The sequence below is a fragment of the Phragmites australis genome, chromosome 7 (assembly GCF_958298935.1).
Source record: "Phragmites australis chromosome 7, lpPhrAust1.1, whole genome shotgun sequence".
NCBI lineage: Eukaryota > Viridiplantae > Streptophyta > Magnoliopsida > Poales > Poaceae > Phragmites > Phragmites australis.
This window is the reverse complement of record NC_084927.1, coordinates 23,931,854-24,075,137: the sequence shown is the minus strand read 5'-3', so window position 1 is coordinate 24,075,137 and position 143,284 is coordinate 23,931,854. Positions and strand designations below refer to the sequence as shown.

The 143,284-nt window shown below is 43.4% G+C and overlaps 7 protein-coding genes, 2 long non-coding RNA genes, 1 other non-coding gene and 3 pseudogenes across 14 annotated transcripts; 10 read left to right on the top strand and 3 right to left on the bottom strand.

Annotated features, from left to right (window-relative positions):
• The first annotated feature begins 28,200 nt into the window (after positions 1-28,200).
• LOC133924271 (protein NRT1/ PTR FAMILY 4.3-like) lies at positions 28,201-33,239 on the top strand. Its single transcript, XM_062369733.1, has 5 exons — positions 28,201-28,437; positions 28,539-28,756; positions 29,369-29,806; positions 31,833-31,957; positions 32,073-33,239. Exons 1-5 carry the CDS (start codon positions 28,329-28,331, stop codon positions 32,944-32,946), a joined length of 1,764 nt encoding a protein of 587 aa, XP_062225717.1. The 5' UTR covers positions 28,201-28,328; the 3' UTR covers positions 32,947-33,239.
• An 848-nt stretch (positions 33,240-34,087) lies between these two features.
• Positions 34,088-37,651, bottom strand: LOC133925500 (immune-associated nucleotide-binding protein 9-like; annotated as a pseudogene).
• Positions 37,652-45,433: 7,782 nt separating this feature from the next.
• Positions 45,434-45,505, top strand: TRNAH-GUG (transfer RNA histidin (anticodon GUG)). Its single transcript has one exon. It is a non-coding gene; the product is annotated as a tRNA-His (tRNA).
• A 5,354-nt stretch (positions 45,506-50,859) lies between these two features.
• Positions 50,860-51,862, bottom strand: LOC133923508 (uncharacterized). Its single transcript, XR_009910637.1, has 2 exons — positions 51,334-51,862; positions 50,860-50,997 (listed from the first exon to the last, which is right to left on the bottom strand). It is a non-coding gene; the product is annotated as an uncharacterized LOC133923508 (long non-coding RNA).
• Positions 51,863-66,477: 14,615 nt separating this feature from the next.
• LOC133924270 (uncharacterized) lies at positions 66,478-69,615 on the top strand. 2 transcript variants are annotated; one of them, XR_009910791.1, is made up of 4 exons: positions 66,478-66,685; positions 67,873-68,324; positions 68,979-69,172; positions 69,311-69,615. It is a non-coding gene; the product is annotated as an uncharacterized LOC133924270 (long non-coding RNA). The 2 variants fall into 2 exon arrangements; XR_009910792.1 differs by lacking the exon at positions 66,478-66,685 and adding an exon at positions 66,695-67,089.
• LOC133924269 (cytochrome P450 71A1-like) lies at positions 68,997-70,659 on the bottom strand. The gene is made up of 2 exons (XM_062369732.1): positions 69,656-70,659; positions 68,997-69,575 (listed from the first exon to the last, which is right to left on the bottom strand). Exons 1-2 carry the CDS (start codon positions 70,556-70,558, stop codon positions 68,997-68,999), a joined length of 1,482 nt encoding a protein of 493 aa, XP_062225716.1. The 5' UTR covers positions 70,559-70,659.
• A 10,019-nt stretch (positions 70,660-80,678) lies between these two features.
• Positions 80,679-82,937, top strand: LOC133923507 (uncharacterized). Its single transcript, XM_062368792.1, has 2 exons — positions 80,679-81,941; positions 82,727-82,937. Exons 1-2 carry the CDS (start codon positions 80,750-80,752, stop codon positions 82,933-82,935), a joined length of 1,401 nt encoding a protein of 466 aa, XP_062224776.1. The 5' UTR covers positions 80,679-80,749; the 3' UTR covers positions 82,936-82,937.
• Positions 82,938-96,713: 13,776 nt separating this feature from the next.
• Positions 96,714-103,912, top strand: LOC133924268 (regulator of nonsense transcripts UPF3-like). 3 transcript variants are annotated; one of them, XM_062369731.1, is made up of 13 exons: positions 96,714-97,229; positions 98,092-98,198; positions 99,504-99,599; positions 99,701-99,799; positions 99,899-99,978; positions 100,065-100,166; positions 100,884-100,986; positions 101,777-101,874; positions 101,950-102,427; positions 102,505-102,570; positions 102,679-102,797; positions 102,898-102,946; positions 103,161-103,912. In XM_062369731.1, the coding sequence occupies exons 1-12, from the start codon at positions 97,090-97,092 to the stop codon at positions 102,934-102,936; spliced, it is 1,527 nt and encodes a 508-aa protein (XP_062225715.1). In that variant the 5' UTR covers positions 96,714-97,089; the 3' UTR covers positions 102,937-102,946; positions 103,161-103,912. The 3 variants fall into 3 exon arrangements, with proteins under 3 accessions (XP_062225715.1, XP_062225714.1, XP_062225713.1); XM_062369730.1 differs by having other exon boundaries at positions 96,939-97,229; positions 100,887-100,986; XM_062369729.1 differs by having other exon boundaries at positions 96,939-97,229; positions 102,898-102,951.
• An 876-nt stretch (positions 103,913-104,788) lies between these two features.
• On the top strand, positions 104,789-105,238 carry LOC133925499 (uncharacterized; annotated as a pseudogene).
• A 4,128-nt stretch (positions 105,239-109,366) lies between these two features.
• On the top strand, positions 109,367-112,262 carry LOC133924267 (uncharacterized). Its single transcript, XM_062369728.1, has 4 exons — positions 109,367-109,682; positions 109,811-109,933; positions 110,554-110,772; positions 111,460-112,262. Exons 1-4 carry the CDS (start codon positions 109,518-109,520, stop codon positions 111,889-111,891), a joined length of 939 nt encoding a protein of 312 aa, XP_062225712.1. The 5' UTR covers positions 109,367-109,517; the 3' UTR covers positions 111,892-112,262.
• Positions 112,263-113,228: 966 nt separating this feature from the next.
• Positions 113,229-118,765, top strand: LOC133924266 (protein TIC 40, chloroplastic-like). 2 transcript variants are annotated; one of them, XM_062369727.1, is made up of 14 exons: positions 113,229-113,622; positions 114,077-114,191; positions 114,271-114,328; positions 114,417-114,434; positions 115,019-115,277; positions 115,554-115,663; positions 115,772-115,808; positions 115,952-116,030; positions 116,877-116,917; positions 117,011-117,056; positions 117,464-117,561; positions 118,032-118,135; positions 118,208-118,255; positions 118,351-118,765. In XM_062369727.1, exons 1-14 carry the CDS (start codon positions 113,436-113,438, stop codon positions 118,402-118,404), a joined length of 1,254 nt encoding a protein of 417 aa, XP_062225711.1. In that variant the 5' UTR covers positions 113,229-113,435; the 3' UTR covers positions 118,405-118,765. The 2 variants fall into 2 exon arrangements, with proteins under 2 accessions (XP_062225711.1, XP_062225709.1); XM_062369725.1 differs by having other exon boundaries at positions 113,231-113,622; positions 115,745-115,808.
• A 10,385-nt stretch (positions 118,766-129,150) lies between these two features.
• On the top strand, positions 129,151-131,905 carry LOC133924265 (serine/threonine-protein kinase-like protein CCR4). Its single transcript, XM_062369724.1, has one exon. The coding sequence runs from the start codon at positions 129,331-129,333 to the stop codon at positions 131,716-131,718; it is 2,388 nt and encodes a 795-aa protein (XP_062225708.1). The 5' UTR covers positions 129,151-129,330; the 3' UTR covers positions 131,719-131,905.
• Positions 131,906-139,119: 7,214 nt separating this feature from the next.
• LOC133925498 (L10-interacting MYB domain-containing protein-like) lies at positions 139,120-141,143 on the top strand (annotated as a pseudogene).
• The last annotated feature ends 2,141 nt before the right edge of the window (positions 141,144-143,284 follow it).

Here is a 143,284-nt window from a genome sequence, read left to right as displayed (position 1 = left end):
GCAACTCAGGTAAACTCCGGACTATCCAGACTTTTCTCCGATACTCCGGACATGTGCGGACCCTCCGAGCTTTTGTCCAAACACTCCGGACCTGGGCTAAAAATGTGTTTTTCAACGATTCGTCGATCGATTTAACTCAAAACTTGAATTTATGCTACATACACCTGCGCATATATCATACCAAGGGTTCTAGACTAACTTTGCAGCTTAACCCTAAGAAAATCTTGAATACAATTCAAATTACCATTTTTCCAGAAAGTGCGGAGGCGGAACCTCCGCACTTGTGCAGACTATCCGTACTTTTATGCAGATACTCCGCACATCCCAGAACTTCTCTGATTTGAGGAAAAATTTGCCAACTCGATTTGTGATCTTTTTCAAACTAAAGAGGAACATGTTTGAGATGGTTTACAGAGTCTAGAATTCATTCATCAACCTAGCAACTCGATTTCTAGCTCAAATCTCATCTAAATCCTCATTTTGGTCCAAAACCTCAAAAACTCATGAACTTTGCTAAAACTCGAAATCGATCAACCAAACCACAAATTCTTGCCATGGGGAGCCTAAGAGACTTACTCAAGATGCTTGTGGAGCTGGGTGATCGTTGGAGAGTGGAGGAAATGGAGGGAAATAGAAGAACTCCGGTGTTCCTTGAGCTTCAACCAAGAACACCAAAAGACATCAAACTCGGCTCGAATCTTTCGAGAAAACAAAAATGAATTGGATGGATAAGTAGCTTATGAGCTCTAGAATGCAATGTTACCACATGCATACTTTCAATCCTTCTCTAGAGCTCGGATTTCGGAAGAAATGGAGAGAGGGAGTGAGAGTTTGACTGGGAGGAGGAGCTGCAGCTGCTACTGCATGTGTGGGAGTGAGGGAGGAGAGAGAGGGAGCAGGTGAGCTGCTCCTTTTGGAATGGAGAAGGTGCGGGGTCGGGTGGGTCCCACATGTTAGAGAGAAAGAGGTCTGTTTTAACTGCGACTTCAATTCTTTTCTCTCCCGAATTTCTTTCTCTCATCCAATGATTTCAAACGAATTGCATTAGTGTCACAAAACGAATTACACAAAATTAAACACAATGCTTAAGAAGCATAATTATGCTTAATTATGCGATTATGGAATTTGGGACGTGACAAAGTTGAATATGTAGTTGCTGCTAGCTATTGCTCACAGATTTTGTGGATGGTTGATACTTTGAGAGATTTTGGGTTGAATTTTAGGAGTATGCCACTTTTGTGTGACAACACCAGTACCATAAACTTAGCCAACAACCCAATTCGATACTCTAGAACCAAACACATAGATATGAGATTCCACTTTCTAAGAGATCACAATGAGAAATGAGACATTGAGTTGAGCTGCATAGATACTCAACACCAGCTAGCCGATATATTCACCAAGTCTCTAAATGCTGTAAGATTTGCCTCTTTGAGAGGAGAGCTTGGGGTGTGCCACCCTTATGGCATTGTGTAAGGGGGAGTTGTCTTTATACATACTCTATCTTACTTTGTTGCATTTGCATTAAATTTTATTATGTAAGATAATCATAATTATTGAGCTTTGACTTGTATGTCTTTAGCATTTTTGATTGCTAGATTTGAATTTAGACTAACTTGAGTAGTTATGTGGAGCAATCTTTTAATCTTAGGCTCTTCTTGATGCTTTGATATAATACATTTCAAGCAAGATTGTTTTCCTTAAGATGAAATTTTACAATTTTATGAATCATGTAGGCTATGAAATGCTGCATTTTTTATCACTATATTCGTAATTGCTTAGGCTTAGTCAATGCTTGTGTTAAGGCTAGTTTGATGAATATCTTGCTCTAGTTCTTTTTGGTCCAAGACAATAGATTGGGAAATATTACACTATATTTTTTGTCTTTGTTAAATATTTAGTTCATGATAGAACCTTAGAATAACATGTGTTCCTTGTGTCATAAAGACACTACTTAAGTTTATCTTGTGACCATCTTTATAACTTACGCAAATTGAATAATCATGAAAAATTAAGTCTCTTGTGCTAAAATATGATCCAATACGGTTGTGTCGGTGTATTCAGAACCAGGGGTCCCTAAGTCCCGAGACCATGCCGGCCATCCAGCACATGTCACCACCCTGCAAGGTAAGAAGAAGCTAAGTCCCGGGAGAAGGTGCTCGGGGCCGCCGCCTCTGGTTCCCGAGCACCCTAGTTCCCCGATGATCCGCAGAGCCCAAATACCAAGAAGGAAGTGCTTGGGAGAGAGTGCTCGGGGCTGCACGTGGCAGCCCCCGAGGACTCGGTGCCCCGAAGGTCCCACCGAAGTGCTCGAGAGAGAGTGCTCGGGGCTGCACGTGGCAGCCCCCGAGGACTCGGTGCCCCGAAGGTCCCACCGAAGTGCTCGGGAGAGAGTGCTCGGGGCTGCACGTGGCAGCCCCCGAGGACTCGGTGCCCCGAAGGTCCCACCGAAGTGCTCGGGGCTGCACGTGGCAGCCCCCGAGGACTCGGTTCCCCGAAGGTCTCACTCAAGTACTCGGGGGAGAGTGCTCGGGGCTGCACGTGGCAGCCCCCGAGGACTCGGTTCCCCGAAGGTTCGCGCAAGATCATTCGACGACCCGAAGGGTCCCGTCGTCAGGGTGTCATCCAGTCAAAGGCCCAATGCCGCATTTAATAGGCACGCGCGGCCTGACATCCTGACATCCTGACATTCTCAGCTGCCCACGCCCCAGTGTCAGACCCTGCCATGCACTGGCAGGGGGGGGGGGCGTGGGTCCATTAAATGCACGGGTCCCGTCCCGTTTCATCCGGGTGCCTCGGGATAACGTTGCCAAGATCGAAGTGCTCCATCTGCCACCCTGCCATGGCGGAAGAGCAAGACAGGGTGGGCGCCCCGGACACATCTGAGGCTGCCCGGCGGGCCCCCTTTATGGTGCCCGAGGGCTTCCACAGTGACGGGTGGTCGGATGCGCGCCGCATTTCTCCACCGCCCCTGTCACTTCGTCGAGATGAAATGATTACGCCTTTCTCCGTGGCACCTTGGCATTCGCATCCCCTCTTTCCCATTCAGGATATGTTGAGGTCGGCGCGCCTATAAAAGGAAAGGATGGAGAACACTAAAAAAGGGGAGGACCCCCCGACGAACAAGACCGAAGGAACCGAAAGTGTGTGAAGAAGAGGACGCAGACGCTCGAACCAGCTCAAGCCAAGCTAGAACACGAGAGCCTCAAGCTCTTTGTAAACGGCTCTCACCTTAGAACCAGATACATCCTTGAAGAATTCCCTTCAAGGATAAATATAGCGCTCACACAGGAGTAGGGTGTTACGCCTCCGTGCGGCCCGAACCTGTCTAAACCCCGGTGCACCCACTTTTTTCTCGCATTAGGGCGATCATCTCCCGCCAGCCATCGCATTTGTTTCCGTTCCCACTTATTTCCCAAACAAGCTTTTCCAGGATCATCCCCCCGGCCGAATCTCTAAAAAGGGGTCTCTCGGGATCCCTGCGACAGGAGTTCACCCTCCGACAGGTTGTCTTGAAGCCTCAATGTGTTTATTGTACCTAGTCTCATGACACTTTGCTTGGATACGAGACAACTTGAGGATAAAATAAAATTCAAAGAAATATGCCTAATTGTTTAATTCTTTTTAATCACTTGATCAATCTAAATCTTAGTTTCATATACGAGCGTTTGCAAAACTTACTGTCATGAACACTTGTTTGTCTAGTTTGAAGTTGAAATTGACTAGTTTTTAATGCTTGTATTGCCTCGGTATGAGTGGATGCTTATGTGGTGGTCACTTTAAAAATGATTCGGCTATGTGAAATTAAATGCGCCAACCAATTCTTCGGGTTTAGTTTGTCAAGCTTCATGTTCTTATGTCATTATCTTTTTTTGAGCCTCTATGAGATTGTAAGCTCTACATTCTACCTTCTGGAGCCATTTGCCATTTCTAGCTCTCGCAAATGTTTTGTGATATACTTGTAAAAGCTCATTTAGGATTGCATGCTCATAATATTTTATCTTTGATGTTTGCATTGCCAAAGGGGAGAGCATATGCACAAAGATGAGAATATGCATAAATATACTTCAAAGGAAGAGAAATGAGAATATTTGCAATAAACCTCAAAGAAAAATAAAAAAATATGCATTTATCAAGGGGAGTATTTGTTTTTGAGTCCTTTAGTTTTTCTTGCTCTTTTAAGGTTTATGGCTTGTCTTTTTCTCTCTTCGGCCTTTTGCAATCTTTCTTATGACAAGTGATATGGTTCTTACTCTTTCTCGAGTTTTGGTCACTTGGATGTGCTTCAATTCTTCAAATCCAAATTTTTGTATTTTGAGGGTTGTCAATGCACTCATCAAGGGAGAGATTGAGAAACTAAGTTAAAATGTGTCTTAGTTTGCATGTGATGAGCCATTGATAACGTTGGGTTTGAAATAATTTTGGTTGGCATGAGTTTGTTAGTTTGTGATCTTATTTATGACTAACCAAAGTTTGAATTGGAGTAGACTTTTTCAGAGTCCAGGAAATTATGCTTCATCGGAACATCCGGTGTGTGGGTTTTTTTTATCACACCGGATAGTACGGTGTTATAGTGAAGTGAGCATCGGAGCATTTTCAGTGCTGAGGCAAAAATAGAAGCAAACATCGGATGGTCTAGCGATGGACTTAGAGAGCGTCGGAGTATTTTCTGCAGAGAGGAGATTTTTGGCGTCAAGTTTGAATATGTACACCGGATGGTCCGATGCTGAGTTCGTGAACACTGGAGAATGCGCTGGACCTTTTGTTGGAGGAAGGTTGCAGAAGGGTGGTTCGGTGGATTGGCACATACCGGATTATCCGGTGATGGATATGAGATCACTAGAAGCTTTCATCTAACCTTTTCTTGCAGAGAGTAAAATTTTTCTATAACAGATAGTGCCATACTCACTGAATAGTTCGGTGTTCAGGAGCAGAACACATCGGAACATTCGGTGTTCACATTTTTTTGGGATGTGCTTTGAGTTGAAGTATTTGATTTTGTGCTAACTTGGAGATATTTTAGAGTGTGGAGAAATGTGTTTGCTTGTTTCATGGTGTACAAGTGACGGATACAACTTGGCAGTCGATGGTGGGTGATCGGGGCTAAGCGGATGCTTGGTGCTGAACAATCAAGAATGGTTGGACGGAATCAAGGGTGATCCTAGCTGTACACATGGAGGTCAAGCAAATCATAAAATGGAGGGTGAAGATGACGTGTTGATAAAGTCAAGCGGAAGGGATGCTAGTGCAAGTGACAAAATGCCCTAAAGGATAGGGAGCGGGAGAGACTTGTTGACAGTCAAGATCGCAAGATGGAGGACATGCATCATCATCGGAGTGCTTGCTTCAGGCGAAAGCAAGTGACAACTAGTCCGCTTTGAGAAGCGTACTATGGTTTCACAGTTTGGTATCAAAATATGGAAGGACTGGAGGAGTATGTGACATCATTATAAAGCTTGTGTCGTGGCGAAGCTAAGTCGTAAAGACGTCGAGGCCGTTCGATGAATGGAGAAGAAAATAGACCAAAATACCGTTGGTGGTAGTAGGAGTTTACTACAAGAGAGAGGTATTTTGTGAAAAAGTTAGGAAACTTAGGGGTCAAGCTTCCTTAGCCTATAAATAGAGGAATAGGGCTATGAGAGATGGTACCAGCCATTTGAGCCCCTTGTGCCACCCATACGAGATCATTGTGCTAGAGTTTTAGAGGAAATGAGGATGAGTGCTTAGCCTATGTAATAGGTGAGAGTTTTGGAAGGAAAATCTTTATAATCCGCATAAAATAGGGCTATTTTCTTTGAGTAATGAAGTTTATTTTGTTACATATGCTTGAATTCCCCTCATTCTAGTTTCCCTCTCTTAGTTCCCTTTCCTTATGTGCAAGTTTTTCCTTTTTAGTGTTGATTTTTGTTTTTCTTTTTAGCTAAAATTTTAACGTATTGGGATATTGTTCTTCTTGATGCTAAAGATATAAAATTCACATACATATGCATATGTGATAGGGTTTTGAATTCCGTTGCCTTTAGATTATTATCTTGGAGATCTTCTTCACCCGGTGTTCTTCTTTTGATTCTTGAGTGATCTTTTCTTAAGATTCAACCTTTGTGTGGAGATGAATAATGAATTTGGTTACTGTAGAACATAGTGTTTGATTCCAACTATGAGGCACATCTTTTTATTGAATTTTCAAGTTTAGTTTTTGATTTTTCTCAAAAACTCCGGACTCTCTAGTCCCGTCTCCGGTGTCACCGGACTTTCTAGATAGGTGCAGTTTTTCTACTACGTGTTTGTATTTCATTCTATTATGATTCTCTTTTAAATATGTGTTAAGTAATAAAATAGAAGAAGACCATTAATTTCGTAAGAAATCTGTTGATACGTTTATTCACTCCCCTATAATCATAATTGTCGATCCTATAGCTGTATTAGAGATGCATTTGGCTGGAATGGGTTCCCAATATCTGTTCTGCATCTACAAGTTTAACGATGGGATCTGCAAGGTGAAATAGATTGGGCTTTCTTTTGATGTGTGCCTGCGAGGACCTGTTCTGTATGAAGTATGATTATGCACCTGCGAGTGCCATTCCGACCGAACCTCCCTGCCTCTATTCTCTCATGCATGCATCTAAAAAGACTTGTTACGTATCTTGCTTTTTAATGAAAATTAGGTATGGGTCTCCTCTCCCGACTTCCTAAAAAACTGAAGCTGATTTACGGGTAAATTGGGTACCTAACAAAGTTGGTATCTCACAGAAACTAGGTTTGTTCATGTTTGCAGGTTTTTCTTGGGTAATATGGAAGATGAGAAACAAAATGCCTATTGAAAAACAATTTCCTAACAAACCAGTTGATGTTATGTTCTCTGGAATCTCGTTTCTGCATAGGTGAAGTTGCTTTTCAAGAAAAGCGATAAGCTGATGGCTGAGGCGATCATCAATCGACTTCTGTGCTGAATGCAGTCTATTGTGCCGAGTGAAGCTATCCTTACTGATGCGTTGGAAGTTTCAAGAACTCTGATGTGGGTTGTAATGAAATAATAGACTCGTCATTAGTGGTTCTGGTTGTTTGGCGCTTGTTGTCTGGTAGTTTCGTTTTGGTCTTAGGCTCATGGGGAGCTGTTTGGCCTAGTTTTACTCTCATTCCCTAGTATGGCGTGTTTGTTCTGTTCTTGGTTAGCTGGTAACCCCAGAAGGTCATGTCGGTCATGTAACAGACTCTTTAATTTATTTGGCTTTCAATATAAGCCGATGATCTCGTTTCTAAAAAAATAATGTAGCATGCAAATAAAATCTGCATGGTCAATCCATTAAAAGGGCTGTATATATTCGAAGTTTTAGATAAAAGCTGCAAATTGCGTGGTTACTACCAGTTTTCAGTAGTGAAAAATACAATGTGATCAAGAAACACAGGGTCATAGGATGAAAACAAGAAATAATCAGTATTGAATAATAGCTAGAATTTTAGCCCCAATGCTTTTTTTTCCCTGCACCTTGAAACGAAATGTTCAAATTCGAAAACCGCAAGAGGAGATGGATTCGAAGCGTCAATGGATTCACCAATGCTGCACCCCACTGGGCAAGCATCAAATCAATCCTGATCCCTCACTGTTCGCTCGTCAAACGAAGGATTCCCTTTCCACTACCAACAATGTCGCACACTGGTTCTTTGTTGCCTGCAAAAGATGAGAAGAACAGGACACCGATGCAGCCACGAGTGGGCTTCCAATTCTCAAAGCCCTCAACAACCTCAACCTTCCATGGCGGTTCATGAATCCACCGGCTCTTGGAGTCCAAATTGTCATGCCGAGGCTTGGAAAATCCTGTGCAGGGGCGGAAAGGAAGAGAGACTTTGCTCTTAAGCACTACTCTGTAGTCTGTAGCAGCAACTCTCGTCGGCTCCTTTTTTTTACATTTTTTTTTGTCATTGCAAATGCGCATATGGGTGCGTGCATGCATGTGTGCGTCCATTTTGCACACTATTTTTCTTTGGGTTCCGGCACCGTAGACGAAAAAGAAGCGGTCCAAAGTGAAAAAAATCATGCAATTTTCATTTGTACATTGCAGTGTCTATGGATAAGGGGTTGAGTGTTAATTGTGCCCTGGCTACTGAGCATTCAGCAAATGGAATTTCTTTCTGTTTAAGATACTCTTTGGACTATGCCCAATAGACCTTCTTGTTTTGTTGTATGTGGACATGGCAGAACCACAGATGATTCCAAACCTTAAAATCCCCAATAAAGTAATGGTAATCAGGGCGTGCAAGCATTACTAATCTATTGCAATTGGTGGCACACCAGGAGCACTTACATTGATCAAGAGGTCAAAAGTGTTGCTCTCTTTCTGTGCATTCCTTTTCTGAAAGCTTGCTTCCTGCCTGTGCTAACCAGAGCATACTGCGCAGCTACTTTTGATATGGATTATTTTTTATGTGGCATCATGTATCTGTCGAGCTATCTCTTCATTCCCTGACTAATTAATTCTTCAGAGCTTTTTTTTGGCTGCAAACAGTTTCCTTTGACGAAAGGAGAACTGTCGGCAAGTGCAGAAATGACGCTGCAGAGTTGAAAGGTCTTCACCTTCTTTTTGCGAAAATTTTCTACCCCTCTCTTCAAGGGGTCAAACTCTTGCCCCCTCAAATTTGGCTGTTTTTGTCACTGCTTTTGCCTGACGTCTGATCCGATTGGAGTGCTCGTGCAGTTCCCAAAAGCATGTATTATCGTGATTTGTTGATGGCCACTCGTGTTTGCTCCTTTTTCTAAGAAAAAAACATATTGTTACCCTTTTTATTTTAGGTGATAGTGTTACCTCCTTTTTACCATTTCGTGAAATCCCATGACCGTAATTGATTCGGTATCCGCAAGCAAACAAAGAAAGCACGCAATGCGTGACAGTAAAATAATCACTACCGCTCCTTAAAAAAATAAGCACTACCACACATGTTTGGTTTACTGACAAGTATTGCCACGCCATAGTTTATTAGACAGGTGCTTGGTCCATTGATAGAGAAATATGTCTATCACACGTGGATGGTATTTTAACTAACATTAGTTGTGGCATGTTTAGGTATCAACTAAACCGACCCTATCAACGCAAACGAATCAGGCCTATTTGGCACGTAGCAAATTTTTGTAAGGGTACCACATGAAATAATATAAAATTCTTTATAAATTAGGGAAAAAAATAGTCATTGTCTTAAATATATTATGATAGTTACAGATAGAGACAGATCCACCAATTATTAGGGGTTCAAACCTCCACCCTAGGCGCACTTGAGAGCCCCTATTTTTGGTATAGAAGAACAAAAAGAGAGAAAACGAAGAGAGGAGGAGGAAGAAGAACCTTAGTTTTTTGGGATTTTTGTCTCTAGGGCACTTAAAGCGTGGTTTGTTACACACTACACCGCACTTCTCATTTTTGTTCCAACCGTACTACAGAAATGTGGCTTAGTCTCTAGGACACCATGTCAAATGAAATAATCATATGGTGAGTGAAAAGACCTTGTTGCCCTTCTCCTCATTGTTTCATTACCAAGCGGGTCTCACTAGAAAACCACTGAGATCCACTCCAGCCCTTCCTCCGAGCAAGCAGCACCGGGTGGGATCGCTGTGCACAACATATTGATGGCAGCTTGGTGCCAGGTCGCTGGTCGTGGAGAAGAAGGCCTTGCACCGTCGGACCACAACGAAATGACGTGGGAGATTGCTCAAGTCTCTCCTCCGTTCTCCAATCCGTCGCCAGCCTCTCCTTCTCCTTCCTCCCGTTGCCTGGGCAGTGCTTTACCACCATGCAGCCGCTAGTGACTGAGGAGCCAGGCCATTGCCCAAGCCGGCCAATGGCACCCACACCCAAGCTCCCTTATCTCCTCACGCCGCTCTATCCCCCTGCTGTTCTCTCCTGCCCCCTCACTCTCCTCTCCCTGAGAGCACCATAGAGGGAGTGATGCCGTCGAGCTGCTCACGCACCGCCGCCAAATCCAAAGCATTGCACGCCGACAAATCTACCCCACTCGAGCCCAGGAGAGTGAAGAGAGAGAGAGGTCGTCCAGGTCGTCTCCGACCGCCTTCCATCAGATACTGCATCGAATCTCGTGCGCTGCCGTCTTCTTTCGCGAGTCCGGTGACCATCTCCTTCCCTCACCGTCGCGCCGCTTCCCTGTAGCTCCAACCTCTAACTCAGAGTCCAGTGAGCTTTGCCCTATGTTGTTCAATATTTCGCGCACGTCACTTCCGTCTTAGCCCGCCGCCAGCGTGGTCCTCCACAAGCCTGCCGCTCCTTGTGGCTCGCCGCTGGATGCTTTTTGGCTAGGCCCGTCCATCGGGAACCCCTCCAACGCGTTCTCCATCATGTACAGATGCTCACAGTGCCGATCCCTCACTGTCTTATCGCCGAAATCCGCCGCCCGCCGTGAGCCAGACCGTCATGAGCCCTGCCCATCTCTCTCTCTCTCTCTCTCTCTCTCTCTCTCTCTCTCTCTCTCTCTCTTTCCTTCCTCTGTGAACCCAACTCACGGTAAGCCGTAGACTCATCCCTATCCCTGTATGATCGACACATAGGACCCACCTGTCAGCCACAATAAGAGAGGTGAGATGTTGACGAGAGAGATCAAGGGCATTTGTGTCATTTTCAAACTAATCTTTCTCCTCATTAGCTAAAAATGATAATTTTATTCGACGCGGTATCCTAGAGACCGCGTGGTTGAGACAGAAACGAGGAGTGTGATATGGCGTGGACCAAACCACACTTTATCAGTGTTCCGAAGACAAAAATCTCTAGTTTTTTTCCTCCGAATTCACTACTGATTATAGATAACTATATCTGATCACACCCCTAAAAGTTCACTCATCCCCTGGTCCCCGACTCTAAGCCAAGCCAAATCCTACTCAATTCAGCCTTGTTGGACTTCAAATCTGCTGAAAAAAAAATCCACTTAAGCTGAAAGAACGAAGACTGTTCCCTGTGATTTGTGCTGTAATCACCTGCTGTGACGGTACTCCGTTCGTGACAAAAGCCATACCATGGTTGCCCTGCACCTTGGTGGCGCTGCTGTTTGCCTCCTCATCTCCTCCTTGGGTGCACGGTGCACCCCACTGTTGGCCTCGTCACAGGCTAGCTATAGCTAGCTCCTCCTCGTCCCCATGGCCGTTTGACCCTGCGCCGTTTGCACGGATGACATGCATGCATGATTACCACAGGCGGCAAGCAAGCAGAGGAGAAGAGAAGCTAACCTAGCCCTCATCCTGTGGCCGGCTAAGTGGCTCGTAATCTCGCGGTGCGGCCTGCGTTCTCTCGTGACCACCAAACCCGTCGCCTTTTCTCCGACGCGACCTCGCGGGGAAGAACGTGCAGTGCGGCGGCCACCGGTGGAGGGGAGTGGAGGCCAGCCAGCCGGCCGGGGCGCTGCCGCTGGGAGCCCACGCGTGGCCTCCACTTGCCGATCGGGATAATCGTCCAATTGTCATCTTTAGAAAAGTGATAATTACTGTTAAAGATGACATACACACTGTCTTGAGTCTATATAAGGCAGAATGATAAATAAGATACCACTCGAGCGTTTCCGATAGTAAAAAAGTAACGTCGAGAACGACTCCAACATCGTGTGTGTTGGGGGGAGGGATGTTTATGAGCCTTACAACTGATTTGTAAAACCGTCGGAAAACCGCAACTGCGATCCATGTGGAAGTGGAACACAACATTTCTCTGCCAAATAACACGTTTTCTTTCTTTTCCCCTGTTCTTCCATGGAGCAAATTAAACATGTTGTCAATATAACAGCCAGCTCCTGCCGGTTCGTTAAAAAAAGCATGTTGTCAGCGTGTTATCTATTTCATCAAGGGAAAGAAAGGTTAAGTGCTAGTGTAGGATGCTTAGAAAATCTGATTATGTTTTTAAATAAAGAAACGTTTTATCACGGTCTCTATATAAGACATAAACTTAACAATTCATTATTACACAATTTCATACATATGCTGGAATTGAAAAGCTAGCAAATATCAATTGTTTAAATATTCCAAACATGACTGAACGTAAACTGAAACACAAAGACTATTAATAGACATACATCTATGCTTGATGAAAATCTCCATACAGTAGTCTCCAAGATACGGGATGCCCACCTCATCCGTTCACTCGCCACCTTCTTTTGTAATAATGACCAAAAGCAAGAAAATTCGATTAGTAGGCTTTGATTTCGTTTCTCTGGATGCAATTTCGTTGTTTTCTTTAGGTCCTTCGTGGAAGAAGTTGTAACCGGAGAAGGACCTGTTGTGCACCAGCTTGTAATTTTACTGCACTCCAGTTATTATACAGAATCAGGGGTGTAAGATGTGATATTTTAATATAAATTGGGCTTCAAGCTCTATAAACTCTTGATTCTTGGAGTACTGATGTCAAATATCTAATTATAGTATATGCGTATAAGGAGTATATCATATACAGATAAGATATATACGATATATATTCGGTAACTCCAGATATCACGGAACCGAATCAGTGGTACCTGATACACCCGAAATCAAAGAAGTACGTACTAAGAAGGTTTAGATTGGTTACCCAAACTAATACGACCTGTATTCAAAACAGATCTATCTACTTGGACGTCAAGGAAAACAACTCCCTATCGACTAAGACTGGATAGGAGTCGGTACCTCACCCCTATATAAGGCGGAAAGGCTGGGGGAACAACAAGCAACACGAAAGGCAACAACAGAGGAGTTACTCAATGACTTTAGCCCTAGGATAGATTAGATCCAATTAACTTCTTCTAATAGTCTTAGCCACCTTACTTGTACTCGAGATTATCAATACAAGGTAGCAATACCCCCATAGGACACAAGGTATTACTCCAATCGGAGGCCCAAACCTGTATATATCGTTTTGTCTCGCTTCATGATTAACCCCTACCCTCGAAGGTACCAAGTCAATTTACAGACATATTGTCGGGAACTAATCTTCGACAGTTGACGCGCCAGGTAGGGGCCTTCTTCTATTTTATAGGATTAATCATGTCTCAGACTCACTCTTACGTCGGATTTTCCGACACCGGCTTCTACAACTGCTTTGAGTCGACGTCTTCGAGTCCCCTTCCGTCGACTCGAAAATCATATTCTGAACTATGGTTTTTTGTTGGGATGATCAAGGTGGACTGATCCACACCGGTACCCTCAAGTCCATACCATTGGATGCGTACCGCGAGGTGGGACATCTCGAGTGGCATCCCGCGGAGCCTAATGTTCTCCACTGTATGGACACCGACAACGACAAGGGTGGCGACGGTGACTCTAACGCTAGCCAGAGCAGCTGAACATATCGAATCATGTTTATGGCTAGAGGCGATGACCCTCCATCGGCTGACCCAGTGGCAGTAGATCTAAACGCCATGGTCGATAACAGCGCAGAAATCCTTGGAGATCCAGCGACAATAGTCGATGCCGACGGTACTGACGCTGAGTTACCACTCGAAACATCCGCATCTAGAGCCATACGTGCACCCGACATGGCCCTCCACCTGCGAACCATGGGAAGGCAAAGGCCTCCTGACCTCTCCCGACGACTTCCAGTGGGTGTACCTACGCCCGCAATAGCCCATGGCTTAAGGAACAAGCTCCCTTTGTCATCGCGAGGCTTCATCGGCTCGACCACAACTGAGCCTCGTTAACGACATATTCAGTACTCCGAATGCTAACGTGCAAGGAGCTCTTTTGATTCTTAGATCCCTTCCAGAATTGGATCCGGCGAATCCACTCACTCCCATGGTCAATCAAGTCAAGATCCCACTCGATGCGGCTCAAAACCAAGTCGGTCGAGCAAACAACCCCCGAAACTCTAGCCCCCCCCCCCAGTCGGAACTATCCCAGCTCGAGGAGCCACGGGCAAGAATGCTCTCGAGTAGGGGAATCCCAGATAGGAAGCTTAGCTGGTCGAGCCCAAAAACGATACTATGGGCCAAACTGTAGCTGCCCTTTCCATATGCACGGGCATTAGGAAGATATGAGGAACCGCATTCCTCACAACCGGCGTGATCTACGTTGACGATCGAAAATCGCCCTGAGGAACTCCATGAAGACGATTGCCGCTACTACGACCGTAGATCTATAGGATGAGATGGTCGATATAATTCCCCCGCTCGAAGAGACAAGCGTGGCAGTCCTCCACCACCTCCTCCTAAAGAGTTCGACGTTGGCTGCGAGGCTTTCGTACGCGAACTCCGGTCGATTCGGTGGCCCGAGAACTTCAAAGCGGGCCTGATTCAGAAATACGACAGGAAGATCAATCCCAACGAGTGGTTGCAGATCTACACCACCGTAATTTGAGTAGCTGGTGGTGACAATCGAGTAATGGCCAATTACCTGTTAACTGCCCTTGATGGACCTGCAAGGTTCTGGGCTCTAAACTTGCCGCCCAACTCGATTCGTTCGTGGGCAGAACTCAAGGCTCAGTTCATAGCCAACTTCGAGGGCACATTCCAATGCCTAGGAACGGAGAACGACCTCCACCAGCTGCACTAAGGCGACAACAAATCTCTTTGACATTTCATCCACAGGTCCATCGACAAGCGTAACACGATCCTGGACATGTCAGATGAATCGGTAATTATCACCTTCAAACGAGGTGTTCAGGACACAGACTTGTGTGGAAAGATGGCTACTCGAAAGATCCGCACGGTCAAAGAGCTTTTCGAGTTGGCCGACAAGAGCGCAAAATGAGTGAAAGCGCAACCGCGTGCTAAAAACCTCCAATCTAGTAAGGACAAACTCGAGTCAAAGAACGGAGGAAAGAAGAACAAACCCAGTGACAAGCGCAAGGGTCCCGATACGACTGTAGCCGTGGTCGACAGGAGCAAATCGTGCAACAGTAGGTACAACAAAGGCCTCAGTCGAGGTGGTGGAAAGTGGTGCCCCATCCATCGGAACAATCATCACAACTTTGACTAGTGCTTTGTGTTGAAGAAGAAACTTGATGAGAAGATCAAGGCAAATGCGGAGCGTGGTAGTAAGCAGGTTAAGCCTAATGTTGAGGGTGACGATCCCCAGTTCCACGAGGCTGACCACAGCTTGGCGCACATCTTCGGAGGATCCTCCACGTATGAGTCCAAGAGACAGTACAAGGCGGTTGAGTGAGAGGTTAACCTGGCCCTAACTTGGCCCATTCGATATCTCAAGTGGTCGGAACAACCGATCACCTTTGATCAAACTGACCATTCGGTCGCGGTACCACATCCTGGTTGATACCCAGTCGTAGTTCGGTTGACCATACTCAACATCAAGGTTTCCAGAACTCTAGTCGATGGAGGTAGTTCACTCAACCTCATTTTCTTCAAAACCTTGGACAAGATGGGAATCCAGAGGTCAAAGTTTTAAACTGGAGTCGTGCCTTTCCACGGCATAACTCCCAACTCATCAACCATACCTCTCGACCAGATCGAGCTGCCGGCCACGTTTGGCACGCCCGACAACTTCCGCACAGAAAATTTGACCTTTGATGTCGCGGATTTCTAGATGGTGTACAATGTGATCCTAGGCCATCCAATGCTGGGCAAGTTCATGGTGGTGGTTCACTATGCCTACTAAGCACTTAAGATCTCGGGTCCCAATGGGGCCATTACGGTTAAAGGAGATCAGCGTGCAGCGGTCAGATGCGAAAAGCAAAGCCTGTATATGGTCGAATACTTCAATCGAGTGGCCATCGCTCCTAAGGACACAAATTCTAAGTGTCAAAGGCATCAAGGTATTGTCGAGGACAAAGAATCTAGGCTCATAAGTCTTGCTAGCACTACTAAATCCGACGACGTCAAAGGCAAGGCCCACAACAACGTTAGTAACAAAAAGACTGATGGTTGCGTCAAGGAAGTGCCCCTTGACCCATCTGAACCATCCAAGACGGCTAAGGTTGGGCCCAACCTCGACCCCAAATAGGAACTCGAGCTCATCACCTTTCTCCATGCAAACCAAGAGGTGTTCACATAGCAACCGTCCGATATGCCTAGGGTCCCTAGGGAGGTGATCGAGCATAGACTGGCTGTTAAACCCGATGCCAAACCTGTGGTGCAGAAGCAGCGAAGATTTGCAGAAGATAGTAAGTGGGCCATCTAGGAAGAGGTCGATAAGCTCCTAAAGGCGGGCTTCATTCAAGAAGTACGTCATCCTACATGGCTTGCGAATCCCGTCTTTGTCAAGAGGGCCAATGGCAGATGGAGAATGTGCGTCGACTTCACCAACCTCAATAGGGCTTGCCCCAAGGATCCTTTTCCTCTCCCGTGCATTGACTAGATTGTCTAATCTATTGCAGACTGCAAGTTGTTATGTTTTCTAGATGCCTATTTGGGGTATCACTAAATTAGCATGGGATCAGAGGATGAGGAGAAAACTGCTTTTACTACTCCTTTCGGTGTAAATTGTTATGTAAAGATGTCTTTCAATTTAAAAAATGTTGGTGCTACGTATCAAAGGTTTATTCAAAATTGTCTGCAACCCCAAATCGGGTACAATGTAGAAGCATACGTCGATGATGTTGTAGTCAAATCAAAAATCGGAAATGCATTGGTTGATGATCTCAAAGAAATGTTCGATAACCTCAGGAAGTATCACATGATGCTCAACCCCGAAAAGTGCACGTTTGGCATATCGTCCGGCAAGCTTCTCGGCTTCCTGGTATCGAGTCGAGGCATTGAGACCAACCCGCACAAAATTGAGGCTCTCGACTATATGCGGTCACCTTGAATACTGAAAGAGGTCCAGAAACTGACAGGTTGCATTGCTGCTCTTAGTCGATTCATTTCCAAGATGGGCGAGCGAGGGATGCCTTTCTTCAAGCTGTTGAAGAAATAAGATCGGTTCGAGTGGACGGAAGAAGCGAAGCGCACTTTTCAGGACTGAAAAAGGTACTTATCGTCTCCATTAATCCTTACACCGCCTAACAAAAAAAAAGAGCTCTTTTTGTATATTGTAGCTACTCCACAAGTTGTAAGCACGGTAGTGGTAGTCAAACGGGAGTGTCTCGAGAGAAAAGCCAAGGTTCAGAAACCTGTTTACTACATGAGCGAGGTTCTACACAATGCTAAGCTACAGTACCCGCAAGTACAGACGCTGATATATGCAGTCTTGATGTCTTCCTGGAAATTGCGGCACTACTTTCAAGCGCACAGGATCACCATCATGACGACGTACCCGCTGAAGGATGTAATACGCAATCGGGAGGCTACTGGACAAATCGCGCAATGGAAAGTAGAACTAAATGAGTTCGACATAAGCTACGCACCACGCACGAGCGTGAAATTTGGAGTGTTAGCAGACTTCATTGCCGAATAGACAAGCGTTGAAGAAGCAAGGACAAACATGGTTGAAGATCACTGGACGCTCTTCTTTGATGGATCGCTCACGCTCAGGGCACGGGGGCTGGCATTATACTCAAATCTCCAACGGGCGACGAACTCAGGTACATTGTTCAATTAGATTTTAGAGCCTCAAACAATATTGTAAAATATGAAGGACTGGTAAATGGGCTCTGCATAGCTGTGTCGCTTGGAATTAAATGACTTCTTGTGAAAGGGGACTCACAGTTAGTCATGAACCAAGTTCAAAAGGAGTACCGGTGCTCAGACGACAACATGACGGCTTATTTACTCGAGGTACGAAAGCTTGAGAAAAAGTTTGAAGGGCTAGAAGTGACACACATCAGAAGGAGTGATAACCCTGGTGCAGATGAGCTTGCTAGACTCGCTTCTTCTAGAGCACTGGTACCCGTAGGAGTCTTTGTTGAGAAACTCCTTAAACCATCTGTCCCGATAGTTCGGTGAATAGATGGTACCCAACCCGACCAGCAGTCTAGCTAGGTCAGTGAGGCATAACCTACAGACACGAATGCTGCACTACTCGAATGCCATCGGACTTGGATGACTCCATACCAAGCATATCTCGAGGGTCGAGACATCCTTGATGATGATATGTCTACAGAGAAAATTGCCTGTAAATCCAAGCTCTATGTTTTGGTAAACGGCAAGCTCTACCGAAAGGGGAGTAACGGAATCTTGATGAAGTGCATCACTCAGGAAGAGGGCAGTAAAATACTGTTTGATATCCATGGAGGCATGTGTGGTAATCATGCGTCTTCTCGCACCTTGGTCGGAAAAGTTCTCTGCCACGGATTCTATTGACCGACTACCCTCCAGGATGCTTTCGAGCTAGTCAAAAAGTGCGAGAGCTGCCAATTTTTTGGAAGGCAGACCACTCGACTAGCCCAAGCTCTGCAAACAATTCCTCTTTCTTGGCCTTTTTTTGTTTGGGGCTTGGATATCCTGGGACCGTTCCCAAGGGCTCAAGGCAGTTACAAGTTCCTATTTGTGGCTATCGACACATTCACCAAGTGGATAGAGGCCGAACCCGTAGGAAAGATAACCGCAGAATCGACCAAGAAGTTCATGAGGAGCATAATTATTCGATTTGGCATTCTGCATCGGATAATTACGGATAACGGTAGCCAGTTCAGAAGCGTGACTTTTTTGTGTTCTGCGAAGAATTCGGTATCAAAACTCGTTTCGCCTCAGTAGCTGACCCGTAAAGTAACGATCAAGTTGAACGTGCTAATGGAATAGTCTTACAGGGCATCAAAACTCGGGTCTTCGACAAGTTGAAAGTCTACTCGAAACGCTGGGTAAAAGAACTTCTCTCAGTACTATAGGTCATTCATACTTTGGCCAATAGAGCCACTGGTGAAACTCCGTTCTTCTTGGTTTATGGAGCGAAAGCGATGCTCCCGACTGAGTTGCAGTTCAAATCACCTCTAGTGGAAAGTTACTCCAAAGAAGAGTAGGAGAAACTATGAGCGGATGACATAAATTTACTCGAGGAGTACCGAGATCAAACATCTATTCAAGCGGCTAATTATCAGCAGGTGTTGCGTAGATATCAAAGCTAGAGAATTCAATCCAGAGAACTCGCTGCTAGGGACCTCATCCTACGAAAGGTGTAGAAACAGGCTCGATGCCACAAGTTACCACCTAAGTGGGAAGGACCTTACATAGTAGTTGAAGTCACTCGACCTGGGTCAGTACGGCTATCTACTCCGAACAGTGAGATACTCGAGCACTCGTGGAACATCGACCAACTCTGAAAGTTTTATTCATAGAAAAGGTAGGTTACATGTAAGTCGATTACATTCAATTCGATTAGCTACTTGATTACATAATTTTTTCCTTTTCCGCTAATTCGTGTGGCTAGTGCAAAATTAGTAGAAAGGATCTGCCTAGCTCTCGCAAATAGTGAAGATCCACCACTTCCAAAAGTTTGGAAGCGTATGGACCCTCATTCGCCCTTGAACGAGTCAAGTAACCTTTTATATTCCTCCCTTGGGCGGCAGCTGATCACCCCAGGAATTGGCCGCCGACCAGCATAAGGGCCAGGAAAAGTGGCTGAGGTGAAGGCCCTGCTGGAGCTGCTGACCGACGCCCATGATGCCGAGTGGTCTTCTGCCTGGCGTGAAGGCAATCTGATAGTTGTCGATGGAGAAGGCGACCGTGCCTCCTTCGCCAGTGACGACTCGGGGGCTCCACCGCTGAAGAACTCACTGGCGGCTTGGTCGATGATTTGGTCGAGATCACCACCATCCTCGTTCCTCTCCGGTGCAGGGCGCTGCGCTGAAGCATAGGTCTTGATGTAACGACGAACGCGCTGAGTGAGAGGACAGCGATGATCTACAGTGGATGCTTCTTTCCTCCCCCTCTGAGGCTCACTACTTGACTCCTCGTCATCGGAGGATGTGATGATAATGACCTCAGGAAGTACCATGGCGAGAGGCCTAGGGGAGAGGACTTCTTGGATTGGCTCAAGGGGTGGAGATGGAGTGGAGAGCATGGCTTCAAGTTCTACGACTCCTATGAGGCAATGGGTAAAGGAAACAAAGGAGATGATGGACAAACAGCTTCTAGTCCACTCTATTTATAGCGGGGGAAACGGGTTGTACTGTGTAAACGTAGCCATCAAGATCCGAAATGATGGCGTCGCCTCGGGCGCGTAGCACGTTTGGTGGAAGTCATGATGGCGTTATGGCTTATCTCGTCTATGCAAAGAGGGATGGGCGGCCATTATGATGCGTCGGATCAATATTACGGTGAAAATGAGTACAAATGGGAGTGGGATCTTTTAATTCCCACATACCCGGTGGTTCGAGTTCACTCGATAATTATATTGCAGTTAAAACCATAACGCTCGGGGGCTTGCATTCTTGAGTAGTCAGTCGAGAACGAGCCTTACTCTTCGGATGACTCCGTGGTCAAGTACATAGTCGAGAACAAGCCTTACTCTTCGGTTGACTCCATGGTCGAGTACATGATCGAGAACGAGCCTTACTCTTCGACCAACTCAGTAATCGAGTACATGGTCGAGAACGAGATTTGGTCGAGTACAGAGTTGAGACCTACAACACCGCTCTCCTATCAATGGTACACATATGTTCTTTTCTACTCTCCGATCGAGTAATTTCTTCCTCGACCATAGAGCCGGGGGCTACATCGTAATACCATATTTCTTTTATATGTTTTGTGCAAAATTTTATCTGGCTCTGCGTTGATCACGATAAATAGAACCAATGGAGGCATGTGTTAGGTCGATGACGGATAACTATACCTCAGGAGGCATAACGACATAGATTATTAGACATCTCACGCCTAACGGCCAAAAGAGTTCCAAAGTCCTAGTCTGCCTTGCGTGTGCTCTTTATCAAGTTCATGTTTGTATGCTGATCGAATGCGTAAATTGATAAAAGTTCAAAAAAAAATTCAATATGCTTTTTCTAGCTCTGTATTAGTCTTTTCCTCACTATTACGGTCTTCTCGAGTACTCAAGGGCCACGCATCTAATGCATTATTTAGTTAAGATTTCAGGTGTTGATAGATGCGTAATCGTATGGTCTTGAGAACGATGACAACATACCAGTTATTGCATCTACTTATGCTAATCCTATTTCATCAATAAGGAAATAGATGGCAAAAGCATAATAGAATGGCTAAATGTAGCCTTGCTGCGTGCATTCTCAGATCATAAAATGTGTCTTACAAGTGCCAAAACATGATGGACTATCAGTCCAAGGGACTCCCCTCACTATCGTCACTAGGCAAACTGAGCCTCAATGACTCGACAAAGCTGGAACTACCAACTTGATGCTTTCTACAAGCTTTGCGGCCTCCTCATTAGTGCAATTAAACCCGGCTGTCACCAATGATGTATCGAGCATGGGGTTATAGCTCTTGAGAATACCTAGCAATGTGGCAGCGCTTGCAGAGGTTGCTTGGGATATGAGGTCGAGGGTCTGCTCCTTCATCTCTTGAAGAGCCAGGACTGCAGCATCCCTCTGAGCAATGGCAAGATCCCTTTCAGACATCATCGCCTTCTTTTCAGACTGAGCGGTGTTCATTTGATTCCTGAGTTTGTCCCGAAACTTGACATCGTCGTCAACCTTCTTCATTGCGTCAACAAGAAGCTTTCCCTTGTTGTTACAGGAGGACTCAAGGCCTGAAAAAGGTAAATTGAATAGTAATTCTTTGTTAGTTACCCAATAATTGAATCATGCACTTGTGATCAAGAACAGACTTACGTTTAATTTTTTCCCTCTTGGCTTTGAGCTTCTTGTGGTTGTTGGCTTCGGCGACAGCTACCTGAGCGCTTGTAACCTGGAGAAGAGTTTTTATCACCGCCCACGGAACATCAGTCGGGATTGATATTGAAGTTTCACTTCCCCTGAGCTCGAGGCAGGATCTCTAATTGGAGCCGAGGATGAGTCAACCAGGGAAGTTAGCCCCGGATGGCTGGTCGAGACATTGGCAACCTTTGTTTGCACCTCAGTCGATAGTCTGCAATCAACATAATAAGAGAAGAGAAGAAGAAAGGACTGTCAATCGACCAGTCGAGATCAGAATCCAGGACAAACCTCTTTGAAATCAAAAAGTGCGAAATGATGCTTGACTTTAGCCTTTTTGTGGTCACATTCTTTGTTCTTGGTCCGGTAGGCGGAGTGGAGGAGGAGTTACACATGGACCAGGTAAAGTCAAGTCGTCAGTAGCCTGCAAAGAATCAGATAATAAGAATGCATTATCGAGTGAAAGTATGACCAACTAAAGAGCGATAATTCGACTAAAATTACCTCTCTAGTTGAGTCATTAGGCATGTTAGTCCCTCGAGTTGGTGATTGCGAAGATGCGCTAGACGTTCCTAAAAAAGAGCCATCCATGCAACTCGTCATTAATAGAATGACCGAAAGAAAATTGATAACTCGAGAAGAGTTACCTTTTCGACCGGACCATCGAGAGCGGCGGTTGCTCGAGGAGACGATTAAGCTGGTACGCTCACTGTTCCCTAACAAAAGGCCACTCATTTAAACCGAATGCATTCAGGTATTTACTTGATAATTTGAAAGTAAGAAGATAACAAAAACTTCAATTAGCATACCCAAGGGTTCCTTCGCTTGCGCTTAAGAGGGTACGGATCCGACAACAGATGAGAAGACAGGGACGATCTCTTTGATTGAAGAGACCCCTTGGCCTCCTCGTTGGTTGATCCCTTTCCCCTTGTCGATGACATCGACGAAAGTAGCGCCGTCGAGATCAAAGACCTCGCTCGAAAGGATATGTTCTTGATGAAAAATTGGAGCCTGCAGTCACACAGACAAGTTAGAACAAATAGACAATAACATGTCTTACTGTTCCATTAAGAAAATCCTTACATCTGGTCGAGGATTCGCTAAGGAGTGAGGCGCAATGCCACACTCCGGTGCGCCGGAAGAAAAAAGCTTGTGCAGCCAAGAGGTGATGTCCTGGGCAGGCATGGCTGAAAAAGAAAAGAAAGGTTTACTAGACAAAGCTCGAAGATCATAGCAAACGAAAAGGGCAAAGGGCTAACTAAGCCTTACATCCGACCGCATCCCTGGAAGCATCCTCATCCCCACTGTACTCCTAAGCCAGGCACGTTCATGCCTTCAAGGGACTCAATCTCTTACTAATGAAGTCTCTGGCCACATGCCACCCAGTAAGGCCAAATTGCCTCAGCATGCCAATCCTGTTGGCGAAGTAGGTGGGTGTGGCCGGACCCTCGATGCTCTTGCGTCCAAGAAAGATTTTGGACAGGAAAAAAACCTCTATACACTAAAGAAAAACCGATCGGGTCAGGATTAGAGACGTAAAACTAAAGTTTTTCTAATCCTTCGACCAAGAGGAAGTTAGGGGAACCAAGATATAGGAGTTTCTCATCCCACTCTTCAACTGGAAACCACATCCTCTGACACATTTATTTTCGATAATCCTTTTCAGTTTATAAAAATACTGAAAAAGATTCAAACTTGGCTCGATGCCAAGGAAAACCTCACAAAGATGAACAAAAACACTCAACATGGTGACCAAATTGGGGTTTAGGTGGTGGAGTTCAATCTGGTATCGATCGAGCATATTGAGAAGGAACTTGGAAGGAGGGATGTTAAAACCACAACAGAAGAAAGACTCAAAAACTATGAACTCATGCTTGATCTTAGAGGAAGGGAATCTCTCACCCGATACCATCCTCCATTTGGCCAGGCTGCACGGCGGCACCACTCCTTCTACTTCGAGTTCCGCCAGTCGAGTTTCTTGCATAGTTGAGGGTGTCTAGGCCTCAATCATGAACCTCGCCTCGTCATACTGATCAGGCGAGGCGTCGGCTGCTGCTGTGTCCGACTGCTTCTCCGGCGACAAGGAAGTCAGAATCATCGAGGAAGAGTTAGGATCCATGAATCTAAACTTCTTTCTGGCGGTGGTGTGTGCCGAGGCAGAGAAAGCTGAGAGGCTTGTGCAGTAAGACTGGTGGCAAAGGGCAAAGAATGGTCGCTGCAAGTCCAGGTCTTATGGGTAAAAAACCAAAAAGTTACCGCCATTTCAACCACTCCCACCTTTACAATGCTTCGACCGGTGTGAAAAAAGGAATGATGATGACGTGCGAATCTCTGCATACCCTTCCTCCCGCATTAAATGCACCTATACTCGCCGTTTCAAATTTTAAAAGATTTTTTTAACTCTACTCGGAGTCGGTGTCGATCAGTTGAATTCTTTAAATCTTTTTCTTCAATTCTCGAGTGCGGTTAACCACAGGGTGCTCGACCCGACTGAGCTTCCACTAGATACTCGAGAAAGGGTCCGTCCATACTCAATTCTTGCGACTATAAGTCTGATCTAGTTTACTCGACTAAGTTTAAACTTGGCAGTACTCGAATGTGTGCTTATGGAAATCTCTCCTCCGGAGTAGAGTTAGGGGGTTACTGTCGAATATCTAACTATGAGGTATATGTGCATAAGGAGTACATCATATATAGACAAGGTATATACGACACATATTCGACAACTCCAGATATCACAGAACTGAATTAGTCGTACCTGATACACCCGGAATCAAGGAAGTACATACCGAGAAGATTTAGATTGGTTACCCAAACCAATACGACATATATTCAAAACAAATCTATCTACTTGGACGTCAAGGAAGACAACTCTATATCGACTATGGCTAGATAGGAGTCGGTACCTCACCCCTATATAAGGCGGAAAGGCTGGGAGGGGGGGACAACTAGCAACACGAAAGGTAACAATAGAGGAGTTATTCGATGACTTTAGCCCTATGATAGATTAGATCCAATCAACTCCTTGTAATAGTCTTATCTACCTTGCTTGTACTCAAGATTATCAATACAAGGCAGTAACACCCCCACAGGACGTAGGGTATTACTCCAATCGGAGGCCTGAACATATTGTTGCGAACTAATATTTGACAACTGGCTGGGCCAGGAACTGTAGCCAACGCCACACCACTAGCCAGTCAACAACTAAATACAGTTCTCCACACCCTTACACGCGCACCTCTATGCTCTAGTCTAGTGGAGACGTGAGGATATGACTTCACTTGTAAAAATTTAAATTTAATACATACGATTTACACACATGTGAGCGCTTCTTACGATTTATTTGATGTATGGTAGGAGACACACTCGTGGATATAAGTGTGATATGTGTACGTGTGTTATCTTTGTAACAAAAAAAAAAGTTGTAAAACATCTCAACTGAAAACAAGCAATCCTTGCATCGAGAAGGGAGAGAAACAAGCAATCCACTGTGACTCGCACAACCCAACTCTAATGACCAAAACCCAAAGAATCATAGGCGGATTGGTGCGCCTACGCCGCATCTATTTTTTGTTGCATAGAGAATGATAAAAGAAGACTAAAAAAATTAGATTCACCAATTTTGGACATCTCAATATTTATTTATGAATTTATCAATATTTAACACAATCATTTAATTATGGGGAAAACAATAGTACTTTCATACATGCACATAATTTTAACATGTAGATGACAGTAATACGAAACTAACTAAATTTGTTTCAATTTTTTTTGAATATTAGATATTTTCTTATGCATTTTAGATTATTTTAGCCGATTTATCAATATAACTATTATTACTTTCGCTATTTTTCTAGAATTTTCAAAAAAATATGTGTATGTATACATATGTATATGTATATGTATGTATATATATGGATATATATATGTATGCATATATATATTTATGTATACATATATATACAAACGTACACATTCGCGGGAGCCACATAAATAGTAGTTACAATAACTTATCATCCTAGAATTGCTTCAGATCTTAACCTTTAATATTCTGTAATATATGAGCAGTTTTGTTCCACAAAGGCACCATGCTTTTCCAGCATGGTTGCATGGAAAATTCCACTCCTTTTTATCCATTATGCACCCATGATCATCGATCACCGACGGGGAGGAGCCCACCCCGGCCGGCGACCACGATTCATTTCATTCATTCGCCGGATCAGACCGCAGCGGCGCCGCTCCCTTTTGAAGATTTGGTCCCCTTTTTTTTGTCATATCGGTACAAGTCTGCGGATTGCTGCGAGGAGCTGTTTTGGCGGATCGATCGGCCGTTTTCGTATTGTTTGAGACCCTGCTGGTCCGGTCCTTCTTGCGTACTAAGAAGCCGTTTGTTTTTATTTTTATTTTTATTTTTTGCTCGTAAGATGATGCCGGAATCTTTTCGGCAGCACACGCATTTCATACTTGTTAGGTAACCCACAGGCCATATGCCCTTATGTATGTTTAGACTGCCGCATACCAAGATGATCCTAGCAACTCACACTTATCCCACATCCTACTATGAGTTGAAGTCAGTTGTTCGTCTTTTTTTTTTTTAGCTTAACTAGTCTTTCGGTTAATTAGTAGTTGTCAGTGTTTACATTTTTATTCTTGTTCCGTGTAAAAAAATTAACATAAAGATGTAATGTTTGTAACACGAAGACTTATAAATTAACTCCAACTAATCTAAATTATTAATGTAATATTAAATCTGTCACATGAAACATTTGGATCAGGTTGAAACAAAAATACTAATGACCGGAGTATTACAGTTGGATACATCTTTGTCGGATATTGTACTCTGACCTGTACTTTTCAGCAGACTCACTGGACCAAGCATGTGACGACGGATTCTATGCCTTCTGATCATATTCAGCTGGGGAAGATAAAAGTAGAGGGGCTTTTGCTTTGCTTGTTGTGCAGTGACAGTACCAATTTCCACTAATCGTTGTTTCCTGATACGGTTGCCGGTTGACACCTCTTCTAATTCCTCGATACCAGAAGCAAATTGTTGTGTGGAGGAATCAATATCTCTGACATAAGGCAAGAGGCAGATTTTCAGCAACTGGGGAATCAGTTTCAAGCTCAGAGTTCGTATGGCTTCACTGACTTCCCTCCAGCTAGCTGCACGATCTGCACAGCAAGGCTGCTGCCGCTGCCGTCTTTTTGAGCAGCACGCAACGAATCAGGGGGCATCTTAGCATCTGTAGCTTAGCATGCGTCTCGACCAAAAATCTATCAAAGATACATATACCGATATAATTCTCTAGCCGGTCGAAGCATATGATTCATAATTGCCGTATGCCGATGTGTCCGTAGGAACGCAGCATCGCGCTATGTACACTAATGGTTGGCGCTCCTGCGATTGACATTCGTGCGAGGATAGCTAGCTGCTCCAGGTCGGTCTCCCAAGAACAGGACCTCTCCATCTTCAACTCGTTCTTAGTTGTGGTCACTGTCCGAGTCTGACTCTGTTCCTGAAAAGGATGGAAAGTAAACGCGTCCCACTGGATCGCACATTGACTTTTTGATGGGATCACGTACATGACTTGTCGTGTGCTGACGATGGCTTCGCTGCTAAAACAGCTCGCTGATAGTCCCTCATCCAGACGTATTTTTTAAGCTTGGTCTTTGAAATTATATTTTGATTAAAGTTCTCATAAATATATGATTTATAGCTACAAAATTTATATAGTGTAATTTTTTTTTAATTATGGACTTAGTTGTATAAGTTTTATACACTAAACATTTTTATAATTTGATTTAATATTAATTAAAGTATATAAAAGAACTTTGACTTTTCTAAAATAAAATGACTACTATTTTCTAACAGAGGGAGTAAAGTATAAGTCGTCGCAATTCACATCGCTTTTCACCAAGCAAAATTCCAGTCAAAGAACTGCGTTTTTAGCACTCAACTGTTCTCTGGTTCAGTTTCCTGCAATACTGAATCAGCAGGCAGGTGACCGACCGGCACGCCCAGCAATCCGACCAGTTCGTCAGTCAACACGGCACTGAAAATTTAATACAACCGACGCGCCTTTTGATCCAACATTACGCGGCGCTGCATTTCTGCACGCATGTATGTACGCGGGCGTGTCTTTCTACCCTCCCAACAACGGAGCGGAGCGGAGCGTAGAGCACTACGGGTGCTCTAGTTCGGTAGGTAAGGACTGCGTTGGCACGGCACGAGCGTTTGAGTCAAGTTACCTTTGAGCTCGAGCGCTCGTACCGATATACACAGAGTGAAAATGTAGGAAGTGGTCTTGCTCGATCCTACCTAATTTTTTTTTGAAAATGAGTCCCACTGTTTAAAAAAAAGCACTACGGGTCGATGTGGATCTTGGAATTCCGATGTGCAGGGGTAGGCCCGGCCGCACTAGCACCACCGTACCTGCCGCGCCGGCTGGCTCCTTTCGGCGTTCGGAAGGCGCCGCGCTGGTGCTGCGTGCGTGCGTGCGTTCCCGTGTGGCGGATTGCCGAGTTGGAAGGAACCCCCAGCCCAATCACATGCCGCCTCCTGAACTCCTTGCCGTCCTCCTCTTATAAATTAAGCGCCCACCAACTTGCCATTGCCTACGCAGCTGAGCTGAGCTTGCTAGCTTGCCCGTTCGGGACTACCTACTCGGCTTGACTTCTGTAGGAGGACAGAGAGGGAGGGACCGAGAAATGGATGTGGAGAGCTGCGCGGCGCCGGAGGCGGTCTCCGTCGACTGGCGCGGCCGCCCGTGCCGGCCGCACCGGCACGGCGGAATGCGCGCCGCCGTCTTCATCCTAGGTACGCACGCTCACAGCTGTTGGCGATGTTCTTGGCACATTGGCTCGTTCGTTGAGAAAGTAGCGAGAGATCGACGGGCTTGGGTGCGCGCGTGCGTGCAGGGATCCAGGCGTTCGAGATCATGGCGATCGCGGCGGTGGGGAACAACCTGATCACGTACGTGTTCGGGGAGATGCACTTCCCGCTGTCGCAGGCGGCCAACGTCGTCACCAACTTCGTCGGCACCATCTTCCTGCTCTCCCTCCTCGGCGGCTTCCTCTCCGACTCCTACCTCGGCTGCTTCTGGACCATGCTCACCTTCGGCTTCGTCGAGCTCTCGGTACGTGCAGACAACCTTGCATCTAGTTTCTTTCACGCACCAGGTTGTTCTTCTTTCATTCGCCCAAATGCTTAAACTGATGAGGAACGACAGCCAATCTACTCGTATATTTACATGTGTTTACTTAAATTGCGACTGGTTTTGCAAGAACGAAATGGAACGCATACGAGAGGAGACAGGGTTTGTCCCCTCTGGTTGTTGACCGTTGTTCCCACGTGGAGGTAATATAGATAGATGAACATGAATTATTGGTGGATGGATAGGGCTGAAAAGGCGACAATCACACCAGAGAGAGGCAGAGATTATGTTCCCGGTTTAAAAAAGTTTTTGGGACCAGGTTGAATTCAACGGAAAATGGCACGGCCGCCGGGAACGTACACGCGGCTGGCCACCAAAAGCAAAGCGAGTAGAAGTCACCTGCTCTTGTATTTGAGGGCTAAGAACCTCTGCTCAACGCGCATGCTACTTTTGCAACTGACCCTTAAAACCCTGCAATAATAAAAAAGAGTTTTTTTGGGTCACCTAGCTATCTTAATTCTTACACACCATAAAACCAAGTCTTTTTTTTGTGGTGTGTGATGTATCATTTAGACATTTACTATGTATGGCCAGGGCTTCATACTGCTGTCAGTGCAAGCACACTTGCCACAGCTCAAGCCGCCGCCGTGCAACATGGCGTCCATGGACGGCAGCTGCGAGCGGGCCGGGGGCATCAAGGCCGCCATCTTCTTCGTTGCGCTCTACCTGGTGGCGCTCGGCAGCGGCTGCCTCAAGCCCAACATGATCGCGCACGGCGCCGACCAGTTCGCCGGCACGCCGGACAGCGCCAAGAGGCTCTCGACGTACTTCAACTCGGCCTACTTCAGCTTCTGCGCCGGCGAGCTCGTCGCGCTGACGGTGCTGGTCTGGGTGCAGACGCACTCCGGGATGGACGTCGGGTTCGGCATCTCCGCGGTCGCCATGGCGGCCGGGCTCGTCAGCTTGGTCTCCGGCGCTGCGTTCTACCGGAACAAGCCTCCGCAGGGCAGCATCTTCGCTCCTATTGCAAGGGTGAGAACTTCACACAATTTCAGCTTGATACTAATGCCATACCAACGTTGAATTTCAATGCATGAACCCAGTATTAAAATGCTAAGAAAAAATTGGTGCAATGCCCATGCTCAAACAGACCGTCTTATATTTATTAATTGAAGGTTCTTTTGGTATCTTCACATTAACCTTAAGAAAATTATAGAAATTCCCGTAAAAAAATAAAACATTCAACCGTCGAATTGATTGATTGACTAACTGTAACCATAAACCAACAACCAGACGAAATAATATAGAAGAATAAAAAACAAATCATAGAGTTCAGCTCCAAAACTATTTCTAGCCTTGTCTTTTTTTTTTTTTAAGATATCGTTTGTCCAACAAGGTTACCTTAGCAAACTCCAACTTAATTACTTTAGCAATCAACACACTTTTTCAAATCAATTAAAATATACCAATTAAATATGCGTGTAATCAAACATTACAAAATTAAAACAACAGAACGCAAACATATTACAGATTATCACATAAAAATAATATCAAAGAATTTATAATGTATTTCAAAAAAATAATATGAGATACGGTGACGACATTAAAAATAATAATAATTTCAAAAAAATCAAGAAACAAATAAAAATCAATTTGCATAACACATAAAATGAAAATTATAAATTAGATCTATTCATAAATAATAAACATGATTGCAATATAATGAACAAAAATTATATTTATATTTTACATTCTAATATTTAAATATAAATAACCGATGTATCTTAGAATACAACTATTATTAACACAAAATCTACAATTTAGCCGTAAGCTAAACTTCTAGTCTGTGCAGTCGCACAGGTTGATACGCTAGTACAGTAAAATGCGTATAAATAAATCAAATAGTAATGGCGGTTATTACAACCGCCATTACTTTAATATAATCAATGGCCTGCTAGCAAAAAAAGCGTATAAACAAAACAAATTTCTAGCACATATATATATATCCACGTTGATCTCAAAAGGACAAAATGCTGCCATACATTTTGTTCGTTGAACTAATCGGTTGCTCGTATTCTTTACTCTGACAAGTTGCATGTTAATTAACGTACTAGTAATCCAGTTACCCTAATATGACAAGATCACTTGCTTGTGGTTTGAAACTTTAAATACTACATAGATGTTTCACCTAGTTTAGAGTCTAGGTGTTTTACATGCATCCTGAAAAACTTGCTGCACTGATCCAAAATTGGGCACAGTATGGGCTGTGGTGCTAGTGGCTGGTACCTGCATGCTAAGCATTTCCTTTCTGCTAAACAAGTCCATCTAGGAAAGTTCCAAGATATTGCACTTTGCAAGAAACTTTTGTGATCCCATTTTATATCTATCACTGCACCACTTTATGATCAGATTAGATATACTTGAAATGGTAGATAGATGATTTTTGTCACCATTCAGTCAGAGCGGTCCCCTGGAAGTGATATTCCGCAACTCGGCGTTTGGGATCATATGATAACTTGCATATTTTCATATCGATCAGATCTAGTAAGATACCATGAACTGACGCGCCGTCTGCAACTTGTGTTTGCAGAGTAGTTTAAAATGCTCTTATGATCTGTGCGCTGTTAAGCTGTCAGTTCTGTGCAACTGTGATTTTGATCATAACGACAGAACTGGCTGCAGGTTGTTTAATTTGTCACGTGAACAATATCAGCACTTCTATACAAATTAAAAATATTATTTATTGTACTGTTCATGTCTTATAAGTTGAAATCTTTTTAAGTTCATAAACATTGCACAAAAAATATATATGCTTTGAAATTTCCAATCAAGAAAAAAAAATGCCGAGCCTACAAAATTGTTCCTAATCACTTTTTTTTTGTGAAACAAGGCTTAATCACATTATAGAACAGGATATGCCGAGTCTAAAAAAAGAGTTCCTTAAGACGAAACTTTGTTGTAAGATTCACCTTCTAGCTTTCAGTCTTTGTTGTAGATTCGCCTTCTAGTTTTCAGTTCAGAGTTCTGAAAAATTGCTTAACCGTGCAAAAATCATCAGGTCTTCGTTGCTGCCTTCACCAAGAGGAAGCAAGTATGCCCTTCCAGCTCCTCCAATTCTGTCAACGCCGGAGCTTGCGAGCCGGCACGCCTCGCCGGCAACTTTCGCCACGCCAACAAATTCAGGTCAGCATCTCATCCACCATTCATGAAGAAGTCAGCAGGCAATTGCTGCCAATGGACAATGCATACTGCTCTGAGTTGCTAGTCTCTGACGGAAAAAAGGTGCCATTTTTTAAAGGTTCTTGGACAAGGCGTGCATCCGTGCAGCGCAGCAGGGGCCCAACACGAAGCCGGAGAGCCCGTGGCGGCTGTGCACGGTGGCCGAGGTGCAGCAGGCCAAGACCCTCCTCGCCGTGACGCCCGTCTTCGCGTGCACCATCGTCTTCAACACCGTGCTCGCGCAGCTGCAGACCTTCTCGGTGCAGCAGGGCAGAGCCATGGACACCGCGCTCCCGCCGGGTTCCTCTTCCTTCCACATCCCGCCCGCGTCGCTGCAGGCCATCCCCTACGCCATGCTGCTCGCTCTCGTCCCGGCCTACGAGTTCCTCCTCGTCCCGCTCATGAAGCGGCTCACGGGCACGCGGTCCGGGATCACCCCGCTCCAGCGCATCGGCGTCGGCCTCGGCACCGTCGCGTTCTCCATGGTCGCCGCCGCGGACGTCGAGCGTAGGCGCCGCGATGCCGCCGCGGACGGCCAGCAGATGTCCGTCCTGTGGATCGTGCCGCAGTTCCTCGTCTTCGGCGTGTCGGAGATGTTCACCGCCGTGGGGCTCATTGAGTTCTTCTACAAGCAGGCTTGCGCCGGCATGCAGGCCTTCCTCACGGCGCTCACATACTGCTCCTACGCGTTCGGGTTCTACCTCAGCTCGGTGCTCGTCTCGTTGGTGAACAGGATCACGGCCAGGCACGGTGGCGGCGGCGGCTGGCTCGGCAACAACGACCTGAACAAGGACAGGCTCGACCTGTTCTACTGGATGCTCGCCGCGCTCAGCGTGCTCAACTTCTTCTGCTACCTGCTGTGCGCTAGGTGGTACAACTCTGGTGCAGATGGCTCTGATGCAGCTGCCTCTGGTCAGGTTGCAGCAGAGGGTGGTGGCAAGGAGATCATCTGAACAACTCAAGAACACTGAAAACTGTATATCCATATAGATGTATCTATACATGCATGAGAAATAGGGATGAGAAAAATGAGCACTAGCCACTAGGTTAAAATTATCTCCTTTGATAAGGACTAGAAAGCACATTAGGCTAAGTTCTGCTGTTCTGCAGCGAAGCATAGCTCCCAGGCAACAAAGAGTAATATAAGAAAATTCAGAGTGGACAACAAGGCATTGCCAATGAATTAAGCCAGACAGGAAACAAAGACTAATAATACAAGAACAGCGCTGCCAGATGAAAAGACAAAGATTGCATCCATTTGTTGGAACAGGAACTCAGCAAGGTTTTCAGAGTAGATCAGCTCATAACTAGGTGAGATGAGCATAGATGGCCTCTCAAGGAACAATAAGGTAGCAAGAACAGCTATATCAGAATAACATATGGTTCATGTCTTCAACTAATACTTCAGATCATATGGATAACAGCAGGCAAAAGTTCTTCCGGTTACGACTGGTACCGAGTCTTCAATAAACAATATAGAGAGCAATCCTCCCTGAGACCATGCCACAAATTTCCCCAATCTGAGGATCGCTTACATAATGATGCACTTCTCAATCCATCCGAATTTCTCGCGAAACTGTCGGGATTCGTCAATATCTCGTTGAGCCTTCTCTAATCTCTCACTTTGACTCCTTATCTCCTCTGATCTCAGCATTGCTTCGGACACCTCATTCGCCGCCTTCTGTCTTGCTTTCTGTTCTATCGGTAGCTGTTTTTGCAAACTGTCGATTGTGCTGTTTAGCTTTTCCTCAACCTATTAAGCTATCTTCAGCAGCTATCTCAAATTTTCATTCTCAAAAATACTATTACAACATTCCTTATCACTATTACAATATCCTTTAATTTTTCATCTCCAGCAACTATCTCATTTCCTACCTTCTACTTCTTTTTCTCCCTCCGGTCCCGCTGTCAGCTTCTGTAAACAGTGCAGCTACAGTGTTGCTACAGTAACCCGGCACGTTTTGCCTCCAGACTCACTGTCGGCCACTGTAAAACAGTATGCTACAGTGACGCAAAAATACAGACACCCACTCTCTCCGCAACACTGTAGCGTCATTATTTGGCACTGTAGTACTGGATGAGGTACTGATGGAATCAATTTCCAGTACTACAGTACTTTGCGAAGTACTGTAGCATTGCGAAGTACTGTGCCATTTGTGAAGTACTGTAGCACTGGATAACTCCACTGCTAGAGTTGGCCTATAAAGAATCCATGAGACTAAAGATACCTGAATAATCCATAAATAAGAAGAAAAAATGAAGGGAAGAAATCATAGAAATTCTCATTGATCGAGAGAAAAAGGGAAAGCCATGCTAATAGGCCTTACCTCATTCTCCGCCTTCTGTCTTGCTTTCTGTTCTTCCAGTAGCTGTTTTTGCAGACTCTCGATTGCGCTGTTTAGCTTTTCCTCAACCTATTAACGAGTATAAGCAATCTATAAAGAACCCATGGGACTAAATATACTGAATAATCCATAAATAAGAAGAAGAAAATGAAGGGAAGAAATCATAGAAAATCTCATTAATCGAGAGAAAAAGGGAAAGACATGCTAATCATATGCCTTACAGTTAGCAAATTCAGTTGTATTTTCAAATCTAGCCACACAACACAGGATAGATAGCTTGAAAAATAAAAACCACGATAGCTGATAATAGCTAGCTTATTTTCCAAAAAAAAGGTTAGCAGTCTCAGAATTTCTTCCGGGAGTTCACTCTCAGAAGTTATATATATAACTAGTCAGTACCTCAGGAGTTCATACTCCCGGCTCGATTCATAATTTATATCGTTATAACTGAAGTATATACTATTTTTTGAGATATATATATTAATTTCCAATATGTATATACTATTTTATGAGATGTATATACTTCTTTATAAATGAAATATATATATATTTTAGATGTATATACTAATTTTTATAATATACATACTCTTTTCTAAACACTCATTAGAGAGGAGTATGTACACTCGAAAGTACAGGATGTGTATTCTGTGCTATGAGTAAACTTCAACGTAGTCGATTGATAAGACATCAATAGTTTTCCCAAAAGGAATATAGTTCAGCAGCATAGTACTAGAAAGCAATTTGTAGACATGCTTCTATAGGTAACCATATGCAGTTGGCAAAATTGCAAGCCAAGAAATCTTGTGATTAGAGAAAGATATGTAGGTTGAACCTGACGCCACAATTTACTAGACAAGATCATATTTATGCGTTTATGAATTGAACTTTTACATTACAAATGTATTACCATCTTTGTGATCCGTGTATGGTATTCATCATATAACTCTTTGCCTGAATATCCCTCAATACCGATCTCTTTCTGCCTGTCATTCGCTTCCTGCAATAAGAAAACGAAATATTAATATGGGAACCGGGGGGTTGAGGGACTCAAAGTTACGTTATGTTTTTTCAACCACCTGAATCTGAGTGATTAGTGAACATCTCGTTTGAGAATGGTTTGCCACCATTGCGCAATATTAGAGAGTCCACTGTATCAAGTAGTTTCCCGAGTTGTTTCTGTTGCAGCTGCACATCACAGGTCTAGTTTTCAAAGAGAACCCTCCTGTCTGCACATAGCCTTACCATGTCCTGTGGAAAATAGAAAGTAAATGCAAACTGCACACATAAAGATGACAAATGTATTTGATCTCACTAAATAGATCATTGTTGAGTAATTCTAGACAGAGAAGAAGAATACCTGCAGATATTTCGCATCCTTATTAGTTAGCATCTTTCTCCAGGTGCTCTCCCCAACTTGATCCCCATGTGTGAAGTGGTCGACAATCTTATCACCGAAAAACATTTTGATAGACTCAATTGTCTCCGCATCTTCACGAGAAAACCGAGATGCTGCTGAAAAAACCATAAGCATTGCATGAATCCCATCCCGGGACATGTCCACGCACTTAGCAATCTCTTTATGGGCATCTTCTGTCGTAACATTCATGTCAAATAGTCCTGTCGAAGAAAAGAGAGCGCTAGAAGTAAAGAAGTGATGCTAGCGGACTGTATAAATATGCAACATTAAAACAAGATTATTACGCAAGACCAGGTGGTAAGAACTATTGGATTATATCGACCGGGACGCCGTAAGTATTTCTGGATTATTTGGAAGATAATATTTACCAACTAGCGTACATGGCTCCATTTATTTTTCAGGCTTCTAAGTAGATATTTTCCTTATTACTAGGTCATTGACATTAGACATTGTTTCTTCTCATATTTAATTGAAAAAAAAAACTACCTTAAACTGCAAAAAAAAAAAAATTGTCATACACAAACAAACTTTTGCACAATGCACAATGTTGGGGGTCTTCGTTAAGGACTCCCGACGCCCCTAGCCCCGTCAGCCTACGCCTATGGACAACAGGCCTCCGGAGACATTACGGATCTTCGAAGCACGGGGGGAGAGTCATCAAAGAAGTGACTGGAATTTAATACCGATGTAAGTGGAGGTCATTCTGACATTCCATCGCAAGTAGGAGCCGGACTGACATATTGGACTGTGCGACGCCACAACAATTGACCGGCGAAGTACTACGCCCTTAGGGCCACTTGCACCAATGTATTACCACAGGAGATTATATCTTCTGATTATAGGTAAATGCATCCTACCTAGACTCATGTTGTGCAATTTGACCAGCCCAAAGTCCCTATGGTATAGTGATAGTTTGTATCGCTATCTCTGTAAGGACATGCTTGTACATTTACACCATGAACGATACTATAAATACAGACTCATGAACATCAGGCTAGAGGACCAACCTTTTTACTATCAACACGTTTTTGGTTCTCCCTCCTCTCTATTTCTTCTCCAAGCTTGAGTCTGCTCTCTAGATTAGACTCACGCCGCACTTTGTTCCTGGAAGACATCTTCTCTTCCACTAACAGTGCACCGTCCGTGGGGACTTTGAACATAGAAGTACTAGAGAGGTAGGATGACATAAAAAAAAATACCACCAAGACTAGAGCACAGGCGACAGACGAGAAGGATGTCCAGATGGTGGCTATGCGTCCAGGAGATCCTGGCGAGGAGCCTGAACTCCCGCGGAGGAGCCCGAGCGGGGAGCCCCTCCGGTGCTCAGCTTCACCGGAGCTGCCATGAACCACAGCGTCACAGCTTGGACATGCCTTGCCCATACACCACGGTGAAAGTTGTCCAAGGCCGCACAAATCCCAGCTGGAGGCGCCTCGAGCTAGAAGTCCTCAACCACGGAGTCTGGAACCGGCTGTGCCAACATTTTGAGTTGACGTAACCCCGCTCGGTGCAGCAACACTGGAGTGTCGAGGCCACGTGTGCACTAGATCTCGCATAGACCTCAACAACAGTGGTCGTCACCGCTGCGGCAGATTGGAGCCAACAGAGCGTCCGTTCTAGCACATCCGAGCCGGAGGGTATTGGCGGAGCCTCAGCTTCGAGTTTGCTCAGGGAACTATGAGTTGTTTGGGCTGCCTCTCATGCACGCTCGGTGAGCCCTTGGCACTCGACGCGTAGTATCTCCTCCGCTGTCTGGGCCTCCTTCAGCTCTCACTGAAGCTCGGCCACTGTAACCTTGAGGTCCCTGGTGTTACCTTCTGCAGCCAGGTTACCCTCGACGACCCGAGCGACAGACTCCTCCACGGCCTGGCGGGCTTTGATGGCTTCCTGGGCCATTGCCTATGCATGCTCCCATCGTGCCGTCTCTTCCTGCCGGAGGCCCTCCTCATGCTCCCGCCGTGCCACCTCTTCCTGCAGACAATACTCCATAGACGTCACTCGATTCTCAGCCTCCTCCAAGGCACGATGAAGCCTTGCCGTTTCGTCTCGGGTCGCGTCACAAGCCACAACGAGAGCCTAACATCGTGTACATCCTAGCACCCTCATCAAGAGCAATTGCTGCGGAGCGCAACATAGAAGAAGTAAGGTGAGGTGCCCAAAAACAAGGGCCTAGAACCTTAGATTAAAATACTTACCTGCTAGGCCGTCGTCTCCAGACGCACCTCCACTTCCTTCGGAGGTCTCCAAGCCATCGACCGCTCGATCTCTCCACTCCTAAGGAGAGACGAGGCTGAGGCAAAAGACTTCAATGCCTCTGGGCGAAGTGTGAAGTCTTTCGGAATCATGGTCTCAAAGCCAAGGCTACCCTCAGCAGGTCCTGAGGCCATCGTCGCAAAGGGTCTGGCTCCCCTAACACCGGCCACCAGAACTAGGTCTAGAGCCAGTGCGACGTCCTATGGTGGCAACACCGCCATGTTAGAATGGTTGTCAAGGTCACCTCCAGGAGGGTCATCATCCCCCGCAGAGGATCCGTGACTCCAGGGGTGGGGGCCAAGGACGCATCCACTTCCATGCCTCCTAAGACACACCGAAAAAATCACAGAGGTCATGATCCCTTGTGCATCGCCACGACAGAATAAAAACCCACAGGGCGAGACTTGCCTTACCAATGCTCCCGGTCTCCTCGACCAAAGGGCCCGTAACGTCCTCACCGTTGGAGACGTTGGCAAATCCTCACGCTGCACGAAAGTCCAAGGAGGCTCAACCGCCTCCCTTGTCGGTTTGGCCGTGGTAGGAAGGGTCCGGAGGAGCCGGGCCCTTTCCACGTTCACCCCCTCTAGCCTAGGTTTCGACATCGGTCGAGCCGCCAACGGTTCTGGCGTTCCCGGCCCACCTTTGACGCTTCATTCCCTCCAACAACGCCTCAGACGACTCAGCCGCCGAGCTAGCATGTGAACCTTCAGAGGCAGGCGGGGGCCGAGCCCGGAGAGAGCTCATAGGAATTGCGGAGGCCACGATACCAAAAACCCCACGCCCTCGCTTCCTGGTGACCCAGGGCTCCGCTGGGTCTGGCATGCCAGAGCCGCCACCCTGAGGTGGAGGCAGATGTGGTTGTACCACTCCCAGCTCCCGACCAACTACATACGTTGGTACCGCTCTGTGACAGTTGGCGAGCCCAAAAACTCCTCCACAATTTCGACCGCTAGCTTCAGCAGGAGGCAATTCTCTGAAAGAAAAGGGTGTTTCACATCTGTGGACTCCAAACTAAACAACAAAGAGGACTCACCATGACTGATGGTGGGCCTGGAGTACACGTTCGACTCGTCCTCCCCACCTTGTTCGAAGACATGATTCCAGCCCGCTTGAAGGGGCCGGATGCGCAATATCGTGAACTCCTCTACGAGGTCACGCATACTCATCCTCCGGGCCACCTTTTGGAGAAGCACTAACCTCGAAGCAAACTGCACGTTAGAGATATCCGCCATTGGGGTCCGAACGTACTCAATGACCCAGTTCGTATAGCAAAGGGGGATCTAAAGCTAACATCATAATAAAACCATCGCTCTGGCCATCCGGTGTACCACCGGTTATTGATGGCCTTCGCTAGAGCTGGAAGTTTACCCTACCAAAGCTGAGGGCCTTTTTCTCCCCGTCCTCCGTCCGTATCTTCGGTTGGCAGCTCGCTTCATGAATGAGGGCGAAAAGGTCCACTCTCCCTTCGCATCCCTCTGCTCGCATGACCCACTCGAAGATGGCTAGGCGGGCAATGGCATTGATCGACAGATGCGGGAGCTGGAAGGCCAATGCCCATGTTGAAAAAGGCCTCAAACACCACGGTCTTGTGTCCCAGAGGCTCTGAAACCACTTCGCCTCACGGAGCCTAAGCAGCGGACCTAGAGGGGATCTTCCCCTCCGCGACCATCCGGTTGAGCTCGGTCTCGGTGATGACGGATTCCCCTAGCACGATGGTCTGTGAGGATGCTTCCGGTTGGTGCAACGGAGATCCTCGCCCGACGGTGGCCCGAGCAGCGATGGAGGAATCGAGACTGCCTGAATGACCGCCACCCCGCGCACATCAACATCCCCACCCAAAGATGACATGTCGGCCCCACCGTGAGCACTATAACTACCCATAAGGGTCCCTGTAAGGCGGCGAAAAGCGCTGGACGGTGGTGGAAGATGGGAGTGATATGGCCGGCAGAGCAGGTGGACTAAAGCAGATGCAGATGGGAGCAGAGATGCAGAGCAAGGCTGTCGTTTGGCCAAGACCCTCTCCTTATAAAGCTAAGTGTAGGGTTATTTCCTCCTAGGGAAATGCACGCGCCCGTCCTATCACCCATGAGACCACGATTATGGGGATACAACTATACGAGAGTATACTCTTAGCCTTTATGTAACTAAGACGCACACGGCCTAAATCACTAGAAAAAAAAACTAGAAACAAAAGGTTTAAACAAAACCTGAAACTGAAATTGAGGACAAATAAGGTGATGGATTTAAATCCGCCGTCTAAAATCCCATCCATACCCGGTGAACAATGCTTAGACCGCATGCTCTAAAGCGCACATGCCACTGTAGCCATATCTCAAGCTTTCGGTTACTGAAGCGCAGACCAAGTATGGAGCCAACACGTACATGTCTATATAATCTGCATAGGATTAAAATATTTCTATTTTTCAAAAACAATTTTATTTATGCATAGCCATAATGACCAACACATTGCTGCTGCTGCACTTCTGATTTCCTTGCCATTTTTTTTCAGATTATCTTTAGTTAAGAGGACTCCTTGTTGGAGGTACCACAGGAATATTTTGATTTTTTGGTTAACTTCAACTTCCATAATTTTCTATTTATATTTGGGATGCCAATATGTTTTTAGGCGATATATAGTGAATTTACCGGGAATTTGCTGTTTCGTGTCAAATTTCAATTGAATCTATCCCGCTCTTGTGTAAATGTGAAGCTACTAATCCTCGTTATGAGATTATCCCATGTGGTCAATCTTTGGGCATTCAAATTTCGACTGAAAGAGGTATTTGGTGGGTACTCTTACAATACTTGTGCTACAGTTTTGTGCTTATGTCGCACTATGTAGTATAAACTGAGATATTGTTATCTAAGTGGGGAATTTCCTAACCACTTGTCCTCCTAGAAGCTAGTTTGTTTGCCATCTCTGACGTTGAATGATCCAAAGCGGAATAGATGTTGTTTCACATTCATCAAGCCGACCAAAAAGTGTGAATATCCTAGTTTTCAGTGAACTTGGGATAAAGGTTTTGACCCCAAATATTTTTTTCTTAGTAAATCTTACCATACTCCATCTTCATTTAAAAGTTTGAAATAACCATTTGCATAGCAAAGAGATATCCTGGACATCTAAGTCTTGGATCCCTAGTTCGCCCTGTTCTTTGGGCTAATAGAATCTTTCATTTCACTAGTTGGTATTTCTTTTTATGACCATCATTTTATCAATAAAATCTAGATTGAAAGTAGTCTAGTTTTTAAAGGACTCATCGCGGAATTCAGAAGAGACATCATATATGCTGGTAGGCTTGATAGAACTGAGTTTAGAAGGACTAGCCTATTACTCGATGAAAGGTGCTTGCCTATCCAACTACTCAGCTTCTTATCAAATCTTTCTTCTACTTTTCACTCTGCATTTTTCAGCTTGCGATAGTGGATTGGAATGCACAAATATCGTAATGGTAACTCGCCCAATGCACATCCAAAAATTTGAGCATATTGTTCATCTGTGACCTTAGCCGGCCCAAAACAGAACAACTCGCTCTTGTGAAAATTAATCTTAAGGGCGGATAGGTGTTCGAAAATGCAGAGCAATATGGAAAAGTAGCTTATTGCATTATGGTAAACTACCCCTACATAGCTCTGCATTTTTCAGTTTGCGATAGTGAGTTGGAATGCAAGTCAAAGTATGAGTCTTAGTTATGACATTCAGTTCCGGAATGAACATTCAAAGGAAAAGTAGTATGAGTCAGCCTGCAGCTTGCTATTAGTGACTGCGGCTACTGACCCAAGAACTGAAGATCTTCAATCTATGTTTGAGTGCTCTTGCAAAAGAAAATAATTTTGGCATTTCTATAGAATTCAAGATTACAATGGATCTATGAAAAGATCGTGTACTTACAACTATAATAAATTTCATTTTAAAAAGAATAGTATATAAAGTAAACATCAATGATTAAATAGAATTTGTGGCTACACAAACCGTTGAAGATAGTTCTAGACCTAGGCCAAAACAAATTGGCACAGCTAGTTTATTGAAACCCTTGAATTCAGAATATGAAAAATAGCTTTGGGTCGCTGACAGCTAGGGTTTATAGAGGTCCGACTTCCCTTTGGATTCCACGTGGATGTTTTGACCTTTGAGGTGGCGTGCGCAATAAAGGGGTCCAGCACCGGCACACGTGATAAAGCATCCATGAAAATTTCCAAGATCAACCACAACTTTGTTTGTGAGACATGAAATTGACAGGTATCAAAGAAAAGGACAAAAATCAGGATGAATAGTGTTTGTGCTGAAATTTTTTGTTTCTACCCTATTTGTCAATTTCATATCTCACCAACGAAATCGAGTTTGATCTTGAAAATTTGTATGGATGTATAATATCACTTATTCTATTGAATGTTTGGCGAAATTTTCTAAAACTTACAAACATGTGTTTATTCCATGGCCCTATGGAATTTTTCCTTCTGTTATAAAAAAATAATGAGTACATTTATCATAAAATATACTTCCATGACGTTACCGTTTATAACATATTTCAAGAGATATTTGTGTGTAAGCCATTGGGTGTTTGTTGTGTTCTTTTTTGCGTTCCATCTCTAACTGGCTATTTATGTGTATGCCACTGGCCGTGCTGCGCACACACAAAGGCTAATTGGAAGCTAATGGCGTGCACACACAAATTCTAATGGCAAACACAGGAATAGTGAGTTTTGGATGGCGCACAACCAAAGCAACAAACTCCCAATAGCATACACACAAATTTCACTATCGAGCATGTCACAATCGTTTGTTGGTTAAATTGGCATCTTTCTTTTATATAGAAATCTTGGTTTGTTTGAAACGTAAAAAATGAATCACCTTTTCTTTTGCACTTTTCCTATGTATCAGGCAACTGAAATTGCTGTTGTTTTCAGTTGACGCCGGGTTGAACTACCACCGGCGAGGTTAGGGTTCCAGGATTGGGTGAAGGGCCGGCGGAGAGAGAGCTACAGGTCTGTGACCAGACAGGCGGTGAGCAGCGGTGAGGTGGGGACGCGAGGCGGTGATAGCACTGCTGAAGCCGCAAGACAGGTAGAAGGGCAGTGAGCGGGGTCTGCGATGGGGTGTGAAAACCTAGTTGTTGGAGGAGGCGAGAACAACTTGAACAACCCATTAACTGAGAAATTTGTGTGGCAATCCTCCATCAAGGACTACGCAGCGGCGTTCCAGATGACATCAACGTTGTTCATAAGGTTTCGACTTGCAAACTTGATACCATGAAGATGACGCCAATCTTAGCATAACAAGATTCAAGTGAAACAGTGCGATAGCACATCGGTTAGTGTGTTGCTTGGTGCAGCATTACCAGAAGAAGACCTGCGCGTGTGGCATAATATGTGTCCCTTTAGATAATTTTTTTAGAATTCAGGATACATGAGTAAACTTCTTTTACCTTGAATATTTAACTGGACCGGTCTGGAGCAATGCCCAGTAACTTTTTTTTTTGGCGAAGGGGAAGGGACTTCATTCATATATGGTGCAAATACATCTCCATTTTACATTCACCCTCATACAACAATTGAAAATTGCAAAAAAGGACAATCCGAGCCTTTCTGCAATCTTCTATCTCTGCCTTGTCTTCCACTGCATCCGACACTGACGAGCTAAAACCAGCGACGTAGGACACCGAAGACCTTCTCTTCCCTTCACCGTAGTTGGCACCAAGACCCAAATATTGTAAAGCCGCAACAATCAATGACCAGGAAGCTCCATCAGGTCACATCTGAAACACTGAATAAGCATCGGTAGTCTCAATACCAAACTCCATAAAGACCTTCAAGCTGTTGCCATCAACCACAGGCTCGTTGGAGTTGGAGGCCCAGTAGCCTTTACCATACACTTTTCTAAAGCATGACCACTGGAGCAATGCTCAATTACTTATTGTGCAACCATTAAATGGGCAAATTTGTCTCTCTTTTTCTATGTGGTGATAGGAGCTGCATTTTAGGGCAATCCTGAAATTGATCGCAGACTCCATCCGTCAAGCATTGCGATGGTATTGTTGGACGAATCCTTCCGTCGTGCAGTGAAATCGATCACGATAGCACAACATTCATAACAATCTTTGATTTGATCTTTCTTCTTCTTTTTTGATTCGTTGACACGAGCAAACAGCATAACAACATTTGTACATGTTTATCCCAAACAATTATTATCATATTCTGCACCAAGATTTGTGCAGTTTCAAAGGGGGGGGGGGGGGGGGGCACCGGGGCAGTCCCTTCGACGAATTGTGAAGCCAGTGATCCTCACTCCTGGCAGTGCGTTGCTCACCAGCGCCCACGGACCTTCCCGCCGGCCGGCCGCATTGACCGAAGCGACCACGAGCTGCAAGCGGCCCGCGCCCATGTCCCTGGCGTCCGGCGGCTATGCGGGTGGACGGCCCTCGTGGAGGCGCAAACTCAAGTAGGCAGCCGAGCAAACGACGTCGTGCACTCGTGCGTGCGGAGGCCTTAGACAAACTAGCCATGTGTGCATCTGCTGAAAAAAGAAGAAGTAAAGAGTAAATTATTGTAAAATTATAATTTTCTTCTCATAATTTATAGAATTATACTTATTTTGCATCATTTTATATTTTTTTAATCATCACAAAACTATTTTTTTCCTTCTATTTCACAAAACCACATTTATTTTGCATCACTTTATCACAAAGCTACATTTCTTTTAGTTTAGCTATTACAAAACTACATTTTTCCCGCATATTTTACAAAACTTTACCTATTTTGTATCATTTTATCACAAAATTATACTTATGTTACAGTAAATAAATCTGATAAGATAGGCTCACGCGTCATATTAATAGGTTTCAGCCATCACCGTAAACAAACCTTCTCTTGAAAGCTACCGATCTAGCTCGAGTTGAATTCGTAAACGCGAAAAATTGGTACTAGTAGGGGTTAGCGTGGCACAATTTACCATCCAAATAATATCATTTCAACCCCCACCAACATCATTTGGGTAGCCAAATGGTATTACGTAAACGCCCACCATCACTAATTTTTCACATTCAAAACTTTAACTCGCATCACATCAGTAGTTTTCAAGAGAAAGAATTCAAAGACCACGAGCTAACTTATCATTTCCGCTAGGACTAGGATTTGCTAATCACATTTTTGTAAAATAAGCATACTTGTCGTTTCCGCTATGAAGTAGCAGATGGTTCTTCACGTGAAAACACATAATGAGTATGATTCCCCGCATATGCAGCTCTCAAATCTAAACGAAGATCAGGAGTAGCTGAGTGAGCATGTTTACAAAATTGGACATAACATCTTTTTTAGCTACATGCTGTAGTACTACCTATATCCAGGCTACCGAGTCGAAGTCGATGACTGGATTGATTTCGCGGGACTCATTAGTTATTGGTAATTAGTGGATAGTTTCCACCAAATGTGGCTGTAGTTTAGTGGTGAGAATTCCACGTTGTGGCCGTGGAGACCTGGGCTCGAATCCCAGCAGCCACACCATTTATTTTTTCTTTATCTTTTCCCTAACACCCTGATTAATTGATGGTTTAGGTTAAGCACGCCCCTTAGTGGCCTGCAGCACTCAAAGTCCAATTCTTATCGTATTAAAGTGATTTCAGAAAGGAAACTTTAACATATATTTCTTTCTCTGAAATAAGTTGTGTTTATTTCACTGTTGTAAGTAACTTCAACCTCTATTTTTCTCCAAGATAACTTGTGTTTATTTCTTGATAAAACTGATGGCATGGCTTAATCTATATACAACCTATTTGGCATAGCTTTTAACTTAAGAATTCTTGAAGCCGCGTATCTCTAGCATTTAAAATTCGTGGTGTTGGAGCAATGAATATATATGGGATGTTTGAATGAGTTATCTTGTTTTCATTTTAAAATACAATATATGCTTAAACCTATTTATTGTAGTATACAAACTCCAGATCTGATATAGAGCTGCCCTGGCAAACAAGACCATAAGGTATTCTGAAGTTGGAGCCAAATTAAAAATTTGTGATGTTGGAGCTATGAATACACATGGGGCGATATCTATTTCTTTCTTTGAAATAAGTTGTGTTTATTTCACTGCTGTACGTAACTTCGACCTCTATTTTTTACCCAAGATAACTTGTGTTTATTTCTTGATAAAAACTGATGGCATGGCTTAATCTATATATAAACTATTTGTCACAGCTTCAACTAAAGAATTTCTAAAACTGTATATCTCTAGCATTAAAAATTCATGTGTTGGAGCTATGAATACACATATGGTGTTTTAATGAACATATCTTGTTTTCATTTTAAAATACAATATATACTTAAAATCATTTATTTTAGTATTCAAACTTCAGATCTGAGATGGAGTTAGAGTCCTGGCACACAGGGTTATAAGATATCTGTGTTTTCTTTATCAACCAGAGGTTTTTTTTTATGCTTTCTATAAAAGCTGGCCCGAGACACTTTGGTCTAAAATCAACCAGTGTTGTAGCTTAGACTTCTTTTTATGTATGCAACATGCATTTATTTACCCAGCTAGTTGTTTCTTCTCAACAATCAACGAGGAGAGCTGCAACATCTGAAAATGCCTAGCAAAATTTAGGGATTCTCTGATTAAACAAAGCACACCATATCAAATTTAGGGCAAAAATCCAAAATTAAACAATATACGCGACCGTATTTACCGAAATAGACAACATGTCAGCGTGTGCCGAATATGGCACTGTAGCTCATATTCGGCACACGGTGTGCCGGAAATAACACTGTAGCATCATTTTTGGCATGCCGTGTGCCGAAAATGGTACTGTAGCACCATATTCGGCACACGAATGTGGTGCTACAGTTATTTTCGGTACACCACACTACGCAAATGAACAGTACCGCGCGTGAACAGTACAGCAGTGCATTTGAATTTTGTTTTTCCTCTTTTTCATAACGGTGGTCTTCTGTTACTCCAAAAATGTTAAAACTTTTTTTACATATTTCATAATCCATGTGCAACCCATTTTAATTAGATTCACCGAAAAATCCTTTGTATATTTAAAACTAAAATTCTTCAAAAAAGACTACTTTTATAACTTGTAATACTTTTTAGTGTCTCAAATAAATTCCCAAAAATCTAGAACAATTCACTAATATTCTTCTTATATGATGGAATAATTTCTAATATTATTTTCAGCCCTAGTTTATATGATGAAAAAGTGAGTTACTTTTTAATGCTTCATTTACATGAAATGATAAAAATACATATAAATGAAGCATTACAAAAGAACTCACTTTTTCATCATATAAACTAGGGCTGAAAATAATTTTAGAAATTAGTCCATCACATAAGAAGAATATTAGTGAATGTTTCTAGATTTTTGGGAATTTATGTGAGACACTAAAAATTATTACAAGTTATAAAAGTAGTCTTTTTGGAGAATTTTAGTTTTAAATATACAAAGGATTTTTTGGTGAATCCAATTAAAATGGGTTGTACATGGATTATGGAATATGTAAAACAAGTTTTAACATTTTTGGAGTAACAGGAGACCACCGTTATGAAAAAGAGTAAAAACGAAATTCAAATGCACTGCTGTTACTGTTCACGTGCGGTACTGTTCATTTTCGGAGTGTGGTGTGCCGAAAATGGACTGTAGCACCGTATTCGGCACACGGTGTGCACACCATTTTAGGCACACCGTGTGCCGAATATGAGCTACAGTGCTATATTAGGCACACGGTGTACCGAATACGGATGCTAAAATTGTAAATACGCTAACATATTATCTATTTCGGTAAATACGGTCGCGTATATTATCTAATTTTGGATTTTTACCCAAATTTAGAGACCGAACCTTGTTGGAAAGACGCGAACATCCTGGCTTCCACCACCAGACCACTGCCCGCCTTTTGAGTGGGGCTTTTTGGCGACATACAGACATGTTGCGGAGTGGCAAAAATGTCAGTGAAGCTACACTCTAGAGTGTGCGGTCGTGTGGGTGAATGCTTGGGGCTAGAGGTGTAATAGGATATATATAGTTTATCTTGTATTTTATCTTATATATTTTTTAAGTTAGATACGAATAATAATAAATAATTATTTTTTCATCATGTATCATATCTTATATTTTTTTAGTCTGAATCAGAGCGGATAGTGCTATAAGCTTTTAATCCGTCGGATCGATGAAATCTTTGTTCACTTCATTTGTATCCCTACACAATATATTAAATAATATAGGAGTACAATCAAAATAAGTATAAATAGAGTGATCGGTGAGATATGAAAAAAGAGTATTCAGTATTATCTGTCTACAGATTTATGATACTCTACCTATATATTAACATTTTACGTGAAATTACAATAGATTTTCTAGCAGCACGTAACATTTAGATATTTTAAACAAATACTAATCATTATATATTATATTTTATATTTTTTTCTCAAATTTAAAATTAAATATAAATAATATTGAATAGTATCAGCTAGTCATGGTTACATTATATATTTGTTTTGCACGTATTTAGTTGGACGGGCGGGTGAGAAATATCCGTTCGGTTTTCACTTTTACTTGGGCAGACTAAGTGTCTGTTTAGCAGAGCTTCCAAAGCAGCTTCTCGGCTGGAATCAGGGGAGCTCTGCCAAACATCAGTTTTTAGCTTTTAGCTCCTTTAGTGGAATCCGTGAGAGTGATTTTCTGAAATGAACTAAAAGCTAGGGAGCTAAAAAAACAGCTTCCTCTAATCCACTTCCCGTAGAAAATCACTTCCTCCATGTATTTTATTTTAGAGGGTCATTTTCAGCCACAGAATCACTTCTTTCAGAAAATCACTTCCCGTAGAAAATTTGAATCAATAAGAGCTGTAACAAACGGACCTTAAACTTCTAATATCCCAACGTTTATGGCTAAACTTTGAAATTCGAATCAGTACTAACGTGATTCTCTGATTTGAAACTAGATTCAATTTTAGGAACTCGACTTATAGAGAACACAATGGCGTAATTCTATATTGCGTCCTGAACATCCTATTTTTACCGGATGGAGAATGGAACTGATGTAGTCAAATCATGCGTGACGTGGGCCAGGGTGGAGCTTTGCTGCAAGCCCCAGCGGAGCCATGAGTATAGCAAGTCTATGTCGACGGTTATATGATTTCTTTACACGTAGCAACTCACGGGTATCGAACTGTAGTAAGAGCATCTTTAAAGGACTTTTTATTTAACTCTCTATAGCTAAATTTAAGGATTAATAGACCAAAATTACTCTCCAACAAACTCTGTATCTACTTCCCTATATTTAAGGACTCCCTATCCATCTCCTTTCAACCCCTATATTTGGAGAGCAACTCTCGTTCCTTATCCGATTGCTTGTGAAGAGGAAAGGGAGAGATGACAGGTGGGGTTCATCTGTCGGTGATACAGTAGAGGATATATAGAGAATGTGGTATTGGATGTCTGTTGGAGATGAAAGAGATTTAGGGATAGAATTATTTAAAGATAGCTCCCTATATAAAGATATTGGAAGTGAGTTTTAGAAAGCCTTTTAGAGATGCTCAAAGCTCTAAAGCACCCAATGAAATGATAATTTAAGAAATAAGCTATGTACTGCCATTCTTACATACACGTTCATCTTTAAATCACCTTGCAAAATTTAAGATGAGGAAGGCTTGCAACTCCCCAAAAGCCCTACTAACCATCAGAGTACTCCTCATCACTGGGCTGTTCGCAGGGCTGATTCTGATATTTTAGTGGCCTAGAGTGAGATTAAAAATGGAGCCTCCATTAAATATAAATTTCAAAATATTTATATAGAACAGTGGCTCAAAACAATAGTGTTATATTTTTTATATCAAACAAATAGCAGTTGCATGCATCATATGAAAAAAATAGCATGCCCCAGCACACTCCGGAGTCTGGACGCCGCCTGCCGCAGGATGTCCTGTAACACCCTACTTTACCACTAAGCCTAATTATATAAAAAAAAAGAAATTTTGGCAGTATTTCCTCTATAGAGAGGTATAACTGACCAAAAGAAATATCACAGGCAGGCAGAAACAGATATAACCAGCATATATATAGAGTCCGCCACGACGCTACCAGCGTCGTACCACAACATAAACAAAAACAAACGACGGACCATCAGACACACCACTTGTATACACCGGTTGAGCTATCGACATCGTGATAAGTTAGTGTGTGCAGCTACCGAGATCCATCCCCAAAATGTACGTCAACATCTAAACATACCTGTAAAGAAAACACGGGTGAGATTCAAAAATCTCAGCAAGTGAAAGGTACTTTAACAAAAAGCTATTTAGCCACAGTTAAATGTGCTAACAATTCTAAATAGAAACTAGTAATGAAACACACCGCCAACACTAGGAGGAACAATTATGACTAAGCAAGTCCAACGATAACATTAAACATTTTAACATTCGGTTGGTATAAGCCTTCAGAGCCGCATATATATCTATATACACGCTAACTAAAGGAAATAAGATTTGATATGAATAATTCATTGAATTTCACAAGAAGACATAACCATGCACATGACATGCTCTCCTCACCCTTACCCCTCCTCGGGTAACGTAAGGGTGTGCACCGTACCCCTCCTCGGGTGACATACGGTACTGTACCGGTACGGTCGCGGCCAGAAGACGACGACAAACTTCCAATGCATGAGACGTATATGTATGACGTGCTTCAAGCATAACCAACATAACTTCCGGAATATGCTTAAGACTTCAAAAAAAACATTGCATACAACACTAATGAACAACTGCAGAATGGCATATCGTGTCTACTGCACTTCATAAATCAATCATCGAGTAAACTTCTGGAAACGTAAACAACATAGTACTCAGCCCAGAATCAGTCATTCAGATTAGATGAATGCACTGTAATTAAAGAATGTAGGCAACCCAATATTAGGTTAAAGCATAGTCATACAATACATTCACTTGCCTTTACCGACGATGAAGAAAATTCGATCAAGAACGTCCGAAAATAGTACCACCTGTACAGGCATACTATTAGAACTAAAACACATTTAAAACACATAAAATATGAAGCGTCAACTCTACGCTTGAAAACGTCGCGTCTTCGCCTATATTCCGGACAACTGAATAGAGAACTGTATCATATGAAATGATACTCTATTTTCAATTCAGAGTCGAACCAAAATTCTCACTAATTAGACTTGGCTTCGATTAATTGAATACTTCGACTCAAATGTCGTATCTTCGAATCAACAACGATTATCAAAACGAATCAGACTATTGATCACATGAAATGATACGATAGGAATTGTTTGATTTGATTTAATCCAACCACAAACGTCCAGAAAAATTACCGAGAATTCGCCTTCGAAAAATTGACGACGAATCCGACGAAATCTCGAAATTTCCAACTTTTCCTTTTCTTTTCTTTTCTTTTCTCCTTTTTTTCCTTTCTCTTTCCTGGCTTCTTCTTCCTAGCTTCTCTCCCGGCCGGCTCTGCTTGCTTGCTTCTTCTTTGATCAAGCCACACACAGAGAGAGAGAGAGAGAGAGCCCGCGGCGGCCAGAGCAAGCGCACGACGCAGGCAGGCGGCGGCGGGAACGGAGCAGCGGCGCGGCGCACGGCGGCGCGTGCACGGCGGCGCAGCGGCAGCGCCGGCGACAGCAGCAGCAGCGGCGACGTGCGGCGCTGTGCAGCGCAGCAGGTGGCAGCAGGGGGCGGCGCAGCGGCGGCCAGCGGCTGGAGCAGCGCAGCGGTGGCAAGCAACAGGAGAGAGAGAGAGAGTTCGCGAGCGAGAGAGAGAGACGCACACGGCGTGAAGAGTCTGGATGGATCGGGTTGAGGACCGATCCATCCAGTACTTATCCTTATCTTTTTTTTATTTTTTTTCAAAACAACGAACGGTCTAAATTTGTTGGACTCGCTACGGGTCTCAAAGTGCCCGGAACAGACATATGAATAGCAAAATGGGTTCGTCTCGACGAGATGAACGCAACCACGGTCTCCGATCGGCCATACGAGCAACGGATCAAAAAGTCAAAATTCGGTCAAATTCCTTTCATTTCTTTCCTCCAAAAATTCGGTATTACATGTCCACTCACCCAGACCTAATTTTTTCAGTTTGCTTTTGGACCGGACGAGTTGTGGGCTTGTGACGTTGAGCACAGAGCACAGTCTAGTCAGCACAGAAGACAGAACACATATACAGTATACATATACATATGGGCCCCTGGGTTTTGGGGGCCCGGGACGGCCGCCCCACTCGCCCCCCTCCAGGGCTGGCCCTGGCTGTCTATTCGTAAATTTCAAACTCCGCGTTGCTTGCTTTAGCGTCGTTAGGGGCATTGCCTGGTTTATTTTGTCCATCGCCCGGCACTGGAAAGTTGCGCAGCCGTTCTACAAGAACAAACTAGAGGCATTTTATCGAACATGTCAGTGTGCAAGTGGTCATGCAGGGGTCCTTACCTTCGAAGTGGTAGGTGGTCTGGACACGCGCGACCTCCTCAGCGCGTGGTGCCGTGGCGCCCTTGCGTCTGGAGAGGCGGAGGACAAGACCTGTGGATTCGTGGGACTCACCGAAGGCTAGGTGGCAGTATGGGTCCTCTGGGCGGAAGTGGAGCTAGAGGTGGGCACCAGGGTCGGAGCTCTGGACCTAAAAGAGAGGAGGACGACGACGAGAAGAAGCCATCACTTCACTTTGGTAGCACGCGCCGCCCTTTGGAAGCAAGGAGGGGTTAGGGTTCTAAGGAGTACCTTGGCTATGGCGGGGAGGCCACCAAGGTGTCATGACCACGCTACTAAAGCCGATGTATAAGCCTTCTGGACAACAGAGATCGCTGGATAACGTTTTGTAGGACCAAGAAAGATGATTAAAGGGGATGAATATGAGCCTTATCAAATTCTTGGATGTTCTATTCTAATCTTTTCACCCAACGTACATCAAATCAACACACGAAAGCAACAAAACCGATACAAATAAAACACAACAAAAAATCTCTGAAGAGTTATAGCCACAAAAGCTTGCAACGTGATTCATTTAGATTCGAAGAAATAGGCACCGAGTGAAGGGACTCTCTAAATTGATGATCCAGAGGAAAGAAATGATTTAAGATCAACTCATAGATTATTCTTATCCCTCTAGCAACAAGAAGAACAACTCCAACCCGATAGAAAAATTCAGCTCTTCAACGAAAACGAAAATTACAACCGAAAACTAAAAGACTTGCAAACTTCCGAGAAAAGCCAATAGAGGGAAATTATAAGGAGATGAACACAAAATAAGAGAAAATATAAACTTTATTTCTTGCAGATGACTGCCCAATTTTTAGCAGATTACAAAATATTTTTGCTTACAAAAAACTCTCACCTAACATAAAAGCTAAGCTCTTATCTTTCTCTCCTCTAAAACTCTATCATACAAACTCAAATAGCTAACTCAAAAGAGCTCAACCAGCCCTCCCCTCTATTTATAGCCTAGGTTACTTGATTCTTAAGTTTACTAGATTATTGCCAAAATACCCATCTCTTTCAATACACTCATACCTATAACCGATGGTATTTTTGTCTATCTTTTTCTTCGTCCATCGAAGGGCCATGACGCTTTCATAACGTAGCTTTGTCTTGATGCAAGATTCACAATAATGCCATATGCACTTCACACTTTCCCACATTTTTGAGGTCAAACCGTGAAACCGTCTTACATGCTTCTCAAAGCATGACTCACCGCCACTTGCTTACACCTCAAACAAGCCATCCGATGTCAACGCGTGTACTCTGTCTTGCAATCTCGATCATCGACAAGTCTCTCCAGCTTTCGATCCCTCGGGACGCCTTATCACTTGCACAGGCATCCATTTCAGTTGATTTTGTCAACACACCGTATTCACCCACCATCTCATGTCTTGCTTGCCCTCCACATGTACAACTAATATGACACTTTACTCCGCCTAGCCTCTTTGATCGTTCGCCACGAAGCACCTCACTTAGTCTCGATTATCCAGTCGTCGACCGTCAAGTTGCATCTATCACCTACACATGACAAGAAAAACACACACATTTTTTCAATTCCATCTCTAATTAGTTATAATAAAAAATTCATGTAGAAATGCTCATCTCAGAAAAACCATGAATACCAGATGATCCGGTGTACACTCCTTCTGAGTATTGGACCATCCGGTGTGTATAATCCCATCTTCCATTGCACGAATGCAAAAGCTAAAAAAAACACTCTAGTGAAGTCTTCGGTGTACACACCGGACCATCCAGCGTGTACAAAAGCTATTTCTGCACTGAGCCGAGGGAAAACTTCAGGAAAATGCTCCGATGAAGCATCCGGTGTGCACAACTGCTCATCACCGGATCATCTGGCGTTCAACTTTATTCTGGTACCAAGAAACACATCTCCTGGAAAATAGTCCAGTGTTCACATCTCCTTAACACCGGACCATTTGGTTAGGTCATCGATTTTCTCTTTTGAGTCGAAATCCTCCGGTGTGATTTTCTTTTAAACACCGGATCATCCGGTGTGTACGATTTCTCCAACACCGGATCATCCAGTGTGTACGATTTCTCCAACACCGGATCATCCCGTGTGTACATTTTTCTTGGCTTAGAAACAGAAAATGTCAGCTTCCATTTCTCTCCAAAGACAGTTAGTCATAATCATAATCATGTATCATAATACATAGACATGCTCATGAAAGCAAACTCAACTCGGCATAAATATTGTCAATAACTCATCACAAGTAAACCAAGGCATATTTTCACTTGGTTTATCAATCTCCCTTTTGATGAGTCCATTAACAACATACATAAAAACCAAAAAAATAGTGGAAGCACAAAAACCAATTGGCATATCTAAGTGATCAAAAGGCAAAGATAAGCAAGGACAAAATCACTTAGCATAAGAAAGATTTGCAAAAGCCTGAAGCCAAAGCCAAACTATCCGAAGCAAAAAAAAAGAAAAGAAAAGGATCACTCTTTTCTCCCCCTTGATGGCAATAGAGTCATAAACCATTCAAAAGGCACAGTTTTATGTAAATTTTCTTTTTTTTATAACAAGTATCTTAAATCATCCATATATGAAGCAACAACTCGACCAAGTCACGCTATCAAAAATAGTTGCACCATCCTGTTTACACATGTAAGAATATAGTGAGAGCATGACTCATCAAGTGTACTTAAAAATTTATTTACAAGGCATGATCTTTCAAGATCAACTACTTCAATCTTAGAATACATGAAGACTTTAACATTTCATTATGCTTTGAAGAAATTGATTCATTGCTTGAAAGCATCCAAGAAATAGTTCATTTGCAAGAAATTATATGCACCATCAGCCTTACATTTTAACCATACCAAGCCTATATCACACAACAATCTAAAGCTTAAGGCCAAAGGTTTCGGTCATACACAACTTCTTCAATTTCATATCAAAGTGCAATGATAAGCAGTATTGTAAAGAAAAAGTGTGACAATGTATATTTTCTTGATCTTTTGCCTATCAACTATTTTTTAGCATTTAGCACATGACTTTGATAAATCACTTTCAGCTCATTTTAGAAAAGATAAAAGCAATCAAGTAAGTTTGACTATGACAAGATTTAATTCAAATTTTCATTATGATTAAGGAGTTATGACTCAAACTACCCAACTACATGTATAGATGTGAAAGTGCAATAATCTTGTAGCATAAACATGGCTTCAAATGACATATATGTATAAAATACAATGCTCGTTATAATTTCATTTTTTATTATTAGAAAACAAGAAATCCCCCTCACACAATGCCATAGGTGTCGGTGAATCAGGAACCGGGGGTCCCCGAATCCCGATGCCAGGCCAGCAATCCGCCACATGGCGCCATCCCGCGGAGTCTCTTCTGCGAGGTAAAAAAGATTAAGTCCCGGGAGAGGGCGCTCGGGGCCACAGTCGGTGGTCCCCGAGTACCCAAGTTCCCCGATGATCTACGAAGTCTAAGTGACGGGAAGAAAGTGCTCAGGAAGGTATACGGTGGCCCCCGAGCACCCGAATCCCCCGACGATCAGGAAAGCTAAGTACCGGGAGAAATGTGCCCGGAGCCGCCAGCGGTGGCCCCCTGGGCACCCAAGTATCCTGAGGACCCACAGAAGGAAGCTCCGGGAGAGAGTGCTCGGGGCTACGTGCAGCGGCCCCCGAGCGCTCGGTCCCCCGAGGATCCGTACAAGCGTGCCCGGGAGAGAGTGCTCAGGGAGGTGGACAGTACCCCCGAGCACTCGGTTCCCCGAGGATCAAGAAAGGGCATTCTCGGGAGAGAGTGCTCAGGGAGGTGAGCAGTGACCCCCGAGCACTCGGTTCCCTGACGACTCAGAGAGCCCCCCGACAGTGGCCCCAGAGGGGCCCACTGATGAGGTGTCAGCCAGTCAAAGGCCCAAGACCGCATTTAAAGAGCGCGCGTGGCCTGTCATCCCCAACTGCTCCCGCCACGCTCGGTGTCAGTTCCTGCCACATTTTGGCAGAAGGGCGTGGGGTCATTGAATGCACGGGTCCCATCCCGTACCATCCGGCTCGTCTCGGGATAACGTCATAAGGGCCGAGCGTTCCGTCTGCCGCGCTGCTGTGGCAGGAGAACAAGACAGGACGGGCACGTCGGGCCGCTCCGCGGCTGCCCGGTGGGCCCTCTCCACGGTGCCCATTGCTAGTGCATTTATAGTGACGGATGACCGGGCGTGGGACGCATTTTCCACCCTCGGTCACTTCGCACAGAGGCTATGATGACGCCCTTTCCATTTATGGTGTCTCAGAACTCGTGCCTCCCCTCCCGTTCGGGGCACGCTACTGCCGGCGGGTATTTAAAGCCGCTGGCAGCACGGGCAGAAAGAGAAGTCTTTTTTGAAGTTACTCTTTGGGAAGCATTGAAACCTCTGAGCAAGCTCGACAAGTTAGATGATCCCTGAGAAGTTTTGGAGGTAACGAAGAGAAGAGCAGACCGAAGAACAAGGAGCCCCAGGCTCTAAGATAGATAGACATTCTTGTAGCCAGCAACATCCTTGAGAGACATTCTCAAGGCATTTATAGTATCCATACAGGAGTAGGGTGTTACGCCTCCGTGCGGCCCGAACCTGTCTAAACACCAGCACATTTACTTCGTTCTGCATTAGATCATTCCACCCCACCGGCCATCGCGTTCATACCCATTTATTCCTTCGGCGAACATATTCAGATCATCCCCCCGACCAAATCTCTAAAAAGGGGTCCCTCAGGATCCCTGCGACAGGAGTTAACCCTCCGACAGCTGGTGCGCCAGGTAGGGGGGAAGCATCCCTGAATTTGTTTGTTTGTTTCCTTCTGCAGAAAAAATGGCCGGTGGTCATCGCCTCCAGCACTCCGGATCTAGCTCCAGCGGGGAAATGGAGCCCCTCGCACAGGAGGCCCCAGTCGCTGTTGCGTCCCAGCAGCAGCCGCGATCTACACGCGCGGCGTTCCCCTCTAAAGGGGGCCAGGGCGCTGGGCCCAGCAGGGCCGCCGTCGCCATCGCCGGTGCACCACCCAACCCCCAGCAGGCGGCTGAAACTCCTGCCGCCAGTCCGCGTCTGGACAGCGCCGGGCGCCTCTCCGGTGTAGACTCGCCTTCGGCGAGGCCAGTCCCGGGAGCGCGCTGCTTGCGGCGCACGCTCTCCTCAGGCATCCGCTAGTCCAGGCGACGGGGGAAACCCCGGAGGGCCGCTGGCTCCAGGAAGTCACTGCCCTAGTCGGCACGGCCCGCCGCCAGGTGCTGGCCGAGAGTTCCCGCGCCACCACCCAGCGTGGTGCCGCTAGGACCGGCCCATCGTCGAGTGGCGTTCGCGCTGGCCGGGGGACCTCCAGGCGGAGCGCCGCCCCCTGGCCACTTCCGGAACCCCGGACCTCCGCTTACACCTCAACGAGCGGAGAGGCATCGAAGACGCGCACGTCACTCTCGAGCGCCAACGGCAGACCCAGCAGGAGGCTGAAGCTGAGGACCAAGCCTCCTCTTTGCCGGCCCATGATCACCGGGGCTCCCCGGCTCACCAGCGTTCACCGCCCAAGGGCGCTGCTCGCGCTGCAGGGTACGGCACCGGGTGCCGTGCCTTCACCAGTGAGCTCCGCCGGATCAAATGGCCCACCAAGTTCCGCCCCGAGCTGCCAGAGAAGTACGACGGGTCCATCGACCCCGTCGAGTTCCTCCAGATATACACCACCGCTGTCCAGGCGGCTGGTGGCAGCGAAAAGCTTCTGGGATGATCTTTGCCACCAGTTCATGGCTAATTTTCAGGGCACATTCACGCGCCCCGGCCTGGAGTGCGACCTCTATGCCGTCAAGCTACAAATAAGAGAGGTACCCAAAAAATAACAAGTATTCGAGGTACTCTTCCTATCAATCCTATAACTAGCAAAGTCTGCATCCAAAAAATCTTGAAGAGTAAGTGAAGAAGATGCAGAAAACCAAAGACCATATTCAAGGGTGTGCTTGAGATACCTCAAGATGCACTTCACTGCTTGGCGATGGAATGTCATTGGTGATGCTTGGAAGCGAGCACACAAGCACACGATAAAGTGAATGTCGGGTCTTGTTGCCGTTAGGTACAAGAGTGAGCCAATCATGCTCTTGTACTCTCGCTGGTCTACTGCCTCATCATCTTCATCCGGATCAAATGAAGTCAAGGTATCCATCGGTGGCACCTAAGGCTTTGCACCGCTCATGTCAAATGTCTATATCCAATATGTACTTCGTCTGGTGGACGAAAGTAACTTGCTTGCATTGCTTGATTTGGAGCCCAAGGAAGAAGTTGAGCTCACCCATCATCGACATCTCGAATTCCTTACTCATAGTTTATGCAAACTTGCCCACAAGAGTATGAGATGAGCCACAAAAATGATATCATCCACATAAATCTGAACAAGTAGAAAAGCATTGTAATGCTTAAAGGTGAACAAGATTTTATCTATAGACCCCATCACATACTCATGCTCTAGCAAGAAAGACTTAATCCTATCATACCAAGCCCTAGGCGCCTGTTTAAACCCATAAAAACCTTCGGAAGCTTGTATACTCTATGTGCGTAATTGGGGCACTCAAAACCAGGTGTTGTTTGACATAGACTTCTTCTTGTATAAACTCATTTAGGAATGCACTTTTGATATACATTTGATACAACAAGTGACCAAACTCAGCTTCGATACTAATTGTAGGACAGAGAAAGATGGATAGGGGGTGAATAGGACCCTCACCAAATTCTTAGACGCCTATTCCAATCTTTTCACCCAACACACTTTAAATCAACACGCAGAAGCAATGAAACAGAGAGAAATAAAACACAACAAAAATATCTGAAGAAAGCATGACTCTCATGGATGAATTTGAATTCTAGGTTCCATAGGAATCAATTCCAAGAGCCATAGCCATAAAAAGCTTGCAACTTGATTCACTTAGATTCGAAGAAATAGGCACCAGGTGAAGAAAGTCTTCAAGTTGATGATCTAGAGGAAATGATGGTTTAAGATCAACTCATAGATGATTCTTATCCCTCTAGCAACAAGAAGAACAATTCCAACGCGATGGAAAAATTCAGCTCTTCAACAAAAACAAAAATCATAACCGAAAATCGAAAGATTTGCAAACTTGCAAGGGAAGCTAATAGAGGGAAACTAGAAGGAGATGAACACAAACACAAGAGGAAATATAAACTTTATTTCTTGCAGAGGAACACCCTATTTTCGGCATATTATAAAAAAAATTCTTACAAAAAGCTCTCACCTAACACAAAGGCTAAACTCTCATCTTTCTCTCCTCTAAATCCCTAGCACATAATCTCAAATAGCCGACCTAAAAGGGCTCAACTAGCCCTCCCCCTCTATTTAAAGCCTAGGTTTCTTAACCGCTAAGTTTACTAGATTGTTCCTAAAATACCCATCTCTTTCAATATACTCCTACCTACCACTGAGGGCATTTGGTCCATCTTTTTTCTTTGTCTATCGAACGACCGTGGTGCCTTCATAACTTAGCTTCGTCTCGATGCAAGTTTCGTGATGATGCCACGTGCACTCATACTTCCCCATTGTTTTGAGGCCAAACCGCGAAACCGCCTCACACGCTTCTCAAAGCATAACTCACTGTCACTTGCTTACACCTTAGCAAGCCACCCGATGTTGACACGTGTACTCCATCTTGCGATCTCGATCGTCGACAAGTCTCTCCCGCTCCCGATCCCTCGGGCCACCTTGTCACTTGTACTGGCATCCTTTTCGCATGACTTTCTCCATACGTCGTCTTCGTCCACCATCTCATCCTTGCCTGCTCTCCACGTGTACAACTAAGATTACTCTTGACTCCACCCGACTTCCTAGATTGTCTAGCACCAAGCACCCCGCTTAGCTTCGATCATCCCGCCGTCGACCATCAAGTTGCATCCGTCACCTACACATGACAAGACAAGCACACACGTTTCTCCAATTCCATCTCTAATTAGTCATAATAAAAAAATTCCTATAGAAATGCTTATCTCAAAAAAATTTATGAACACCGGATGATCCAGCGTACACTCCTTCTAAGCATCGGACTATTCGGTGTGTGTAATCAAATCTTCCACTGCACGAATGCAAAAACTCTAGAAAACACTCCGGTGAAGCCTCCAGTGTACACACCGAACCATCCGGTGTGTAGAAAAGCTCTTTCTCTACTAAGCCAAGGGAAAACTTCTAGAAAATGCTCCGGTGAAGCATCCATGTGCACAACTACTCATCACCGGACCATCCGGCATTCAACTTCATTCTGGCACCAAGAAACACATCTCCTAAAAATTGTCCAATGTTCACACCTCCTTAACACCGAAGCATCCGGTGAGATTATCGATTTTCTCTTCTGAGTGAAAATCCTATGGCATGATTTTCTTCTGAACATCAGATCATCCGGTGTGTATTATTTCTTCAACACCGGATCATCTGGTGTGAGGTCGGCTTGCTATGTTGCTTGCGTAATGAAAGAAAAAGGAGGCAGTTGGGGAGATGCAGGGTGGGCATACGTGGAGGAGAGTGATGAGAAAGAGTATGATGAGAATGTCGATCATGATGGTGCACATTCATTGGATTATCTGACTGAACCGACCGGTGAGGTAGACGAGGGAGAACGAATCTCTTCTCTAATTGAATAGATGGAGCGGGATGATCTTGAGGCTGACGAATTTCCTGAGTATGACATCTCGGATGATGAGGACGATGCTCATGTTCACGCGGACTGGAACAATCCTAACTTTAACAACCTTGTGGTCAATGAGGGGAATCAGGTGCCCTGGGAGTATACACAGAATGAGGTCACCGAAGGTGCTAGGTATCCTACCAGTCAGGCTATGAAGGATGCCATGACTCAATAGGTGACATCGCTTCGATGACAGTTTTATGTTGTCAAGTCAAGCAAGAAGGAATATGATGTCAAGTACGTGAAGGAGGGTTGCCCGTGGCGGGTGCATGACTTTAAGGAGAAGTGGGTTATTGGGAGGTGTCGATTGTGGTCGACCACACTTTCACGATGGACAAACTTGAGTTCAGCCACAAGAACATCACCTTAGCCTTTGTTGCCAATGTGATGTACGTTCAGATTGTGAACAATGTGAACTACGAATCAGGCAAATTAAGGAGGAATACAAGTACACTATCAGCTATAACAAGGCATGGAGGGCGAAAAGGAAGGCAATTGAGATGAGGTTCACGTATTGGTCCAGTGTGCAGACATACCACACGTACCCGAACTTCGTTCACCAGTTTGATGAGTTGACAGTGAATGACGTCCGCCGGAGGACATACATCGATGCGCTCCACTTGGACTTTCGGTGTTGTGCTTACGAGACCGGGAGTATTGGCTCACGTGGTGTGCCCTTGTCTACAACATCTACGTCAAGAAGTACTCACAGCATCACATCATGTGACAGTTCAGGAAGTTCCAGTCGTTCTCCCTCCCGGTCACTATAACGGTGCCTACCAACATACATAAGTGCGTAACAATATATATATATATATATATATATATATATATATATATATATATATATATATATATATATATATATTCATTGTACACAATGCAACATGTTAACACAATTGTTTATGTTTTTTCAAGTTGGCACGCAGGGGAGGCTCATAGCACGAGCACGTTTGCGACTCATGTGCAGACGTGGGTTGACAAATGGGACCATGCTGTCGAGAACATCATCGACGAGGATCAGCCACACTCTGAGGAGGCGTACGCGGATTACTTATCCTAGTTCGTGGCTAGAACGCGCACCCAGGTCACGTACACATCGACCGAGCTTCCACAGCACGTCCCCAACATTCGTGACACGTATTCGATGCGTTCACTTGAGGTATGTACAATACTATCGACTCCTCATTTACTTCAATTGTTGCTAAAAAAATGAATAATAAAATGGAACTTTTATTTGCAGAGGGACATTCTGCACTAGATTGACGTCGAGGCACAGACGACCAAGGTCCAGATCAACAATGGCCTCAAGGTTCCCAGTGATGAGGTGAGCACGGTGTTAGGTCAGATTATCTGGTAGGTGAACAAGTTGTTCAAGGTGCTCAACTGAAGGTCATCATCAGATGTTGAGACGGGAGCACGAGCGTTTACTCCTCTCCCGGCACTCCCATCTGTGATGTTCGCCGAGCCACCGGAACCACCGGTACGTCCGACCTTCGTCACCAAGCCGTCGAGACTGCCTTCCAACCCAACTTCTCAACACTACTATGGTGGCCCCTAGGTGAGGCAGTCCTTCTCTGGGGCCACTGACCCACACTGCAGTGTTGCCTGGGCTATGCATTCTTTCTCTGGCACCGGTGACCCCCGCTACAGCGTCACAGCGTTCAGGCTAGCCTTCAATGGTACCGGTGACCACTTCTACGCCAATAGTGGGTCCACGCAGCCTTCTGGCGTGGAACTGGGTCCTTCGACTTCTCACATCCTCGGCTCGGGTACGATACTGCCTTCATGCATAATCAATTGTTACATAAGTAACATTTTATCGGTGATAACATGTTATCTTTGCTATTCCATGTGCAGAGATCAACGATCTACAGGACGCAGAGGCACAAGGTAGCTACATGGAGTTGCTCACCAGGGAGGGTACTCAGGTCTGTGGGTACTCGTACATCTTCGGAGAGAGTGACGAGCTCGGTGCGTCACAGTTACCTGGCATACCACTTACCGGGACACAGCCCTCCCAGAATAACTACACCACTCCACCGCTCGCTGCACAACCTATGTGGACGATCGTGCCACCGGACACGCTAACGTACTCAGCTAACCAGATGAGAGTGCAGAGGTGCAGTGTCCCGAGGGCCGATGCAACCAGGGGGTCATCCCCAAGAGGGGACATAACCTATAGGCTACTAGGTTATTGTTAGTTTCATAGTCTTATGTTATTATTGGTGTTATGGTACTACGGTAGTGTCAGTGCAATGCTATTTTCTTCATGCTACTATGTTATTATTGTTGTTATAATATCATTAATGTACCATGTTTTTGTTTTGTAATTCTATTTGGACCATACACTCGTACCACGATCATTCTGTAACAATCATAATAAACATGTCAACCAAATGTTCAATAACATATACAATACCCCTAGTAGTGTACCGGAGTTTCGCCTAACATGCCTTAGGGAATGTAAAAAGCCTGAACATCGATGGGATGATACACAAATTGCAACGTCGTCCTAACAGTGCTTCTAGTCGTACTGACTTAGAGTGAACTACGAGGAGGCACCTGAGTCCCAATAATCACCATCCCAATTGTTGCACAGGCTAGTGCACCACAATTTGATGCATACAGAAGTGTCCTCCAGGTGTATTACAGGAGGACTTGGCATATTATCAACCTCCCTCTGCAAGTCGAAGATTTGGTCTCGCAGGTGGTGCACGCAATCTTGGATATGCTGCAGAACAGGAGGATCAACCCATCTTGTGTACTGGCAGTTATCGAGGTCGTCGTCGGAGACCTGCAGAAATGTGAAGGTCAATATGTATAATATTTTCAAAAAATGACACGGACGGTCATGGTGATATAATTCTCACCCTACCAAGAGGACATTGGAAGAATCAACACCCCCCATGAAAGGTCCCTTCGTACATCTAAACGACACAATCGTAGCCGTGGGAGCACTTGGGCCATGGCTCATTCGGGTGCTCGTAAATCCTTAGGTGACTTGGAGGACGAAAATAACTCCTATCTTGCAAAGGGAAGTTGTACAGAGGCTCCTTGTACTCAGTTGGACCAAACGAACCCTCTCATCTCACCGATAGCCTACCCGCCCCCTTCTTCCTCATCCCCTCCCGCCCTACCCTCCATTGATCATTGCTGCTTCAGTTTCTAGAGACATGAGCCTTTTATAGATACATTAAAGCAGCTCATGTTCTTTTACAACGATGTAATATTTGTGTTACCCGCACACATGCAATCGTGATAATAAAACATGTACTCTATTTTCAGACATAGCCTTTTTAGACTATGATAATAATTGTCTTTTCTTGCCGCCTCGAAACAGGTCGTCATGGATTCCTGGAGGAACCACCCTATGGGATTGCCACAATGGCACGAGCGTCCATTGTGCAGGTGTGGCGATCGAGCTCAAATGTCGACGTCCTTCAAGGTCCAGACTTTTGGTAGGAGGTTCTTTATGTGTCTGGAGCTTGCCGACGATTTCATGGTGTGTCTCTCTCTTTGCCTTTGTCCACACCTCCTAATTATAACTTCACATCACTTCTAACTTCGGGTTTTTTATCCTAAGCCTTGTCATTTCAAGGAATAGATCGACCTTGTCAGGCCTTCGTACTGCATGGGCTACATCACAGAGGCCAAAACAAAACGTGAGTATGAGATTAGGATGGAGGAAGCATGGCTGAGGTAGGAGGCATAGCACGAGCGACAACAAGAATGTCAACGCTGAGAACAATAACATAAGTGACATGCCGAGGAACTTCAGAGGAGTGAGAAGGGAAATCATTTCCGACAAGATATTCTAAGGAGGCAGGAGGTCGAACTTCAAAGGTGTGAAGCACTCCTACACCGGCAAGACGAGGCTAAGTGTGAAGCGGTACATCAATGAAGGGGGAGACATCCCTGGCCCACCTAGTAGAAGACTTTTTCCTATCCACATCAATGTAATATCCGCGCTCTGCCAAATGTTCTTTCAATCTTGTGGCACTATTGTCTTTCTTTTACTTATTGAAGTAATCGCACCTAAACCCCGGGGCCAAATTGTCCCGGTGTTGCCACGCCATATATCTATCCGCCATCGATTAGTTTGTATCGTCTCTGTTGGAAGAAGAAAACTCAATGGTTAACCTACTAATAATTATGTCCATGCATGTTAAATTGATAAACATATGTTGTCATGTTGCTAGTCATGCATAAATATCTCAAGAAATAATTAACTTCAACGAATATTAACAACATTTGTCGGTACAAGGTAACCGACACAATAGGGTCAATAACCGAGCGAATCAACCACTAAATCATCCTAATCTGCCACACAATGAACTGCCGCTCTACTAATAACGATTACCGAACATATTATACATAAAATTGCTAGTAAATGGTCGATTAACTTGAACGAATATTAACAACATTTGCCTGTATAAGGTAACCGACGCAATAGGGTCGATAACCGAGTGAATCAACCACTAAATCTTTCTAATCAACCACACAACGTACTGTCACACTACTAATACCAATTACCGAACATATTGCACAAAAAATCGCTACTAAATGGTCGATAACCGAGCGCATCAGGCACTACATCGTCAGAATCGACCGCACAAGTACCTACCGCCCATCTCGCCACTATTACCGATCGAATAACACGAGAAATCACAGGGAAAAGCTCGGTTACCGAACAGGCTTCGTCGATAATCGCTCTGCGTCAGGGAGTCCGTGCTGCTCTTTGAAGTCGGACGGTAATTGCTGCGATGCGGTCGGTTACCGAGCCTATCCGCTCGAGAATCGTCGCTCGGTCGCCGGATTCACGCCGGAGTGCCGCGGATTTGGCCGGCCGGGCGATGAAGGTGTTGTTTCGACTGTGGAGAGGAGCGTGGGGAAATTTCTCTGTGCACAGAGCTGACTAGTACGCCGAGGAACCTTATCCCTTCCAGCTGGGCCGAAACAGGCCGATTTTACTGTGCATTCAGCCCGTTTCGGCCTTTACAGCTTCTCAGCCTGTTTAACCGACTACCCCATTTTGATCGCCTATTTGGTGACGCAAACGACATGTTTTTTTAAAAATTCTTTGCACAGATACTCTTAGAATTACCTCTAGTTTTTTATAAAAAAATTTATAAATTTTTTAAGATTTTTCAAATTAATTTGAATTTTTTAATTTAAATTTGATTACCGGTCGCATTACAAAACCGACAGACGGAGAGGATCGATTACCGTGCATTTCGAACGGTAACCGGCGTATTTCTTTACCCTGCTTACATGACACCGCTCGTGCTCAGCTCGTCATCCCCTCGGCCCATCCTTTCCTTCTGCGCTTAAAACCTTATCGCCGGCCCAACCCCACCCACCCAACTCTCAAGCAGTTCTTCGTCTTCACCGCGATCGACTGAGCGATGGATCCCAGTCGCCACTCGATGTTTCCCCGCGCCGCCTTCGCCTGTGTTCGCACCACGTCTGGCGCCCGCCTATGGTGCCATCCTCCTCCGTCAAGACACCTCCAGGTATGGCGCCTTGCTTGTCTCCTGCTCCGATGTTGCTGTTGTGACGGCGCAGGACACTGAGCGGATCGTAGGTACGCTGCGCGGACATGCTCCCTCCTCCTCTGATTGGATTATGCATTGCCTATGGCCGTCAGTTAGGATGGATTTCGTTGATCTGACAAGTCTGTGCTTCTCCGCACGGTTTGGTAGTTCCGAATTGTGATGGATCCGGTTTGCATTGGGAATCAATCCTATGGAACCTTGGGAAGAAGAACGGGTAGCTGAGATCTACCACTAGCTGCGCAGGGAGGTGCTGGTGGTGCAGGGGCCATCCTTGCGAGGCCATGCAGGTGCCCCTCACTCCGCAAGACCTGTAGTAGAAGAGAGACCTGGAGATCAGGAGGAGGAGCGTCACATTCTTCCTGGTACGACGACCCCTCCAACTTAGGGTAGGGATAGCATCGGGTACAGTTTACCTGCATGCCTGTGGGTAAAAATCATATTGGGTGTAGGTTTACGATGTATTCTTTACCCGTAGACCTATATACAGATTTGATACTAAACATAACGAGAAGAGAAATGGGTATGAAATAGTTGTACTCGTACATGCTTTGCTCGTGTACCCGCTTCAATCATCTGAGCACCGGCCGCTGCCACCCCTGCCCCGGTCCACCCCACCTCGCATACGGGTGTGTCTGCGGGTAGCAAGTGCGGGTGCCAGTTTTTACCCGTGATGGGTAATCGATGTGAAAGCGAGTTTAAAAATTAGCTTGTGGGTACGATTTGTATAGCTTCTATCCATAGGTATTGTGCCCGTTTGCATCCTATTCTAGCTACAAGCAGCCATGTGATCGATCTTCACTGCAGCCACACGCATGGCACAGCGGAGGGGATTTGCTAGCTGCTCAGAGTGGAGTCGAGGTGTTTTTTTTGCTGCAAGTTTGGAACAAATCTTATTAGTTACAGGAAAATAGTACGAAAGATATAACCCGACGGGCATCCAAAAACCGACAGAACCGATAGATGCAGGTTCAATTGCCAATTTTTGTCCGTTTACACTTTCAAATCCAGGTCAGGCTGAGGCTAGTGGGTTTTGGGTTGGGCATTTGGATGTATTGAAGGGACTTATTCTGTTTTCTTTTTCTAAATAAAAGTACCAGCAATTTTCAATATTGGTAAGCCTGCTATCTAAATCAAATATTTTTCAGGCAACAATGATCTGAACCACATTACCAGAAGTCCAGAACCAAAGACTTCTGTATGGAACTGTTTGCTGATAGTATGATACAGCATTGAAGCAGTGATTTTGTGAAAGATGCTATAATATGTGCACCAGTGCGTTGCATATTCTCACTGGAATTGCAAATTTGGGTAGGAGATAATTGTTTGTGTGAATCATTGCTTAAAACCCCCCTTATCTGTGACGGCAGAAATCTTTTGGGCGGAAATAAATCAAAGCTATGTAACGCTGCTCTACCTCTGTTACTTTCACTTCTCTGTGCGCACATTAAAATTAGAAATGTGAACTGGATTTTTCGTTGTGCTTGACACCATTGAAGCTTAGGTTCGTAATTTCTTTCACAGTTGATGGACGATCCACAGTTAGTGGGAACATTTCTGGCGTGTTAGTTGCAGTGGAATACCTTACCATGATTATAAGGTAATTTTGATCCGCTTGTCTCTAAATAGTAAAAGATTTATAGTTCGGTTTGACAGTTTGGATGCTGTTTAGGTATATGATTCAGGGCTTTTTCCGATTCTCTTTCTCGTTTCCATTTCCTTTATTTTCTCTCATCTCTAACAATTTTCCTTCGAGAGGAATCGCGAAAGGAAATAAGAGAGAATTCTGTTCTGAAGAGAATGATCTTAAGAATCCCTTCATGATGAAAACTATGAAGAAAAACCATTAGAACGCTGAAATAAATAAAAATTACTTCACGACGTGAATCTGAATCACGAAGGAAAACAGTTGGCCTTAATCTTAGTGCGACAAGCCACCTGAGAAGGTGATGCACACAACTTCACTTAATCAGGTGCCATCTTCAGTCTGTTTTTCTCATTTATGAATTGCTTGATATTCTGCATAGTAGTTTGTTACCTGGCATATGCTGTTATTTTCTTTAATGATTGTACTTTGTTCAGAACACGCATAGTTTTCGTTGGTGTTCTAATCTTGTTTGATGTGTATAATAGATCATAGTTTTCTAGTTACATAGAGTATGCCAGTATATAGCTAGATAAGTACACCGGTGGCCTCTCCCCTTATCTTTCTTACGCAAGTACCTACTGCGGTCTGTAAGGTTCATGCTTGCAGGGGTTTCGCCACAAGGATCTAGGCGGACTTAAGAGTTGGAGACAGGCCACAAGACTCAACAACTTCAAATGATTCCACGTCCTGGTCCTCCGGCAGCTCCCAGTCAAAATGGTATAGCAAATTGGCCAGTGCAAGCTCAACGAGGCGCGTCGCGAACGCAATGGCAGGGCATCCCCTCCTCCCCGCACTGAACGGTATGAACCGGAAGTCTTTGCCAGTGTAGTCAATGGCATTGTGCATGAACCTCTCTGGCAGGAACTCGTCGGCATTCTCCCAGTATTCGTTGTCCCTCCCGATCGCCCATGCGTTGATAATGACCCGAGTCTTGGCAGGGATGTCGTAGCCGTGGAGTTTGGTGTCCCGGATCGTTTCTCGGGGGAGAAGTATTGGCACCGGTGCATGCAACCGCATGGCTTCTTTCAGGGACGCCTGCAGTCTGCTCATCGTCCCCAGCTGCTCCTCTAGGACTCCTCGTGCCCCCGCAACTTGTCTCACCTCCGCTTGTACTTTCTCCATCTCTTTTGGGTTCTTGATTAGCTCGGCCATTGCCCACTCTACCGACTTGGAAGTTGTATCGGTTCCTGCAATAAACATGTCCTGCAGCAAGAAATTTACATCAGTATAAACATTAACGCCACTGTGCTAGTGCAAATGAGCCCTTAATCCTCAGGACTTACGAGGATGAGTCCCTTGACATCGATTCTGTCCATCTTAAACCCCTCGCTGCCCTCCCTGACCACTGAAAGCAAATCGTCAAGGAGGTCACCAGCCTTGCCGTCGTTTTCGGAGCTCTTCTCGTGCTCCTGGAGTGCTCTCTCCAAAACTTCGTCAAGCTTGCTCGCCGTCCTCTTTATCCTTGAGTCGAGCCCCGTCGCCCAGTCCACCCACCAGAATAGCGGGAACATGTCGCTTACCGCGATCGTTTCAAGAAGATCAGCGACCTCATCCATCATCTCGCGGACCACTCCGGGCTCCATGCCTCCGAGCTTGTTGCCGAACGCTGCCTTTGAGATGATAGTGTACCCTAAAGTGATGACCAGCTCACTCACATTAACCCCTTGACGCTGGCCACTGGCCGCGCGGATCCGCTCCACCAAGGACGCGACCTCCTCCTCCCGGAGCGCGCGGAAGGAGTCGACCCGCTTCGTGCTGAGGAGGTGCGAGACGGCGATGCGGCGGAGTTGGCGCCACCGCTCGCCGTAGGGGCTGAAGGCGATGTCCCGGCAGTCGTACATCAAGCCGCGGGCCGTGTGCTGCTGCGGGCGGCCACAGAAGACGTCGTCCTGGGTCTTAAGCACCTCCTCGGCCATGGAGACCGAGGAAACCACGAGGGTGGGCACGGTGCCTAGCCGGAGGAGAAAGAGTGGGCCATGGTGCCGTGCGAACTCCTGCAACTTCCCATGGTGGTGTCCCCGGCCGAGCTGGTGCAGGTTGCCGATGATGGGCAGGCCTGGAGGCGAAGGCAGTACTGCTCGGCGGCCATCTTTACGGCCTGCCCGGAGGCTTCGAACGATGAAGAAACATGACACCACGAAGAGCAGGGGGAATAGTATGTTAGAGTCGAGCTGAACGGAAGCCATGAGTAGTAGAGCTTTACGAGCGTACGATGCGACACTCCGACACGCACACACTCGCAACCGGGAACGGTGCTTATACTGAACAGCTAAGGCACCTGTGGACACAGAATGCTGCTATCGGTTCATGGATCATGGCCACAATGTATAAGATCAGACTCCAAAAAAATGCAAGGCAAGGCAAGACCAAAGCCACACACTGCAGGCTGATGAGTTCGATGCCAATTTTCCACGTGGGGCTCATTTTTTTTTCCTGCTTCACAACCACACCGTGGAGGGGCTAACACGTCTGTGGATGTACACACATATGCATGTTTATAGCCGCAATATAAAAGATCAGGTTCTAAAATATCTATGGTGAGGCAGGGCTAAGAACTCAGAGGAACGAAGTCAATGTTGCAATCGAGAGTGGCGACATCGGGGCACTGGGAGGCGATTACGATTCAGCCCGAGATGAAGTAAGTTTACGAGAATATAAGGGAGAATTGTGTTGTTGATGACGAATGATTGATGGAATTATTGATTTGGAGCTTTCGGTTCTGCATAGCATATTTTAATTGTGTTTGATTATATTTATGGTTAACCGGTAGTGAAAATAGAGGATGGCGGAGAGACATATTTTTTAGCTCATGATGTGTATGTGTATAGATACGACATGTTGGTCAAAAGCAAGACGGTGAAGGGCAAGTGTAGGCTTGATTCCGACAGACCGTGCGAGGCCAGGTGGAGCTATGGACAATCCGCATCTCTCATATGGATGGCGTAAGAAAATATGGTGGGAAGAAAATGTGATAAAGATGGCGTTGACCAAGTCAAGGCGGAAAGGCGATGGCAAGTCAAGAGGCGGCCCGATGGCGAGAGCGCAAAGACTTGAAGGCGCCAAATGTCATAGCGGAGGTCAGACACATGTCAACATCGAGGAGTCGTGCTTGTAGGAGCATGCAAGGTGGTTTTTTCGGCTTCCCCTCAAAACCGGAGGTAAAGTTGGAGGATGCGTGACATCATCATGAAGCTTGTGTGGAGACGAAGCAGAGTCGTGAAGGCGTCGCGCCCATCCGATGAACTACAAAAGAGTTGAACCATTTTGCCCATCGAGGATAATATCTATGTATTAGTCTTTAGGGGCATTTTAGGAATTGTCTATTTACCTATATATGTGGGAGAGGGCTCGTGCACATAGACCTCTCCAGGACCTATTTTCATTTGGATATTTCTTAGGCTTGGTTAGAGTTTCAATGTGAGAAGTTATGGTTCATAGCTCTAAACTTAATCTCATCAAAAGTGGGAGGATGAAGGGTGGCTTCTAAGCCATGTATCTATGAATCTTACAATGTTCTTATTTCTATTCATCAGTTGTTTAGCAAATTTATGATGTTGTTGATCTCTCTCATTTTAATCTCTTGTTCTCCAAGATTTGGTTGATTTTTCACACTTTGCTTTTGGCAGCGATTTCGAGTGATTTTGTTGGGGCAAAAGGTTGCTAGAACATGTGTGAGAACATCTAGAGTGATTCCAAAACGATTTCCTCACACGAGCACCTTTTAGTTATTTTTCTCTAAAATTTCCCTCTCTGCGTGATTTTGGTCAAATCCACAAAATCAAGGGTGAATTCTTTATCTCTTTGAGAAGATATTTTGGATAAAGATTCACCATGTACTTGAGAAGCTTTGGCTAAAATTTCACTGGATTTGAACCACGTTTGGTTGGTTTTCTAGTTTAAATTTTAAGTTCTAAGGTGCTGTTTTTTAGTTTTGCTATCAGTTCAGAACTTCCGGTTCCTATCCTGAACATCCTTGAATAGCGTTTTCAGCAATCAGATCTTTTTCAGACTTTCTTGTAGGCCAGTGCATTGGTCGGGTTCTATCCATCTGGTCAAAGTTACTATTCATCAGTATTTGTCATAATTATTGTTCATTAGTACTGGTCGGAATACCGTTTATCAGTACTGGTCAAAGTACTGTTCTTCAGTACTGGTTAGAGTACTATTCATCAGTACTAGTCGAAGTAACGTTAATTAGTATTGGTCGGAGGTACTGTTCATCAGTAATGGTTGGAGTACTGTTCATCAGTACTAGTCGGAGAACTTTCGTTGTTCGCTATGAGCACACTTTCATGTTGTTTTCACTGTGCATTATGTTGCGCTTAGTTATGATTCGTTCTTGAGGTGTATTGAGTTCTAATTGGATATAGTCCTTATTCTTATCGAAGAATTTTTAAAGGCTCCTTTTCACACACACACCCCCCCCCCCTCTAGTTGTCATTCCGGTCCTTCAATTGGTATTAGAGCAGGGTCAAGGATCACCACACCTTTATCATCTTTGTGATCCAATGAGACAACATGGGACGAGGAAGCAAAGTTCTATATTTCAATGGTTCTGATTATGTCTACTGGAAAACTCGCATGAGATCCTACCTTGAAAGCTAAGGGTCTGCAGTGTGGAGCGTAGTTTAGAGCGCCCAATTTGTGGTTCTCAATGTTCGTATTAGCCAAGCTCAAGTTGATGAGTTTGAAGCTAGTAACAAGGCGAGAAACATTCTCTTCTCTAACTTGAGTCACTCTGAGTTTGATCGTGTCTTTGATCTTACTACTGCTTATGCTATTTGGACACAATTGCAAAACTTCCATAAGGAAAATACACAGATCAAGGCTAGGTTGTTCGACACATACTGAAGAGAGTATGAGAACTTTAGACAATTGCCTGGTGAGAGTGTAGAGTCTATGTTTAGTAGTTTTCAGAGTATAGTGAACAAGATGAGAGCTAATGATAGACTTCCCTATGATGATCATAAGAGAGCTATAAAACTGCTTTATAGTCTAGATCATAAGGTTTGGGAGGTAAAAGTCACTGATATCATTGAGTCCCCTAACTATGAGACTCTCATTGTGGATGAGTTATATAGCAAGGTTAGATCAACCGATTTTGACAATGAGACTAGAGCCAAATATGAGAATCCATCAAACCCTTAGAGTATAGCCTTGGTTTCCAGAGGTGGCTAGTCGAGTGATGGTTCTGGTTTTGTTAACATCTCACAGTTTGGTTTTGCTTTATCATCTCTGGTTTCTGTCACATAAGAATAGGTGGATGCTCTTGTAGATAAAGAGCTAGCACTGATCACGAAGAAGTTCAACCGCTTCTATGACAACAAAAGGAACCGAAGGAGAGGCAACTCCAAGGGTTGTTTCTAGTGCAACGATCCGAACCACTTCATCGCCAACTGCCCTAAGAAGAAGAAGAAGGTCGAGGCTGACAAGCCCAAGTACAAGAAGAAGAAGTACTTCGATCGTGAGGCTTTAAAGGACTTCCGCAAGAAGTTCAAGGCAAAGGAACGTGCCTTCCTCACCTCCCTTAGCGACTTTGATGTCGACTCCAGTGATGATAATTCCTCAAGCTCAAGTGAGGACGAGGACAAGAAGAAGAAGAAGATCATTGACAACCTCAACGGCTTGTGCTTTTGGCCAACAACAACAGTGACGCCGAGCTTGACTCGGAGGTACAACTTTCTATCAATGAGCTCTCTGTGAAAGTAGATGAACTAGAATATGCTTTAGTAGCTCAAGATTGCAATCTCAAGTTAGCTGTGCGTGAACTTAGACACAAGAAGAAATTTGAAAATGCTACCATGGAACTTGAATTACTCAAATCTGCTCCCACAGTTGTAGATGAGACATAATGTGATACTTGTGGTGTTTACATGATTCAAATGTCTAATCTACAAACTAGGCATACCTCTTTGGTAGATGAACTTGAGAAAGCTAAGCTTGTTTTAGAAGAATTTAAATCTAGGCCCTTTTTGCTAGGAGCTTGCAGAAATTGCCCAATCTTAAGATCTGAGCTTTCTCATAACTGTGCTAAGCTTAAGGATTTCGAGAAGAAACTAGCTAATGCTACTAGCTCTAAGGCTGTTATTTCTGCTTGTGATACATGTGCTTCCTTGTTAAATGAATTGCATACTTGTCAAGCTGAAATGCTTAGATTGGAAGATGAGAACAAGCTGCATAGGTCTGTGTTGAGTTGCGTGTCTACCAGTGAACCATAGTTGGGTATGATTATGGAACAGTTCAAGAGAGAGGATAGGGTTGGTGGTAGGCGTGACTACACCTAAGTGCCCTATGAGTATGGGAAGATTGGGGAGTGCAGTACCTCCGGAGTGAGTGCTTGTGAGAAATCCATTGCTACCAACACCCAAAACAAGTGTGAGGTTATCCCAGTTGAGCCACCCAAAATTCCTCCCAAGAAAAAAATATGGATACCCAAGCCCAACGAGTACTGAAATTAGCTTGACACTGTACCACCAATTCCTGAGAAAGGCAAGCCTAAGCAACCAAGACAGCCTCCTAGAGTGAATCCTAAGCCTAAGATAGGAGTTAGATATCACTGTGAGTTCTGTCACCATGAGGGTCACCTAGTGGAGTTTTGCTTTAGGCGAAAGAGAAACGCGAGACCTGAGCTTGAGTGGAACAACCAGGACATGTACTACCCTGCCCATGGTGTACATGAGCCTTTTCACCAGGTTAGCCACAATCAAGCTGCTCGCTCTCGTCGTGGTGGTAATTACAATGGTGACATGGTTGTAGGTGGTACTTTTGCTCAGCGTGGACCTAGTCATGCTCTATATGACTATGGCTCACGTGCATGTGGCTATGAGTCTCGAGGTTTTAGCGGATCACGTTTTCCCCATCGTGGTGCTCGCTCCCCACCTATGAGAAAGAATGAGTATTATCATTCTAATCCTGGTTTTGGACGAGTGGCTCGACACTGGAATGCTTCATATTTCACTAACCCTAGTGTTGAGTTATTCGCTCATAATTTCTCCCATTATTAGCAGGAGGATGGAGGCTTGGAAAACATGTGGATCATGGATTCCGGCTACTCGCGCCACATGACCAGAAATCCCAAATGGTTCTCCAGCTTCACCCCAGTGATGCAAAAGGAGTACATCATTTTTGGGGATGATAGCAGATGAAAGGTAATATCAGTTGGTGCCATCAATGTAAATGTTCACTTTGTACTCAAGGAGGTTGTTTTAGTTGACAACTTGAAGTACAATTTACTTTCAGTTTCTCAGCTTATTGATGATGGCTTTGAAGTGCGCTTTAAGAGAAATGTTTCCCGTGTTATTGATTCTTCTGGTGATCTTGTATGTGGTATTTCTCCAGCTGGCTGAGTTTTCAAAATGGATTGTTTAAAGTCTTTTAGTTCTTCTCGTTGCTTAATGGCCAGCTCGACCTCTGAGTTTTGGAAGTACCATAGGAAACTTGATCACATGAGCTTTGATTTACTCTCTCATTTGAGTGCTTTTGACCTTATTCAAGGATTGCCCAAGCTTATGTTTGAAAAAGATTTGGTTTATGCCCCTTGTTGTCATGGGAAAATGATTGTTGCTTCTCACCCACCTGTCAAATAGGTGATGACTGACCACCCGGGAGAGTTTTTTCATATGGACACAGTCGGTCCATCCCGTGTGTGTTCGGCGGGTGGAAAGTGGTATGTCCTTATGATAGTTGATGATTTTTCGATGTACTCTTGGGTGTTTTCCATGGAAACAAAAGATGAGGCATTTTCTCATTTTCGAGATTTGATTTTGAGATTGAAGATTGAATTTCCTTGCAATGCCATGAGAGCTATTCGCAGTGACAATGGTGAAGAATTCAAAAATGCACATTTTAAGATAAGATGGTTTTAAAATCAATTTTCCTATGGCACATGCGATGCAAATAAAATCCAAAGATTATAGGAATTTGGTAGTATTTATGCCATGACCAATTGAATTGCTGATAATTTTTCGCATCATCCCAACACCAAGATGATCAAGGCGATCATGCCATATTTGGAATGTGTCAACATTCTGAAAAATTGCCTTATACACAACATGTGGTATGGGTTTGATGTATGTATAGTACAATCATGAAGATAAAGAGATAATTTTCTCTAGTATTTGTTTGACATATCCGTTATTTTTGGTAATGAGGAGATATTCCTCTTTGTTGTCATCATGGAGTTCGATATGAAAACCGCTTTGATGGATATCTCTATAAATTAGTAGGATATGTGTTGAATCGGGATACAATAGTGCATCATCGATTGTTATTTGAGTACCCATAGGGAGAGTGATTATAGCATGACCAGATACAACAATCATAGCATCGCGTCTAATAATTATCAAAATATTTCCTTTACTCTTTTTAAGAGTTTAAAAATATTTAGTTTCCCTAAGTATAGAGTTAGTAGTACAACTATCCACTAAGCACATTTCTTTTTCCATCGGATTGTCCCCCGTAGAAATCTATATATAAAAATGAAGAATTTAAAGTGAAATTATTCATAGATATATTGAATACATACAACTTTATTAAGTATCAATGTGCTGATACATTATTGAAATATATATTATAGTATAAGATAACAACAACCTATTACAATACTATCTAGGACATAACAATATCTAATAAATTAGGAGTCTAATTGAGGCCTCCAAATAAGTCGTTGGAAGCAAATTTCATGATCATATTGTCCGTGCTCTCATGGTCTTCTTGCTGCTGCAGAGTGATGGTGTTGTTCGGTTCTGGAGGAACTCTTTGGGAACAACTGGTCTTCTTGGTGGTGTCAGGTTGAAGATTGAAATGCACTTCATATCTTTCACCTTGAGCTGGTCGGCTTTGTCTGACAGACTTAAGGTAGAGATCAACCAAATATTTTAGGGTACGACATTTCTTAGTTATATGTCTGTAGCAACCACATTTATGACAAATGTCAGATTTATCTCTGTTGTTCTTGAAAATGCCCTTCCCCTTATTGTGTCCATAAAATTTCTGCTTTTTGTTGCGATTCTTTTTGCCTTTGAAGTTCTTTGGGCGGTGTTTATTGCCATTGAACTTTTTTGTATTCTAAATATTAGAGTTAACTTCAGGTAAAGGGGTAGTGCCTGTAGGGCACTGATGATGGTTTTTCAAAAGAAGTTCATCATATTTTTCAGCCTAAAGTAAAGTATGAATTAATTCAGAATAGTACTGGTAATTTCTAGCACGGTATTATTATTGTAATACCCTATGATTAGGAAGCATTTTAGATAAAGTTTTTTCAATTTTTTCTGTATTTGTGGGAGCTTTGTCACAAAATAGCAACCTAGAGCAGATCTTGTGAACAGCATGATTGTATTCTCCAATGGACTTAAAGTCATGGAGGCAAATGTTGGACCATCCACGTTGTACTTCAGGCAGTATGACTACCTTTTGCTATTCATATCGCTCTTTGAGCGAGTTCTATAGATTATATGGATTTTCATCCATCAAATATTCAGATTTTAAATTTGGATAAAGATGGTGTCTTATGTAGTATAAAGCTCCATACTTGATTTGATCTTGAAGTGACGGATCTCTTGAGGAGGATTAATCACCATTATGAGTCTGCGGGACCATAGACTTTTCTTCATATCCATTGCCCATGTTAGATAGTTTTTACCATCTAATGCAAGTATGTCAAACTCGATGTTGGACATTTTGTCCTACAAATTGACTAATGATTAAATGAATTTACGCTTTGGGTAAATTGAAGAATCATGGTAATGTTATAATAATGTAAAATTTGTAAAGTCTAGTTGAGAATGAAATTACATAGTGTAGATCTCAAATTATATTGCTAACACGTTGAAGGTAGTCACCTAAATGGTGTAGACCTCTCAGTAGTGGGGGCATAATCTATAACTATGAAGTAGATGCAATGAATCTCATTACCTTGTGTTATGCAAATCTTATGTTAATACTTTGAAGATAAACACCAAAATGGTGTAGACCTTGTTTAATTCATACTCAAATTGGGTACGCACGTAGAGAATAGTCACTATGTGATAAACATAGTGTAAATCCCGCAGTAATATTTGGGTACTACCTTATGCATGGTCAATATAAGATATGAATTAAGGTAATCACCTGAAAAGGTGTAGACTTTTATTCCAAATTTGATATTTGGTACGCACGTTGGGGATAGTCACTATTTGTTGGACATAGTGTGGATCCCTTAGTAGTACTTGAGTACTACCTTGTGTATGTCTAATATGCAAAGATTTGAAACATTATGTTATATCAAGTAGACAAGATAATCACATAATTTGCATTAATAAGTGTTTTTTTTCAATAAATAGAATTTCAATTACAAAAACAAAGTTGTAAACATAATGGTATGTCATAGGGAATGCACAAGGGCAAACACATGGGACATAATAAATTTCTAGATAAAACAGGGTCTGGAACATAAATTTACAACATAAAACAATACTGAACATAATTACTATTAAAGCTAAGGGCTAAAACATAATTTAACAGTACTATGAAACAATAAATATTGGACTTGGCTATTAATATAAAGAAAGTCGAGGGGTTTATTTAATAATAGCCAGTCCACAGGAGTTCTCGGCCTATGGGCCGAGACAACTTGGGCTACGGCCTTTGAGGCCTTTCGGCCCAAGGCCCGGTCAGGCTCCCTTCTCCCCACGCCATATAAAAGAAGGCAGAGCTGGCAATTAGGGTTGCCACCCGCCTCATCTGAGCCACTGCCACTGCATGGGCCTTCGTCGTCCGCCTGGGTGGAGGCCGTGTCACTGGAGCCGAGCCGATCGAGATGTGTCGACAGAGAGGAGCCGAAGCTGAGCCGGTCGGGATGAAGGTCGTGCCAGTGGAGATGGGAGGAGCCCGCATTGCCAACGTTGAGAAGCTGATCCTCCGACATTGAGAAGCCAGAAGACAAGACGCGAGCGTCGCATCTATCACCGCCATCATGGTGCCGATGAGGAGGCCGGCATTGGGGGTGCGTCACCCCCTTTCCCCTCACACGCGTGCATGAAGAAGCCCAAGAGCCTCCTTCCTCAAGCATGCACGCGCGCCTGAATGCTTAGGCGCCATTGGAGGGGAGCTCGGAGGCCGTAGGGACTCATGACCCTGGGAGGATGCATCGGGCTGGAGCAGTAGGGGCAGCCTCTATTTCACTGTGAGTGGATCCAACAGTCAAGGTCAGAGAACCGTGACCTGTCTCCATCATGCCTCTGGATAAGGTGGACGGCACGACGTCCATGGAGGCTGAGGTTGAGGACTCATCGGAGAGCGCCTCCTCGACATCGAGGCTAGAGTCGATGAAGGCCGACGCGAAGGAGGATGATCCGGTCAGCATGTTGAGGTCGAAGCCATAGGAAGAAGAAGTGAGACCATGGTTCGTCATGGCTCCAGGAAGGCTCCTTCCGCGACGAATCCTAAATATCCAATTGTGGCGGGTGATTGTCGCGTCATTCGGTGGAGCAGTGGGGGCAATGTCGTCCCTTGGAGGAGTAAGCGAGGTGTACTCAAGAGAGTACATCCCATTACGCTCCTTCGGATCCTCCTCCAAGTACACCACTCCCGTCGAATTGTTGAAGAAAGGGAGAGCACCACGGGTGCTGCCATTGTGGGCGGTAGTCCGACGGCAAGAGCGGCTGCAGGAGCGGGTGCAACCCTTGCAGGGCCGCGGTGGCGGTCAAAATGTCGACAAGCATGTGCACGACCACTGTTGCGAGTGCGGCCGAGCGGCGAGATGGGACGAATGTGATGGAGGATTGCTGTCTCTAAGGCCATCAAGCAGCGAAGAACATCTCCGATTGTCTCTCTGTTGCTTCTTGTCTAGGTGAATTGGTCTTTTTGCTTCTGTTGATAGTTCAGTGGAGATGAACAGTAGAATCAAAAATTTAGCTTATTAATTATTGATTTTGCATATATATATATATATATATATATACATATTTAAATAACATAAACCTATCCGTTCGGATGATACTTCCACCTAAACGGATATCCCTTATTGGTAACTGCTTAAGACGGCTGCGGGCAGCACCACGCGTGTGGACTCCGTGGACCCCTCAGGTAACCAACCAAACAGCACAGCTGGCGTCCAAGTGGCGAAACGGTCCGTTCCTGCTCCGTCAGTGCCTTCTTGTGCGAGCAGAGCAGAGCAGAGCGCATGGAGTTGAACACCGGCGTGGCCTCGCCGTCGACGACGCTCCTCGCAAACTTGCTGCACAAGCCAAACCCAAAACGCAACCTCTGCTCTGCCGCCTATAAATCCCCTCCCCTCCCCTCCCAACCCCACACACGAGACGATATCAACTCGCCACCCTCCCAACCCCAGACACCCCCATCGCATCTCTCTCCGCCGCGTGCTCTCCTCCGGACGGGTCATGTCGTCCGAAGCGGCGGAGTCGTCGCGCGCGCGGCAGGTGGAGGAGTCCGACCACGAAGAAGACGAGGTGGAGCCGCCGCTGGTGCGGCAGCGCCCCTGGGTGATCCTCGCCTCCGTCCCCGTCATCGTCGGCAACAAGGACGAGCAGGCCGAGAAGATCCTCCCGGGCACCGACTTCCTGCTGGATTTCCAGGACCCGCCGCGACCCTCCTACCTGGTCCTGCCCAAGCGCATCGCCCCCGACCCAACGTTTGACCGCTGCTTCCCCTACATCATTGCCACCGAACCTTCCGGCCGCCTCCTCTTCCACGCCACGCAGGGCCGAGGCATCCTCAACACCGCCTACTTCCTCTGCGACGCGCACACCCGCACCGCCACCCGCCTCCCCGACGCCCCCAAGCTCTTCCCGAGCCGCAGCATCGGCCTCATCGCCGACCCTCGCCGTGCAGGCCATTACATGGTCGCCCAGCTCCACCCCAGGTCCAGCACCTGCCACGAGACCCTGCTATACTACTCCACCGACACCGACAAGTGGGCCGTCAAGCGCCTCGCCACCTCCCCGGAGCATAAGCCCTGGCGCTCGCACGGCGTCTTCTCCCACGACGGCATGCTCTGGTGGGTTGACGTCGCATACGGCATGCTCGCCTGCGACCCCTTCCCCGACCACCCGGACCTACGCTTCGTCCCGCTCCCGGTCGGCTCCGAGATCGATGAATCGGTCTTCCGCAATCCCAGAGTCTTCATCGACGAGCGCCGCTGCATCAGGCTCAGCAAAGGAAAGCTGCGTTTCGTCGAGATCCACGCCCCATACAACCCGGTGGCGGCTGTCAGCACCCTCTCGGACAACACGACGGTCTGCATGTGGACGCTTGTCGACCCGGAGGGCCCGCATCATTGGAAGTTCGAGTACGAGGCGCCATTCGCCGAGATCTGGGCCGACGAGAGCTACATCACGGCCGGGCTGCCGCCGCAGAAGGTCCCCGCGCTCGCTCTCGTCCACCCCAGCAACCACGAGGTCGTCTACTTCTTCCACGGTTCGTCGCTCTTCGCCGTGGACATGCGCGCGAGGCGGGTCCTGGCCTGCGAGGCATGCTTGATAAGCCCTCATTTGCAACTCCAGTTCCAAACCTCTCGCTTCGTCGATGCTTGGGAGCTGCCACCCACGCTTCTTGGGCTTGATCCTTCAGCTGGTAAACTGTTTGTTCTTCACTTGCATGCATATGTATCCTGCATGCGCGCAATTGCCTAATCAATTACTCCAGATTACTGCAGTGCAGTTACTATGTTTGATTGTTGTGTGAATCTCAAATCCCCTTGTGTTTGATTGACGCTGCCTGTCGTGTCGCTGCCATGTGCATTCATTCATCTGCCGTCATCTTAAAGTACACTATTCAGCGTGACTAGGTTGCTTTGCTGCGGCATTTTGGCTAATTGGTTCATGATGAACTCGATCGATCACATAGCCATAGGGATCACATTATTCTTTTCTTTTCCAGTATACTCACTGAACCATCCACATAGGGATCCTGATGTGTATGCTGCTTCATTTGTTTGCCTTTACCTTGTCATTGATAAATTTATTCCATGAGTTATTGACATTTGCAATATAAATCCTGAGCCAAATTATCCCACATTGAAAGTCCTCTGTTCCACACAGATTGTAACTGCATGGTGTGCTAGAGCCCTCAACAGATAGCATATCCCAATCACGCATGGGACAAAATTAGTGCATGTGAAGTTGCATTGTTGCACATAGACCACTTTCGAATTATCCATTGTATGCAGAACATAAAATATATTGTTGTTTGGCCTTAGTTGTTTGTTTCTGTTCCTAGATTTTGCTCAGTCAGACTCATCATCTCTTGGATTTAACATGCGCGCGGATTGTTTCAAATGAGATCACCATGCATGTATTGCTTGCAGACCCACCAATTGATTTGACACATGTGATGTTTCTTTGCATGCACATATGCAGCTGACATGGAAGGGCCTGATGATGAGGAATTATCTATGGCGGATCTGGTGATAGGATCTGATGAGGAATCAGCATCTCTGGTGAGTGAGATGGAGTTCAAGAGCCAGGCGGACGAGGACCGTTCGTTGGGGGAGCTGATGAGCATGCTCAAGGACATGGCACCAGAATCAGCACCGCAGCCATCTCTTGACCAAGCTGATGAACCATGAAGAAAAGCTTCCTTCCCTAGGTGAGTGAGGCCACTTGGTCTCAATTTGTTCAAATAATGTGGATGACTCTAATTTTTTTTCTCCATCTTCTATGAATGATGAATCGGCCGCAGCTCCTGATGAAATTTTGTTCTGGCCTAATAGGTAATGCCAGCTACTACTAGCACGTATGGTGTGAGGACATAGGAGATGTAGTACCTAGTACCTGCCTGCTTCTGTTGACCGTCTCGATCGGCCTGGGACAGTTGTATCTTCTTCTTCTTCATAGGCTCGCTCTGTTATGTGTTTCAGATGCATAGAAGCTGCTTTCTCTTCTTTTAGACATCTGCATGGTCGAGTACTTGAAACCAAGTGCTCCCCTCCCCTGATGCTTCTTCTCTCGTTTTCACAGTACTTGGTTTGTTCCTGGAGTGGATAATGTCCTGTCTGAATGTTCTGCTGCAAATCTACGTACTAATACAAATGAAACTGAATCATGGTTTTGCCTGAATGTTTTGTTTGCATGTCCTTTTGCTACATTTTGCCATGTGGTGCTAGCTAGCAAAATGAGGGAGCCGAGTGTATGCATTGCAACCTGCACATTCAGGTTTGCCATGGCATGGCTATATATGTTTGCCAAATGATGTGATAGCTAGCATTCACACACTTCTTTATGTGATCTTAGAAGAGGATATAGAGGAGTATTTTTTTTTAAGTGGATCGGATCGATGAGGACTATGCAGCTTGTTTTGTGTGCATTATCCGATGAAAATCCATCTCTTATTCAGTTAAGCATAAAACAAGGCATCCTAATTGCTCCTTAAGGCCCATGAATCTGAACTTGGTGCAAAAGGTAGCATAAGGCTTTATACCCGCACGTGCTCTGCATTTTAACCAAGTTAGTGTGCCTATGTTGGTCAGGTTGCAGCGCATCTTACTCTCATTGTATATGCAATGTTTGAACTTCACGAGTTCTAGACATGATAGTCTTAGACAGAGGGTCAGAGACATGGTCTACATGCCAGTTTTGTAGAGCTAACATTAAATTTTTCCACTTGTTGACTTGACGATTCCCTTCAGATATTCTTATTGTAATTTGAGTAGAAGTTGATTATTCCAAGATTACAAAACATGCTTCATTTGCTTGTGTTCTTGATCATGCATACAAACATGGTCTTCTGGAAGCAATCTTCTGATGCCTTACCTGCATTTCTCAAATCCCAATACAAACATGAGAAGCAACCGGGAACTATTACTGTCATTGGTACGAACTAAGGCTAAATCCAATCGATACTCTAAAAATTTATCCCCTATAACACTATTACAGTATCTTCTAACATTATTACAGTATTCTCTATTTTTTCCATCTACAACAGCTATTCTATTTCCTACCTTCTATTACTCTACTTCTCCCTTCGAACCCACACGCATGCACTGGCTACAGTGATACGGGAGCCGGTTTTCCTCCCTAAATTTGCCGACTTCCATTTGCTTCCCGTATCCCTGTAGAGGTGGATACGGGAGCTATTGGAGCCGTTTGTTGCCGCTCACGATCGACAAAAAAGTACAAAAACGTGCCGCTATAGTGATTTACGGGAAGGAAGCCGATTCTATTGAAGAAGGCCTAAGGAATGTCCCATTTTCTCTCTATTCTTTTTTAAAAAAAAAACTTGTATTGTTGATGTCTTTTTCACCTTTCATTTTAGATTATGTTAGTTCAGTAACTATTCAACAGCTAACCCAACATGACAGATCATAGTCCCTATAATTGCCAGAGGGACTATCTAGGTAAGCAATTGTGAAGAAAAGCTAAGTTGAGGAAGATGTCTAAATCATATGGCACATGAGTAAGACAATACAGTAACCTTGTAAAAACTTATCTGGCTGTTCAATTATGCTTTCTAGGACAAAACTAGAGGGCACTTTCTTATTTTTGTCCAGTTGTTTTTAGTATCACGTTTACTCCATCTAACAAATCTACGGTTTGACTCACTGTTTGGTCGAAATTGTCGTGTAATTTCATTAGACTGTGAATGGAGCCAACTATGGGAAACCAGTTGGCTTCACTGGAATACTCTGTACAAGTTTCTTAATAGAGTGACAGAGAATCAAGACATGGTTTACATACCAGTTTTGTGGAGCTAACATTAAATTTTCCACTTGTTGACTTGACGATTCCCTTCAGATATTCTTATTGTAATTTGAGTAGAAGTTGATGATTCCAAGATTACAAAACATGCTTCATTTGCTTGTGTTCTTGATCCTGCATACAAACATGGGCTTCTGGAAGCAGCTTTCTTTTTGCTACAGCCCTTTAGTTATTCATTAGGCTTCATGGCCAGGGTTCGTATTACCGACCGGAACTCGGTTACTGAGCTCCAGCGGTAACCGAAAAGTCGCGGTTACAGCGGTAACCGGTCGAAAATTCAAAAAAAATCAGACAAAATTTATTTAGCAAAATTTAAAATTTAGGGAAAAACTCGCGATTTTAGCCGCTCGGTAATCGGTCGGCTTGGACCGGTTACCGAGCGGTTTTTGCGATTTATCAAGCGGTTTCTCGAATTTTTTGCATTGTCGGTAACCGCTCAGATTTCTCGTAACCGCTCGGTTTTCTTGATTTTTCGAGCGATTTTCTCGATTTTCAGTAAAGTTCAACAAAAAATCCAAAAAATATCTCAATCTTGTAAAATCAATAACTAATTCATCTGAGCTTCAAATCAAGTAAAACAAATTTGTTGGTTTCCTTGTAACATGATCTACATGATAAAAGTATTTATACTCATAAAAAAGTTCAAAATTTTCTATGAGAAAATGTATTTGTTAAACAAAGTTAAATGCATAGTTTACTCTTTGCTAATCCAAAAATTATGAAACTAATTTTGTTAGTCTTCTTACATGATCCTATGTCTTTTGAAAATACATGAACTCATGAATTAGTTATTGTAACATGCAGGATTGTGTAAATGTGTTGCGACTAGATTAATTCATAACTGACCCATCACACCTCAAAAATTAGTGAAACCACTTTTATTAGTTTATTTATACTATGATTTACGTAGGAAAAATAATAGTAGACATAAAAAATTAATTACAGTGCTGTTTCTTAAAATATTCACTTTTTGCTTATGAACTTTGTAAAAATCATAGAGAAATTAATAAAACTCTAAATAAAGTGAAATCAATTTTAAAGATCCTCTTAAGATACGTTTTACACAAGAAAAATATGTGTTTGTATGTTAAACTTTTCCTTAATATGAGTTAATAACTGAGCCACACGTTTCAATTTTTTTTCATTTTTTAAACTTCCTCCGTATAGAATATGATGCAAACGACATTATTTTTGAAAAAAAATTCACAAAAGGTCTTAAAATTGTGTCTATTTTTTTAATTATTTAATTATTTTATTTTTTGAATTTTTTTAATTCAAATTCGGTTACCGTTCGGTTTCTGAAATCGAATCGGACCGAGATGGTCAGTTATCACAATTTTTACTTGATTACCGTCGATTTTTAAACCCTGTTCACTGCAATATTCAGGGAAGACGATGCAATAAGACATTTTAGCGTTTACTACCATTACCGTGCACAATTATGGCATGCATGTCTTATTCTTCTATCAAGACTCATTTGTATTTATTCTGAGGAACTCCTATAAAAAAGTGGACTTTATACATGTCATTGCTTGCATCTATCTCATGCCCATGTAAGCATCATAATGTTTAAATCTTACCGTGTGCCTCAAGGGTTGAGATAGATATCTATAGTGCTCTATTTTTTAATGGTATAAATTTTTCCTGTTGAAAAATTCTAATGTCTTGTTATTTGTAAATTAAGGGTCTAGATATTTAGAGAGTCACTGAAGAAGTGATGAGGCAACGTATCACTAACAAGGAGAGACAATTAAATGTATTTGCGAAGAGTATTATTTTATCATCTTTAAATGTTGATGTATTTAATCGTATTTATTCTTTCACTAATGTATATGATATTTGGACTAGTTTCATTGAAATTCATGAAGGCACTAATAATGTGTGCAATGAGAAATATCATGTGCTAGTTAATAAATTCAACGGTATTAAATAAATACCCTATAAAAATACTAATGACATGTACTCACGTTTGAATATTCTTGTCAATGAGATAAATGGGCTAGGTTTAACGCCAATTGACAATGATCAAGTGGTGAGAAGAATACTTCAAGCTCTTCTTCCAAAGTACAAGTTGATACTTTTCATCATCTACGACAACAATGACATCAAGAAGATGGATCCAAATCAAGTGCTCAGCAAGATCACTGCCCATGAAATGACTATGAACATGGAGTGGAAGCTTCTTCCTCATCCGACGTTAAGAACATTGCTCTCACAAGCAAGCAAACACCATGGCCACACATGAGGGTGAAGATGAGGAGCCAAAAGTAAGAGTCAAGCTCGAGCGAAAATGATGAAGATGAGCAAAGCACCTCAATCAATGAAGAGATGGATCCCGAAGTCGCCAGGCTCATCTCTCAAGTAGAGAAGAACATCAGAAAGATCAATACCAAGATTGATCACCCAATATCCATGAAAGATTTGGTCAAAACAATTGATCACATCAAGAAGCAGAAGAAGACCAAGAGCAAGAGGGGGACAAGGAGAAAAGCCAAAGCATTTGTAAGCATGGGAAGATGGGTGAGTGAAGATAAATATTCAAACTCAAGTGATAAGAGCTTCGCCACACACTCCTCCAAAAGAAGCTCTTCCTCAAGATCGTCATCATACAAGCCATCATCACATAAGTGCCTTATGACCAAATGTATGAAAAGTGATGTAAGTGATAATGAATCGAGAAGGATTCTTTCTCTTATAATGAACTCCTTAATTTGATCAATAAACAACAAAGGATCTTAAAGAAACAAGCTAAAGAACTTAAGAAATTCGATGCCCTTAGTGATATTCATGCTACCTTTGTTTTCAATTATGAAAAATTGCTGAGCAAATTCAATTTGCTAAACAAAGAGCATGAAGAGCTTAAGGCTAAATTTGAATGTATTGAATTTCAAACTAGGGGCCCTTTAAAGCAACCTATACCGCTCTTTAATTTTAATCCAATGATAGATGCTTATACTTCTTATGATGATTTAATTGATTTATCTAACTAACCTCTTTGAAATGAGATATGTGTTAAGAATGTTGTTATAGAAACATGTGATAATCTCATTACACAAGAAAATAATGAGCTTAAGTAAGAAGTGGAGAAGCTCAAAAAGAACTTAGCAAGATTAAAGCATAAGAATCATGTCTAATCTCTTCAAAAGAACTGTGCAACCATGATGAACAAGCTTGTGGAGGAGTCCACCGTGACATGCTTCAAGTGTCATCAAGAAATTCACAAGTTCTTCCAATACAAGCAAGTCAAGAAGGAGATATAAGAGAAAGAAGATCATGAACCTCTCCAACGAGATCTTCAACATCTACACCAAGTCCAACTATAAGACCAACGACAACCACCATAAGCTCAAGAAGAAAAATAATGGCAAAGTGGTTGCACAAATAGTTGGGAGAAATAATCGAGGGTGGAACCAACTAATTTGGATGCCTAAGAAAATCATCACCAACATAAAGAAGCCCCAATTGGTTTGAATTCCAAAGAAGACTTGAAGCCTGAAACGGCTATAGAAATTTTGAGACTTGGCTCACAAAATAAAGTGAAGGTTTAAAAAAAGAAGCAAGTGTATAAAATTAGGCGTTTTGATGAAGATCAGGATCATCATATACCCAAATCTCTATCAAAAGGTAAAAAAATGGGTAATGGAGCTAGATGAAAAATCTTTCAATTGTTGTAGCTCATTTTCTTTGTCTAGGATTACATATGCATATTTCAATTTATTGTAATGGCTAGTGTAGGTTTTCATATAGTAGGTTACTTGCGTTTATTTCTTTTGAGCAACCTACATAATTTATTAGTTGTAAGTTTCTTTCATGACACTAGTTTCACAATTGATATCTTTTATATGCCGTGAAACAATCTATGGTGTATCTTTCTCATTGTTATTAATAACAAGTGCATATATCTCGTAAGTATTCAATACTTGTATACACACATTTAGAGGGAATATATCCTATAGGTTGTTATTTTGAGGCTAACATGTGTTGCTAGATGTATCTTTTGTGATCTCATGGAGCTATCAATAAGTCTTCGGAGGTATGCAATGCTTAAAAACTTCAATTGGTCTCACTATCAATTCATTTCTATATTTAAGCTACCTCAATACATGATATGACTTAAACTTCCTACCTCTACTTATTGTCTAAATATGTATATATGCTACATTCCTACAAGTGGTATTCACAAGTGGGTCTTATTGTATGTATGCACATATAAATGGAGAGTTTAGATTACATCATGTGAGTTTCATAAATTATGATCCTTGTTTGTCTTTTTAATTGATATCAATGCATCATATCCTTATAATTGTTATATCTTTTCAATTGGTATCATTTCATTGGATCATGATTTATGAAGCTCTCTCCCATATGCACTAACGTTTTTCTTTGAGTTCAACATATGTTTGTATCCCTTTTTGAGATTATTGACAAATGGGGGACAAGTTTGATGACCAAAGCAAAAAGTAATATACAAGATGTCTATGAATGTCGAAGTTGACAAAGGGAGAGAAAAAGAAGATACAAGAAGCAACATGAGGCACTTAGGTTGATAAAGGAGGAAAAGTTCTTGCATGGGTCGATCAAGAGAGATATTGGCAATAGAGAAAGATAGAGCCACAACAAAGGAGGACTAAATGGTAAGAACATACATCCAAGCAATGTGGTAAGGCTTTGTGCTCTTTACAATTAGTATCATTTATTATTTGACACTTGCTTTGGTTGTGTTGTCATCAATAACCAAAAAGGGGGAAATTGTAGTGAAAATAACCCTATTATGCTATGATTGTGATTTTGGTGATTAATGACAACACAGTCATTGGAACTAACATGTTTGTCAAGAATATATATTAATAGGTCTGGATGCAATACATCAAAAAGTCACTGCAGTCGGGACAAAGTTTAATTAAATTAGAAAAGTCCCAAGAAGAATTGTCTTACCGGATGGTCTGGTGCAGAGAAGTTTGCACTCACCGGAGCATTGTGTCTAGATATTGATAGCCTCACTGGATAGTCCGATGAATAGGACATGAACTCACCGAAGTATTTCTGACAAAGGAGGAGATGGCTGAGGACCTCATTGGATAGTCTGCACTAGGTAACACTAGAGTGTTTACTGCATAGAAGAGTGCAAGTGCATAAGACTGAATATCAACCCACCGGATGGTCCGGTGCTTGGTTTGTGCACACCGGATTATAGCACTCGAGCATTTCTTGCAGAGACGATTGCAAGTGTTGAAGAATGAAGAATAACCCACCGGAAGGTCCGGTGCTCTAAAGATGAATGCACCAGAGCATTTTACACAGAGAGGCTGTAAAGGCTCGGATGGCTCAAGATAACTCACCGGAAGATCCGGTGATGGATTTGAAGGTACACCGGAGTGTACGGTGTTAACGAAGGTATTGAGTGGAATCCCAACAGCTAGTTTCTAAGATTGTCCTCACCGGGTGACCTAGTGTTAATACTACTGTTCTCACCGGATCGTTCGGTGTTAACATTTTGTCTAAGCCGTTGGAAAAATAGATAGTTGGCTTGTTTGAGGCTATAAATACACCTCCACTCAGTCATTTGAAGGCGTGGCATGCTGTTGGAGTCTAAGAAATCGCATAGACACTTGAGAAGACATCCAAACTACCAAAATATTTAAAGTGATCATCCAAAGCGATTAAGCACAAGATTAGAGAGTGAGTAGTGCTTCTAGGCCTAGAGAGAGTGGTAGCTAGGTGCTGCAACTTTGAGAGGAGATCAAAGAGTGATTCTAACTTGTACCAAGAGGTATATCAGCACCTTGAAGTCTTGGTGACTCGCCGGGAAGCTTGTTGACCCTCCGACTTAGTGTAGAGCGGCGGCAAGATGATTGTACGAGGACGCGAAGACCCTTGCCTTTGTGGCTCAAATTTCGAAGTAATCACGGTGGCAAGTGACCGAAAAAGATGTTAGTGATGAGACCTTGCCTTGGTGGCTCATTCGGCTTGAGATTTTATCTTGGTGGCTTGGTGGCTTAAGAGTCGTGATCGGGTGCCGACCGGGAGTATATCCTTGGTGGAGCTTCAACGTAGACTAGGGATGATATTTATGCCATCGATACTATAGGATAAAAATTTCTTATGCCGAGTTTGCTTTCGCTATCTTATTTACGCTTTTGTATTTACATACTTGATATCTACCTTTGCGCATTTATCTTCCCAGAGTAGTTTACTAGGATTGTTTATAGGTTGCAAAACTCTTTTGAGCAGTAGAGTAAACACACTAGATAAACATAGAGTGCATTTAGATAGAATTTGATATAGGTTTATCTTGTGAAGTTTTAGAGCTAATTAGGTTTTAAGTATCCTAATTCGCCCCCTCCTCTTAGGACGTCATTGATTCTTTCAGTTGGTATTAGAGCCTCGTGCTCTTGATAGGCTTAACATTCTAGAGTTGTGACGTCCGGGGTTGAGATGGATACCCATAGTGCTCCACTTTTCAATGGCATAAATTTCTCCCGTTGAAAAATTATAATATCTTGTTATTTGCAAGCCAAGGTTCTAAAAATTTAGAAAGTCACTGAGGAAGGGATGAGGCAACGCATCACTAATAAGGAGAGGCAATTAGATGCATTAACGAAGAGTATTTACATACATGTTATCTACCTTTGTGCATTTATCTTCCTAGAGTAGTTTGCTAGGATTGGATATAGGTTGCAAAACTCTTTTGAGCGTTAAAGTAGACACACTAGATAAATCTAGAACATATTTAGATAGAATTTTATATAAGTTTATCTTGTGAAGTTTTTAGAGCCAATTAGGTTTTAAGTGTCCTAATTCACCTATCCTAGGACGTCACTGATCCTTTCAACTTCTTTAAATGTGAAACATGGAACACATTATGCACATCGGACATTTCGATAGGATATGCTAACTTATAAGCTAGTGCTCCAATGTTGCCGTGTATCTCACAAGGTCCCACATATCTCGGCGCCAGCTTTCCATAAACTTGAAATCTTCGGGTGCCTCTTATTGGGGATACATTGAGATAGACGTAATCCCCAACTTCGAAGGTCAAGTTTCTCCTTCAGTTATCGACATAACCTTTTTGTCTACTGTGAGCTACTCTCATATTCTCTCTGATCTTAGTAACTTGTTCTTTTGTTTCCTTTATTATTGCACGTCCAAAAAGCGAATGCTCTCCTACTTCCGACCATAGTAGAGATGTTCTACATTTTCGTCCATACAATGCCTCAAAAGGCGACATTTTCAGACTAACTTGGAAACTATTATTGTAAGAGAACTTTGTAAATGATAGACTTTTCTCCCAGTCTTTTCGTAGGTGATCACACAAGCTATCAGAAGATCTTCTAGGATTTGGTTCACTCTTTTAGTCTGTCAATCAGTCTGTAGGTGATAAGCAGAACTAAAATCTAGTTTAGTTCCCAAGGCAGTATGTAGGTTTTTTCCAAAATCTTGATGTGAACTGAGATCCTCAATCGGAGATGATCCTGCTAGGAACTCCATGCAGCCTCAAAATATTGTCAATATACAAGTCTGGCAATTTGTTCCTGATCTGGTACACATAACCGATCCTTGTACCACACAGTTCCTTATGGATCTATTCTGAACTCTGGTGCCTTATTTAATCTGAGATTTTTCTTGACTTCCAAAATGTCTTCATCTTCTGACTGGACCTCACAAATTTTATCCTTCAGTGTGAGATGCACCACTAGAGTGTGAACTTGTTCTTGTGTTATATGCAGATTCAATCGTTGCATTTCTGTAAATAGTTTTGGCATTATTTAATGGACATGTAGGTTATTGCAGTAAGCTTTTCTACTCAGGGCGTCAGCCACAACATTAGCCTTACCTGGGTGATACTGGAGACTTAGATTGAAATATTTTATCAATTCCAACTATCTTCGTTGCCTCAGATTCAATTCTGATTAAGTGAAAATATATTTAAGGCTCCTGTGATCCCTATAAATCTCACACTTATTCCCTAGAAGATAGTGTCTTCATATCTTAAGTTCATGTACCATTGTTGCTAACTCTAAGTTATTGGTTGGATAATTCTGTTCATGCTGCTTCAGTTGTCTAGATGCATAAGCCACAACTTTGCTATCTTGCATTAGTACACAGCCTAAACCCTTATGAGACGCATCATAATAGACCATGAAGTCCTTCTAGATATCTGACAACTTTAGCACTAGGGAGGTAGTCAGTCTCCTCTTGAGTTCTTGGAAACTCTTCTCACGGGCTTCATTCAATTCAAACTTGGTGTCTTTATGAAGGAGCTTGATCATTGGCCTAGCCAATTTTGAAAATCTCTCAATAAACTTGTGGTAATAACCTGCCAATCTAATGAAGCTTCTGATTTTCAAGATATTGATTGGTTGAATCTAGTCAATTATTACTTCAACTTTTGAAGGGTCCATTGATACTCCCTTTGTTGTTAGAACATGTCCAAGAAATACCACTTCTTGAAGCTAAACTCGCACTTGCTGAATTTGGCGTAGAGCTGATGCCTTTCCATAGCCACTCTCAGATGTTGTTTGTACTCTTCAGCACTCTTTGAGTAGATGAGAATATCATCAATGAACACTATCACAAGCCTGTCTATTTCTTTCATGAACATCTTATTTATCAGATTCATGAAGTATGTTGGGGATATATATCAGTCCAAATGATATGACTGTGAACCCATACAATCCATACCTTGTTACAAAAGGTGGTCTTCTGGATATAACTCTTCCTGATCTTTAACTGGTAGTATCCTGACCCAAAATCTATCTTTGAGAAATACTTGGCTTCTCTTAACTGATCGAACAGATCATCGATCTTGGGTAGTAGGTACTTGTTCTTGATAGTCATTTCATTCAAGGAACGTTAATCAACACATATCTTTTGACTTCCATCTTTCTTCTCTACAAACAGAATTGGTGATCCCCATGGTGAAGAACTAGGCTTGATGAAACTGCTTGCTTGTAATTCTTTGATCTGCTACTTTACTAACTACAGCTCATTAACTACCATTCTATAGGGTCTCTTGGCAATAAGAGCTATTCCGGGTAAGAGATCAATAATGAACTCTATGTTACGGTCTGATAACATATCAGGTAATTCATCTAGGAATACATCTGGATATTCACATATAACTGGCACATCTTCTATTGCCTGAGCATATAAGTTACATACCATTGGGTTAGATTTGAGTCCTTTAGACTCAAACTCTATCTTGATTTCTTTGAGATTGACTAGGGTAACCTTTCTACTGGCACAAGCTATATTGCTCTCGTGCTCAGTTAACTAATTTATTCCCAGGATGACATCTATTCCATTGGAATTTAGAATAATTAGGTTTACCAGGAACTCTACCCTACTTAAACGGAGTTTAAGCCAGGGACATCCTAGGTGACACCAGATATTTCTCGTAGGGGATTGAATAAGCTTAGGATTCTTAATAATCACAGATAGCAACTTATGAAGCGCAACAAACTTTGAAGAAACAAATGAATGTGAAGCTCCGGAATCAAATAAGATTGTTGCAAGGGTTGAGTTGATGGAGAACTCACCGAGTATTACTTCCGGTGCTTCCTGGGCTTCCTACGCATTAATGTGGTTCACGCAACCTCACCCATAGTTTCGTACTTGTCCGGCTGACTAGTTCCCTCCTCATCCTACTCCTGTTGCTGAGGCTCTGGGGGTGGAACGAGTTGGAGCATTGTTCCTGTTGGCATTGGGGTAATCTTTCATGTAGTGGCTTAGCTGATAGTAGATGTAGCATGTTCTCTGCGTATTTGCTAGAGTTGGGGTGCTGCTCTTTTGGGACTACCCTGCGTTGGAATTGAGGGGTGTTGATGCTGCTGTGAGAGATGTGGATCTCAGAGTCTGATATTGCATAGTATGTTGTTGCTGGTAGTAGGACTTCTAGCGTTGGTTCTATCTTGGCCCTTGGAACCTATTGCCCTGCTGTCTCTAGTCAGAGAACTTTCTTTTCCTTTTTGCCTCTATGGGTGCACATGCCTATTCTAAAAGGATGGTCTTGTTCATCAGGGTATTGAAGTTAGTGTAGATGATAGGTACAAGTTGGACATATAAACTGCGTTGTAGTCCTTTCTTGAAGCGATCCTATTTCTTTTTGTCGGTTGATACATCTTCCGGTGCATAGTGGGATAGACAGATGAACTTTCCGATGTATTGGTTTACTGTCATTGATCTTTGCTTCAGGCTACAAAATTCGTCAGCCTTCATTTCTATGGTCCCTTCCAGTACATGATATTTCTGGAACTGCTCGCAGAATTCCTCTAGCTAGTTGATGAGCTCATACACTTAATTGGATAGTGAAAAAGAAGAAGAGGCACTCAAGATATTTGTAAGTTTCTTAATTGAAGATTAAGGAAATTATTAATGCTAGGAGATTAGTTATTGTGCATCTATCTATCTATTTAGCTTAGATTAGGTTAAATGAGGTCTTTGGCTTATTACTCTTGATTATTGGCATACCCTAGATGATTTAGTGGTGTTTGATCTTAGCAAGCTTCATGGTGATGATGTATTGAAGCCCCAAGATGCTGATGTATCGGTTTGGAGTACACCAATATGAGTGAAGAATGACTATCACTAGAGAGTGTCGGGAAAAAAAATGAGCTTTTCTTGTTCCTCTCTTTAAATTTGAGCATTACCATCTAGCATTTAATTTGTGCAATTTACATTCCACATTTATATTTGCAGAAATTTCATGCTAGACTAGGAACAGAGCTATGATGCAAAACTTTGTGCGTTGGATAGACTCACTAGAAACCTAGAGCACATATATAGGTTAAGATTGTTTTGATTCTTTGCTCTTAGTTTATAATTATTGAAAAGTTTTTTGAACCCAATTCACCCTACTCTAGAGCATCTTGATCCTTTCAGCAACGACAGGATGTAGCTCGTAGCGGTGGTGGCCGTCAGACATATCGGTACACATGCTTTCTTCACACAGCGGACCAAAGCACACAAGCTGCATGTCGAGCTCTGACGAAAAGGAGAACCTCCATCGCACGCCGCCTCTGCTTATTGCCATGTGCCCTCCTTTGCCTCCCGTTCTCATCCCTGCCCTGCCTCTGGTTCGATCGGTCGTCCAAGAGGAGGGATCATACCTCACCGTTAGCTGGACTAGACCTCACCATTGTTGGGGGAGATGAACAGAAGAGAGAAGAGGGATAAGTGCGAGGAGAACGAGAAGTATAATGAAGGGCATTTCAGTCATGTTACTACCCTCTTCATTTCTCCTTCTATTTTTTATTATTTTAGTTTGTGAAAGGTGGGGGCAACGACAACTTCTATTGCTCGAAGCAAGGGTAATATTGCAAATTGAAAAAGATTAGGATAAATCCTAAATTAGGGGCACATGCACAATTATCCTATAAAAAAAACCTAGCACAGCTATCAACTCAAAGGTTTCGATGGAGACATTTTGTTATTAATTTAGATTTTTTTAGGGTTTTCTTCGCTTTAGATTCTTCGGTGCAAAATATGGATACTTCACTGATTTATCCATGAGCAATTATTATTAATGAAAATCAGGCGATTTTGCTGAATTTTTTCAACACCCTCGGTTCTCCAATTCCCAGATTCTCTATATTTATATTTTCTTTCCATCTTCTTTCAATTCCTTCTCTTTTCTTTTCGTTATCTGACTTTTTTCTTTCTTTCCTCCTCCTCGCCTCTTCCTCTTCTCCCAATCTCCGACAGTTCCCAAATTTCCCATCCCCATCCCCAAACCCAAACCCCAACACACCCGAGACGAAACGGAGGAAAAAAAAAAGTTCGCACGCGACGACGCGAGAGAGGAGAAGGGAAGGAAAGCTGCGGACGAAAGCGAGAGAAATCGCCATCCCCTCCAAACCCTAGCCACCCCCACCCTCCTCCTCCAGATCCCGCTGCCGCCCGCCCTGCCTCGATGTGACCCTGCCCTAGGGTTTGCGACGGTGCGGTGCGGTGGTGTGGGGGTGAGGGTATTCGCTGGGAGGATTCGTGACTCGGAGGGGTTGGAGGTGGCGTCGTCGCGCGCGCACATGAAGGACCCGGCGCACCGAACGAAGGTGGTGCTCCGGCGGCTGCCGCCGGCGATCGCGCAGCAGACCGTGTTGGACCAGGTCGACGCGCGCTTCGCCGGGCGGTACGACTGGGCGTGCTTCCGCCCCGGCAATGCCAGGTCCGCGCTTCCTCCATCCCCGTGCGTGTGAAGTTCGTGTGGGTGGGTGGGAGTCGGGCGGTAGTTAGGGCTTGGGGTATTAACTGTTTAACCTATGAATTGTGGCAGGCGACTAACTTTTCGAGGCGTTTCCCTTACACTCCGTTTGCTAGTTTATCTGGTAGTTTTGTTACCAGCAATTGTAATTTTGAATTGTTGATCCTTATAATAGGGAGGTAGAGCTGTGACCAATTAGTTACTGAGTTGTGGAATTGTTGTTCTCTCTAGTGTGGTACCTTTTACAATTTGTCCCACACGAACATATTTTTACTGATGCATTGCATGCTCGGTCAGTCAGAAAGAAGTAATTTGGTTGGGTAGTATTGCTTTGTGTTCTTGGTTAGGATGGATTAAGTAATTCGGTTGGGTAGTATTGCTTTGTGTTCTTGGTTAGGATGGATTAAGTAATTCGGTTGGGTAGTATTGCTTTGTGTTCTTGGTTAGGATGGATTAAGTAATTTGGTTGGGTAGTATTGCTTTGTGTTCTTGGTTAGGATGGATTAATTTGAATGACTCACAATTTATATATCTTTATTTGACTCACCTATCCAGTGGTCCTGCTATTTTGATGTGACTGCTTAGTTCTTCTATTGATCACACTTGCATTGCATCTACCTGTTTTATGTAGTGCTTTATGAAGCATGCTTCCTTTTTTTTCTTCTAAAGGGAACATAGCTCAGTAGAATTTTTCTACCTGATCATGTATTTGAGCTTTTTTTATTCCGGATATAGCAATTTAGCTGTTTAGGCAAATTTTGTTGTACTTAACTGTGGAAACTCAATGATATTGACATTCTTCTTTGTCACTTTTTTGTTTATCCAGCCAAAAGAATCACAGGTATTCTCGACTGTACCTTAATTTCAAGTGCCCGGAAGACGTTTTTGAGTTTGCTGAGTTCTTCAATGGGCATGTATTCGTGAATGAAAAAGGTAAGTTTCTTCATCTTGTTACCCAATATGTTTCTCTTGTTCCATTCCTCTTATGTAATGCATGTTCAGGATGCAAAACTTATATTCATACGATCATATGATGTCAATTTGATCAGTTTCAAGCAACAATTGTAAGTTTTATTTACGAGACCATAAATAATAGTTCATTAGTGAGACAATCTTTTTCTTCTTTCCTATATTTGGTGATTTAAGTTTAGCACTACATGATAGGATCTTTGCATCAACCATGTTACTGTGTGACATCACAAATGGCGTTAAATTTTGATGGAGCATTTACACAGCCTTTAAACTAAAGTTGGTTGCTGTTGAGTAGACTAGTGATAGTTATTTCAGATGAGCAATGTCTATTGGACCTGATGGTGTATGGAAATCCATTTTCTGTTTACTTGATGAGCATAAAAGAATGGATCCAAGGGGAAGACACTAGTAAAAAATCAATACGAAGGCACTAGTTTGAGATTGAAAAAAAAGTACTACGCAGTTACCTTGTTTAGTGCTTTTCGAAATTTAGAAGTGCCACTATGGAAACTTTACCCCGAATTTCTCTAGGTAATTAAATTAGGCACCTGTTTTCACTTGCACAAGCTGACATATAAAATACCTGATACAATAAAAAAACAGTATGGTTTACTTTCTTGACAACTGCTTATGTTACTGCTTATGATGTTTTGCAATATCTCAAAACAGAAAATTTATGGTCAAATGTTGCATTTTGGAACTATGCGTTTTTGTGCTGAAGGAAGTATAACTAGAAGTTACCATTTGCTACTTTACTATCTCTTGTACACTATGTACTATCATAAATTTCGTGGATGCTTATTTTGAACATGATGCCACAATTGAGGTTCGAGTTAAACTATTTTCTTATTTTTATATTCTAATTCCATTATGTTTAGTTTGATCCTGAGCATGGATGCTTAAATAAAAAATTAGATTGGATGTACTTAAATAAGGTAGCAACACTATGCTATACATTAACAATGATAGTGTATCATGGTATTCTTGTCCTGGGACTTACATGTTGGTCCAACTTGGGTCAGAGTCAGAGCCTCAGAGGTGTTTGATGCAAGCAAGCACTGCATATCTTGGTGTGATAACATTTCTGGTTGTTTATTACAGTATTGCGCTGAAACAGAAATTAACTACTTACCATAATAAACGTGCGAAGCCCCTTTTTGCAACAAAAGAGCATATGCTTGCAGCTTTTTTTTTTTTTTTGAGCTTGCACCTATGATCTGCTTTTTGTATGTTGTGTCATGCATGTTTCCCCTTGTTCTCTATCAGGTGCTCAATTTAAAGCTCTTGTGGAATATGCACCATCGCAACAGGTTCCTAAGTCAAATGTTAAGAAGGATGGCCGTGAAGGAACTATAATGAAAGGTCCTAGATCATCACACTATCTAATTTTTTGTCCAATAGTACCATACCGTCATATTTATCATTATTCTAACTCAGCTAATGGTTTTCTCTGGAATAACTAGATCCGGAATACTTGGAGTTTCTTGAGCTTATTTCAAAACCTACTGAGCATCTGCCAAGTGCTGAAATTCAGCTTGAAAGGAAAGAAGCTGAAAGGACAGGTAAACTATGCCATCAACACTATCTATGATTAATATATCTGTTCAAATATTGCAAGCATAAAATGGGGTTCTGTAATATTACATGTTTATTTTTGGCAGCTGCTGGAAAGGAGGCACCTGTTATGACACCTCTTATGATTTATGTTCGTCAGCAAAGGGTGGCTAAGAGTATGGCTCAGGTACATTATTAGTTCCTTAATTGATAACATAGTACTGTATTCTTCTTAATCAACAATTAACTTGGTAGCATTTTCATACATTGCAGAGATCTGGAAGTAGACTTAGCAGAAAAGTTGCAGGTGTTGCAACAAGCAGTTCCAGACCTTCTAAAAGGTCTTCTGAGAAGCGCAGGTCCTCCACATCAACGGTAATTTGCTTGGTGGAGAACTTTCTAAACTTTTCTATGGGCAAAAGAAATAGGGTATATTTAGTTCATATATATGTTTCCTTGTCTTATCCCTGCCTGACTTTTCTGAAAATAATCTTCCTATTCTCTGTTTATACTTAGATTTCACATAATGGGGATACTTATGGATTGTCATGTTGGAGATATTCTTACCTTCGGTTTAATTTCCTTTTTACGTGTACTGTACTAACCATCACCATGTTTCTTATAATTCATCAGATGTTCTATAATATTGACCTATGGTTATGGTCTGCCATACAAACATACCATAGTTATGCTCTATCCAGTTCCATTTTCTCTGGCTCTGGTGCCTCTGAATAGTGTGCTCCAATATGTCTATATATTCTAAACAACATCAAAATTGTTTAAATTTCTGGTCATGATTGTTTCTTATCTTCTATTTTCAACTCTTATGGACGTTTGTTTGACATGATATTCAATCGAGGCACTAGCAAGCTCAGTTTGTTTAATTTAAGTTTTGGATCATTTGTGTTGTGATGTTTTGTAGCAAGCCTTACTGATTTGCTGGAAGCGCTGCCTTGTGTCCCATAATTTGTTCTTCTGATAATGAGTACCTGCCAAAAACCAAGAAAACAACAGATGTTACCTTCCTTTTATTCTGTGAAATAAATTATGACCTGAAAGTTATTAATTTTGCTGCTTTGCTGTGATTGCCAGCAGTATGTTGTACGTGACAGTGCTAAGGAGAAACCGACTTACATCTTAATGCCAAAGAGAGAGGAGCATAAACAGAGGGAAAAAGTTATTGCTGAAACTTCAGGTGGTACACTGCTACCGAATCAAGAAACTGTTAATCATTGTACTTTTGTTTCAACTGTTCCTATCAACAGTACTTTTTTATGTTAGCGGGTATTACTAAGTGGTTTTTCTACTATTACCTACCCTTGCCTCTATGTGCTGTTAAAATGTTGTATCAACTAATGTATGGACAATGGTACCTACCTGTGAGACACATTACTGTAAATTTCACCCGGCCTACATAATAGGGGAATAGTAGTCCACGTTCCAAGTTTGTAAGAACTGTTAAGACATTGTTGACATTGTTGCGCTGCGCTGCACAGTGGAAACTATGTAGATCTATATGTGAGCCTTGACCATTTTGAATGTTTAGCTGCTAGTTAATGTTTTACAAAAATGATGAAATAAGCATGTTTTTTCAGAGCCACCAACAAACCTGGATTGAGTTTTTCTTCCTTATTCGGTTCGATCGCTGCTGTGTGACAGTAGATCAAGTGAGGAGATCACGCTATTGCTACCGCCGATGCTAGCAGTCCAATTATGGGAATGATAACTGTCCTTCGTATTGGATGGCATCAGCTACTTTTACTACTGTTACGCTACTTTTCCAACTATAAATAAAGATATATTATGTATCACATTTTTATTGTTTTTTTCGCATGGAGGCCTGTTTCCTTTCGAGAATGGGAAACTAATTTGTTCTTGTCTTGTCCAGTTAATATCCACTCTTCCAAATTATCAGCTTACGACATGCTATGAGTGGTGCAATTTTTTATGTTAATCGTATTGCTTCGTTTTGTTTTTCCTCTTAGATGCGACAATTGGGGGAACATCCGGATCTGCTCAGGTTGCTGAGGCTAAAAGGGACAGAATTGTCCTTTTGAAAGGAAGAGCAAGGGTTGATTCTAATGTAAGCGAGCACATGCCACAGATTTTGCAGTTTTGTTAGCTTGGACCTATGTTGTTTGATTAACTTTTGCTACAGACATCTGACAGCGCAACCCAGCAGCAGTTATTGACCCCTGTGAAGAATGCACCACCGTCAAGTTCTAGACAAGACCAGCGACTTGAGGCCAGTGGCAGAATTGTTAAGACTAAACTTTCAAACAAGGAAGTGCGCAATGCAAATACTTCTCAACATGAGCAGGAAGGTCACATGTTTAACACTGAAAAGGATAGGCGGCCACCACGGGGTCTAAACTCGCGTTCCATAGTGAAAGATCAGATAGTCGAAAATTCTGAGAGAAGCCATTTTGACGAGAAGGCTAATCATCTCCATGGCTCTGTACCCACTGGTGAGAAGATTGAAAGGCATGCCAGAAATAGAGATAGGCCAGACCGGGGTGTATGGGCCCCTCGCAGCTATGACAAATCTGCATCTGGAGGTGGTTTGCATACCTCATCATCTGAGTTCGCACTAATGCAGTCAAATTCTGGTGATAATTTCTCTCAGCAAATAGATGGTACGTATCTTGCTGAAGTGATTTTGTTGCTGGTGATTCTCAAGTTACTTTATTAACTGTATGACTTAATGATGCAGGTCATGGAGAGAGAAAAACAGACACAAGGAATCATGGTGGTGTTCACGGTGGTCCTGTAGAAAATGGTTTGTTTATTATTTGGTTTGTGACTAGTGATTACAAAATAAGCTGCATTAATGTTTTCTTGATCAGTTTGTGCACTATGGTTCATGGTGGCACTTTTCAATTCACAGGACATAGGCATGCTAACCGTCGTGGTCCTCCGCGTGGACTGAAGGAAACGGAAATCACTACTAGCACATCTGATGGAAAGGCTTCAAAGAGGGGCACTGCCAGCTATGGTGCTCATGAGGTGTGATCATTATGTATTTCTTATTTTCCCGTGGCTCATTGCAAAGGCATGATTTTAACCTTTTCATTCGAACTTCTAATACCATAAACGGCATGTGCAGAGACAAGTATGGGTTCAAAAGTCAAGTACGGGCTCGTGAGTCATTGATGGTATGGTATGCTACTCTATAGTTTATTCAATGCCTTTGAGCTCTTGTTCGTATCACTATAGCACTTACGTGATCCTTGTCAGCACCATCTGTTGTACATCTCTGCTATATAATATTCTTTAGGGAGTTCTGTTCATGAATGTTTACCAAAAAAGGTCTTAGCAAATCTAGAAACTTAACACCAGTTTCACACTAATTTATCAACTTTTTTGCAGATACACTCATCAATTTGGATTTTGCAGCTCATTCTTCTTTATTAGCTGTTGATCCTGTGAAGTATATTAACAAAATGCACATCAATCAAATGCTGCCATGAAGTGCAATCTCAGATTTGTCAATCAAAGTCTCAGCTAAAGCTGAAAATGGAGCTTGATTTGATTCACAGAAATAGTGAACATAACCCGACCTGTAGGTAGCTCTCAATCACTATGGGTGAGATTTGATTTGTGTGCCTAAGGTTGCTATTCCTGGAGCAATGAATGGAGACTAAGTTGGCATCAGTACCTCGTGACAGTGGTCACATATTTCCAAGACCCCTGGATGCTATACACAACCTCGACAATTCATCAGAGATGGATGTAAATATCTCTAGAGAAAGAAGAGGTCTGGTTCTGATTGCTGTTTACAGGTTAGAGGTGCCGTGTATTTACAAAGAGAGATAAGAGTTATCAGACCACCCGGTTTGCTAAATAAAGGTGAATTTAGTTAGTAGATTATGATACCCCTGTGTTCAGCTGCTGCAATCGTGGTTCGCCGCAACAGAAAGTTACCCTAGAGGGCAAAGTGACATCTCATCTTAGCTTTATGTTTCCGACTAAATGGGATGTGAGATTGTTTTGACTTCTGGTGTGTGTTTTGCTTTGGGGGAGTGGGGAGGTTCATGATGTTAAGAATGACATGCATGTACAGCATCAAAGGTGCTTGCTCTTTTAAATCTTAAGTGATGTTGCCTTGCGTTGATGGTTGACGGACGGTATCTATCCCCTTGTGCTTTCCGTGTTAGAAAAAAAAACATTTTAATTCAGTGTGGTGGTCTTCTAGGTGCCAAATCTAAGCATTGATGCTAGATTTCTGTCAAGTCAGCTTTATGCTGCATCGAAGAACTACTTGAAGGTATCATGTAAATAGTAATGGCGCGTCGTTTGGTTGGCAAAATTGAGTCATGATTTGAGCCAAGTTGGTACTTAAAGTTGTAGTTATAAGATCATCTTCAACCATATTCCTTTCATTTCGTTCCTTTCCCGATTCCCTTCCTCGTTCTCATTCTCTTTATTTCCTCTCATCTCCAATAGTTTTCCCTCGAGGGGAATCGTGAAGGGAATGGAGAGAGAATCCCGTCCTGAAGGGAATGACCCTGGGAATCCCGTCGTGATGGGAACCGTGAAGGGAAACCGTTGGAGCGCTGAAGGGAACGAAAATTTCATCGTGAAGGGATTCTGGCCCCTGAAGGGAAACCGTTGGAGATGGTTTAAGCAACACAAGAAGGCGGTCAAAATTGACACAGCCTGTCGAAACATAGAGGCTCAAATCTACCGTACCTGTGAACCAATTTTAAAACCATGTCGATTAATCATAAAAACATCTTTCTTACTTAAAAATTCACCAATAGGTCTATTGTCAGCTTTTCTTCTGCCACCCTTGATCCGTCTATGCTTCATTTTTCCCTCTGCATATGCCTAGTTTATTATGGCGCGCCTGCTCGGTTCGTGTGTCGCATCTCCTGGCTATCGTTACCTCCTTTCCTTCCACATGCCTCTGAGATCTCCTGCCTCCTATCTGCTTGCCCCACCTGCCTCCATTTTCACCTGCTGCCTCATCTGTTCCTCCCTTCCAAGTCCTAGCGATGGCACCCTCGCTTGCATCTGGCGCCCCCTCTAGGTTCCAGCCTTCGGAGAAGGACCTCTTCCTCGCGACAGAATCCGGCGACGCTGCCTCGTTCACCTCCCTTGCCCCCCACCGACCTTGTCGCGGCCCTCTTCCTTCGCAACGAGGACGACCGCTCCCCGCTTCATGTTGTCGCCGCTATTGGCCACCACCAGGCAAAGAGGTCTTCTGCTGTCTAAAATCGAATATGTTGGGTGTCTGGGTTTAGAGTTTTGACGTTTTTGCGATACTGTGGTGGGTTTAGGTGGTGCTCGCGCTTGCAGAGGCTGGTCGTGACGCCGCGGCCATCGTCATGAACGCGAAGGACGAGGAGGGGTGGGCGTCGATCCACTCTACGGCGAGCATCGACAACGCCCAAATCATTGACATCTTGCTTGAGCGAGGTACGAGATCATACCTTTGCATCTAAGCGAACGCGCTCTTTTTGTGCAGCAAATTTCTGTTAGGGGAAATTAGTATATGATGAGTTGATATCTTTTTATGACATTGTTTGTATGAGCAATTTCTTGTGTGAATTTCGTGCTGAATCCAACCTCGTTTTCTCTATGCATTGCTTGTGTGAATTTCGTGTTGGAGAATTTAGACTAGATCCCTCAAGTTCTTTAACCTTATAAAGTTGCTGCCTTTAGTTGCGATTGGATTGTTGATTTGTTGTGGAGTTATGGACTTACAAGTTAGAACTCGATTCTATAATTGCAGCTAGGCTGTTTCGTTCGCTAATTCAGATATGTAGGGAAGATACAAAATTGAGCGTATTTTCTATTTCTTATGTTATCAATACATTCTGTATCAATTATGTACTACTTGCCTAAAATTTAATGTAATCTAAATACTGGCAAAGATGGCTTGGATAACCCTCTGTGAGACCATTAGCTTATAATTATATCCTTACCTTCTTATGTCTGTCCATACACTCAACTTTTAGCTCTTCCTGTGGTTTCTTTTGTTGCGCTCTGTCAGTCACATTGTATGGTTGAGACATAGTGCTGGTTGTGACGATCCGGTAATCTTGGCAGTTTACATTTGGGGTTCTGATATGAGACGCATGCTATGGTATATTTGGTATCATGGATTAACAAGGGCATATTATAAGGTTTAGGTTAGAGTTGAGTTATGTGTACAGTCTTGTGAATGTTATGAAACTTTAACAGAAATGAACTGTACAAACTTGGATCCATTTCTAATTGCTACTATTTGGTCATTTCTGAGGAGAATTTAGAGTACCTGTCAGGTTTATCATCTTATTCCTTTTGGATTTCTTCTATTTGAACATACATTCCTGAATTTGTGGTATGTTAATCTAATTGATATGGTATTATCAGTGTGGGGGAATTTACTAATCTCAGCAGTTGAAAATATTTTCCATCTAAACTGACCCCTTATGTTTGGTTTAGATGGATATCGAGTCCTATACGACATGAATTCAAAGCATCTTTAGGGCCTCTCCTTCTGAGTTTCCAATGTATCCTTATGATCAATTCTTGCATGTAACTGATCACGAAAAGAAGCCTAATAAAATCATAAAGAAAGTATTGTAGGTAACATGTCATTTCTCTGCCAAATCATGTCCAGTATCCCATTTTCTGATCTTTGTAGTGTTGTAGCGCATATATTCATTCATCTTATCCCTTACTATTTGCTACGCTTTTGCTACATTTTAATTTTGTTGGTCAAGTGCTATATTTTCATCTGCTTCTTATTTAGCGTTTTCCTCGCATATGGCATCTTCGAAACGAACCAGGGGTCGCACTCCATTCGGAGACCTATCCAACACCACTAGCACAGGTAAATCTTAAGAACTTCTATCCTAAGGTCTCATTTCATACTCTACGATAAAATACATGTTGTACCTTTCTAGATGGGGTCAGCAATATCAATGTTGGTGTACCCACGACATCCGCTACATATCCACCGATCGCAGATCCTAAATAACGTAAGAAGCAAAGGGCAAGGGACCGGTATGCGCAAATGTCTAGCCAAGAAAAAGATGAATTTCTGAAAAAGAAACGTAAAGCGTATCATCGAAAGAAAACTAAAGCCACCCTTGAAACTGTCAAACAACATCAAACATCCACGTCCCTCCCAACTGCATCCAACAAGGAGAACATTGCTCCGTATGATAGTACTGATTGGTTGCGCAGAAATGATACGTACCAAAGGTAAAACATTCCTCTACCATATCAGGTGCAAGAGAGCATTATGACTAGTACAGAAACAACAAGGACCCCTATTCAATTGCCAGGTACTATGAATAATTATCAGATGATGTCATTTAGATTTCAAGATTTCAATATAACATCTGTTTCAAAATAATTGATTTTATATTAAAAAAAAGTGGATCGTGTTGTAGGTGACTATACATCTACGTATGAAGAGTAGCAGTGAGCCCGTGCTAGTCCAGCTGGGGCAGCAACAGGTTATTGCAACCTTGAAGGTGTCCTGTGCAGAGTGGTGCTTAGGTATGATAGAAGGAGGAGCACGCACATATCAAGTGGCTGGTTGTTCTGGTGCTGTGCTTGCAAACTTCAGTGAGATACCAAAGGGGGAAGAAGGCAGTTTATATTAGTGGTACAGAAGGAGCAAGTTGCGAGTGATTGTTGGTTGGGAAACGAGGTAGGTGTTGTTATTCTGCTCTATTTCATCATCCGTTTGTTTAGCATTACATGAATACCGAGTAACATTGGGGTTTCTCATTTTATTTCATGTCAAATTGCCAATTATTGAGTTGTGAAGTCGTTACAATAGAGAATCACTCTTAGATCCACTGATGTAAGCAATAGCTTCTGTATATGCTTGATGTCATCTTATGCAATTTTTGTTTTCGTTGCAATGCACGGTCACTCAACTAGTTGAAATTAAAAGATCGTCCGATGATTTGACCTACTTATTTTCTAGACGCTAGCAGTGTGTGTATTGGATCCACCTGAGTTTTCGGTCCCAGACTTTGCACTAGCGTCCATAATTCTGGAATACATACGTTTTCACATGTCTCGTAAACCATGTGAGTGGATAAGTGTTAAGTGTGTATCTATCTTGTGTACGAGAGTAAGACATAAGGGTGTGTTTAGTTCCTAGATAAGGTTTTGTAGAGCTGCATCGTATAAATAGGTTGAGTGTAAGTAGACTGAGTAGAGTTATATTTGTTGAAAAGAAGAGTGTTTGACTGATTGTATCTCTCTAAACAAATTGAGATGGGTTTCTGCTTGATTGACTAGATCTGAGGCCGTATGAGCAGATGTAAAAGTTGAGATTGTGATCAGTTATTCGTATGAAAATAATTTTGTAATACTAATAAATTGATTTGCCCGCATGAGCGAATGCAGAGCCTGCATCCGTCGGGCCAAGCTGTGGAGTGAGGTTAAGATGAGACCGTATATTTGCATTCATGGGGCAGGATGGAATAGTGGATGCAAGCAAACAAACATGTTTGTCTTTAAAATTATTTGCATCCACCGGACCAGGCTGAGGGAGATTGAGACAACTAAATACACACTAGGTGAATACACAGAGCTGAATGTGTTGATTCCTATGCATATAAGAGTATGTAGAAGAATTGGATTTCCCGGTAGCTCTATTCTCCTTCCAAAGGAATGAAGCCTAATTCTAAAGAAAATAATAAATTTCACTTTAGACCATGTATTAAACCACCTTTAACTACAACTTTCACTTTGAAATATATATTTGATTCTAATATTTCATTTTGCATCGTGTTTAAGGAATAGACTTTTGACCATTCTCATGTGACGATCAGTTACATCCACATTAGCTCTATGTATTCATCTAGAAGGTGGATTGTTGTTTTCGGATAAAGCTTTCTTTCTCTCGGTTTTACTCTTTGTTGTTTGCTTCCCATTTGACCTCAAATTGCTAGAGCATCATCTCCATATCATATAGGATGATATCGAGTTTATGGCGCTGCCGACCATCTAAAAAGTCAACATCCTATACGTAATCTGATCATATGATTATGGAGATAGGCACTGAAACAATAGTAAGGTAGATATGGTCGGAGTGGTGCGACGGTTCAGGTGGTGACTTAAGGAGAGGCGAATGCAAGATAGACATGACTGAAGAGGAGCGGACTTGCATGCGACAACTTAAAGTGGTGGCATCAGCAAGGAATATAAGCAAATGATGAATTCTGCGAGCAGTGTCACTTGGACATTGGAGATCTAACAAGTAGAGGCAGGTCCAGTAACTTGAGGCTAAATGGGAAGTAAAGAATGATCTAAGAGGAAGAAATCTTGGGTTGGAGGCAACAATTTACCCATCTAATTGAATTTGTGAAGATGAGGTAAATGAAACTTCTCATCACATGAGTATGATCAAATGCTTAATTATTAAACATGCTGTAAGCGAAAAATTAGTGTAAAATATATGATTTTTGATGATACTTACTGTTAAATATGGTTCAAAATTCACAAGTATATACCGATATAGGGTTAGAGTGAAGTTTGCACTAAAGAAAAATTGAAACCACGGAGCCATTGAGCTAGCCGAGCCGACTCCGCATGGAAGCCGTCATCCGTGGAAGAAAACGTAAAGCCAATGCACCGTGTTCTCCCTCTCTCTGTCTCGCTCCCCGGGTGCGTGCTCTCTTTCCAAGGTTTCAAGCCGACACCGGGAGCCTAGGGTTTCCTCCTCCCCGGAGCCGATCGAGCCGGCAGCTCGCCGCCGCCGCCGCCGCGATGCAGAGGTACGGGCTGCAGCTCCGCACGAAGCCTGCGGCGTCCTCGTCGCGCGCGCCGCCGCCGCCGCCGGCGCGGCCCCTGGCGGCCTTCGCCGACGACGGCGACGACGATGTGGAGGCCGAGATCCTCCGCCAGGCCTCCAAGAAGCGCTCCCTCGAGAAGGTAATCCGCCCCTGTCCCCTCCCCGTGCGCACGTTCTCTCTACCGTTTGTGTGCCGGGCCATGAGACGATCGATTTTTTTTCTCCCCCCTCCCCCCCTCTTCGGGCGGATGGTGTTGCGCAAGCGCAGGTGAAGGAGCAGCAGAAGAAGGCCATTGAGGAGGACCCTTCGGTGTTCGCCTACGATGAGGTGTACGACGAGATGAAGGAGAAGGCTGCTCGGCCCAAGATGCAGGACAAGGTCGTCCGCGAGGTAACTCCTCCGTCCTGCGTCCGTGATTTCTTATTTGCAGTTTGAAAGAGTATAAATGGTTAATTTTGGCGAAGGAGACTAGTTGCTAGCTTAGTTATGCGTCATGTTTCTTAGTGTTTGGTGGGAAGAAAATGGAGCATGTGAGGAGATTTTCCTTGGTTCTTAACACGTTAATTTTGTGAGATGAACTTTGGCCGATGAATTGAAGGTTAAATAAGGATTTTAGAGCTAATTGACAATTCCTCTATTTTTAGGAATGCTTGTCCATAATTCTTCATTGGCAAAAGGAATTGTTTGCTTCTGTTGAATGTTTAATGAGGCTAGTATTTGAAAATTAGCATGGGATATGGACACTCACCAGATCTTCAAATTTAACAATGAGAAAGATATTTCCTTCATGTAGCTATTCCATTTTGCATGCTATATAGGCCACAGCTGATAGCGTGCCATACAATGCATCTAAATGATAGATCTATATTTGAATGAAAGCTTTCCAAAGAAGAGCTCTATTCCACGTTTCATATGCTGACAAGATATTTTTCTCATACGGTCTGATTTGAGCCACTAGCTCTTAGTTTTATCAACATTTTTCTTTAACACCGCACCTCTCCTTTTTACAGTCAAAATATATCGCACAACTTAAGGAGAAAGCAGAACAACGTAAACGAGAACAGGATATAATATATGAGAGGAAGCTTCAGAAAGAGAGGAGTAAGGAGGACCACCTCTTTGGTGACAAGGATAAGTTTGTAACATCTGCCTACAGGAAGAAACTTGAGGAACAGCAGAAGTGGCTGGAGGAAGAGAGAAAGCGGCAGCGTCAAGAAGAAAAGGAAGATGTAAGTTTACTCACGTGTTAACTACATGCTGCTTCTTGTATACCTACGATGTTATCTTCATGGGTTCCTATTTGTACTCTCTCTTTCTGTTGTTTTGAAGTGGCATTATAACTTCTATCCTTTATTTGAAATTTTGAATATGATATGAATATCATTTATTTCTTTCCAACGGAACCATGACTATGAGCAAGGCTGGTTCACATTGCCGAAGTTTGCATGTAAATTGGATGGCTGCTGCACTGTTGTTGAGGCTTGAGTTTATAATTGATCATCAAGCTATTGGTTTGGATTCTACCATTTTCTCATTACGCTGGTGTGCTATCAGCCCCATTTGTGGCACCAGAACAGGAGAGTAAAGGAACATTGATGCCTACAAATTCGGATGCTATAGCTATATAAAACACTTTTTATTAAGCCCTTTTCAATTAGTCTCTTTCTTCAGGAATATCTTCATTTCCAGCAGGCGATCTATTTATGTTTCTGCAAAATATGATCTGCTACCTGTAAACATCCCTTACTTTTTATCACATCTCTGGCATGCCTTTACTGTTCACAAAACTAATGACGTGCAAGATGGTTTGTCTCTTATTTTCATCTGCAAATCAGATTTGCTCCAAAAAGAGCTCATATGGTTATATTTTGCAGCCATATTATCTGTTGGTTAATGTTTTTGTCCTTTTTTTGTAGGTAACTAAAAAGAAAGACTTGAGTGATTTTTACTTTGGGCTTCAGAATAATGTTGCTTTTGGTGCACAGACGCATGACAATACAAAACATGCTAACCCGGAAAAGTCAGACAATAAACCAGATGGTACTAAAACTAGCGGTTTTGATGCTGAAGTCTCTGATCATTCTCCTAAGCGTAGTAGAAGAGAATCCAGTGTAGGATCAGAGAGGGCTAAAAGTGTGGAAGAACCCTCACCAAATCGACGGAGGGATTCAACAGCTGCTGGATCTACTGAGAAAAATGCCGATGTTCCATCAAATGCTTCTCAGACCCCACAGAACACTCAGCCTGCAAAGATTACAGAGGATCACTACAAAAGAACGGATGATGCACTTGCTGCCGCTAGAGAACGAGCTCTGGCCCGGAAGAGAGCGAAAGAGCAGCAATTGTGAAGTATGAGGCAGAAAAGGTCTATCAAATCCTTGATAGCTAATATCATATTTTTATGTTAAAGGATTGTGCAAAGACTGTCATCTGATAGCTGTGCCTCGCACCCTGAAAAGGCAGTATCTTGTAAAAAATGACCCCTTTTGCTTGATCAGCATGATGCATTATCTTCTGTGATTAAAATATCCATGTTTGAACATTGAAACGCAGTGGGCGTCGTTTTTGTCATTCTGTTTTGAATTATCAGGACTCATGAGGGTAGAGTGTATGGAACTTAGGATACGGCACTGGACATTCTACTGCCGGAAAATTTGAAATAATGTGACAGAGTAAAGTAAAGGTTATATGCGGTAATGCAGATGTGTTCTTTCATTTATACCATTGCAGCCGTTGCACGATTTTTGCAATGTTGATTGTTGTTCCTTTCTGAAGTTTGGAGTCCTCATGCTAATCTCATCCCCATGTCTTTGATGCATCTACCGTGTCATGTCTGTCAAGTAAATGCGATTTGTTGTATTACTATCGTCTTTTGGCCAAAATTTTGTGTAATTAGATTTAGGACTCATTTTGATTTTTAAGAGACGATGACAATTGTAAAACGAAACGGGAGAAGTCACATTTTGCTTGTTTCTTTCTTGTGGTGTAAAAAGGAGAAATATTTCTTTCGTTTCAAATTCGAATCACTTATTAAAAACACTCACTATTTGGTAGGGATTTCACTTATTCGAGTCAGAATCCGGAACGTTTCATACTGCCAAACACACCCTTAATATTATCAAAACCAAAGCCGGGATGACCCTGATGAGTGTATTTTTGGTGAATTGTCCAAAGAAGGATAAGAAGTTATATGATATACAAAATAAGAATTCTACATTCTTAACACGTATTACTTGTGTAAGTACTCTCTTTGTCCTTCTTAAGATGTATTTTTATTAAAAAGTCAAACTCTATAAATTTTTGACTTGTAATTAGTTAAATTATATGCTTGTTTATTATACAAAGTTGTATCGGTAGATTCATATTTTGATGTACTTTTAACATAATATCGATTTAGTGTTCCGTGATCCAGTTCTTTCAGCATACATAGGTGTAACAATTAACAATATATTGTAAGAGAAGTTAACTGTCAAGGTTTATTTTGAAGACGAGTATCTCGCAGGTTAAGTCGCCTTTCCTATGGTTCGACCGAAAGATTAGCAGGAGGCAGTGCCTAATCTTGGGCGGATGGATGTTGCTGTCTGCTGAGTGCCGATGCCTTCGAGTTCCGATGGCGTAGTGCAGCTGCCACTAGCCTAATGCTCCTTGGCAGTAATACCGCCCGGTCGGCGGAAGGGCGAGCGCTTTGGTTTCGTCGTCATCTCTCTCTCTCTCTTTCTAGCCCGAGTCGATATCTCATCACTCTCACCGCACGAGTAAAAGGGGCCCTCGACGCCTCGCCGCCACGGAGACGCGCGACCAAAAACCCTAGCGCGAGAGAGCGAGCGAGAGAGGCAGGGACCTCAGTATTTACTTCGCGCAGGGGGGCTAGGGTTTGGTCCCGCGGCGCGGCATGGAGAGCCTCGTCCTCGCCTCCGCGTACTCCGCGTCCCCGCGCCTCCCCCACCTCTCCGCCGCCGCGGCCCGCGTCCGCCGGACCTCGCCGCCTCTCCCCGCTGCGTTCGCTGGCGCCGGGCGTCGGGGGACCAGGAGGACGAGGCTTGTCGTCACCGCGGCGGCGCCTCGCGGATCCAGGAACGGTGAGGGAACCGGATGTTCTGACGCTTCCGTGATTTTTTGCTCAGGTTTTAGTGTTCTGCTTAGATGCGGCCATGCGGGCGAGGTGTGCTGTTGAGTAGATGTCAGCAGAGAAAACCAGCGCTTTGAGCGCCCAAGCTGTATTTTTCCTGAGATTGCTACGTTTCGTACATCTTGACTGAATCCATGGCTGTTCTTCATTTGTGGAACTGGGAGCGGTATCCTTGCAGGATTAGACGTTGTTCTGCGCGTCCTCAACCGAATTTCCCATAATTTAGTACCTGTATTTGTGGCCTAGGAATAGTTAAGGAGCGGTCCGCTTATCTGTCTCTATTTGCACTACAGTTGGAGTAGCCGATGCCTAAATAATGTTTTGTCAGCTTAGGCTAGTCCCATTTTGGAGGGAATTTTTTTTATTAGCACCTCCTTTGTTCTGATTTTTTTTCGTTACACCAGTTTTCGAAGAAATGAGCGCAAAGGGCTTCGCAAGCGTGTCGTCTTCGACCAGCAGTGAGAATATGTCTACCGGAACTGGTACCCTGCCTCCCGTGCCTCCCCCGTCATCATACATGTGAGTTTATTACCTTGTTTTGTCTGTGTATGCCCTTATCGAATGTACCCTCACATGGTAACTTGTTATATCTTTACAGAGGTTCACCTGTCTTCTGGATTGGAGTTGGCGTAGCATTGTCTGTGGCGTTTTCAATGGTGTGAATCCCATTGCTTTTTATGTCGTACCATGCTGTAATTGTAAATGTTCTATTTGTGATGTAGTACTTGATGTTTGATGTATCAGGTATCTTCAATGGTAAAGGTGAGCTCACAGCTATTCTCTGTTGCCTTGTCGGCAAACGGTATGTATACCCTATCAATTGCATGGTTGCTCCTCAGAATCTCCCATCATGTATGTGTGCATGGTGGGACATGAATCAGGGAGGTCTTTCCTTTAGCCTTTTTGTGCTTACACCTGCTTAGTCTTCCAGTCCATCTACACTGTATCAGTAATTTTCTTGTCATGTCAGTGCTTTGTGTTTTGTTATTTTAGCACTCGATCATAGTATGTAGTACTATGAAGGTAGGCGTGTGTTGTAGTTTGATGGGTGGTTTATTTTCTGTATTCCACATACCTTCAAATTTTATACTACTGCTGCCATTACTATCATTACTGTGCACCATTTCACCCCCCCCCCCCCACCCCCGATTTCATATATGATATATTGATATGTCCCTTACTGTATGCGTTAGGTAAACCGTATTTTTCCTGGGTTTGTCCCTTTTACCTGTTTGTTGTTGCCTTTTACTATCCGCTGTCTAATAGTTGCATTGTTTGAATTTGGCTGTACATGAGAGGCATTCATTTTCTTGCCCATTTTTCACATGTTGCTAAATCTGTTGCAGAGATACGCCATGCAACAAGCATTTAAGTCAATGATGACCCAGGCACCACCAAACACTTTCAGCTCCAACTCGCCTTTCCCATTTGCCATGCCACCACAAGCAGCTCCCACTGCCCCAAGCAGTTACCCATACTCAGAACAAAAGATAGATACCTCCCCTCAGGCTGCAACTGTTGATGTTTCAGCCACTGAAGTGGAAGCTGCTGGAACTTCGGAAGAGGCAGATGTGGCTGAAACATCGAAGCCTTCAAAGAAATTTGGTATTGACCTTTACATCCGTAGATTTCTTTTCCCTCCAACTATCCTTGAATGGGAAGCAGGGTCTTTCTATGTGCCAGTAACATGCTCTTTATATGTTGTGTGTTTCTTGTATTTTTCCGCGATTGTATTTCTTGGCCCCTCCTATAGAACAATATTAGGCAATAAACGCACACTACCCATTGACTGGTGCTGTTTTTTTTCATAATGGTTACCTCATTTTCTACGTATATTTGACATCTGCATCTCACAAAATTATCTTAACAAATTGTATGCAGCCTTTGTTGATGTTTCTCCTGAAGAGTTGCAGCAAAAGGAACTCCAATCTTCACTTGAGACAGTAGATGTAAAACGTGACAGTGAAAGTAAGGAGGATACTGAACAAAAAGTAAGTTATTATGTTACAATGCTTGGTAATTTGCTTCCTGCAAAATTTAGTACGTAATACTTTATTCTATAACTCTCTAAGGTTCCCACTAATGGATCTGCTTTTAAGCCGAATGAAGATGCTGCTCGCGGGCCAACTGAATCTAGTAAGCATTGGGCAATATTTTTCTATTCATAATTAAGATTTTTATTTGCATCTCAGTATTTTTCTTAAAATGATAATATAGTTTTTTTTATCCACTATTGTTTGGTTGATGTGAAGAAATGCCCTCAACTGATTCTGTTATAGGTAATTCGGGACCTGTGCTATCTATTGAAACAATCGAGAAAATGATGGAAGATCCAGCTGTGCAGAAGATGGTTTTTCCGTAAGTTTTCTACCAACCTAAAGTTTGCTATTTTTGCCTTTCATTCTTTAGAAGACAGTAATGCTTCACCTGGAATTGGGTTTGTTTGGTTGTATATTATTATAGTATAGTGAAATGTTGCTGGCTATCAATTAACTGCTTCTAATATTTAATTTAGTACCCATGGCCTGCCACTGATGACATCTGCACACCTTACCTTTTACACAATATGCCTGTGCGAAAGGAAGAACAATCTTTGTCAAACATGGCACACCTAAGAAACAAGCTGAGCTCCAGCATATTCCTATCCCTGGGTCGGTTTGCTGGTGTCAGCACTTTTGGCCCAAAAGTTTTGTCAACTTCCAACATGGCAAGGGATTATATTTAATGCAACCACAAGATGCGTCCAATGTGGCGCTGCTGATACTCGTATCTGCATAGGCTTTGTTCCAGTATTCTTTTGCTGAATGATGTGGACAATTGAGAAAATAGCAAAACAACACCTTTGGTTTAGCAGACCAACAATTTCACTAGTTTGGGAAGCTGCCATCTGTAGACTAACAGCCAGTCTTGCGCAACAGCTTCCGGTATGAAGTTAGTTCCGCATGGAAGGAACCATGGCTAACATAAGATGGAATAGCTCTAGCAATTTATCAGTGTTCCAATTCTTGCTTGTTATGTGTCGGGGATGAGGTGGTCAGGACTCGTGTGGCAAGGCCTTGCGTGTAATGGACAGCCTGCAAAAATCTATTTAAATAATTCTGAAGTTATGAATTCTTGTCTCACAGAAAATTAAGAGTGCATTAAGAACTCTCTTTTCCTTCCATGTACATTGGAAAAAGTTGCTAATTTCTTCACGTGTTGCAGTTACTTGCCAGAAGAGATGAGGAACCCAGATTCATTCAAGTGTATGCTCCTGGTTATTTAATCACTTCCATATAACATAATTGGAGTTCATTTTCCATTTTAATATAGTGATGTGTGTTTTTCTTACTTTCTAGGGATGCTGCAGAATCCAATGTACCGCCAACAATTACAGGATATGCTGTAATGCATCTATTTGCTGCCCCCTTCCCCCTTTTTTGTATGTGCATTGGTTTTTTTATTTTACCATTTCAACTGGGATATTGAGTGTTTGTAATTAAGGTGAACCCTGGCAGGAAGTATTTTAATTATTTACAAGATGAACCCACTAGCCTTAGCATTAGCCAATGACATATTGATCCTTAATAATGATACCATGGGATAATAGAAGCCTGTAGAGGCATGCCAGGTTTTTTCTGGGTAATACCAACTGATGTTGTGTTAACCCAAAACTTGTACCCAGGGCCCGTGGAACCGCTTGTTATCATGCCCTTTGCAGTTTGCAGTTGAGCTAACATGTATCAGTGTATGAATTAAAGTAATTTAAAATTCTTCCGTGGCTTTTATACTGATATTTCGCTTATTAACAGAAATAACATGGGTGGATCTCCTGATCAATGGGATAACCGCATGCTCGATCACTTGAAGAACTTTGACCTTAGCAGCCCAGAAGTGAGGCAGCAATTTGGTGAGTGAATTAAACAACTTCCACATTTATTTGGGTCCTGTGTAGAACTCTGGAATTCTGCAGGAAACTTCCCCTGATCTGTCATGTGATGCTTTTGTCCCTACATGCACTTCCTTTTTTTTTTCAAACTATATGCAAGTTTTAAATAATATGCTAGTTCTCGTCCTTCCCTACAAATACATACACCTGAGCCTGCGGTAGCTAACACCGGTGTTCTTTTAATACCTTTGTTACTTCCCGGTGCTAATACCTACCATGGCTTTTGCACATGCTACTAATGTGTTCTCATTATGCATGGAATATAATGGAAGTAGTTGAATTTATTTTAGTTAAGTATATGTTCTTCTCATGTATCAGTTTGTGTTGTTTACAAAAGTCTTTTGTTGCAATTTTTTTCAGTAGTTAGCCATAAAGTGGGGTTGCTTAAGATCAGTAGATATGAGTTCTTAACTCTCTCAGTGCTTGTACAGCGCAAGTTGGCATGACTCCAGAGGAAGTAGTATCGAAAATAATGGCAAACCCAGAAGTTGCTGTTGCATTCCAGAATCCAAAAATCCAAACAGCCATCATGGATGTAAGATCCTGTACAAATTCTTGCGTTGCTTTAGCTATTTGATCCTTCTGACATGGTGTCATTTTGATGCAGTGCTCGCAGAACCCTCTTAATATTGTAAAATACCAAAATGACAAAGAGGTACCTCTTGACAGTTTGCCTCACATAGTCAGTTCATCAACATACATTGAGTTACACCCTGGTTCCCTCTCTAAACTGATGTCTGTTTCTGTTAGGTCATGGATGTTTTCATGAAGATATCACAAATCTTCCCGCAAATTAACGGCTAGTCGATCTACACCATGAGATTGCAATTATGATTTGTGTCCTTACGGCTGCGGCAGCATCTGTTGACTGGCTGAGTCAAGAAAAGGAATTGTCTGTTGACTCTTGCGCCAAAGATGTATCCCTTGATGTCTAGTTTCTCATCGTTTTGGTGTGGGTATGACCCCTGCAAGAGTAGCCAACGTAGCAAAATCAAGATTTTTATTTAGGGCAACGCCCGGTACAAATGTGTAGTTTCGGTGCTTTCTCAAGGCATGATTTGTCGTATGATGTGAAGAAGCTGAGACATTCCGTAGGACCTCAATTTTGATATATTATGTAATATATTAGCGTAACCATGGCAATGCAAATGAATTTGTTTCGGCATTTACCCGGCTGAGCTGTTTGGTCGGGTGGTAGTTTGCAGCCTTTCTTCCATACGACTGATTCACTGGGATGTCCATTCGAGATAGTTGAGGCCCCAGGGAGTTTTGCTCAGCCAACCTTCTTGAGTGATGCTCGGAGGTGAGGTCGGAAGAACCGGCCGATGGCCAGTGGCGCAAGAGTCTGGCCTCAGCGTGCACGCCCGCAACTCCGCAAGACTGACTCACACTATGCTACTATGGCATAGGCCACCGCTGGAGTTTTGAGGGGCCACCGGTCCGTGGCGAAAAGGCCGAGCAGGTCCACACCCACCAGCCACGCCGCACCGTGCAAATCACGAATCGGGCCATAGGCCATTAGTCCGTGTCATGTACACGTCGCCTTGGGCCTGGGCTGTCAGGTTGACCAGTGCTAAGACTAGTGAATTATATACATATATATATATATATATATATATAATATTTCAACATTACATCCTCATTTGAAAAATAATAAGATCTATCTTATCGTCGTCTATTGAACGAGCGAGATTTTATGAGTCCTAGCTGCTAATAAGTTTAATAATTGAAGAAAGAAATATCTCGTCCATTCAACGAGTGAAAACTTGATCTCGTCCATTAAACGAACGAGACCTTCATCTCGTCTATACAATGGACGATATATTTGTATCGCCCACCTACCGAATGACATACTTAATTTAATTTAATTACAAATATAGATTTTGTATTTGATAAATTGAAAAATATTACATATTCATTAGGGAAAAATGGTAGTTGTACATATAGTTGTCCAAATGATTCATTCTATCTTTAATTTTAGTTTGATATCATTTTTTCGATATTTCTTTATTTAGTTGGTGTAAAAGTGTATAGATTTTTTTATAAAATGATTGTGAGAATACAAAATCTAATTTATCGAACAATAGTAGTTATGAAGCCCAAATATCATATAACATGTCATAGAATTTACATATGCTGATAAATATTATATGAGATATGAGGTTTTTCGTCGTTGCGTAAATGGATCCTAACCATAAAGAGATGATAATAAACGTTGGCATGTGCGATATATCATCACTCCACTCCTGGGTGCGTCGCAGCTATATGCCAATGTTTGTTGTTATGTCTTTATGGTTATGATCCATTCGCGTAGCGACAAAAAACCCCGTGTCTCCTATAATATTTTATCAACATATGTAAACTCCGTACCCGGTTATATAATATTTGTGCTTCATAACTACTATTGTTCAACAAATTAGATTTTGTATTCTTACAAAGTCACTTGATAAAAAATTCCACACACTTTTACACCAACTAAATAAAGAAATATCGACAAAATGACATCCAACTAAAATTAAGAATAGAATTAACCGTTTGGACAACTGTATACAGAACTATCATTTTTCACCGAATAAATGTGTAATATTTTTCAATTTACCGAATACAAAATCTATATTACAAAAACTATTTGTACATATATTTTTGTAATTGAATTAAATCGAATATGTCATTCGGTAGGTGGGCGATGCAAATATATCCCATTGGACGAGCGAGAGAAAGTATCACACATTCAATAGACGAGATCAAGTTCTCATATGTTGAACAGGCAAGACATTCCTCTCTTCAGTTATTAAATTCGTCGGGAGCCAGGGTCCGCAAAGTCTTACTCGGTCAATGAGCAATGATAGAGTAGATCTCACTGTTTTTCAAACAGGAATGTAATATTTGAAAATATATATAAAAAAAATTCTAGACTAGTCGGCTGCGAGAAAGCAATGCTACAAAAGCGGTCCTCTTCCTTCCCCGTGCTGATTCTTCTGATTATAACCTCATTGTGCTCTTCTCATCTTTACTTCCAATTCTGTCACTTGAATTCCCAAAACACTTGCATCCGGTGCTCAGAGTTGGAAATATACATATGCCCCGTACTCAAAATACACACACACGTATAACATATATTATCCAGCTAAGGTTTGGAGCCATCTCAGGGGGTCTGGGTACTGTGGGTACTGTAGCATATAGATATATATATACATATATGCAGACGTATACATATATATATATACGTATATACACATGTATACATATACGCATATTTACACATATAATATAATTTTATTTTTGAGAAATTCTAAAAATATCGAAAGGAATATTAGTTATATTGATAAATCGACTGAAATAATCTAAAATACAAAGAAAAATATATAAAACTCAAAAAATATGAAACAAATTTATTAGTTTTGTATTACTGTTGTCTACGTTCTGAAATTATAAGCATACATGAAAGTACTACTATTTTCCTTATAATTAAGTGAATATGTTAAATATTGATAAATTCATAAATAAATATTGAGATATCTTAAATTGATAAATCTAATCTTCTTTTATTATACGCTGTGCAAAAGAAAAAAAGACACGACGTAAACACGTCAATCAGACTAGTTCCTCTCGCCTCCCTTCCCTCGCCTGCCGTCCCGCGTTCGTCCACGCGGCTCCCTACTTCTCCTCCTTGCCCCCTGCCGGTCCCGCTTCGTCGGCGCTTCCCACGTGGAGACGGCCAGCAAGCGCAGCCGGACCGCATCATGCCAAGCGTAGGGCACCCCGTATCACGACGGGCTTTGCGCAGTACGGCAGCGGTCGGCGCACTGAGGTTTGTACGTGCCTGATACAAAAGCGTTCTCCGCCACCCGTCGCGGTTCGCCGGGGCGAAGAGCGAGGTCACACCGATCCGTCAGCGCGTCCTGAGAAGCCGCGTGCGCTGCGACTCACCGACCAAAAAAACAGCGCGCCGCTGCCCTACCTACGAGCCAAGGAAGCAGAGTTCTGACTATGCTGGCCCTGCCCCAGCCATTCACCCACACGCACCGGCGCGACCTGCCCCTAAGATTTGACACCGGGGCGGATCGGGGCGACCCCAAATCAAACCGGGCCAGGTCCCCATCACCCTAGTTCATTGGATCCCCAGCTCCCCACCTCGCGAGTCGCCGGTCAACCTGCTCTGCTGTCTGCTCCTCTCTCGCGCTCCATCGTGGAAGTCCACGAGGACGGCCACGCGGCGTCGGGAAGCGCGTGGCCGGCTTCCTCCCGGCACTGCCATCACCTCCAGCTCCAGTTCCTCACACCTCCGAGGTCACCCGACACCTCCGGTAGCGGCGAAGCTAGAATAAAGAATACCTGATGCACCACCTCATCGTACTTATAACAATACATACATTTTTAATAAATATTTCGCTAAATAGCATTGTACTGTATTTTTTTTTTACCTGGTGCATGTGCACCATGGAGGGTCAACCTGGCTTCGCCAATGCCTCTCCGTTTGCAGGCCTGGGGAAGCACGGATCGGTCCAGAGTCATGTCCCGGCAAGGAACGTTTCGCCGGCTTCAGCACAAAAACAGGCGTGAACAACTTATCCATTGGGGCCAGACACAAGTCCACAGCCAGTTCGAGCGTGGAATGATCACGGACGACTACGCGCAGAGAAATTGATCGCCGACAAGCGATCGGGAGAATTCACAAGCAAGCTTCTGCTGCTGGCTAAGGTACCTAGGTCTTGTTGAATTTTAAACTTGTGACTTTTTTTGACCATGGATGATGATTCCAACATATACATGATGACGTCAACACAACATTCAACGATCGACTTGCTGCCAAATATGTGCTTACGACTGGATGCCTCCGCGGAACGAAATCTGTCGTAAGAATGTCGGCCAACAATTTGTTCAAACAACCTGATTTTTTTTTATCGCTTTAGGAGACGAAATCTGCATATCTATACGGCTGCAAATCTCCGACGACATGGTCAAACGCGGAATTAATCTACAAGTTTGTACAATAACGACGCCGACGGTGGTCTTCTAGCTTGGCGATTCAAAGGTAGAAGAAGGAAAAAAAAAAAGACGAGTTGCAATTCAGACCGAGGCAATCTCTCAGTCATGCGTTTGCTGTTGTTACCCTTCGAGAATCAAGACTGACAACTCTTGCCGTGCTACTTGGCTACTTGCTCCCTCTTTGTTGGTTTTAAATGAGATTCTTTTAAAAAACCATAACTAGCAGGAGAGTTGTCTATTATATTAAAAAACGAAAAAACCCAATAGGCTAAAGCCCTAATCTCGTGTCAGAAAGCACCTAAATAGTGCGCCCCGCAAAGTCCCAACCTTGGCATCGTCGAAGATGTGATTCACTTTTAAATGGGATTCTGGTAATGATTATTGGTAGAATAAAAAAGGTGCAGCGCAAGTTTGATTTCTGACTGCTTTGTCGCATCGACCATCAGATGCTTTAGTATTTCCAAAAACTGTAAAGTAAATTTGAACGCAAAAGTTCATAAATTTATATTTGGCCAGTACTGCATCAACGTCAACGTTGAACGTTGTGTAGGCCTTGTACGAAAACGTCAATGGCGGCTACTTTTCGTAAATCACAAAACGCAACGAAATTTGACAATTTGCATTAGATAGACTAAGCCATCGACGATTCGTTCACGAGGTCCACACTATTTCATCTCGAAATAAAGCTTCATCATTAAAAAGTGAGATACATGTGGTAACAATTCACCTTCCAGTTCAAGATACAAAACAGTGTGCTGACTGAACTGAAGAAAATTAGCTGAACGCTTACACTGGTAGAGAGAAAGGTAGCGGAAATGAAGGAAAGATGATGCAACGATGCTATATTTTGCCACAAAGACGGGGCTATTTTTTCTCCGTCCATTACTGACATAAATCAATTGGAAATCAAAACTTGAGACCTTATCGAAAATTCTAAAATCTCAGAGAAGATCATGTGATACACTCCCCCTGTGTCTGGAACTGAGCATCGTAAAGTTCAGGGGAAAAAGGGCAGAGACTTTGAATACAAGTGCGACCAGTGCAGCCATATGACTCGGATCTGCTCAGTTTGAACATGATCCATATCACATTTTTAGGGGGAGAACTTTCCTGAAAGTTGTAGTAGTCATGGTTCAATTTACCGCGGTTACCGGTCAAAAATTCAAAAAAAATCGGAGAAAATTCATTTGGCAAAATTTGAATTTTGGAAAAAAAAAATTACGATTTTAGCTGTTCGGTAACCGCTCGGTTTTGGTCGGTTACCGAGCGGTTTGGGTCGGTTACCGAGCGATTTCTCGCATTTTTGAATTGGTCGGTTACTGAGCGGTTTGGGTCGGTAACCGCTCAGTTTTCTCGATTTATCGAGCGGTTTTATCGAATTTCAGCGCAGTTCAACAAAAAATCCAAAAAAGGGCTCGACCTTGTAAAATTAATAACTAATTCATCTGAGCTTCAAATCAAGTGAAACAAATTTTGTTGGCTTCTTGTAACATGATCTACATGATAAAAGTATTTATACTCATAAAAAAGTTCAAAAATTTTTGTGAGAAATTGTATTTGTTAAACCAAGTTAAATGCATAGTTTACTCTTTGCTAATCCAAAAATCATGAAACTAATTTTTTTAGTCTTCTTAAATGATCCTATGTCTTTTAAAAATACATGAACTCATAAATTAGTTATTGTAACATGCATGATTGTGTAAATGTGTTGCGACTAGATTAATTCATAACTGACCCATCACACCTCAAAAATTAGTGAAACCACTTTCATTAGCTTATTTATACTATGATTTACGTAGAAAAAATAATAGTAGACATGAAAAAGTTAATTACAGTGCTGTTTCTTAACATATTCACTTTATGCTTGTGAATTTTGTAAAAATCATAGAGAATTTAATAAAACTCTAAATAAAGTGAAATCAATTTTAAAGATTCTCTTAAAATACGTTTTATACAAGAAAAATATGTGTTTGCATGTTACACTTTTCCTTAACGTGAGTTAATAACTAAGCCGCACGTTTCAATTTTTTTTATTTTTTTCAAACTTTCTCCCTATAGAATATGATGCAAACGACATTATTTTTGAAAACTTTTTTCACAGAAGGTCTTAGAATTGTGTCTAGTTTTTTTTAAGATTCTTTTTTAATTTTTTTATTTTTTCGAATTTTTTAAATTCAAATTTCGGTTACCATTCGGTTTCTGAAACCGGACCGGACTGAGAAGGTCGGTAACCATGATTTTTGAGCGGTTACCGACGGTTTTTTAACCCTGGTAGTAGTAGGCCACTTTGCTTCTGTTCTAGGAATCTTTTGAAAAGTAGCTCTGAACGTTTCCTTCAAATGAACCCCTGTTCTAGGAAGCGAACTAGCGATTGCTCAGACAGATGGTCGCTCGGTGTGAGCACCATGGACGCACGTTCGAGCCCGGATTTAGTCTAGGATAATTAGGGATAAACACAAGTGTGTGCTTTAATGAGTGTGTATCTATTGTAAACGTGTATTTAGGACGCGCGTGTATGCCTGCGTGGTGAGTGTGTGTTCCTATGTACCCTTCTAAAGAACAGGCCATGGGCGGAAAGTGCAGTTCGATCTACCACTACCATTCACACAGAAAAGGCAGCAATGCTGTACAAAATTCAATTGGAAATACCATCCAAAAGTGCTGCCGCATGCAGTACATGGCGTTCATATTATTACACACCGTACTCACACCGGCAGATGAGCTGAACCAACGACAGTACGATGTCAGAATCTCTCTGCACCAACCTAACTATTCATGTCAGAATAAACAACACGGTACGGTTAGGCCTAACAGGTGAAGGAGAAGAAAAACAGCAAGAAAGATGTCGATTACCCGAAGGCAAATTTTAAGAAAAAACTAGTACAAGAGGGAAGAAGAAGAAGATGGGAATGCGATTGACACCTTAACCCCTGGCTCATGCTCATGCCAATTGGCAAGTTGCAGGTTAGGTCAGCAGCAGCTTCCTGGATGACCACACGAAAGCGTCTAGTGAATAGTGAGTGTCAAAACACTTCACCACTCTTCACCAGCAGTTTGATTTTTCGACAGATGGATCTAAACGAGTGGCTGCACGAACTGACGTACATTTTCCGTTCTGCCCGTCTATGGCGCGTAGAAAGGTTCGAACGATTCAGTAGGACCTCGTTGCATTGGAGCTTTGCATGCTTTTCGAATCTTCTCCGTTTTGGACCTCTAGCGAATGCTACCAGAGACTGGTCGTGTTTATGTTCTTTGGTCAGGGCCAGAGACCTGATCAAGTGGTGATGGTCAGCTGTCTCCGAAATGCGTTGGGCTTTCCATTCGATCTCAAGTCCAGCTGCTCCTCCGGAAAAAACCAAACCTGGTCCTGTCTTGTGTGCCGTATATGCCATCGGTCTTTGTTTTGTGCGGAAAATGGAACGAATAGAGCTCATTTAAGATGGTTCGGTGAAACTAAAGGTACGTTTATTTGAGTTTATGTTTATCTTTTCTAAAAATTGTGTTTTTAGTTTTTTTTAAAAGCTGATGTTGAATTTTAGCTGTAAGATTTTATAATAAATTTGTAACTTTTTAACATACAATTTCTAAAAAACTACTATTGACTTGCTTATCAGCTTCGAGTTTATTTACTGAGAAGTAGACTTCTAAATTCTTAAAAAACACTTTCAATAATCTTATTTATTTAGACTTCTAACAATAGAAAGACAAAAAACATAATCCCAGCAAATGTGGCAAGTTAGCTTCACTGTTTCAGCATGCAGCCACCGGAAGCACATGCAATCGACACTCTTGAAGATCAAACCTCTTGCTTCTGCTCTGCCTTATACAGAAAAAAATGATGATCCTTGCATGAGGATCTGGCTCATAACCACTTAACAATTGATATATTTATCCTTTTCTCTAATAATCATAATACAAGATGTTGTTCTAGATCTGGAAAAACACTCCCTTTTGTTTTCTTTTCTTTTATTTTCTATGGCCTCGCCTTCTCTTCAAAAAACAAAGTCTCCTCCTTACGCTGTTTTCCTCGAATGAGACTAGCACAATTGACATCGTTTTCTCCCACGTTCTAGGGACATCGTCCATAAAGCTGTTGCAGCGACACAAATGCCACACGTGAAATGGCGTTCTTTCACACAATACGGAGGAGAGAGCTCGAGAAATAATTTTCTTCCTATCCTTTCGCAATCATACAAACAGAAGCCATGATCGTGTGCTTATGCATGGATGACACATGCAACGGAATCCTATTTATACAGTAATGGAGCGTATTGCTCCGCAACAATAGCAGATATAAAATAGCATCAACAACCACGAGAGACTTCTGCATGGTGTCATTTCCTCGTTACGTGACGGTGAAGGGACCCGTGATGTACTAAAACGGGTTAAATTAGGATATTTACAACTATTTTGATTTTAAAAATAATATAAGATAAATTTATATTAAATTCGATCTAGATGTGCTTTAAATTTATCTAGTATATCTACTCTACCGATCAAAACGCTTGTAACTTATCTAAGAAGATAAATTGAAAGAATGTAAATGTGAAAACGTAAATAAGGTAAAAAAGCAAACTCAGCATAAATATTTTTTTCATAGTATTGATGTCATGAATGTCACACATAGTCCACGTTGGAGCTCCACAAAGTATATGCTCTCGGTCGGCACCAATCACGAGTCTCGAGCCACCAAGTCACAAAGACAAGGCATTCATCCGGATGAGTCACCAAGCCACTAAGAGAAGATCTCACCACTAGTATCTCTTCTAATTTTTTACCACTGTGATCACTTCAGAGCTTGAGCCACCAAGGCAAAGGTTTCTGTGTCCCTGTACACGCTTCTCGTCTCCGCTCCATACCAAGTCAGAGTGTCAACAAGCTTACCGGTGAGTCACCAAAACTCCAAGGTGTCGGAGTACCACTTGGTATAAGATTGAGTCACTTTTTAATCCACTCTCTAGGCAGTAAATTACCTAGCAATACTCTCTCTAGACCTATAAACACTAATCACTCACTAATCTTGTGCTTAATCGTCTTAGATAATCATTTTAAGTACTTTGGTAACTTGGATGTCTTCTCAGGTGTACATGAACTTCTCTGGACTCCAGCACTTTCAAATGACCGAGTAAGTGGGTATTTATAGCCTCAAACTCGTGCACTAGCCGTTAACCCAATGACTTAAAAAAGTTGTTAACACCGGATGATCCAGTGATAACAATAGTACTAATCATCCAGTGAGTACACTCTCACAAACTAACCGTTGGAACCCCACTCAAGACTCTGTGAACACCAGACACTACGGTGTATGCTTTATCTTGAGTTATCTTGAGCCATCCGAGCATTTTCTTCTTCTCTGTATAAATTGCTCCAGTGAAAGCATTCGGTGCATATCACTTCATTACCAGACTATCCAGTGAGTTGAGTTCAGCCAACCAAGCCAATGCAACCTTCTTTGAAAATAATACTCCGGTGTGCACAGCCTTCATTACCGGACCATCCGATGCGTTGAACTTCGTTATGTCTATTTGCACTGTTCATTATCCGGTGTGTGCAACACGTTGACCACCAGACCATCCGGTGCTTTGATCTTCAACTTTAATGACTGTAACATTTTCTGGACAAAAAGATCCGATGTGTATCTTCTTTGATCACCTGACCTTTCGGTGAGGTCTTCAGGCCACTCTCCCATTTGCTAAATATGCTCCGATAAGTTCAACACTCAGAGCATCGGACCATCCGGTGAGACAAATCTTCTTAGGACTTCTTCAATCCAGTCTAACTTTACCCTGGCTGCAGTGTCTTCTTCATAAATTACATTCATGAGATCTACTAACATTATTCTTTGACAAACATGTTAGTCCAATTAACTATATTGTTATTAATTATTAAAATCATAATTATAATCTAATAAAACTATTTTTACTACAAACATGTCTATTTGACAGACCTCTAACATCTGACTTCACCTCGGATCTGGACAGTACCCTACTAAGCACTCTAATTTCAAGTTTTTTAGAGCAACCAAATCCACGGCGTCAAGGCCAAATTGGTGGAAGTGACAAAACGATGCTCCAAGGATCCACGGATCTGTTCCATTATGTATATCTAAAAGTCCTAATCCACGATAGTATAAAACTTTTTTCTCCGTCTCTAAATCTGATGCCATTAATAATTTCTTTTCAAATATGGCCAGAGCTTTGCCTTATTCTGATGATTGAAGAAAAGAATACAACAAACTAGTGCTACTATATAGATTAGTGATACAAGTTTTGTATTCTCATGACTATTAAGTTGACTCAAAACTAAAAAAAAATAAACTAAAGATTTACTTACATCCAATTAAAATAACAAAAAAAGATAAAATAAATACCGACGCAGAACTATACTTATTTGCATCCCTAATATAAATATAATAACATAAGCAAACATTGCCATTTCAAGGAAAAAAAAAAGGTCACAGAGCATTTCCTTAAACTGGCACTTGTATGTTGGGCAGCATTCGACCAAAAACCACTAATCATATGTTCATATCCAACCACCAAACAAAAAACCAAAACCATCCGCTAATCTTAAGAAAACCAAACGAGAAGAAAAGAAAATGAAAAAAAAGGCACCAACCTTTAAACTTCCTTCCCTCCCGTTCTCCCTCCCTCGTTCTCCCTCCCCCTCTCCTTCCTCGCGCCACAATGGTCTACACAACCCCCCTCTCTCCTCTCCTTCTCTCTCCTATCTCCCAATCCGATGTCTCCACCTCCACCCTACCTCCTCCTCCTAAGCTTCCTCGCTCTCCTTGTCCTCTTTCCACCTCTCCTCCTCGCCTCCTCCTCCTTCCCGCTCCCCACCATCGCCATCGCTGCCGTTGGCGCTAACGCCACCTCCAGGAACCACCTCGCGTGCGCGCTCGTGCCCACTGCTGGGGCGGGGTACGAGCTTTCCTGCGCCAGCGTCGCCAACCGCTCCGCCCAGCCCCACAACTACTCTTACGGAGTCGGCGGCAGCACGCCGTTCTCAGCCGTCGTCGCCGGCGATGGGTACCTCTGCTCCGCCGGACCGACCGAGTCCCAGACGATATCCATGCGGTGGTGGGACCTGAACAAAAGGGAGGCGCCGTCGAAGCGGGTGTACTGGGGCGCGGCGCTGTCCGCGGTGTCAGGCGGCGGGGAGTACGTGTGCGGGCTCGTGGAGCAGAGGATAAAGTGCTGGAGGTGGACGTCCGGGGTGTTACCGGAGGGTGTGGGGTTCTCGGCGGTGGCGGTGGGCGGGGGCTTCGTGTGCGGGCTGGTGGCAGGGACCGGCGAGGTGAGGTGTTACGGGGACGCGGACGCGGTGGGGCGGGAGCCGAGGGGGAGGCACGCCCTGCTGGCGGCGGGGGAGAGACACGCGTGCGCAGTGAAGGCGGGAAGCGGTGAGGTGGTGTGCTGGGGGGAGGCGGCGGCGTTGGCGGCCGCGGCGCCGTCGCCAAGGGTAGTGGGGCGCGCGGTGTCATCGGTGGCGGTGGGCGACGCGGTCACGTGCGTGCTGTGGGGGAACTGGACGGTCGCGTGCTGGCCGGAGGAGGTGGCGGCGGTGCCGCCGTCGGTGGCGCGGCAGCAGTTCGTTGCGCTGGAGGCCAAGGGGAAGGTGGTGTGCGGGGTGCTCATGTCCGACTACTCGCTGGTGTGCTGGGGCGGAGGCGTGGCGGGCGGGATGAGCAAGGTGTTCGACCGGGTCCTGCCGGGACCGTGCGCGCCGTCGGCGTCGTGCCCGTGCGGCGTCTGGTCGGGCTCCGCGCCTCTCTGTGGCGGCGAAGGGGGTGCGGCCATCTGCTACCCCTGCGGTTACACTCCGCCGCCGATGGCGCTGACGCCGACTTCCAATTCGTCGGCGCCGATCTCTCAGTCGAGGGGGAAGCGGCGGCCGAGCGATCTGGTGATCGCGTTGATCAGCGCTGGAATCGGCTCAGGATTCATGGCCATCTTCGCCGCGATATTGGTGGTTTATTGCCTGCGCCGGCGCCTGGGCAGCAGCACTCAGGACTCTGGGCGCATCCACGCTGAGCCGACGGGCCCGGCGCCGCGCGTGGAGCGGCGGCTCAGCGCGCTGCTTTCCAAGGGCCCGAACACGACGGTGGAGCAGTTCCCCCTGGTGTCGCTCCGGGCCGCCACGGGCGGCTTCTCGCCGTCCCACCGCATCGGCTCCGGCAGCTTCGGCACCGTGTACCGTGCGTCCCTCCCCGACGGCCGCGAGGTCGCCATCAAGCGTGCAGAGCACCGCGACCCCAGCGCCCCGTCGTCCTCCTCCGCCGCGGCGCGCCGTGTCAACCACGAGGCGGCTTTTGTCTCTGAGCTCACGCTCCTCTCCCGCGTGAACCACAAGAACCTCGTCCGCCTCCTTGGCTTCTGCGCCGACGGCGGCGAGCGCATCCTTGTCTACGAGTTCATGCCCAATGGCACCCTCCACGACCACCTCCACAAGCGTGCTGCCCCGCTCTCCCCGCCGCTCGCCTCCTGGCCAGCGCGCCTGCGCCTCGCCCTCGGCGCCGCGCGCGCCATCGAGTACATGCATACCTACGCCGTGCCGCCCATCATCCACCGCGACATCAAGTCCCCCAACATCCTCCTCGACACCTCCTGGACCGCCAAGGTCTCAGACTTCGGCCTCTCGTTGCTCAACGATCTGAGTGTCGACGGCGATGACAATGCTAGCGACGACGAGCCATGCGTGACGGCCGGCACGGTGGGGTACATGGACCCGGAGTACTACCGACTGCAGCACCTGACGGACAAGAGCGACGTGTACAGCTTCGGGGTGGTGCTGCTCGAGCTGCTCTCCGGGTGCAAGGTGATACAGAGGTTCGAGGGGAGCGGCACGCCCAAGAACGTCGTCGACGTCACCGTGCCGCACATCGAGGCGGACCGCGTGCATCGGGTGCTCGACATCCGGCTGCCGCTGCCGACGCCAGGGGAAATGGAGGCCGTCGCCTACGTCGGGTACCTGGCAGCCGACTGCGTCAGACCGGCCGGGCGCGACCGGCCCACCATGAGCGAGGTAGTCGGCGTGCTGGAGCGGGCCGTGGCAGCATGCGAGGAGCAGGACGACGGCGGCGATGCAGTGCTGTCGAGGTCGGGCACGGATGGGTCGACGACGTGACGTGGCATGTGGAGGCATGCCATTCCCTGGTGGCAAGAACACGAGGGATTTCTTGAGGATATTTTTTCTTCACTTCCTCCTAATTTTGTAGTTATTTACTATTGCAATTGCTAATATTAGGTACATTCATTAACATTTTGATAGAATGGAAATATAATGGAAATGGAGACTTTCTTTTTTATGTTTACCTGGAAATATTATAGCCTTTAGCCTTTTTTTAGATATATTTTTGGTGAGGCAATTGTCCATTGCCACAGTTTGGTCTGATTTTCTAGTTTTGTGAGGTCTCACTATATTTGATCGTTTTACAATCAAATGTAGTGCCAGAATGGCTCAATATAATGTTCAACTAGTTGCAGCTTGCAAGTACCAGAGAGAAAAAAATAATAGTAAGATGACAAAAATGCAACACAACATTGGATGAAGTACACATATACTCCCCCCTCTCTTTTACTTGTTGCTTCGGACACCGGCACAATTTGTAATACACTTGTTTGAGATTTCTGTATGACCGACGGGTACAAAAAAAAATGAAACAGTACGGAAGTGATCCTGATGATAAATTTACAAACATCATCTCCATACAACAATTCTAAATACCCTTTTAGTTCTGGTGAAAGTTTTAAAATTTCTATTGTATAAGTTTTAGAACTATATATATTCTGCACCGAAGAATTATTATTCCAATTTTGGTGACGTCCTACATGACATCCACGCAACTGCAGAAAGTTTGTAGCAATAGTTTATCTGAACCACTGCCAACTAAACTCACAGCACAACCAAGTGGAGCTGCCATTTCTCTCATGTATTAAATGGTACATTGACTAGACAAGCATAGCCTAACCAATCATCCATTATTTATTTATGGTATTTCTGGCAGCTCAGTAGTCAGTACCATTACACTATCCTGATACCAACCTGCTGCAATTCTAGTACCAGTTGGTGTGCAGTAGTTGCCGCTGTTCTGTTCAGAGGTTTTTCCTCCACGCAATCAGCTGAAGAACGGGTCAGGAAGGAGAGGAAGAGGGAGGAGTACTGGTAGTGTGGAGAGTGGAGCTGTACCAACCGGCCATCTCCTCCTTCCTCATCAAACTTCTCTTCTCCATTCATCTTCAGCTCTTTTAGGCGGCGAGGCACCACACCAACCAACGCAGATCCCGGAGCGGCCATCGCCTCTCGGTGTCACGCACATTAAGAATGCATCCATCGTGGAGGAAGTTCTTGCCGATATGCTCGCCCGTTTTGAGTTGTGGATGGTGATAGGATCTGTGAAAGGTTTGCGCGGTTCATTTGCGTGTTAGACCTGAAGATTTCAAGTGGATGACCACCTTCTCTTTTTTAGGGACCTGGCTATCTACTCTACTCAGGCAGTGAGGAATGAGTTCTAAGACTTTATTTCTTTTTTATAAGAAAAAGATAATGTGATGAGAAATGGACTCGGCATGCCTGCTACTTATCTCTCTTTTGCATATTTTTGTTCCTCTCTCTAGGGTGTCTGAACTCTGAATCAGTAAACTTGACATGTGTTAGGAGCAGAGGCATGAAGAAGGGCTTCATGAAAGTCTGTCATTTTTTCCTTCTTTTTTTAGTGAGGCTTGCTTACCTGGTGGAATGTTTGCGGCAAGATTCATGCATTAATGTACCGCATTAACAACAACTTGGAAGGTTAATCAGTCCCTTTGATTACTAATTGCGCTTTGATCGAATATAATTCTGTCAGGTCAAATCTGCACTGCTCATCACACCTAGTCACCAATGTTGTTTAGTTTAAAAAGAAAACTCAAGTGTTGTTTAGAATATCTTGCCCTCTATCTGGGACCTGACATTCTCATTTGTCGATGTGGCAACCTCCTGCTGCTCATCACCATTCTCCCGCCATTCTTGGAACCTGCGTAGTTCAGATGAACCTGACCAAAGTCAGCTCCTGATATGGCCTGTCAGATCATGAACTGAACTCTGAAGAACACCGAACCTGCCTGCTCCTGGAACGTCAGAGATCAATGCGATTTGCAGCCCACGCATCGGTCCTACCTGCAATTAGCTGAGAATGCACACATGTTCACTGTGTCCTTGCGGAGCTGGTGAGCTATCTTGCCTGAATTGTGCTCATCCCGTAGCCGCAACTTTCTCCGGGAGTTGTTAGGGCTCCGGTTTCTTCTCGGTTGATGGAGTCCGCTGAGGTGACAGGAGTAAACGGTTCGGTTCATGGCTGCCAAACATTTGCTGACCCGGACGTGACGGTGTTCCTGGCGTCTGAAATTGATCTGGCCACGATCTTGGAGAAATCTGAAAGTCTCAGGCAGTCAGGCTACTGGTTTCTCCGGCCCTACAGTTTGCAGCATCAGTGTACAATTTTGCGAGTGTGTTCGCTCATTCGTGGCCCTCGCCAAATTCAGCCCGGAAATTTTCCCCATTCCTACCCGAATTGAACTGTCAACTGTGAAATTTCTGCCAAATTCATGTGTTCAAAACAGACCTTCCTTGGAAAACAAACTACAACACTAAAATTCCTCGGGAAACAGCGCGACTACACTAAAATTACTAACGAGATCCTCTGTACAAAACCGAGCCTAAGATCTTCATATCCTTGATACCTGAATTTACCAGGAGGACCATTGCCTATTCTTATCGCAGCTAAAGTATATCTGTTCCTTTCGAAAAGACCAACCAAAGTATAGTCTATTTCTTATCTACCAACTGAAGTTGACAACCAAATGTTGAAATATGTTTTGGTTTGGTTACAATGAACGATTAATATTGGGATTAATTAGATTTGATGATCTTTGGCCTTGCTTAAGTTTTGATGGGCTGATTCTGGTGAACCCGGAACTTTCAGATTGAATCCGGAACTTTCGGATGATTATCCGACATTCAGAGTTTTTTTTAATCGTTGGAGCTTCCGGTATTCAGTTTCGGTTGTATGAACCCGGGACTTCCGACCTAGACCCGAAACTTCCGATTTCATGAGGAAACTGGAACAGAGAGCCTGTGTCCAGATTGAACCCGGAACTTCTGAGTACCAGAACTTCCATATTAAATCTAAAACTTCTGGGTACCCTGGATGAAGTCTGTTTGTCCCGTGTTCATGATTCTTTTTGGGAATATGATTTCAACTAAGAATTTTGATTGTGGATTAACTGGAGTTAAAGTTGGAAAAATATATTTGCTTGTCTCATGATGTGTTGGTAATGGATAACTCGGCGGCCGAAAGTGGGATGATCGGGATCAAGCAGGGTGCTTGGTGCTGGACGATCGAGAAGGCCGGACGGAGTCAAAGGTGATCCTAGCGGTGCACGTGAAGGTCAAAAAAAAACATGAAAGATAGATGAAGATGGCGTGTTGATAAAGTCAAGCGAAAGAAATATCGATGCAAGTGGCAAGACGGCCCAAGGGATCGGGAGTGAGAGAGACTTAGTGGTGGTTAATATCGCAAGACAGAGTACACGTGTAGGCATCGGGAGGCTTGCTTGAGGTCAAGCAAGTGGCAGTGAGTCACGCTTTGAGATGTGTGCAAGGGGTTTCGCGGTTTGGCCTCAAAACCGTGGGAAGGGTGGAAGTGCACGTGGCATCATCGCGAAACTTGAGTCGAGGTGCAACTTAGTCATAAAGGCGTCACGGTCGTCCGATTAATGGAGAAGAAAATAGATAAAAATATCCTTGATGATAGGTAGGAGTGCACTGTAAGATAGAGGTATTTTGGTAATAAGTTAGGAAACTTAGAGATCAACGAATCTAGGCTGTAAATAAAGGACGAGTGCTAGTTAAGCTCTTTGAACCAACCGCTTGAACCTCTTGAGCCATTCATATAAGAGTTTAGTGCTAGGATTTTAGATAAGAGAAAGATAAATGCTTAACCAATATATTAGGTTAGAGTTTTGTAAGGATTTTTTTTTAATTCGTCTAAAATAGGGCTGACATCTACGAGCAATGAAATTTATGTTTTCTCTTGTGCTTGAATTCAACTCCTTTTTGTTTCGCTCTATTGGTTCCTTTGTGAGTTCGTAAGTTTTTTGTCATTTAGTTGCAATTTTCGTTTTCGTGCTTAAGCTGAAATTTCTTACCTTATTGGAGTGGTTTTTTTCTCCCGTTTCTGGAGGCATAAAATTTACGTATAAATGTACACAATTAGGTATTGAATTTCTTTATATCTTATCTATCAACTTGGAGACTTTCTTCACCCGATGTTAATCTTTTTATATTTGGATGTTCCTTCTCAAGATTCAAGCCTTGTGTGGGGATGCATCATGGATTAGTATGCTTTGGAACCTAGTGTTCTAATCCAATCATGAGACCCACCATTGATTGAATTTTCAAGTTTGAATTTTGATTTTTCGAATCACTATTTTGTTCAACTTGAAACTTTCGACAGGTCAGAACTTCTGGATCCAACTCGAAACTTCTGGGTTTTTTCTGTTTCCGCTGTGTTTTTTTGTCGAATGTTGCACTTTATTATAATCCATTTTTGAGGTACGTTGGGTGAAAAAATAGGAGAATATCATCTTTTACGAAAGAAATTGTTAATGCGCATATTCATCTCCTCTCTAGTCGTCGTTCTCAATCTTACCATTGGTATCAGAGCCAGTTTGATCACCTGTTGACATTAACCGGCTTTGTAATCCCTATGTGACAATGGAGAGAAGCAAGAAGATTCCATTGTTTGATGGCTGTAATTTTTCGTAATGAAAAGTGCGAATGAAAGCTTATCTCTTAAGCCAAAGAAGTGCAGTATGAGAAATAATTTATTCCAACAATGAGATCACTGATACTCGCACGACTTAGGTTCAAATTGAACACAGTATGAGACCAACAATAAGACCATTTTTTTTGTTCATAAGCCTGAGTCAGAATGAGTTTGACAGGGTTCAACACCTCCGGATTGCTCGTGAGATTTGATCTACTTTGAGTGTTTCTCATGAGGGCACCAATCAAATCAAGGCTCCGCATCAAAACACATACAACCAAGAATATTAAATGTTTGTGCCAGGCCCCGGAGAGTCGTTGGATGCCATGTTTGCTCGTTTTGATGGGATTATCAGCAATCTAAGATCCACTGGAGTTTTGTCCTACTCTGATCATGAGAAGGCAATCAAGCTTCTCTGTGCTCTTGGTCGTAGCATATGAGAAGTAAAGATTTCAAGTATTGAAGAGTCATCTAGTTATGACACATTGACTTGTGATGAACTCTTCAGCAAGCTCAAGTCCATCGAGATCACCAAGGCGGCAAGGATAGGCTTCCGGTGTTTACTTTCGATTGCATTAACCCGAAACTTCTGTCCTGAACCCGGAACTTCCGATTTCATGAGAAAACTGGAACAAAGAGCCCCTGTCTGGATTGAATCCAGAACTTCCAAGTACCAGAACTTCTAGATTGAATCCAGAACTTCCAGGTACCCTGGATGAAGTCCGTTTGTCTTGTGTTCACGCTTCTTCTTTAGAATGTGACTTCAACTGAGAATTTTGATTGTGGACTAACTGGAGTTAGAGTTAGAAAAATATGTTTGCTTGTCTCTTGATGTGTCGTAATGGATGCAACTTAATGGTCGAAGGTGGGATGATCGCGGCCAAGCAAGATGCTTGGTGCCGAACGATTGAGGAGGCCAGACAGAATCAAAGGTGATCCTAATGGTGCATATGGAGGTTAAGCAAAGCATGTAAGATGGATAGAGATATTGTGTTGATAAAGTCAAGCGAAAGGGATATCGGTGTAAGTGACAAGGCGGCTCGAGGAATCGAGAGCGGGAGAGACTTAGTTGCGATCAAGATCGCAAGACGGAGTACACATATCGACATCGAGAGGATTGCTTGAGGTCAAGCAAGTGACAGTGAGTCACGCTTTGAGATGCGTGCACGAGGTTTCATGGTTTGATCTCAAAACCGTGGAAAGGTTGAAAGTGCATGTGATATCATTAAGAAGCTTACGTCGAGATAAAACTTAATCATAAAGGAGTCACGGTGGTACTACCTAAGCCTAGGTTTTCTTCAAGTAATTCAGATACAGCTCTCAACACTGTAATTGCAAAAGTAGCTGTAGACTGCTGGTCGTTAGTCATGTCAGTTTCCTATGGTTAACCAAAAGAACCTTCTAACCTATTCTTAAGAAATTACTCCTTGTTTGGTTGGTATACTTAATCCCATAAACAACCAGGGCTGCTCAACTTTGGCAGCGCAGACGTTTTTCGAAGTCGGGCGGGTGCAGATTCAGAGACGGTCCCCACTGCAGCAAAACAAATGACCACCGGTAGCAGCTGCAGCACAACCGAGGCGCATGCATGCTCAAGACGAGCTTCACATCCCTTCGCATTATGCAAGTCTTTCAAGGTGTAAGGAGAGAGCTCAGTGTGATGCGACGCCATGCTCTGAATCTCTGATTGCCTGATCACGTAGATGCATGTGAGTGGCCATGTGCGTGGTGGTCTTGTGCTAGCTCATGCAGCAGTGATCGGTCTTCTCGTGATCCATGGAACCTGTTTGATAATCTTAGTTATTAGTGGCCATTTTGACTTCCGTTTTGCTGCCAGAATGGTTAGTGCCATGCAGGCGTCAATGATTCGTTCCTCTAGGAGCAGTTGAGAATTCGATACCATTATCTGAATTTCCTGCAAGAGAAGATCAGAAAAGAAACGGAAAGGAGAAAAAGTAGCATCCGAAGAATCAGTTTGAGTTACAGTTCAGTCAAATCCGAAACTCTAAATGCCTAATCTGAAAGAAATATGAGCTTTAAGCATACTAGAAAGAAAAAAACTTCTACTGATTTGTTACATTTTATAAGATACCAAATTAGCTCAAAAATAAGATTTTTGAAAGAGAAGTAAATTGTTTGATGAGCATACCTGCTTGAGCATCGTTGTCTCACCCTGTAGCTACTCCCATCGGATCAGGATCCTCACTTCCCTTTGAAGGCACTGTCTTTCTTTCTTTCGCAAAAAAAAGACTAATAAAAAAAATTACATATCTAACCTAAAAACGATAAAATAAATATAAAATCAGAAATATTTTATAACTAACAAAAAACGTTAAACTCCAATCAAATTGAAATTTAATGCTAAACCTCGATCATATATCATAGGGCTTGAAGTAGTGACTTCGGGCCTGTTTGTTTGCACTTAGGATTGTAGAATCCAGCTTTTATAAGTTGAAGTGGAAACAAACAAGCAGCTTCTATAAGCTGGATTCCACAATTTATAGTCTAGATTATCACAATCCCACAATCTGTACTTCACCAGCTTTTCTCAGCTTTTGATTTACAAAAAGACCGAACTACCCATCAATATTGAGTGGAATTTACCCACCTCTGCCCTTCGTTACCCCCCTCCCGCTCCCACACGCCCTTGACCGCGGTCTCCACAGTCAAACCCGTGTTCCCCATCGTCTCCAGTGTTTCTCTCGAACCCTAGCGCCGCCATGGACGATTTCGGCGCCTCCGCCACCAACGAGTTCGACACCGCCCTCTCGTACCGAGACGGTCTGGCCGGGGCCTCTCCCTCGCCCGACGGTGCTCCCTCGCCCGCCTCATCTTGCGTCGCGCATCTGATCCCAGGCGCGGAGGCGCACAACCCGTTCCCCATCGACGACGCGCCGAGTTACTTCCTCGGAGACGGCGGCTCTCCCTCGGCCGTCCCATCTCCTCTGCCCGGAGCACTTCGCGGCCCGGTGCGGCCCGGCTCGGCAGCGACCTTGTTTCGAGGAGATAGCGCGGCGGCCTACTTCTCCAGCGTTGGCGCGACCGCATACAGGGCGCCTCGGCCCTCCCGCGCGGCCGGCTCTGCTCCCCTCCCGGGCTTGGCGGCCGGCGTTGCTCCCCTTCACGGCTTGGCGGCCGGCGCTGCTGCCCTCCCCGGCTTGGCGGCCGGCGTTGCTCCCCTCCACGGCTTGGCGGTCGGCGCTGCTTCCCTCCACTACTTGGCGGCCGGCGCTGTTGCCCTCCCCGGCTTGGCGGCCAGCACTGCTGCCTTCCCCGGCTTGGCGACCAGCGTTGCTTCCCTCCCAAGCTCGGCCGGTGCTGCTCCCCTCTCAGGAGCTGGCGGTGCAGCTCCCCTCCCAGGCGCGGTGAGATCATTTTGCCTCAATTCTATTTAGTGAGATGAAACTATTTTGTGCGTGTGCTTTTGTATGATCATCAACAATAGTTTTGCTTCATGTAATCACATGCCTCTTTGATTGGTAAAAGAAGTGCACTCCACTGTTGTACTGCTAGGCTATTAGGTTCCTAGGAGAAGACCTTTTTTGAGAGTGAACTTGTTCTCAGCTAGTAAACTTATTCTGAAATTCTTGTGGAGTAATGCTTGTCATGCCAATTGTTTTATAGTATTACTTGTTGTTTATCATTTGATATGTACCAAATTACTCCTGATAGCTTGAGTTGAGGCTGGTCAGTAATGGGATAGATTGATGGCATGTACTGTTCTATTGCATGTTTAGAGTCAGTAGTGTCTATCATTTGATATGTGCCAAATCTACTATTCTATTGCATGTTTAGGGGCTGCTAATCTTGCTTATTGTTACCGAATAGATCGATGAGTTTGACAAAGCCGATTGGAATACCATCAACAATAGAGCATTTTGTGAAATATGTGTTGAGGAAATAAGAGCTGGGAATAGACCTATTGGAGTTATGACTACTAGAGGGTATAAGAATATAGCTGAGAAGTTTTTGTTAACAACTGGCTTGCGTCACTCTAGAATTAAAAAACAAATGGGACTCACTTAAGGGTTTGTATAGCTTTTGGCTAAGGCTTAACAAAGACACTGGCCTTGGATGGGACAGTGCTAAAGTTACGGTGATGGCTAGTGACAGTTACTGGAAAGTGAACACAAAGGTACTAATTTTTTTATTGATGTCCATCATTTACACTGTATGTATTGTTTACAAATCTGAACCACTATTATCTTGTAATGTTTTACAGAATCATGCAGAATGGAGGAAGCTTAAGAATGGTCCACCTGAGTGTCTGAATGAGCTTCAGATCATGTTTGATCTTACAGCAGTGGATGATTTTTCTTCTTGTGTTCCCGGAGAAGGAATAGGAGAAGGAATTGGAGAAAGAGGTAGTGAAGAAAATGGCAGAGATGAGAGCCACTCAAAGGGCAGTAATCCACTAAAGCGATGTAGTAGCAGTAACAATGCGACTAGCCCAAAGAAGAAAGTGAAGAACCCCATGGTTAAGATAATGAAGGGCATTTGGGATACTATGCAGGCTAATAGTGATGTTGCCAATAAGGTGATGTAGGGTGAAATGAGGTTTGAGTCCATTAAGGAAGTGATGAGCTTGACGGTAGAGTGTGAAGCAACCGAAGGAAGTGTAGAGCATTTCATGGCTAGCCAACTCTTTGTAAAGGCTGAAAATTGTGATGTATTCCGCACCATAACCACAAAGGAAGGGAGGCTCAGTTGGTTGAAAATGTGGTGCAAGAAGGAAGGCTATTAGTAGTTATCTAATATTAGCTTATTCATGTAATATTTGCTTGAACTAATGTATGACAATGTCTATGTTCGGGTTCAATAATTATTGCATTATCAATGTGAAATATGTTTGACAATGCCTATGTTTGACAGTATTTGTTGCATTATGTTTGACAATACCTATGTTTGAATATGTTGTAGATGAACATGTATGGAAGTGATGATGAGGATGAAGCATTTGAGGTTGCACGCAATCAACTTGATGTGCTTGAACAATATGGAGCAATATTTTGCACATTTGGTATGTACTATGTCGACACTTATTTGAACAAGTCACGGAGAAGAGAATCTATTCTATCGGGTCATGATTGGGTTATGCATACCCTTAATATTCCAAAAGATTGCTATGACATGTTTAGGATGAGTAGACCACTTTTTGATACCCTTCATAATTTATTGGTGAAAAACCAATTTGAGAGGTCAAAGGAAACAATTAGTAGGAAATTCAATGAAGTGTTGGATAGTATATATCTTATGTCAATAGATGTTGTGAAACCAAGGGACCCAGAGTTTACAATGATGCATCCAAGACTTCAAGGTTCTCGTTTTGCACCATATTTCAATAATTGCATAGGTGCAATAGATGGTACTCACATACCTGTTGTTGTGCCTGCGGCAAAATTGGTTCAACATGTGGGACGTTATGGATATTCCACTCAAAATGTGTTGGCTATATGTGACTTTGACATGAGGTTTACTTTTGTTGTTGCGGGATGTCCCGAATCGGTCCATGACATGAGGGTGTTCAATGATGCTATACAGAAATATGCCGACAAGTTCCCATTTCCTTCACATGGTAAGGACACATATTCTATTGATTTCATCTCACTTCATTTCAATATCAAAAACTATTTCTCATGTTGTACATTATTTTTTAGGAAAATTTTATCTTGTTGACTCAGGCTATCCTAATCGAACGGGTTTTTTAGCTCCTTACAAAGGGACGAAATACCATTTACTGGAGTTTCGACAAGGCCCACGTCCTAGTGGCAAGAAGGAGGTATTCAACTATTTGTATTCATCTCTTCACAATGTGATTGAGCGCTCATTTGGTGTTTTGAAGATAAAGTGGAGAATTTTATTGGACTTACCAAGTTATCCTATGCTAAAGCAAACAAGAATAATACATGCATGTATGACTCTTCATAACTTCATTCGAGATAGTGTTATGAGTGATGAAGATTTTGACATGTGTGATAAAGATGAAAATTACATGCCAATATCCTCTCAAGGGAGTGGTGAAAATTGTGAATTAGGAGAAGAAGAGGGAGATATAAATATCTTCCGTGATAATCTTGATAATGCTTTGTATGCCATGAGAGAGTAGATTATTTATAGGAAGATATTGATATGGACAAAAATTAAATTTTATTTGAATGATGTATTTTGTGCAATTTAATTATGCAATTTCGTATTTTACAAATAAGCTACAAGTTCGATTGAATGGGAAACGTGCCACGAAATGGTAAACAATGTACCCAAGACAGATGAGGGCATTTCAGATTTTTGACCTGCACAAATAGCAATCCAACATATACAAAATCCAGATTGCTAAATAGCCCTTAGCTTTTGGATCCTCAGTTTTTCATAATTCAGTTTTTCACAATCCAGAATTCAAAAATTGCTTTTTAAAATCTAGAGCTGAAACAAAAGGGCTCTTGATGAAATCAGATGATTCTGATCAGCATCTGATCAGGACATGTCATGCTCGCAGTATGTGTGTGTCAGCTTTGTTGTCCTGAGCTTTCAACTCTTGTCGATAAAGTAGCATCGAATGTCCCTACCTAACATTTTTATTCCTCCTAATCATCCGCTCTTCGGGATAGCTTGTCAACTTCAGCATTTGACATGGAAGGAATGCCAGTTAAGTTTTTATTTTATATATTATCGCCTGTTATAGTGGTGGTTTGATTGTGAGATTTTTGGATTATATATCTACAGTATATCTATATTAATATAAAAAGCACGAGTTTAGTTCGAATTTTTTTTTATCTCAGTCATCATTCGTATTTGACGAATGGTCCAGATCTTGCATGTGTTTCCGTATAATTTATGCTTGTTTGATACACCCCATATATTACACTATACCAACCAATTAATTCAACA

Excerpts from the sequence above, each read along its gene's own strand:
- LOC133924267 (XM_062369728.1), top strand. The coding sequence starts at position 109,518 with ATGCAGAGGTACGGGCTGCAGCTCCGCACGAAGCCTGCGGCGTCCTCG. Across the intron at positions 109,934-110,553 it reads AGGACAAGGTCGTCCGCGAG|TCAAAATATATCGCACAACT; the intron begins GTAACTCCTCCG and ends TCCTTTTTACAG. Across the intron at positions 110,773-111,459 it reads GTCAAGAAGAAAAGGAAGAT|GTAACTAAAAAGAAAGACTT; the intron begins GTAAGTTTACTC and ends CTTTTTTTGTAG.
- LOC133924268 (XM_062369731.1), top strand. The coding sequence starts at position 97,090 with ATGAAGGACCCGGCGCACCGAACGAAGGTGGTGCTCCGGCGGCTGCCG. Across the intron at positions 99,979-100,064 it reads TGGCTAAGAGTATGGCTCAG|AGATCTGGAAGTAGACTTAG; the intron begins GTACATTATTAG and ends CATACATTGCAG. Across the intron at positions 100,167-100,883 it reads GCAGGTCCTCCACATCAACG|CAGTATGTTGTACGTGACAG; the intron begins GTAATTTGCTTG and ends TGTGATTGCCAG.
- LOC133924271 (XM_062369733.1), top strand. The coding sequence starts at position 28,329 with ATGGATGTGGAGAGCTGCGCGGCGCCGGAGGCGGTCTCCGTCGACTGG. Across the intron at positions 28,757-29,368 it reads TCGGCTTCGTCGAGCTCTCG|GGCTTCATACTGCTGTCAGT; the intron begins GTACGTGCAGAC and ends ATGTATGGCCAG. Across the intron at positions 31,958-32,072 it reads CGCCACGCCAACAAATTCAG|GTTCTTGGACAAGGCGTGCA; the intron begins GTCAGCATCTCA and ends CATTTTTTAAAG.
- LOC133923507 (XM_062368792.1), top strand. The coding sequence starts at position 80,750 with ATGTCGTCCGAAGCGGCGGAGTCGTCGCGCGCGCGGCAGGTGGAGGAG. Across the intron at positions 81,942-82,726 it reads TGGGCTTGATCCTTCAGCTG|CTGACATGGAAGGGCCTGAT; the intron begins GTAAACTGTTTG and ends GCACATATGCAG.
- LOC133924265 (XM_062369724.1), top strand. The coding sequence starts at position 129,331 with ATGTCTCCACCTCCACCCTACCTCCTCCTCCTAAGCTTCCTCGCTCTC.
- LOC133924269 (XM_062369732.1), bottom strand. The coding sequence starts at position 70,558 with ATGGCTTCCGTTCAGCTCGACTCTAACATACTATTCCCCCTGCTCTTC. Across the intron at positions 69,576-69,655 it reads ATGTCAAGGGACTCATCCTC|GACATGTTTATTGCAGGAAC; the intron begins GTAAGTCCTGAG and ends TTCTTGCTGCAG.
- LOC133924266 (XM_062369725.1), top strand. The coding sequence starts at position 113,436 with ATGGAGAGCCTCGTCCTCGCCTCCGCGTACTCCGCGTCCCCGCGCCTC. Across the intron at positions 113,623-114,076 it reads GCCTCGCGGATCCAGGAACG|TTTTCGAAGAAATGAGCGCA; the intron begins GTGAGGGAACCG and ends TCGTTACACCAG. Across the intron at positions 116,031-116,876 it reads GTGCAGAAGATGGTTTTTCC|TTACTTGCCAGAAGAGATGA; the intron begins GTAAGTTTTCTA and ends CACGTGTTGCAG.